The sequence below is a fragment of the Thunnus maccoyii genome, chromosome 5 (assembly GCF_910596095.1).
Source record: "Thunnus maccoyii chromosome 5, fThuMac1.1, whole genome shotgun sequence".
Taxonomy (NCBI): Eukaryota; Metazoa; Chordata; class Actinopteri; order Scombriformes; family Scombridae; genus Thunnus; species Thunnus maccoyii.
In genome coordinates, this window is record NC_056537.1 from 24,423,518 (window position 1) to 24,554,945 (window position 131,428).

Genomic DNA, 131,428 nt, shown 5'->3' on the forward strand with positions numbered 1-131,428 from the left:
CTGTGTATGCAAGTGTTTTGTTACATTTCTCTTTTTACTATTAATCATATATATTATTTAGATTGATTCCTTAGTAAAGTGGCTGTGACCATTTCAAGGTCATGAAACCATCGAGCTAAATACTGAAACTATATTTGGCTGGAAATTGGTGGTAATGTCTACAATATGCTCATTACTCACCAGCAGCACAAAGGTAAATTTACTGTGCCCTGTCTTAATGATATGCCTCCATCTAGTGGCAAAAGGGATCACATACAGCCAGATTAATAAGCATAATTTTATTGAAAATGGAAAATTAATTCACAAAATGTGGACTTCTTCATTACAATGGTACAGGTGATTTATTTTCATTAAAAACCTCCCAGATTCACAAAAAACTATGCAGTAAAAACTTTTCATTAATAAATATGCATCTTACCATTTCTTACCACAACAAATTCAAAGATGTAACATTTCTCCATATTTATCTAGATAACAACACAGTCATAATATCAAAGCAAACCAGCACTATAATTCACTCCTCATTTTCTAAACTGGCATCTGTCTTGTTGGCTTAGATGGGACCAGATCTGCTGTGATACCCAGAGCGCAGGCTGTCACTGACGTAGGTCGCTGACTGACTCACTGACGAGCATATTTTCTGTGCAGCTGCAATATTACTGAGGAGGAGGACGAGATGGGAACGCTGACAAGTGATAAGGTGACAGCAGAAGGTGGCAGTGGATTTTGTTTTTCTAACAGCATTGAGAATAATATCCAAGCAAGCAGCAGCAATGAGGAAAATAAATCTAAGGAATAAATTCACATAAACACTTGGACTGCTGTTAAAGTGTCTGTGCTCACAGTATTTCAGTATTGCAAAGAATATAAGGTTATATTTACACTGGAATGCTCAATGACTATATTATACAAAGAGAGTTAATGAGACTAGAGGCAAGAAGTCCAAAAACACACTGTGGTTTTTGGTTTTAGAAGCATGTCTCTACAGTCTACACAGGAGTTGACTCAGCAATAAATGTTGAAAATTGTTTTTTCAAGGAGTTTTCAAGGACTCATAATACACCAGAGTGACATGTTTCTTGATAATCTCTTCATTTCTTCTGTTTGTTATCTACACCGCTTCACCTGTCTCTTTCTTGAATACTTGGAATTTGTACTTGATGCCGTTCTCCTCTTGGATTTCGCTCGGTACACCAGGAAATCTTATTTGAAGACAAATAAAAAAGTTTTGTGAGTTCATCAGAGGAAAAAAAGAATAAAATAAAAAAAATTAATTACATAATTAAATGGATAAACAATTTCATAAAATGCTAAATCTAGCTAGCATAGCGGAAAATACATAATCCATTTAATCCAACCATGAAATGGGATATAAATGAGCTCAGTCAGTTACTTGTTCAGTTTACTTTATTTCATGATTACTTAAACTGATAATTGACTACTTCTAATGATAGAAAACATCTTCTGAGACAAAGTTCATCTCTCAAGATGCGTTAACGATATATAAAAGAGGTATAAAAACAAGGTCAAAGGTTACCTTGAGTGAACACTGTTTAGAAGTAATATAACAATCAGAGGTGGTGAAGTCAGCAGATCCCTCTGAGCTTAACTATTTAAACCAATGACAACACAGTCTGACAGATAGTGCTGATGTTTACTTTGTAACAAAAAGGGAAAATCACTGTCTCATGGGGTGGTAGGAAGGAATTTTTTTGATTAAATCACTCTTTTGTCACTGTTTAATACACTGGAAAGTTGCTTAAACAAGCGCGAGCACCGCCAGCAGGCTCAGATGTGGGACCACAGCCTCCAGGCCAGGACAGCCTGCACTAAAGGTCTGAGGATGAGCTGAGCACATACCTTTCTTGAACTTTGAAGAGCCCTCTGTCGAACTCAGGGAAGAAGACATCACAGTCAAAGTCAGCCATGACGTCTGTCAGGTAAACCAAGTCACACCAGGGATGCTTCAACGCATCCTGGTCATAAACAAAAATCAACAGAGATTCTGATCACATTGACAGTATTAACAACCTGGGAAGCTTTGTGTAGACTCTGTCATGTGTAGTACAGCAGAGGGAATATAAGCTGCGTAAGATAACTTTATGGGTTGGCAGCTACAAATGATGGGAGTATTATCCTGTTTACTAACCCTGTTAATGCAGCCAAATCAACATTAAATTGGCTGCAGTTTAAGGTGGGTGTATATCTGTGCAGTCTTGAAGTCCACAAGGTCTTGTAAAAGTTCTGCACACTAAAACAAATGGCATTTAATTATTCTGGCTGATTAGATCTCTTCTCGAAGTCTGGCTGGGAATCACCTGAGACTACCAACTCCACGTTCTAATAAGTCTTTTTTCACAGACATTTTGACTTGCTATAGTAGGAAAAGCACAGGTGTAATCAATAACATTAACAATGGCTCCTTTGTATTCAAGTCACTCACTAAGCCCTGACAGTGTGACAGTGAGCCAGAGCACGGTACCAAAACCCTTAAAACTGAAGCAGCAGAGTAGAATTCACCCATCATTAATATTTATTATTTACACCTGTGCTTTTCCTACTGTGACATGTCAGAATGTCTTCTGTGAAAAAGGCCTGTACGACTGATGAAACTACAGGTGCAGGAAAACTAGAAGGACAGATAGGGAAATGTCAGTCAAGCACCGTCTGTACACGCCCACATAGTCCTGGAATTATTCCAGCGTAATAAATTAAAACACCTGTGGGGTGTACCAAGTGTGTGTGCAGTGAACCAGATTGTCGTGATCTAAGAAGCTGTGGTTTAGCCTAATAACACCCCATTCACACACAAAGACACAAACACTACTGTAGAGGACTAGAAGTGGTACAGCCTGGTACCACGACTCATGATTCAAGACTAGCAGTGTGACCTGGAGCAGATGAAACAGGTTCAAGTTTCTGCTAACGTCCTCTGATACAGAGGAGTGACAACCTAAAAAACAACCAATCAAGCTGAATCCCTCGAGGATCTGAAGCACAGCTGTTTTCTACTCCGACTCAACTATGTGAAACCACTTCAGACAAATGGGGGAAAAGCCGACTGATGGCATTCCCAGTCAATATGATATAACTTTAATGAGGTACAGGGACTTGAATAAGAAATATGATGCTCAGAAACACATTGCTGGAAATGAGCTACTTCATTATACACCCGTATTGTAGAGTAAATAACTGTCCAATTACAATGGACCATGTAAATTGTGTGCTTAATACTAAACACATCCGCAAGCTTCAGAGGAACTCATGAGAAACAAGAAAGAGCCTGCTACAATCACCAGTTTAAAATACCAGTTTAACTGGACCTGTTGTAAACTAGTCAAATTTTAGGTAGAGAGCAACAAACTGCTGCTGTACAGCTCTAAATTGACCTTTTTCACATCTGATACTTTTACTTGTTATTGTACAAAAAGTACTAATCACATTAACGCTGGCTCCGTTCCATTCAGGTGTCCCAGTAAGTCATGACAGTGTGACAGTGAGCCAGCATGCACAATACAAGGACCCAAAACTGAAGCAGCTAAATGGAATTCAGCCATCATTAATATTATTAATTACACTGTTTAGACCAGTTTTACCTGGTAGACTCGAGTCCCACCAATAATCCAGATGGTCTCGACTAGGTCAGCGAGAGGATGCTGCGCTGCCAGGCGGATAGCGCTCTCAAAGTCTTGACACAAGAAGTGGGCATGATCTGGAACCGTGCTATAAGAGGAGAAATGGGACAATAGACTGAGAAGGGTGAATAACAGTAAAACCTAGATGTGGTTTCTATTACCACAAATTTCCTGCTCTCCTTGTTGCTGCAGATGTTTGCGTGTGCGTGAGAGAGAGAGAGGGCACTCACTTCAGTGTCTTACTCAGCACCACATGCAGGGCATTGGCCAATGGGAAGAAATTTTCTGGGTGGGAGTACCAACACAGTCTTCCCCAGACCATCATATTCATCTTTCCTGTAAAAGATAGAATGGAAGATGTGACTCTGTTGATGGCATCATATTACCGGACTGGGTATCCAAAAGTAAGAATTTGAGTGCCAATTGAATTGTGTCTGTAGCACAGGATATGGAACATTTTTAAAGTCTTATTTACTAATTCTGTCATCAGGTATCCCCCATAGCCGTGGGAACATGTTTCAGGTGAGGGGTGCTGTGGGGATGACGATTTCATATGATACCAGGATCTTCACTGTAGCTTTAAAACTGAGCCCACTACAGCCTCGTGTACAGCCCTGCGGGTCTCAGAGGGTTTATAGTTGTGCTGCAGCACCCTCTGCACCCGTGCTTCCAACGGCCTTGGTATTCCCTGATTTAAATGACCAATTTCAAGCAAGTTTTTATTTTAGTTTTATAAATATTTAAAGGACTGAACTTTTTTTTTTTTTTTTTTTTTAATGATACCCAACCGTAAATGTGGTAACTATGATATGATATAATGTTGATGTTGAGGAATACCTGGTCGTGACACTCTTGTGATAGTGTTGAGAAAGTACTGGAATTCAGACCTGCAGAAGTCAATAATTAGATAAAGCAAAAAACAGTCAGCTCATTAATTCAAGTACTGCTGCTTATAGTTTCTACATGCAGCAAACAATGTCCTAATGAAGAAGAAATATATATGATACATCAAAACACACATTATATTTATATATAATTTTTATATTATAGGCCTATTATATATATATATTTTTCTATTATATGTTCATATGTTACTGCTGCTACTACTACTACCAGCTGTTTTAGCTATTACTGCTACTTGTACTACTGTACTACTATTTTCCCTACAACTGCGACTTCTTCCATTACTACTTTATTGTATTTATTTCAAAACTAACTGCTTTCAGTTTTGATGTCTGATTAAACTTTTAGATAATTTATAAAGTAAAAATACCTAACATTTCCTTTTTGCTGTGATATGATTTATTCATGGATTACTGACACAATAACAAAATCCAAAGGACAACATGTTAAAGTGAAAACACTTATTTCAAACATGGTCCCAAGATGTTAAAAGACAAAGATACATAAAGAAGGCAAACATAAAGCTGCTTTCCTGTTTTATTATATCAACAAAATTAAAATGATTAAGAATTTCAATTTTTTTATTTGTATGTTTGACTTTTGATCCAATAAAATATGCATTTTGATAACTCTGGAGTCTTCTTACACACATTTATGGATAACAGTTATTAGTACTGGCTACCTTCACGCTATCTAAACCAGTGGTTCTCAACCTTCTTGGTGTTAAGGACCCCAAATTGATACACATCAGGCCATGGACCTATATTTGATAAGGTGTAGTCCCAGGGATCCCCATCTGATAAGATAATTATTCAATCTCTGTCTACACTGTAGATTGACAGGTTAACAGTGAAGAGTGTGAAACCTATGAACAGAATAGATTCTCTATCTGGGCTTACTTGTAGTCAATGAGATAATGGTGTAATTACAATATTCCCAATTTTCACTTCACACTTCACTTCACAGCTGCACACAGGGCTCTGCAGAGCATGAAGACCTCAAGGCTACATAGAAATATATTTAAAAACTGTATTACTGTTGAACTTCATAACTCACTATATAGTTGGCTGCCACACAAATAAATATGACAGTGGTATCTGCTGATTATATGCAAAAATGGTCTTTTGGGGCCTATTAACATTTCTTAACTTAATAAAACACGTTTAGGACTTGATCACAAATGTTTTCATTCTTACGGTAAATCCCAGGGCAGTTTTCCATCTTTTCCGATCCCCCTGTCATTGCAAACTGCAGCTATGAGGCGAATGGGTTTCCTCTGCACTTTGTCCGGGCTCACTTCCATCTTCAACAGGCAGTCAAATAAACCAACAAGCAGCTCAGAATCTCGATCTGCAACTAAGGAACGGAGTCTGTCTGTGCGGGAACAATTTATTGAGGACTGAGCTAAACTATCACCGCCCACCGACCGGCAGCTGCTATTGGACGCGGTGGAGTTTGAGTTTCAGTGCATCCTGAAAATCCTGACTTTAAACGGTGGAGCCTCGACTCCCCCCCCCCCCCAACCCGAGGCGACCATAACAACGTGACATGTGACTCACTCTTACAAGCGGCTTTCTCCGCTATGGACACGTGTAATTTCTTGATTTACATTGCATTCTCTTAATTAGTTCCGTGTTTGAGAAATGAGCCTCTCTCAAGCAAGCAAAAAAAAAAAAGAAAAAAACAAAAAACAAAACTTCAAATGGTCAATGTGTGTAAAATAGATAAATGGGCAATAAATGAACATACTGTAAGTCAATAAAGTTTGTAATTTGGACAATTGATATGGAAGTTAAAATATGTCAGCATGGAGCTTTTTAAAACTAAAATCTACACCAGGTTTTGGATAAAACAGAATAAAAAGTCAGAACTTGTAGAAATGACATGAAAAGCCACACAGTCTCATTATCATTGGCTCAAAGTTCACACAGTGTCCTGAGAAAGTATTCACCAACCCTTAGACTTTGTTTTATTGTTTTATACCTTTCAATCAAGCGGACATTCGACTTTTTGACACTGATTAACAGAAGAACAAAGTAAATACAAATCTATAAACTGTTCCAAGATTATCAAAATCATGAGATTCCTAAGATATGAAATATATATGAAATATTAATTCACTTCCCTCAACTCAATATTTCTAGAGAACACAGCATTAACAGCCCTGTACTGTAGGAGGGTCTGCTTGACATATCTTGACAATGATCAAACTGCAATTTTCAAATGCTGCCAGCTCTGGTTTAGACTGAGGTCTAAACTATGACTTTAAGGTGAATTATACACAATAAATTGTGTTTTATATTGAAATGTAATTAAACCAACTTGTAGAGAATTATTTTATGTTAGAGTGTAAATCCACCTTTATTGAAAGTAGTAATAAGACATGAGAAGTTCATAGTTGGTGAATACATTTCAGAGGCAGTAGAGCTCATGTGTGATTTGGCCAGTGGCACAACACATGATCCGGACATGAAGAATCATCCAATTGTATCTAAAAGATTAGATAATCATCTTCTAGCCTTGTGGTGTTTTGAAAATGCAGATGCAGACTGCTTCAGGGTTCTCTTATGAAATGTTTTTGGTAGATTGGACAAAAGTTCACTGAGCTACAACCTATTTCAAGTTGGCTGTAATCAAGTTTGTGTGAAGTTTTTCTGTTCAAGGCCACTAAATTATTGACTCAAATTTGCTTTGCTGCAGACTTCTGGTCCAACTGACCAGTTAGCACAATGAATATGTGTACTGTGCATTTGTATAAATTGGAATGAGGATGAGGGATTTATGACCTTTTAAAATACAGATGTTCTAAGTCTAACATAAGCATCATATGTTTAGCGAAGTCCATATCTCACAACATCTCACAGTTATTGCAGACTTTTAAAACTGCCATACTCACACTGTAATTGTTCTTGTAAGGAGAAAGATGTGGAACAACAATCAGCTGGAATTATAATGCAAATATATAAACATAAAAACAAGTGAATACAATGTTATTTCTTTCTTTTATTGCCATTTCAATACAATTAGAATTTGGTCATTGTTTATACAAAAATAATAAGATTTACAAATCACATGGGAGACAAACGCACATGCAGTCACGGTAGAACTTTTGAGTTTTTGGTAACACAATATTTACAAAAGGAGTTGTGAAACCCCCCTGACCAAATATACAAAAGATGGAAATCAAAAACACTAAATATTTACAAAATGTTTGATTGCCTTTTTAAGGACGGCCTGTCAGTCTTACTCATATGTTTATTTTACTACTGTTCATCAGACCTTTGTGTCCTAAATCTTTGAAAGTGTCCTTACATTCATTGTGTGTATTCATATTTTTGATATGAAACATTTAGAGGCTTGTTTTTGAGAAACTGTGTTAAGCTGGTCATCTGATGCCAGCGTGTTTGACAGTGGGTGAAGGTGTTATGAAGCTGTAGACAACAGTCTCCCGATTGTGCTAAAGGTTCCTGTCACTCAGAGACGGGCATCAATTTCAGATGTGCACATTTTCACATGCAGGGGTGGAGGCTGAAGCAGTCAGATTATTACCAAAAGATTTCAGTTCACCATCTATGTACGAGCACTGATGCTATGACAAACATCCAGCTGACTGAATTACAAACTACTGGACAGATAGATGACACAATTATCAGCCTGATGATGTCCTGACCTGACTTATTGTATGATGGAGGTTGAAGGGGTAAAAAAACAAAAAAAAAAAAAATCAGCCATTTATATTGACAATTAGTGGTTTCATCACTTTAACATACCATAGTGGAAGACAACACCTTGATGTGAAGAGTTTGTAGTCAGAAATGTTTTTGTCTGTTTTACCCTGGTGTTACTATAAGGTTCCTTCCCTCATTCCTGAGATGTGTACTGTGTCTTATCTGAAGGTCAAGACATGTTGACAGCTGACTGTCCGATGAGACTGAACTGATTACAGATATCATGTGCTAAGGAGAGTCCTTCACACAAACAGTCAGTCGTAACAGCTGGGTACAACATGCCCGATCTGTCTCCTCTATGGCTGTTAGTTACAGTTATTACTGTGTATTAGCTGAAGGCACTGCAGGAGAGGACGCAGATGATACAGACTGACTGAGGGACCCTTTTATTCTGCCTTTTGCAACAACTTGCTCTGCTTCCAGGATTTAGAGCTGCTCTCAGGTGGGGCTTCTTCACACCGCCGCTTCTGCGTGGACTGTCCTCTGTCTGCATTAAAACAACACACAGGGCATACGTCAAGAGATGATTTAAAACTCATCTGGTATCAACTAACAATTTATATAGAAAATGGAAAAAAAAACAGTGACATGTATATACATGTAAAGTATTACATCCCTTTGCCCTGTAGCAACTTGGCTATTACTGTTTTCCAATATCTCTGGCTTGTTTTGGCAGAAAGACAGTGGTTCAGTTATGCTCTTTAATAAAGCCCAATATTCAGTTGCCAGCTCTCACACACTAACAGCAATCCTGCAGGCCAGCGTCATCAAAGATTTGACATCACAGTGCCGACAGCCCAAGTCTCATGGGTTTTAATTTTAGCCATCAGTGTAATGACTTTCAATAACATGTTAGTATCTTGTCTGAAGTGTACAATTTAAAATATGTGTGTCTGTTTATATGCATAAAAGTGACTCTGAACTATCAATGATGTCAACCACCCAACCCATGTACCTGTCTGAGACGTTCCCTTCAGTACTAAAGAGGACTTCAGGTCTTCAGAGGACCTCCCTAGACCTTGACTAGTCCCTGAGTTGACTCTTCCGATGTCACTTCCACTTGCTCCGTTGTTGGGATTAGCTGGTACTGTTTCCAGCAGGCCTGCAAGGTAACCAAAGCAGTATAATTTACCCACAATACTTTGAGTGTCAAAATATACAGTGCATTAATTAAAATCCTGGTTATTCAACTCAAACAGTGCTTGAGTGCCTTGATAAAACCTGATCCTGAGAATATCAGAAGCAGTGCATTGCAATTTTCTGCTCCAAGGTCAAAGAAACATTTAACACTCATTTTGCACCAAGGTATAAATACTGAAACAATGGCAACATCCAGCTGTTAAGACTGTGGTCTGTCCTAGACACGTTAATACAGATGTGAATGGATATTATTTGCAGAGGAAAAACTAGGGTTGTTAAATTAACTCTGAGACCTTTTTGGCTTTTTATTTCTAGGAAAGGAGTGATTCTACTAGTGCTGTCAACCTTCCTCTATAATCCAATCCAAAATTCATTCCTTATTTTTAATATACAAATTATATTTGAATTTTGAATGCTAAAATTTAGCCTATTATTAATATTTACTATGCAGCTATACACTGTATACACAGGATTATGCAATGGAACCATCAGCATTTGGTTGTTATGCATTCTGTCCGCTAGAGGGCATTCCAACATTACCAATAAACAGGTGACAGCTTTCTTGCTAAGTGATAATTAAGCTCAGGCATAAGATGAATAATGTTAACTAAAATGTAAATATTAAATAAGCTTTCATCATACTGAATCATAGCAATTAAACAACACACTTAACTGAAATATAAATAAATCCACGTCAGTATGCACTTGTTTACATCAATACAAGACATATTTGGGTCGGGATGCACTGCGAGCCCAAATGATAGCGTGAGCAGGAGTTCTGTGTCCAAACCCCAAACTGTAGGCTGCAGCACTGATCACTCAGGCTCAAGTCTTTTACTGTGGGACGGCTTTTGTTTAATGTTTCCATTTGTTGATGGAAATCAAAAAACTTTCCATACATCGCCTCTTAAATGGTCAAGAGTGGTGATGTCCGTGGGTGCATCGTTTTAAACCATTTCTGATATTGTAACGTTACGTTAGTACATTGAATGTGAGATTGTGATTCAGACAGACTCAGAAAACATTACTGTTTCCGCCAGTGCAAACCCGGCGGAGTTGACCCCCTGCCCAGACTAAGCATCTGGGATTTTTTTAAAAGATGTTTAAAATGTTTTCTATATTAAAATGTGTAATACAAGTAGCGTAGCTCCTTTAAGGGATAGCTCAATGCGTAGCAAGTGTGCAGTCTCTCTCTAGAGAGATAAGGTGTGTGTTAACCAGAGAAACCTGCCTACCAGGCAAGAGCAGGCTGAGCAGGCAGAAAGCGGGAGAGTCAGTGCTGAAAACAAGCACTGAAACCCGGGGAGACATGAAGTGGGTTAACAGCAGAGAGCAAGAGGGAGGACAGACGTCTCACTCTGCAAACATTAGCCAACATATTTATAAAAAAAAATACACATTCGAATAGTAATATCAGCATTTGATTAGAATTTTTGTTACTATTCGAATTATATTCAACTCCTGAAATTCGTTCCAGCAGCCCTAGTTTCTACATTTGTCTGTCAGTTTCAGCTTATGATGTTAAGCTGCTAATTGTAGCAAAATAGCAGGGTTATTACAGGGATGCTAATCATGGTGTGTGGGGTTGGATCTCATATCACAGACTTATTAAAGAAACATGGGTATAGTGGGAATGAAACAGATCTAAACACATGTAACATTCCAAATTAGGAAACATTTTTATGCCATATAATGAAATAAATATGTAAGTTTTAAGTCATTAGCGTAACTGGGTCATGTCCCTACCCAGTCCTTTGTAGCAGGAAAGCTGCTGGTAAATTTGCTTCATCCGCTCAATGTTGATGCGGCTGGCCTCAGCATGGTTCACCATGGGTTTGGGGTAGTGGACTCCGATGATACACTTGGCTGCCTTCTGCACTTCCTCTGGGGCATTCCACGGATCATAGATGTATCTGGCTGGAAAGCCTCTCAATATGGGCAAATAACGCCTGGATTCAGAGACAGAGAAGAGTATGGACATAAGTGTGAAATTTTTAAAAAAGTAACAAAAAATAAAATAAATACAAGTGGAACATGACTGATGGTCAAGAGGACTAATGTGGCTCACTACAGAAATATGTGACAGGCTTGTCTGAGATGTTACAAATGTGCCATTTTAGACAAAACGGCGACAAACCAACATTAATATTGAGCATGAAAGGTTGTTTTTTTCCATTAATATTGACACTGGGAATGAGGTCACAGATATTGATCATGTGTTTACCCATAACAACACATGATTCTATTGATGCTCAGCTTCACATTTACCAAAATCTCTATTTATTATTGTAGTCCTGATGTAACCATGACCATCCAACCAAACTGTTTTACCATGTGAGGCCAAAAGAGAGCACAAGTTAACCATGAGATATTATTCCCCTATTTAAAATGACTGCAGGCAGCACAAACACCCACAACATCGTCATTTCATGCTTTACAATATTCATGTGATGCGGATGACAGTGGGTGGCTGTGGTTAAGGACACTGAGTGGGTCCCTCATTATTTACAGGGTGGTGGTTTGATCAGCTCTTCCATTCCATGTGTCATAGTGTCCTTCAGCAAGACACTAAACCCTGAGGTGCTTCTGATGGGCGGGCCGTTGGGGAGTATGTGTGTGTGTGTGTGTGTGTGTGTGAGAATGAGAACTAAACTGCAAAGCGCTTTGTCCTGCTGTATCAGTGGAGTCCATTTACTATGAAGGTACCGACTGACCGTATGTAGTCGCCGCTAGGGTCTGTGCGTCGTCCAAATCCCACAGGGCAGTAGCAGTGGAAGAACTGCTGGAAAAAAGAACTGCAAGAGAGCCACATCCAGCTGCCAGCATTTACACTCCAGTCTGCATCTAACAGCAACTCCTCAAACACCTGTACAAGACACAGACAGTGGATATTTGAGACAATGCATGGTAGTAATATTTATCACAGCAAAAAGCATCAGGAAAGCGTCCAGGTACCTGCATTTATTCTTGTATTGTATCCCTCTTCTCTGTGCTTACCTTCATGCCTTCCTCCCAGCGGATCCAGAGGTCTCCCCTGGTGAGGAAGCAGGCCACAGCGTGCCGCGCCAAATGATGGATCCACCCCTCCTGCCTCAGCTGGATCATAACAGCGTCTATCCAAGGAAAGCCTGTCTGTCCCTCTACCCACTTGGCCAGCGCCTCTGGGTTTCGGTCCCAGGGGATCTGGACACATATGGGGTTTCCCTCCATCTTGTCAAAGCAGGGGTTGTTGGTTGCAGCTGTATAGAAGAACTCCCTCCACAACAGCTGGCCATACAAGGGAAGCGGTGGGGTGCTGTTCTTCTTGACCTGATAAGTTAGAGCACACAAAAGGTTCAGAAATTGTCTTCTGCAGGATTGACTATATTTGGCTTCTTAAACCTTTTACAACATCACATTATGTTTCTCCAATCTTAAAATTTCAAAAAAGGGACAAAGACCTATCTGTGGTCATTCATACCTTCCTGTACAGGTCAGTGAGCTTGAAGTAGAAGAGCCGACAAGAGAGACATCCAAAGCGCAGGTAAGGGCCGAGGCCTGTGGGACTGGCCAGCAGGGAGGTGGCATTCATACGAGGACGCTCAAAGTTTGCCACCCATGCCTGTAAAAAGACAACCTGTCAGTTGTAACTCATGTAACACCACTGTGATCAAAATGTGTTTTGCTTATCGACACTAGAAGGTTGTTTTCACATTCACCCAATAAAAGGAGGAAAGTTTCTCTGAGCTCTCCTTCAATATGAGTTTATGGTGTGAACCTGAAAGTATGATTTGTGACATCACAACTAGTCTGGAAGCCAATTGAGGTCCAGTATGCAACTTAGACAAGTGTAATGTGGAAACTTGAAACCTGTAGTGCATATACAGCACCAGTCCAAAGTTTGGACAGACCTTCCCGTTCACTTGAATGAGAAAGTTTGTCCAAACCTTTGGCTGAATGCATATTAAGTGCTGTTACTACATCAATGTCTCCTCTCTTTACTTGTTTCAATACTTATCTCATGTACCATTTGGGTGAATTTTTAACGGGTTATCAAAAAGAGGTGAAAAAAACGAGGAAGTTGTTGTTGATGTGGCATACAACTGGTGCATTCACACAATAAAACCAGAAACAAAGACCGGGGACCACATGCATAAAACTCTGTAGATTCATGACTAAAGCTGTGTGTACACATGGATCTGTTTTATAAATCTCAGTCACTGAGGAACTGGGCCCGAGTGCACGAGCCTCATTTTCACCCTCATAATTAGCCATAAATGTATGAAGACACGCCTTGAACCAGCTGTTTTCATATCAATTCGCCGCCTGCTCCTCCAGTCTGTAAACCTGTCAGTGAAATCAATGGGAAAGAAAAAGTGCCGTTTCACAGCTTGTGTTGCACCGGCAACAGCAGAACAGCTGTCATTACACGCGAACATTATGCACAGCTGTGCAGCTCTTTGTACCGTCCATGTCATTCATTTATCACATGGACCTGTAAACCAACGTTGGCAGCGATATCTCAGAAACGTAATCAATGATTAGTTTGTAGCAGTCATATCTACACCGCCTTTACAAGGTGACACAACTAAGGATAAAATAAAAAGAATATTAAGAGCAAAATAAAATGTGAACTCCTATCTAAATTAAAAGTATGATAAATATGAATCATACAAAAGTAATTATTCAATGTTACATTTATAAATGTGCCTTTGATTGGCATCTTACAAATCTGTGTAAACACAAAAATAAAAGAAATCACACAATCAGTGCAGTTAGTTATCAACCTATACGATGTTTTACTAAAGATTCTGTCTCTCACATTATTTTTCATCTCCACTTCATCAATTCACCCTCATATCCCTTTGGAAAAACCTGTGTACACCTGGTTTGAAGAATGAGTGAAGTGAGCATATGCTGTGTTTATAAACACCAGTTTATTTGCAGGAAATGGCGTATGCATGGTTTTTGTGCGTTGTATTGTTTATATATCTAGCCCAAGATGTCCGAAATCCATTTAAAATGTCTGAAATTCAGTCAAATTGTCTTGAATATATATATATTTAAACCTATTTTGTAAAAGACAAATCTTTGATTCTTAATCATTCTTTCAGATGATTATAGTAAAATGGATCTTTTGGAACCAAACTGTAGACTTCTCACTTGTTAATCACCTCATTTTACTTAAAATAGCGGGCATACAAAAAATCAAAGAGATGTATTCTACCCCAATAATCTGAATCCCTCCTCTATCACTCCTCGTTTCACTTTTCCCTCCTGGCATCAGAAGCTGTGTCAGTAGGAAAATGTGTTCAGTTGTGTGAGAAAACCTCAGGCCTCTGCTTCAATTTTTTTTTTTTTTTTTTTTAAAAAAAGGAGATACGTTGAAACATCAAAGAACATTTCTTTTCAGATTAGTCATTATCTAGTGCAAAATATGAACTCTTATTTTGTGTGGCTGTTGTGACCCAGATGCAGTTTAATGTTTCAGGCTTTTGTATGTGGTGTGCTGTATGCATGTTACAATGCAACAAATCCTGTGGTGGGACACAGAAACAGCACGCAGAAAACATAAAGTTTAAAGACAAATATGTGTAATACATGTATTTTTGTAATGTAACAAAGCTTAAAACCTAAATAATATCACATTTTGTTCAACACTTCTATCATGCCTGTATCCAACTATTTTTGTCAATTGAATCTTTGCGCATAAAGACACACAGCACTTCATGGCAGTAACGCAGCACAAAGAAGAACAACTGAACATGATTTTCTACCTAAACAGCTGATTGGAGAAAGAACAAAATTTTTTGTGTTACAAAATAATTCATTTGTGAGGAGCAATGTGTAAACATCAATCTGCATAATTTATTATCGTCACTATTGAATGAATACTGACTGCATCGTGACCATCATCATGCCCTCTCCCTAGGTCTATTTGTAATGAAACATGTGTCCCCGGCCAATGTTCATATTTACTGTATGTTTAAATCACTGTTATACAAAGTCTGACACAACTGAATGAAATGATTTGATCGATGGTCCACACCGGTAAGTCAGGGACTTGAGCTAGTTTTTTGGTGAATCAGCTAAAGCCTGAGTTTAATGACAAGTATATATATAAAAAATAAATGTATTTTTATTTTGTGCATACACTGTGTAGTAATGTTTCTGTACCTTCCTCTCCAGGTGTCTCTCTAGTCTCAAGAGGGCTTCTGTTTCTCCACCTAGCCACACCGCTGTGGTCAGGCCCTCTGTCTCAAAACCTGAAGAAAAACAACATTTAAGTGTCCAAAACTGCTTTTAGTCGGTGACTAAGACACTGAGACATGCTGGATAGCATTTGTGTGCATACACCAATCCCAGTGCATTAATGTGCACATGAACACAACATAAACACACCTACAAATAAAGAGAAAAACTCACCAAGCTCTTCCAGGGACGGGACTCCAAACTTGTCATCATGGTCTTCACTGATGGGTGTGGCACATTTTTTAATGTCCTCAGATGTGATAGTCCCTGCAGGCAGGCCCACAGCATCCATACAGTTGATTACAGCCTGGAAGCGCTTGTATGTCAGAGGAGGCTGACCACCATTTACTTGTATGATCCTTCAGGAAAGAAAAACAGCATTAAAAAGGTCATAAGCACAAACCTACAAACACACTGTTTGAAACAGGTGTATACATTCTACACAGTCACTCACTTGTCCAGATCATAGAGCGTGTGTGAAATCCGCACCACGACCTCCACTCCGGCCTCACTGGCTAATTTTTTGACAGCAGCATCACGTTCCTTGCCGAAAGGTTCAGAGTCATACTCATAAGATAGATGGGTGATCTGCCATTCCTGAGGAAAAATGTAATACACACATGCACAGTGATAGATATAATCTATTGTATAATTTTGACCTGAAATTCATGCCAAAGATTGACTGACAGAGACCACAATGCAGCATTTCCCCTGTATTCATCCTGCAGCTGCAGAATTAGGATGAGTGTTAAAATTTCACACAATCATTAATATGATTCATACCTTAAAAAGACGAGGGAAGACATCTGTAGGTTGACCTCTAATGACAAACAGGCGGGAGTTGAGTTTGCGCAGGCTGGCATCCAAGTCCTCTAAACAATGCAGCAAAAACCTGGAACCAACAGACAGAATAATAAATTAATTGATTAGCTTTATGTGCATGTGAGCTAACTTCCTGCCAGAGGTCACGGCTACACAAAATACACTAATCAGAGGCGTAGCTAATTTGATGTTTGTGTCACAAGGTAACATTTCCATGTTATTGTCTCTGAGAATTAATCTGGTTAGTAATGCAATAGTTGTAAGAATCAGACTGACATGTGTGGCAGTTAAAAAAAAGAGAAATGTTTGATTTCAACTGTCAAAAACTAAAAAAAAATATTTCCACATAGAAATAATCTGATTATCAACTGTGACTATTTATGTAATGTAACAAAAAGTCTTGACAGCTCAACCCTTAAAAAGAAGAACCTAAAAAAATGTCATGATGAGAAAATTATAAAATTGCAGCTGATGATACATGATACTGCAACACTTCATTACATGTCACAATGCAACTGAATTTTTCAATCCTTATTCTCAAGAATAAGCAAGTTAACTATCACCAGCATTACTGTACAATAGGCAACAATAGTTAGTGTTAATATTATTTTCACAACCCACCATTTACAGTAACTAAATATTAAGCTTAGAATGAAATACTAAGCTTACAACTTATTTAATTGAAATTTAATAAACTCTGCAGAAACACAAGTATTTTGCATCTGCGTGATCATACTAGCACCGACATGAGAAAAAGAAAAAAAAAGAAAAGAGATAATGTAATAAAATTGGCAGTTAAGGCCATCATCTGATGTGAACAATATACATAAAAAACAATATAACAGAACAAAAATCTCTCACACAATGCATTCATGCATTGTAGAACGCATGAAAGTGTTTCAGTGTGAAGAGACAGCCCTTTTTTTTTTTTTTTTTTTCTTTTTAGACACAGCACAATATGCTGCTCTTCATAAGTAGCAGACAGAAAACGACACATAATGCAGCAGAGAAACCTGGAGGATGTGTCCTCTGTAAGTGCAGTACCTTCCTATCACTTGTTACTCTGAAAACAGGTGTAGATAATTTTGAATAATTTATGCTCCTGCATTTGTGTTTTCTCCTACAGCACAGCTCAGAGAAAAGAGCACCTAAAACCAGCACACTGACAAACCTGAACTCAAAATCAGAAAGAGTCAAACTTTATACTCACACAAGACTAATTTGGTGGACTTCTATTTGTCTCATTATCAATATTGGACTTCTTACAATCCTATCAATGTAATATTTCTTTTCATGTTTTTTACCTGCCATTGTTATGGTTGGGTATCAAGATCTGGTTTCAAATAACCACTGTTAAGAATGAGTGATTTGTTAAGAATAATTCTGCTGACTGATTCCCAAACAACCGTTTACACCTAATAAACTAAAGGCCAGAACAAAAACAAAGACTTTATTCCTAAAATCTGTGATGCTGATGTGCAAGTGTCTTTATCTACTACACAACTTTAAGCTTCTTACTCAACAAGTGGTCACAATTATTTTAAAAAAGTCTACAACACAACTCTTACTTGTTTGCCGACCACAGCGTGTGTAACCAACAGTATTATTCGAGGAGTCTCTTGTAGTATAATCGTGAATATTGAATGCCATTGAATTCTGTCCTCCATTTAAGCAAACTATCATTCTCTTGTCCTCAGTTTTCACAAACCACATAATAAAAAATTAACTATTACGCAAAACAGCACAACAGCAGCAGCAGCCTCCAAACACAGACCAGATTTATGTGTTTTGAGGCATTAAAAAGGAGAAACTTAAGATGAAGAGGATTGCTGCCATAAATAGCTCATTGTATTGAAAATACTGCCGATTAATATACTTAAAAGCTGTTTGATGTCCTGTGGAACAGTAACGGTGGGGAAATCTGAACAAAATGGATCTTTGTGACGAGCCAGAAATAGCATGCACATAGTAAATGAGGTGCTGTAGCCTGACTTAAGGGGGAGGGTGTCTAGTAAGTGTGAGTGTGTTAAATCTACTGTAGGTCAAAGCTGTGAGAGGGCATGATGTATTTGACCATAACCACACACTGACCCAGTTTTCCCAGCCCCTCCATTCAGGGCTGAGCAGCAGAGTTAGTAAGCGGGAAAAGTGAGTGAGCATATCGTCATGGTGGTGAGGCACCATGCTCACTGCCTGGAGCCTTCAGACAACGTCTGCTCAGGACACGAAGGTCAAAGTCTTTCCTTTACACTTTGGCAAATAACTGCATGCTCAGTTGTGGAATGCAGTCTTAAAGATTCAAAGACCATATATATATATAATGTCCCGATATGTGGCAAATGAGCATACAAAGTAACTTGCATTCTTGTCAGCAACTATTTCCCAGAATTACTGAATGGCCAACTGATACAATCATACCACAGATAAAACTGAAAGAGACACAAATGGAGACTGCACGCTTACCCGGCTCTATGGATTTTCCATCACAAATCAGGGCTGATGATAATATTGGAAAACTGATCAATCCTAAACCTGCACTGCACAGTCGAATACAGAATAAATATTGGCATGACAACAAGAAAACAAACACTGCCAGTCAATGTTTTTAACATCCTATATTTTAGTATTTTTCTGTTTTGGCCTAGGTTACCTTCTAATTAGACACCAGTTGGAGACACCCTACTAATACAAGGATGAATTGATGCCTGTTTTTTTCATGGTGCAACCACCCAAACCACAACTGAGTAGCAAATCTTGCCTGTTCTGGCTGCAATAAATGAGGAGTGCAATGACATGAGGAGGAAAGCAAACAAATTCTTGAAAAAGCAACAGCCATCAGAGTAGACAGCGCTTGGTGCAACAGAGTGGACAGATCAGAGGTCTGTGGACAAAAATGTTGTTTCCTGATATATACATGTGCATGTGGAGAGTAAAATGATGCAAAGCCTAAAGGCACGTTAAACACCTGGTCCTATTTTAAAGCAAGATGTGTCAGTCTAGTTGAAATCACAAGGATTTCAAATTAATAAATTGTGGTTGTCTATGGACAGGTTTGTAAAAAAAAAATTCTGTTCTTATTGCAGATTTCATTCTGAAAACTCTGTGCTTTGTTAATGTTATTTAGAAAGTATTCTTTTTTAATCTATACAACCATTATTCACAATATCCCCCACCCCCATGCTTTTGATGCATGCTTGCAACACAGGGGGGAGTGACCATGGCAACTTCAACATGGTGGATCACAATACCATTACAACATAGTATTACTATTACAATACACAGAGAGTGTTCACAGATGTCGCTCTGCATTGTGTAGTGCTGTCCTAACTCTCTAATGACAATTACATCCTCTACAGTGGATTTAATTTATTCTAAGATACAACAGTATTGATAAAGCAATGGTTATTAAAGAAGTGCAATCATGCCTTGTAGATGACCTGAATTATGTCCATAGTTTTTTGACAACTGGAAACACACCATATGCATGTTACATACATTTTCCTATATAGCGACCATAGAGTAAGTTGTCTTTTACAGGTGAGTTACTTTCAAATTTGCCAGTATTTAGAAATGTGCAAATCAGCTGAAGAGAATTAAATCAAAATGCTAATATATGGCACATCTGCATTGGCAGGTAGGTTGTGACGTCAGTGGAAGTGGGAGATGATTGGATAGGTCATAAGTAAGAATTTAATTGGGGTTTCATTGGATTTTGATTTTCAGTAATGATACATAATCTCCACCCATCTGTCACTCACATCTTTCAACATCCTGACATCCTGTCCTACTCACTTACCTCCACCTGTTGATGCCCACGTTGGAGGACCCGGCGAACCAGGGGTCCAGGATGTAGATGCAGCGCAAGGTATCCGCCCCCGGGATGGAGTCCCTCAGAGAGGGGTTGTCGTGCAGCCGCAGTCCCTTCCTGAACCAATGAATGGTGTTGACCACCATGTCGCCTGCCTTAAATTAGTTAATTATCCCAGGTGGGGTCAAAAAGAGGGAAGGGTTCCCCCAACAAACAACAAAAAGGCGCCCTCTTGCGTTGTTTGGCAGCAGAATAGTCAGGTGTCCATTCACACCTGAGGACCAAACAGTTTTTTAAGCAGGTCGCTGGATTTGTGGGGTTGGTGTAACTTTAACCTTGCTCCATGAATATATCCACAGAGTTGGGTCTCTTGACCAGCAGCGGCCGCATGTGTGGACTGCAGGTAACCACAGCAGACGCAAAAAGAAAAAAAGAAAAGAAAAACAGCAACTCGGCACTTGTCTTGATTAGTAGCAACGACGAAGTGAACACATTACACGAAGATGAATTCCGGAAAAAGACGTTTTCAAGCAGCTGCGATTTTTGAACTGTTATTTTGCTATCGCATGAGTCGCGGTGTAATAAAGCTACAAGCTCACCAAAAGTAGAAACACGCAAAGCTTTCCGAGTAGTTTCCAAACGCAAATGTTAGACTAATTGTAATTGAAAAATGTACTCACCAACACGTTAAACATTGAGTATAAATTGATAGTCACGCCATGTAAACTCTTCGGCCATGCAAGACGTCCTTTCTGTATCAACATATCTCCTCCCACAGGCATACGCAGGGAGGAATGGCACGCTCTGATTGGTCAGAATAAACCGTTATGCAACCGTTCCTCCATCACGTTTCCTTAACGTGCTGTCCAACCCCTGCTGACACGTCATCTACGGTTGTTTTAAATAATCCAAACGTTGATATTCGGTCAAATTCTCCAGACGTTTTGTGACAGGGTCCAATTTTGGAGGTCAGAATTTAAAAAAACCCCTAAACATTTCAACTACAAGCAGCTCATCAGAGGTTTTGGATAGAGTTATGTAGTAAAAGCTAGAAGTACCCGGATGGGCACATGCCGCGCGGCGAGGAGAGGGTGTGTTCGATTTGTTGCACAGTCCGCACCGCTCACACTGCAACTATACGTTTGGTCGCAGTTATGCAACCCCGCCCGCTTCTAGCGGCGATAATCCGAAAACAATGTCATGCACTTTAAATTACATAAAAGTGAACTGTGATATTAATTCTAATGTAGCGAATATTTAATCATATAAGATTATTGTTGTCTGCGACAAATAAGATTAGTTACAACACTTATGAAACAAAACAAAATAAAAAAACATGTAAATTACAGTTTCAGTTTTACATTGAGGAAATACTCCTTAGATCATAAATTACATTGAGCTGTTGTTGTTATTCTTGTTATTGTTAATATTCTAGTTATATGTCAACAAACCCAGCTGTATTCCTGAGGTGAAAATCTGTGTCAGAACCTTAAGTTGATTATCAGTGACAATTTATTTTGTCCAGTGCCTGTAATCTATCATTGTTAGAAATAATGAGTTTTATCTGACTTTTGTACTTACAGCTGTGACTCAAACAACGTGGCCTTGCTTGCATATACCAGTAAAATAAGCATTACGTAGGTGTTGCCATTGTGTCATATGAGTTCAGTTCTTAGATTTGTCTCTATACACTTCCAGTCTGTCTCTCTGCTGTTCAGCTTAAGAGAGATTTGTATGACTATGGAAAAATTGAAAATTCAACTGTGAATTCAGATGTAAGTTGAACTTTAACTAACATTGTAAACGTACAGCATGACAAACCAGCATTACTGATAGAAATCCATTGTATTGTTTGTCATAATTGTGGCATACATTAATACATTTTTTGTGTAACTTAAATAGTCTAAAAGCATCGTTTACCAAACTTGTTTCTACTCCACAATGAAAGTTTGATTTTAAGTAGGCCTACAGTTAGCTATTTTCTAATATAATCACTTTTGTGATTATATGCGAATTTTCTCTCCTACTATCTCATATCACACAGAAATGCCCATCTAAGAGCAAAGAACACACTGTGCTGATACTGTATCCCCCTGGAGCAGGATGTCAAAATATATTATTGCCATGAACCAAGGCCTGTTAAGTCATACAGTATATCTATTATTGTAGTGAATATCTACCTATAAAGGCTTTCAATGTATTCAGAACATTACACCTTACATTTCTGTTTCTGTTGTATTCTGTGTGCTATATTAATGGTAAAACTGATCTACCCGTTTAAAACATCCTGCTCAGTGATTCAGAAACCAAGGTCATAAGAGCTAAACTGCAAGCTTAATGTAAGGCAGTAAAGTCTGTTCTGTGGCTAATCCATAATAACTCCTGGCATTGTCATGAGATGTGTTTCTGCAGCTTTCTAACGCAAACCAGCTGCCTTGTTCGGCAGCTTCAGAAACTGCCTTTGTGGCCTAGTGTTCCCTCAACATACATCCGTCACTTCTTGAGTAAATTATAGTGGATTTGCCTAATCCAAAACACACTGTGTCTTAGGGCATACCCTGGCTTTCCAGCATCATGTAGTTAAAGTGGTTAGTTCAGGATATCTTACTGTACAAGAACTTTGAATTACTGACCGATGTTTGGTGACATTTTTTCAAACATACAAACTTTTGTGTCCAACTTTTGGCTGGTACTGAATGCTAGTTCACTATGAACCTTTCCTTACTTTTCACTTCTACCAAAAGCCAATTTTATCTATAGTATGCATTTTTCAAGCTAAAGAATTACAGTGATTAGTTTATTATGATTGCTCAAGGACCTGGTTACACTACACGATTAACAAGTAATTGAATCAGGCTGCGTTAAGATAACTTTTTTCCAACTTCAATGTAATATACAGGAGAAAACAAGTCATTCTGTTTAGCCTTGCAAAAGGTCACTAGATGGCAGTGTTAACCAGGAATTGTTTAAAGGTTTTTACATGCTTGAGGCACCTGATTTTAACAAGAAAATATAAGGTTTGCCATAAAATCACTTTTTTTAAAATTACCTCATTCTGTGTTCTGCTCCCTCTGACATGCTGCTCCCTCTAAATTAAGTTTGATGAAAGCAGTCCGTCAGCTGGAGAGGCTAATTTGCACCCAACATAGTCACAAAACTGTGATATTAAATTATCCTCCAGGACTATAAAAGACCTTCAAGGGTCGTTTCAAAACCTGATTTAACCACTTTAATTTTAAAGGCATTAATTCTCCAAATTTCTTTGGTGCCCAACATTACAGCCGCTCTCCTCAAAGAATGGAGAAATTATGAAGTCATCTGAGGTTACTGAAATAAATTAACTTAATTTTAAAATCATCTCTCTATTTTCTTTCTCTTTTATCCTCGCTGAACCTGCTGGAAGAGGACACTAATGTTCTGGAGCCAGGTCTCACATTTTCTCTGTTCATTATCCACTATAATTATGGGACCTGCTCTCAACAATGCCCCCTTTTCCCTGTCCTCTCCTCTTTGTCACACGCAAATTGTGTGACAATACCAGGAGACAAAGAACATGGTTAATTGGAGGTGGACATATCCTATCATATCCCGTCCAAGTCAGCCACATCACTACTGACTATCTGCCTAATTTCCTAAAATATCTCACGAATACAGATGCTCTGTGATCTGTGAGTCCCCCCCTCTCACTCATATTATCAGCTTATCCAGCAAGGTTTGTCGGCTGTTTCTGACTTCTCTCATCCTGCTGCATTTACGTTGTTTAAATCTTTGTGGTGCTCTTTGATATACAAAGATAATATTCTGTTTACACCGTGCACATTCAGAGCAGGGAGACAAACTACTATAACTCAATGTTGGAGAAACACGTTTTTTCTTTCATGTTGTCATTTGACTGTATTTCAAAATCGATATCTTTCCAGCACAACACAGACATTGTACGTACTGATATGCACATGCATCACATGTTTGTAGTGTATGATTTCAGCTGTACATAGCTGTCGAAAATGTATTATCAATAACATAAAAAAGGAAAGTCTTGCAGTTGTCGGGGAAGATGCCTTTTTAAAAAAAATAGAATTTCATTACCAAACCACACACTAAAAAAATGGTGCTGAATAGCACTAAGAGTGGTTCTTTGGCTTTTACTGATAGGGGAACCGTTTTTGGTGCTATATAGCACTTTTGCCAAATGGTGCTACATAGAATAATTAGTGGTGCCATATAGCACTATATTGCTTCAACAAAAATGGTGCTAAGTAGTACCCAAAAGTGGTTCTATGTCTCGTAATCATAGGGGAACCTTTTTTGGTGCTATATAGCATATTTGTCAAATGGTGCTATATAGAACCATTAGAGGTACCATGGGGTTGGTGTTAATCGAGACATGGGTGAAATTAGTAAGATTGGGTGTTAGTCGAAAAATGGCTAAAATGAGTGGGGGGGGGGTGTTGTTACTCCAAAATTGGGTAAAGTGAGTGGGGTGGGGGGGGTGGTTATTCGAAAAATGGGTAAAATGAAAAGGCGAGGCTCAGTGAATTCAAAGCGCGGCTCCACACCATGGAAAAACAATTAGTAGCTAATGTGGTTAGCCATGCCCCCAGAATCCGGTGCGGGCCAACCTAGTGTAGCTCCTACTCTCCCGGTGGTTCCCGAGCAGCCAGGAAGCCAGGGTGGCTGAGTGACTGTCCGAAGGAAGCATAGCCCTAAGCAGAAGCCCACGGTTCACCTCCAACCAGTTCATGTTTCTAACAGGTTCTCCCCACTCAGCAACACACCTGCTGAGAAACCAACTCTGATTATTGGCAGCCCCATAGTCAGAAACGTGAAGTTAGCAACATCAGCAGCCATAGTTGAATGTATTCCTGGGGCCAGAGTGGGCGACATAGAATCAAATTTAAAACTGCTGGCTAAGGATAAACGTAAATATGGTACGATTGTCATCCATGTCGGCGGTAACGACTCCCGATTATGCCAATCGGAGGTCACCAAAATTAATGTTGAGTCGGTGTGTACATATGCAAAAACAATGTCGGACTCCGTAGTTTTGTCTGGGCCCCTGCCAAATCTGACTAGTGATGACATGTATAGCCGCATGTCACAATTCTACCGCTGGCTGTCGAGGTGGTGTCCAGCAAACGATGTGGGCTTCATAGATAATTGGCAGACTTTCTGGGGAAGACTTGGTCTGATTAGGAGAGACAGCATACATCCCACTCTGGATGGAGCTGCTTTCATATCTAGAAATATGGCCAAGTTTATTAGTAGACCAAAACCATGACAACCCAGAGTTGAGATCAGGAGGCAGAGCTGCAGTCCTGCACGCTTCTCTGCGCTTCCATTAGAGCAGTTACCCACCCAAAACCACATAGAAACTGTGTCTGTCCCCCAACCACTTAAATCAATTAAATCCAAAGTAAACAGAAGAGGATTCATTCATAAAAATCTAATAAAAATTGAAACCACTACTGCAATAGTACAACAAAATAAGATAATTAAATGTGGACTCTTGAACATTAGATCTGTCATCTAAAGCCGTATTAGTAAACGATTAAATCTCAGATCATCATATTGATTTATCTTGTCTTACTGAAACCTGGCTGTGTCATGAGGAATATGTTAGCCTAAATGAATCCACTCCCTGCAGTCATATTAATACTCACATTCCTCGAGACACTGGCTGAGGAGGTGGAGTTGCAGCCATTTTCAACTCAAGCCTAATCATCAACCCTAGACCTAAATTTAATTATAACTCATTTGAAAGCCTTGTTCTTAATATCTCTCACCCAACCTGGAAAACTTTACAGCCAGTTCTATTTGTTTTAGTGTACCGTCCTCCTGACCCATACTCTGAATTCCTACCTGAATTCTGAGTTTTTATCAAACTTAGTCCTTAGTACAGATAAAGTAATTATAGTAGGTGATTTTAGTATTCATGTGGATGTTGATAATGATAGTCTTAGCACTGCCTTTATCTCATTGTTAGACTCAATTGGCTTCTCTCAGTGTGTAAATAATCCCACTAATAATCCCACTGTCTTAACCACACCCTCGACCTTGTTCTGATTTATGGGATTGAAATTTAACATTTAATAATTTTTCCACAAAATCCTATTTTATCAGACGATTACTTAATAACTTTTGAATTCCTATTACTGGATTACACACCATTAGACAAAAACGTCTTCACTAGATGTCTATCTGATAGTAAGTAGCTAAATTTAAGGAAGCAATTCCATCAATACTGAATTCAATGCCATGTCTCAATACTACAGAGGACTCTTATGTTAACTTAGGTCCCTCCCAACTTGATAATCTTGTTTATAGTGCTGCAGGCTCATTACGAATAACACTCGACTCCATCACCCCCTTAAAAAGGAAGATAATAAAACATAGGAGGTTAGCTCTCCCAAACTCTTAACTCCCAAACCCGCAAATTAAAGCAAAGATTGCGAAAATTTGAAAGGATTTGGCGTTCCACCAAAGTGGAAGAATCTCGCTTAGTCTGGCAAGATAGTCTTAAAACATATAGGAGGGCCCTCTGTAATGCCAGAGCCGCCTATTACTCAGCATTAATAGAGGAGAATAAAAACAGCCCTAGGTTCCTTTTGGCCAGGCTGACAAAGAGTCATAACTCTATTGATCCATGTATTCCTATAGCTCTCAGTAGCAATGACTTTATGAGCTTCTTTAATGATAAAATTCTAACAATTAGAGGCAAAATTCACCACCTCCTGCCCTCAACAGGCACTGATTCCTCCCCAAACACAGGCACCTTAGAAACAGCTGTAAATCCTGACATATATTTGGACTGTTTTTCTCCAGTCGACTTTCCTGAACTAACTTCAATGATTTGTTCAGCTAAACCATCAACCTGTCTCTTAGACCCCATCCCAACTAGGTTGCTTAAGGAAGCCTTACCCTTAGTTAGCGCTTCTTCACTAGATATGATCAATCTGTCTTTAGTAACAGGCCATGTGCCACAGTCTTTTAAAGTAGCCGCAATTAAACCTCTTCTTAAGAAGCCTACTCTTGATTCAGGCATTTTAGCCCATTATAGACCTATATCTAACCTTCCATTTCTCTCTAAGATCATTGAGAAAGCAGTTTCTAATCAGTTATGCGACTTTCTACATAACAATAGTTTATTTGAGGATTTCCAGTCAGGATTTAGAGCACATCATAGCACAGAGTACTATGATGCACTGGTGAAAATCACAAATGACCTCCTAACTGAATTGGACAAAGGATTTGTCTCCATACTTGTCCTGTTAGATCTTAGTGCCGCATTCAACACAATTGACCATCAAATCCTTTTGCAGAGACTGGAACATTTAATTGGCATTAAAGGAACTGCATTAAGCTGATTTAAGTCCTATTTATCAGACCAATTTCAGTTTGTACATGTTAATGATGAATCCTCCATGAAGGCAAAAGTTAGACACAGAGTTCCACAAGGTTCTGTACTTGGACCAATACTATTCACCTTGTATAGGCTTCCTTTAGGTAATATTATTAGGAAACACTCCATAAATTTTCATTGTTATGCAGATGATACCCAATTATATTTATCAATGAAGCCAGATGAAACCAATCACTTAAACAAACTCCAGGCATGCCTTAAAGACATGGATGACCTGCAATTTTCTACTACAAAACTCAGATAAAGTTATTGTGCTTGGCCCTAAACACCTTAGAAACACATTATCTAATGATATAGCTACTCTTGATGGCATTACCATGGCCTCCAGCACCACCGTAAGGAATCTGGGAGTTATCTTTGATCAGGATATGTACTATTACTCCCACATAAATCAAATTTCAAAGACTGCCTTTTTTCACTTATGTAATATCGCAAAAATCAGGCACACCCTGTCCCAAGAAAAACTAGTCCACGCATTTGTTACTTCTAGGCTGGATTATTGCAATTCCTTATTATCAGGCTGCCCTGATAATAAGTCTTTAACCCTTAGATGCACGAGTGACTGGACCCTACACTCTTCCATAGTGGGTCAAAAATGACCCATATTAGAATCAATGTGTTTTTATGCCATTTTTGTCATTTTGGTTAAGAATAATCACTTGTATAATGTTTAGTATTATATTTAGGACCACACAAATGATTTCATGTTTGAAATATCTTTATTTTTCACTTTTTAACATTTTTGAAAAAGAAAATTACTCAGAAGAGCAATAGAAAAATGTGAACATCTATTGTGTTTATGTGTGTGTGTAACTGTCCAGTCATTGACAGTTCCTCTCTCTTTTCCCTGTTTTGCCTTCTTGTCTCATCACTGTTTGCAGTTCAGACAAACTACCTGTTTCTGGCTGTGATCATTGCACACAGGTACATTGCATTTCCCACACCTATTGTTGACTTTGCGATTTTTGTTACTCAGGCAGATCTGACACCTCTTTCTCTTTGGTTGGCCCTGTCTGTTTCTTTCCTGTGGCTGGGTTGTGGCTTTTGTCACCCCACACCTTTCCATTGCTTCAATAATCGGGGTTTGCAGTTGGGGGCAGCCTTCTAGTCGACTCCTCATGTGTGGTGTGACAAGCTCTTTGTGATGTCCTTGTTGCCTATAGTCAGGTTACTGCATAGCCACACCGCTAGGTTAATGTTAGCATGCTTAACACATGTTGCATCCAGTAACTAGGCCTTGCATGCAACTAACCTCATTTTAACCTGGCACCTTTAGCATACACCAATTGGCCTTGAATAGAGAACCACACAGTTAGGAGGTTAAAACCTAGTTTGGCGCCCCTTTTGTTAAATAAATGCTTTTGGATATACCTGTTGTCTGTTTTAATGTTGCACAAGAATGAGTTTTGCCAACCCCTGCTCTGTAAAGAACTCCAAATCCTTCAACCATAACTAGCTATTGATATGGTGATTTTGTTTATAGTTATTAAATTAATTATTAATCAAAGTCCCAAATTCATAGATTAGTACACTTTGAATTGGCTATCTTTTTCCCTGAGTCCAGGGTGGTGCCCCGTTATTATTAATTCTTATTAATAATTTTATTGATTTTAATAATTAATTATCTTCGATAATCATTAATTATTGCTGATAGCCAAACTTGTAGCCACAGCCCAACAGTGTTCATGAAGAAATGGGTAAAATTATTAAGACTGGGTGAGCCGAAAAATGGGTAAAACGAGCAAGGGTCGGGGGTTACCCGAAAAAGGGCCGAAAAATGGCGAAAATGAAAAGAGAGTGAGATCTTCCCCAAAATGTGATAAAGTGAATACGGGGTGGGTTTTAATGGTGAAATGGGTAAAATTAGTAAGATTGGGTGTCGGCCATTAAATGGATAAAACGAATAAGGGCCGGGGGTTACCGGAAAAATGGCAGAAAAGGGGCGAGAATGGAAATAGAGTCAGATCTTCCTGAAAACCTGTTACAATGAGTGCGAGGTGGGTGTTAATGGAGAAATGGGTCAAATTAGTAAGATTGGAAATCGGGTAAAACAAGTAAGGGCCGGGGATTACTCAAAAAATCGCGAAAATGAAAAGAGTGTTGGATCTTCCTGAAAACCTGATCAAATGAATACGGGATGGGTGTTCGTGAACATTTGGGAAAAATAATTAACCCTCGTGTTGTCCTCTAGGTCAAGGTGACCCGGTGGCCGAAAACGTCCCTTTGTGCGTGTGTGCAGTAGGATATGTCGTGCACATGACATTTGTGATTCTTGAAGCAGTTATCTTTTGTTTTTGAATAATAGGAAGAAAGCAAGAAAAAAAGAATAAAGGAAAAAAAAGATGACACAAACACTTCATATCACAGAGCCGCTACTTTATTGTAGCCCTCCCGTTGTCCTCTGGGTGGAGGTGACCCGGCGGCCGAAAACGTCCCTTTGTGTGAGACCGCAGAGCCGCTTTATTGTAGCCCTCGCGTTTTCCTCTGGGTTGCGGTGACCCGGCGACCGAAAATGTCCCTTTGAGTGAGATCACAGAGCCGCTTTATTGTAGCCCTCGCATTGTCCTCTGGGTCGAGGTGACCCGGCGGCCGAAAACGTCCCTTTGTGTGCGCGTGCGTGCAGTAGGATTTCCCGTTGCGCATGACATTTGTGATTCTTGAAGCGGTTATCTTTTGTTTTTGAGTAATAGGAAGAAAGTAAGAAAAACAAAAAAAAAAAGAATAAAGGAAAAAGGTGACACAAACACTTCATATCACAGAGCCACTACTTTATTGTAGCCCTAGCGTTGTCCTCTGGGTGGAGGTGACCCAGCGGGTGATAACGTCCCTTTGTGTGTGCATACGTATGTATGTGCCTGGGTGCGTGCAGTAGGAGTTCTCGTTTTGCATGACGTTTGTGATTCTTGAAACAGTTGTCTTTTGGTTTGAATAATAGGAACAGAGTAAGAAACAGAATAAAGGAAATGATGACACAAACACTTCGTATCACAGAGCCACTACTTTATTTTAGTTATCCTTTTCTTTGTTGTCATCGTAACAAAAGGTCACACACAAAAAAAAACTAACACACATCACTTTAGTCAGTTCTGTAAATTTCGTCGGGACCATCTCTGTATGGCGTCGCACATGCTGACGAGGTGCGAGCAGACCTGGATCGTCTGAGCGTCGTTGAAGCCGTCATCCCAGCAGAACTCTTCCGTACAGAGGATGAGGCTGCCGCCGCCACCGTCGCTGCCGGGGCCGAGAGAATTGGAGCGTCTCAGCGGCAGACGAGGCTGGACTCTGTCCCCGCGGTCTCCCTTTTCTTCTTCTTCTCACTGTCTCTCTTATTACCTTCACGCGCCCTCGTTCCTCCCCCCGTAAGCATCAGGTCTCCGTGACCCGACGTCGCCGCTTCTTCTCCTCTATGTCCTCTCCGTCGCCGTTCCCCTCACGTACACGCCCCCGTTCCTCCCCGTAAGCATCGTGTCTCCGTGACCTGACGTGAGGTCGCTCCTTTCCTTCCTTTCCTTCTTCTTCTTCTTCTTCTCCTCCTACGTGACCTCTCCCTCGCCGTTCCCCTCACAGGCACGTCCCGTTCCTCCCCGTCGGCGTCGGGTCTTTCCTCTATGCTGTAGTGTGCTGGGGAGAAAACAGCGAGAAGAGGGACTTGGCACGACTGAACAGACTGGTGAGGGGGGCTGGCTCTGTTGTGGGCACAGAGCTGGATCCTCCGGTCACAGTGGCGTGGAGAGGAGGACACTGGAGAAAGTGCACTCCATCCTGAACAACGCTCAGCACATTCATGAGGCAGAGGAGTGTGTTCAGTGACAGACTATTATCCCTACCGAGCCACACAAACAGACTTGGTAAACTCTTTTGCATACATAATGTACCACAGTTCAATCTCCTTAAGGGATCATATAGTTTTTTCTATTCTTTTTTTATTGTATAATATTTTTCTTTTTCAGTCCTTAAGAGCATTTTTTTTTGTCTTGTTTTTCAGGTGTATTTAATGTTTATTTTTGTCATGTGTGTATGCTGCTACTGGATACTTGAAATTTCTAAGTCTAAGTCTTCCTTCCCTTCGTCCTGCTTCTTTTTTCTCCTCTGCGTCCTCTCCCTCACAGTTTCCCTCACTCACACTCACACACACACACACACACACACACACACACACACACACACACAACTCCCAGCTTCCTCCTCTGACTCACTGAGCAAGCATGAATTGTCCGACCGAGCTCTCTCAACCCTCAACTATGTCCCACCCCTTGAATAAAACAGACCAGCTCACACATCAGCAAGCCAGAGTCAGAAGGCTCTGGGAAAGGTAGGAGATGAAAGGAGAACGAAAGGACAAAGAGACCGCGGCGCAGTCTTTTTCTCTTTATTCTTTTTACGTATTGTCTTTACTTTTTGACTTTATGTATATATTTTTTTTATTCTTTTTTTAAATTTTTATTTATTTATTTAATTATTTCTTTCTTTCTTTCTTTATTTAGTTTTATCCTTTTTTTTTTAGCGCTGGACTCCGAGGACGAGGAGTGTGAGAGGATGCATAGCGACTGCATCGGCAGTGAGAGGTGAGTATGAAGAAAGAGGAGGAGAGGGGAAGAAGAGGATGAGAGGACAAAGAGACCGCATCAGGAGAACGACGCTATTTTTAGTTTTATTCATTTATTTATTTATTTTTGCTCTGGACTCTAAGGATGGCTCAAAAGAACCTCTCAGCGCCGGAGGGACCCGGCGTGCCCCGCGAACCTGGCTCAGACTCCGAGGAGGAGGATTATCAAGGATAATTAACTAATTATAACAATTAATAGAATTATTAATATGAATTAATAAATACGGGGCACCACCCGGAAACCGGGACCAATAACCAAATAAGGTAATCTCATAAAAGGAGTTCACCTAGAATGTTAATATCTGAGAGATATCAACATTCAAAGGTGAACAAAGAAGGGTGAATTCGAGCTCTGATTCCTTCAATCAGCCACTTTTCACAATATTACACACAATAATGACAGAAGAACATCTCTTTAAAGATATAACAGTGTTTATTAAATTTAGTAAAATTAACAAAGTTAACAAATGCTTCATTCAATAAACAACTATTCTAAAATCTAATCCTACCAAACAAAACACAACAGCTATGTACAGGGTTGGACACATGCAGGGGAATGCGTGTGTGTGCGCGCGTGTGTGTGTGTGTACCAAGATGGCGACGGGGCCTGACATGATGACGTCGTCGGTCTGCAACGTGGACGTGACTATGGGAGGAAGTCACGTCGCGCGAGAACCGGATGGCAGAAATGTGGCGGTGTCTTGGTTAGACAGAAGCAAGACGGCGGCGCCTGGTGGACGGCGTCTCACACTCACCCACTTCTGTGGAAAACACACGTGTCTGATGGTGGATAAGGAAAGACGAAGCAAAGCTTTATCCGACGTTATCTGAGGACGCTGGTTGCAGCAGCGGTCTCTGTCGGATCCGGGTATGTGTTCGGGTGAACACGGGCGAAGTCTCGTCTCGTCCGGCGAGGGGAGTCTTCGATGAGGGGAAAACACGTGCGTGGGGTACCCCCTTTAGTCAGCTGACTCAAAGAGGAACGGTAGTTACCCCTAGCTCAGTGACATGGGAAAGGCGTGTGCTTCAGGGCACGTTCAGTTTTTAAAGGGGCGGTGATGTCATGGCTGCATCATCAGGACGCTCCGCTGTGCAGGAGCATCTCCGCCAATGAGGCTGTATGTTGACTGTTCCCTGCTGAGGTGTGAAAATTGCAAAGAATCCTTGGAAATGGAGTTTGCAATGGACTCCCATTGTCTGTAAGCAGCATTTAGGCACTATTCCTTTGTCTCAGGGGAAACAAAGGAACAAAGCACCTCGTGGTCAGGCCTCACAGGTTACATGTAGGCCCTCTCTGTGGGACCTCGTGGTTTGAGGCCCAACATTACCAAATGGTGACTTAAAAGATTAAGAATCCTGTACTAAATGCTTACTGAGAAACAATATATTATCCTTTTAAATCTTTTATATTTCTTTCTTTCAGCAAATAAATTCAATGCTAACAAGTCAGGGAAAAAATAAATATATAAAAACACACACACAACAATATATTGCCCTTAAAAAGTACTACCACAAATACAATATAGAAATACAAAATATTGCAACAAATACAATATAGAAATACAAAATATTGCAACAAGCTTAAAATATGTTCAATTTTGTGGAAGAGAGTCCTGATTTACAAATATTCTGGCCCATAGCCATTTACTGCAGCCCTGTAAGCAGGTCTCCTTTTGGCCTACAGGCTTAGTCCTACATTAGATTTTCTGAACAAAATAAAGAACTAGTCAAGAGTTTTTAACATTAGAATGAGTGTGAGTGAGTGAGTAAGTGAAAATGAGTAATACATACACTTGCAAACTGAGTTTGAAGTTAACTTTTTTCTCAGGGCATTTTTTGCACCCCTTTAATTGATTTTCAAGGGCATATGATGCATTTTCAGCATTTTTTCCTCAAGCCCCCATTATTTCCAAATCCTGAATTGTATCCATCTTCACACGCAAAAACAATCGAAATTCAACAGATTTCAACATATGGCACTTCCTCCATTGACCAGCACGGCACAACTCGACAATTGTATCCCACCCATGTTGTGTTGCCTGTTGTGTTTCTTCATTACACAACAGACCTGTGTAGCTAGTCAAGAAGGTAGGAGGAGCTGGCATGATTTCCTACTACTGTCCGTCTCCCGGACCCCGACACAGTGTCTGTGTGTTTAATGAGAAAGCAACGTGGTTGCATTCCAGCTTAGTCTTGTTTGGCCAAATAGCGATCATAACATTGCTTCACCTATAAACACAACTAGGGCTGGGCGTTGAAATGATCTCAGTACAGGATAGCAATAAAATTCATGTCAATAATGATATCATAATAATAATAAAATAATAATAATGAAATAAACACGACTATAGTCAGTCAGTCTGCAGTTTTTGGCTTGCATGTCAAAGTACATGCCCATTTCCTACAGCAAAGCAAAGTCAACGCTAGTGCTATCATTAGCAGGGCTATGACTATCTGGAATGCCTGTCACTCCAGAGTAAGGTAAGCCAATGACAAGTTGCCGACTCCCAAACACACACAGCTAAAACAATATTATTTCCTCAACAAAGGAGCAGAAAACAAGCTCCAGAGCGATAGCAAAACATAGTTTACCCCTTTTGTTTTTCCTGTTGGTAGTCTAAAGGTCATAATAAGCACACATTTCACAACAAAACCGCAGCATGTTGCCCCCCAGCCACAGCTCATTGCTCCCCAGACACAGCGCGTTGATCCCCAGCCACAGCTCACTGGGCCTACCTGCAAAAAGTCGGTTTGCAGGTCGGGTCAGGTTTGGGTGGTTGATTAACGTATATTTGCAGGAGTTGGGCAGTGTGGTTTCGCTCTCACTGGTCAGCGGCCACAGTGCAGCAGAAGCCTCTGTGTGTGTGTCTGTGTGAGCAAGCAAGCGCACCTATACAGCTTTGCTGAAACACGGTGCAAAACAACATTAGGGATCTTTAATGTAATTATGTGAAGTGTAAGCAAGGAAAAAGACATCACCTGCAATAGTCTCACACCGCAAGCATGCCAGCGCGAGCACCAGGATGTTGACTACACCACATTTAACGGCAACAGATGTCACTAATGAGAAGGAATTTCTGATTCCTAAATACAGAACGTTTATTGGACTCCCCCTCATCCACTAATCCCTGATAATGGACACCTTTTCCTTTACATATTTGCACAGCCCTATTATGTGCCACTGACATCAAAGCAAATTCCTAGTGCACTTATACTTGGTAAGTTAAGTGTTTTCTGATTCTGTTCATCACTGCAATCAAACAGATTATTAATTTTAAATCAATTTGAAGTTGCAAATAACTTAGTATATCTCACAGGCTGATGAAGCAGTGTGATGCACAGGTTGTCCTCTTGATCCGTGTATGCATCAAGGGCGTGGAAGTCAGTTTCCTCCCCAGGTGTAATGGCCAACCATTGAGTTGTTGATTGGACACCGTAAACATGCACATGCTCAGAGTAGCACCAAGTTTTGTTGAGTCTTCCACACAATTTCCACTGACTGCAGTACTTCACAATGTGTATAACTTATTTTAAAAAAACTTGGATTTCCTCAGCATGCGAAAGGTAAAAGATTAAGAAGTCTCCAGTGGTGTATTTGACTCTGTCATACAGTAGTTGTTTAGTTTTCCAAAGCGTCTCGCTCAATTAAGCTGTGTCCTCTGCAATAATCTCTCTAAGCTCAGAGGGTAGTGCACACAAAGATTAAATTCTATTAGATTCTATTAAAGAGTATGGGACATCCTCCGAACCAAGGTTTCCAGTTGATTGTGCTTCCCAGCACTGGCGCATTTGATAGCGCCTTGCCAGAGTCTTCGCAATATTCTGGTAGTTGTTTACAATTGATGAAAGGCATTTAAAGCACACGAATTTGGCCTGGTATGTGAGATACCAATGTGCTCTCAGTGGACCGTGCTGTTTGATTAATCGAGGATAATGAACCAGAAAGTGAATCTTTGGGGTGAATTTCTCAAAGAAAAAGCTTCTGAAAACTCTACAGAAATTCTGTGATGAGAGCAGACAGTGGACTCAGCCAACTTGTTTTGATCACAGGTGCAAGAACTATGTCACATATAGATCTAAATAGCAAATAGAGACCCCAGTAAGTGTTTTCCTGAGGGACGAAGCTTCCAATTAAAAGAGGTAAGAGTTGAAAAAGGGTCAGTTTTTCAACTGCTTTTTCTGGGATGACACTTTGCTGCAGAGCAGATGGCTTCAGTAAAACAGGCCTGTGAGTGACATCGTTTTGTCCAAAGGAACTGTTGTAGCTGGTCATTAAACTGTTGTAGTGTTAGCAGTCTTTCATGGCTAAGCTTTAGCAAGACTAATTTCAGGACCTGTGGAATGACCCCTTCAAGAGTATCATGCATCAAGTCAGGCAGGAAGGATTGAGTAACCTCAAAATGAGGCAGTTTATCAAAAGGGCAGCGTCCAGTAACACCATACAAAGATCTACCATCTGGCACTTGTAAATGTCTATGGTGTGTGTCAGGAGTCCGGAGAATACACTCACTTTCCTCAGTTTTGTTACCAATATCGCTGTGATGGAACAGACAGAACCGGCAGATCCGTCGCCGACTAAAACAAGTATTGAAGCCAGCCAAAGAATGGGCTGATAAATTATCAGCACAAATGGAAGTCATAGAGCCTTTGAGAACACGGGACTGGTCCTCAAAGTCAACTGATACACCACGGCACTGAAGTTCACAAAGGTCACAAAGAAGAGGATGCAAAATTGGCTCATAACCATACTTCTGAAACCATCAGTTTCCAACAAGTACAGCCACATGTATATTTTGAAGACTGGAATGATAGGAATATTTCCAAGAACAAAGTAGACACTTGAAATTTTGTGAATCTGCTTTTTGGATCCCAAACAATTTACAATTTAAAATTCATCAGTATATAAATGGAGCCTCAACTGTGTCTCAGAGCATTTAAAAGAGGCATGCTGTTGAAAAATTAATCCATCTGTGAAGTCTTGAAGTGTTTCAAAAACGGTGTCCTCCACAACATAATGAAAAACATCATCTCTTGAGAATATTTTTCCAAAACTTCCAAAATGGGAATGTACTGGAAAGTCTCTTTTCTTCCTGTTGAGTCATATCCAAGTAAATACTTGACTGGTTCAATTAACCCAAACTCTCTTATACAGTATCTCACAAACTGATAGTCCAACACATTAACATCAAAACATTTCCCAAAGAGGTTGTCTTTAACCAAGGACTTCAAGTTTGAATGGCAATCTCAATATTTGCTTCTTCAAAACAGAACTGTAGAAGGTCTCTAGATTGTTCATTAAAAAGTTCAATCAATGTTTTCACCTAATGAGTAATAGTATGCCAAATAGTTTTGGGGAGAATGTGCTTTTCTTGAAGTTTTAAACAAAACAATGCAAAATGTCTCTCAATTAGCGATCTGAACCCACATATTTTTTCAGAAAAAGAGATTTGGTTCTTCAGAATCAAAAGTCTCCTCCAAATCGATAAAGGTAGCTAAGGTCCCTGGAGCCTTTCTTTCTTAAGTTTTTGAGTCCAAAAAACATGGACACACAAAGGAGACAATATAAATAACATAAAAAGATCAATAGCTACACTAAAGAAATTGCTATTCTGGTAAACTACACAATTTCAAAAAAGGCATTCCTCTGATTTTAGGGAGCACTCATCAAAATGGATGAGAACCACTACATTATCCACCTTATTTTCAACAGAAATACGGCTGTGGCCATTTTACCTTTTTTTGTGCGAGACTTCCAGTCAGGCACTTCCGGTCGTTGGCTAGCTAACATTAACTCTCTTTTCACAGCAGCAGCTAACACAACTCTTTGGACAACCACAACTTTTTTTTAGGATCTGGCATTATATCAATAAACTGAATTGAATTGAATGATGGCTTCGAGGAAAACCGGAATTGTTTGTGCAGTCAGGGGGTGCCATAACAACTGGTACAAACGAAAGATTTTCTTGGAGGAGTGTTTTGAACATCGACCGCATACAAGAGCTGAGTGTGGATGCGAGGCACCCTACGACCTTCATCCACCTCCGAAGAACGAGGAATTCCTTCGCCGGTGGTTAAAAGCTTATAATTTGAAGAAACCACCTAAGCGACCGTATGTTTGTTCTTTCCATTTTGTTGACAAAAGACCCACGGAAGACCACCCGATACCAGAGAGGTGGCTGGGCTACGAAGCCCCAATTAAAACTCCAAGGTCTTGTCAAGAGATCGACAGCCGCAGGTAACGGACATTTGAATGGCTAACAGTTAACGTTTTCTAAGCTAGCTAATGTTAACTCTTAAAAGTAACTTAGTGTCAGTTGGCGCCCCTAATGACAGTTAATATATCATCTCATACAAAGCTTGTCCAGCAAACTGTCTTTAAGATAAGTTATACTGTATAATGCTCATCACTGCTAGCACAGGGCATGTGCAAAATGTAGTAGATATTAGCTTCTGGTGTGTTAAATTACTTGTAAATAGTCTGGGTATGTTTTATGTTGTATGCTAAACTGGTGGTGGTCTTATGTTTGGCAGATGACAGGCACTGTGATGCTGAGGTTGACCAGACTGGTCCACTGTCAGTGACACCACAGCATAAAGATGCTGACACCCAGTGGGAGGTTCAGGCGCTGATGGATCACAGCTACTCATCAGGAGAAAATAAGAAACTTGTATGTGACAGGGAAGCACAATGTGGTGGAGAAGAACCCATTGCCCATGCCATCCTGAAGAATGACACTAGCTCTTTGTTATACACAGGCCTTTCTCTCACCGTCTTTTTTAATCATGTTAAATATCTTCAGCAGTTCTACAAAGCAAACTTTAAAATGCACATAACAGATCAAATATTGATGACCATGATGAAGTTGAAGTTGAATTTATTCCAGGGTGATCTTTCAGAAAGCTTTGCTGTGTCCCAGGGGGTAGTGAGTAGGATCCTCTTCTACTGGATAGACACAATGGAGGAGCACATGAAGATTTTGGCTGCCACGGGAGACAATCCAGAGCACAATGCCTCAGTGCTTCAGGGAGAAGTTCCCCAACACAACCTGCATCATCGACTGCACTGAGACCACGCTGCAGAAACCACATAATCTTGACTCCAGAGGCCAATCATACAGCCATTATTATTCCAGTAATACTCTTAAGTATTTAGTTGCTGTTGCCCCGTGTGGACTTGTTATGTTCATTTCTCCTGCTTATGGAGGCAGATGTAGCGACAAGTTCATTACTCAGGAGTCTGGCTTTCTGGAGTACCTGCGTCCTGGTGATGAAGAGATGGCAGACAGAGGTTTTACTATCAGAGATTTGTTGTTCGAGAGAAGAGTTAACCTGCATTCACTCAGAAAAGAGGGCAGTTGTCTGACGAGGATGTCACAAGCAAAAGGAGGATTGCAAATGTCCACATACATGTGGAGTCATCAGGAGGCTCAAGGTGTTCAAAATAATCTCCCAGACTGTTCCCATCAACCTGGCACACAAAATGGACAAAATCCTCCGAATCTGTGCAGCACTTGTGAACATGCGGGGTGAGATCATCCATGAGGATGCTGACTGAGGATGGTAGTTCACGTTTGAAAAGATCCTGAACCTGTATATTTGTAAATATTTACTTATTTGCCCTGTTGAGTGGACCTGCTTACACAGCCCGTAGTGCCTTGATTTACTCGACTTGATTGTCATTTGTACACATTTCAATTTTTAATCCTGTTTTCATTTCAGTTGCTAATGTAATTTGTTGTATTTACTCATATATTGAGCCAGTGGATATGCTCATAAACTGAACCTGTAACAGAACGTGTAAGGAAATTATATTTTATTAATAATTATTATTGTATGTGCATAACCTGTCAAGAAAATATATTTCACTTTGGATTTGCCTCAAACATATATTTCAGGTATCTCAATGCTGCACTGCTGATTATTATTAATATTATATCTTTTTTGAATGAACTGTAAATAATTACAATGCACAAAGAAGAGAGTGTGTCTTGGATGATCTTAAGTTTTATACTGAACAGTTTTTGTGTTTGGCACCTTGATGTTTTTACTTTTATAATGACTTTTCAAGCACTGAATGATATCAAATGATTTTTGAGACTATTTAAATGTTCACAGATACAAATAACTAAATTAACTCGTGTCCAACTTAAATATGCCTCTTTGTCATTATTGTATTTTTCATTGTTTTCATTTCAGTTGCTAATGTAATTTGTTGTATTTACTCATATTGAACAAGTGGATGTGCTCATAAACTGAAATACATGTAAGGAAAGAACTAGGAAAAGCTTATTATTGTATGTACATCAACTGGCAAGAAGATATATTTCACTCATGAAATTTATTAAACTCATGGAATTTGTTTACATAGAAAGTGATTACAATTATTCACTATTAAATGGTAAAACATCACTAAATTAAAACATTTAATTCATATGGCATTCATTTAAGCCATGGAAGTTATATGTAGAAGTTCACAATTACCATTAAATGTAAAACACCACTTAATGTATACAACTGAAGTGCAAGCAATAAAAAAAAAGGAACTAGCATTATGTAGGGTCAGCTTACAGTTAATCAAGTTAACAGTACACGATATTACAGACACCGGAAAGCTGTTGTCTGACATTCCAACGATGACAATGACTGACAATTAACCATAGAGGGAGACTATTTGTCCGAAGGTGGAGAGTCCTATACAGCAGGTTTAACCTTTACATACTGTTTGGGTTGACCTGTTTTTACATTTGAGAACAGTAAAAACCACCTGAACACAGTGTTCTTTTAGCCTGATAATTTTATGACTTTTCCCTAAGTGAACCAGAATATACAGAAACGGTAATATTTCAACTTATATGTTTTGTGCAGCTGATACTCTTTTTTTCTATGTAGATTAGTGTTATGGGTTAAAGTTGACCCAAAAAAAATACCATACCAAAAATGTTTTTGCTTTATTCATATTCAAAATCATTATGGCTGTTCAAGGTAAGACAGGACCATAATATAGTGTGACTGTGAATGTTTTCTCTCTATAAACAAATAGCAAAACCTAAAGAATACTTTCTCTGCTCTCTGAAAGCTTTTACAATTAAGGGTTTATCACCCATTTATTAATGACTTATTTATCTATCTATTTATTTATGACATTTATTATTAGTGTATTTATGAATGAAAAATGGATTTGTTGAGAAATTTGGTATAGAAACTAATGAAGGGATACTGTGAAGGGCCAGAATATGAACAGTATGTAAGGGTTAAGACTAGAACCTGAGCCTATTTACACAGATGTACATATTTATGGCACAGAGTGAGTCTGCCTGACAGGAACTCATCTACAATCCTTAGCAGCATTTGAGAAAAATAGAAGGACTTGAGTTTAGGTAGGACTTGTGAGCAAAAACTCAAATCAAATGGCACATCAATGATGACTCTCTCTCAGATGGAGCCCAGACAAGCAGCTTGCATTTCTCTAGTCCTGTACAAAACCTAGTTTTGTACCTAGTTGGACTTTAGGGTAGTAACCACGGGATCCATATGGTTGCAGCTGTGGAATCCCATCCACCAGCCTCACATCTGTGAGCTTGCTGGAGAACAGTTCAGTCAGAGATGTATAGTTCTTGCTCAAAACAGGACATTTAATCTCCAGCAGCTCTGTGGAGTTTAACACTCCATCTGGGCTTGCAGAAAGCCATGGTTCGGTGACACTAACTACTGTGCCTCTCTTCTCAACCGTAAACCCACTGCTCTCCATCCATGCACAGGCCACCTCCTCATTCTCCTGGCCATACCTGGTTGCAGAGTTCCCATGAAACCTAGGGAAAAGGTGCTCTCTAACAAAATTGTCTGGGTTAGTAGATGCACGCACAGGGACCTTTTTTGCAGAGCTAGACGTTACTCTCAATTTTCGTGCATCAAACCACAAGTGGGAGGCGTGACCTCCTCCAAGCCGGCACATTTATCCTCATCTAGTTTCACATACATATTGTACAATGACATGCATTTCTGGCACTGCATGTCAGTGCCATGTACACTATGAGGCTGCTGGAGCTGTGTGGGCGCGGCTGGAATTAGGTCTGGTTCAGCAGAGATGCATTTGTGCAGAAGGCTGCCCACTGGAACATGGGCCACTCCCAAGCTCATCTTCAGTGCTTCATGTGAGCTGTAGGCAGGGGTTGGCGGTAGAGATGGAGAAATGGGCAGAACGTTGTCAGAGATGTAAGCACTTGCCTTGTGGTGCTTGAAACATATATTACTCAGCCTTTTTGGGACTAAATTGCGCTGTGTCCCTGAGTTCCAGTGGCGCTGCTCATCCGTGCAGGACAATCCAGTCAGACCTTTAGACACAGCAAACTGCACCTTTAACAAAGTTTAAAAAAGAACAGTCATGCTTTTTTTTAAGGTATTACAATCCTTGTTGTCACAATGCTTAGATAGAAAAAATGGACAGTTCTGTTTATATTGACAACTTTCTTTTTAAACTTACCTTGTTGATGTACTTACCCCAAACTGTCATTCGAGATTAGACTGGCATACTTGGCAGTTGGCAGTGGTTGATGAATACAACCAAGGCCAAATACTTATGTGGTCCGAATGAGTCATTATTATTATTATTATTCACAAATTGCTGATGAAGGTTGGAAATCTACATATGTCAGATGGAAATAGAAATGCATGACCTTACTTACCTTCCTTACCTTTACCCAAGCAGTGTCAATGAACAAGAGATTAGACTTATCTGGAAAAGGTTCACATTCTGTTGAATCAAAAATAAAAACCGTTGGTCATTCACAAAATTTCATCTAACAAATTCCTTAGAAACCAATGTTTTCATCAGCTCTTTAGCACTCATGTATAAACAGTAGGTACAAATAAAAAATAAATAAACTGGTACAGCTTCACTGTTAATCTAACTTGAATTTAAATATGACAAACTTGCATCAAGAGCTTTGTGACCATGTCAGATTGCCACAATGTGTCAAACGTCAAGCCAAAACATTATGAGCTAGACAACAGTTCAGTTCATGTTTTGATGTCATATTGTAGTTTAATCCCAAAACATTTAGCACAGCTATCTATGTGAAATAAACAGACTAGAAATCATAATAACCATAGAAAGGATGCAACAGCTACTCTGTTATGGCTTTGAATTGACAATTAATTAGCCTACCTTCCATATGATCACCGCTGCGAGGTTGCAGGACTTCCCCTGACCCGCGACACAAGAGCATCGGCCGTCTCAATAGTGCCTGTTGACGTGGTAAGGACCCAGGCAGAGTGACCACCAGCTTTACTTTGACTGGGCTGGACATCGGCTTTCATAAATACCAGGTCCTCGATATGGTGAATTAATACCTTTCCAACTTTCCCACTGTGGAGGTATTGATAAGCATCTGTGCTTTTGTAGTTGCGCACCGTAGACCCATCCACCCCGAGAGACAACACAAAATAGTTAAAAATGTCCTCGTATGTTATATGAGGCCACTTCTTCATGTCGTCCTCCCACTCATTAATAGTGTGAGGGTGTGGCACCAACCTGCCATTTCCGTTTTTTAATGTTTTCTGGAAGTGCTCCCAAGACATCGTTAGTTAGTTAAGCTAACATTAGTTGGCTCAAGCGGTCAAACGGAAGTGCCACACAAAAACGGAAGTTCGACCAACTGTCTACTTCCGCGTTCCAAAATAAGATGAATAAAGTACGTATTCTTAAGCAGAATCAATTATAGTAGTACCAAACCTAATATTATCTGAGCATTTGTAGTTAAATAGGCTATGAAAATAGGGTTCTTTCTGGTTCAAAATCCTACCAAGGTGGCACCTCAATTTAACACCATTTGAGCTCAAGAGTTAGGCCCTGTTTACACCTGGTATTAACATCCGTCTCGGGTGATCCAATCACAAGTGGTCAGCTCTAAATACAGGTATAAACTACCCAAGACGCATTGAGGACGGTTTGAGATCTGATCACTCAGACCACATTCGGAGGTGGTCTGGGCCACATGTGACCACATTCATTTAGCAGTCTAAACACAATGCGTCCTGGACCACACTGAAGGAACGCCTACTCAACTGACGTCCTCTATTTTCCAGCAGACTAGGCAGGGAATTGCATTGCTGCCTCTGGTCCAAAGCTGTTCAACTTGTTTGATAAAAGGATAAACAAATTAATTTGCTTTTCATGTGAATTAAAAAACGTAATCCACCTACCGTTTTTTTTCTGTTTTTCCCATTCCCCTAAACAGTTTCCCGAACTGACTAACTTGTTTTTCATTTGTCTGTCTAAAAAAAATAGCAGCTAAACATTGCTGGATAGTTTCTTCTTTCCTGTCAAGTTGATGACGACAGTTCTTAGTTTTGCTGTTCCACTCGACATGATGAGCTCAGGATTTATCAGGAGGGCGACTGCTTTACTCCAAACAGTATGAACCTGGACTGTGTGTGTGTGTGTGTGTGTGTGTGTGTGTGTAACAGCTGACCTATTGGATGTGTAGAAGAAAACAGAACATTACTAACATTAGATCCTGACCGATCCTGTCCTGCCCTGCTGTGTCTTGTGCGTAAATGCGCACAGCTTCTCTCAATGGAGAGATGCAGCTGCAGGGAGATCTCTCTCCGTCTTGGGTAATGATGTCAGTTTCGTTTATTTTGCTTTCAACAGACCGACACTCATTAACCGATATCTAACCGGTTAATTTTTAAGAAAAGTTGTGATGTAGCTTTCGTTTGTGGGAGCTGTCCAGCAATCAGTGGTCAGAGCTAGCTTGACTTTCAGCTCATCCTTCTTCTTCTTCTCAAAGTGTTTTCAATGCATTAAGTCACAGAGGCTCTCAATGGCATAACGTACTCGGGCTCAAGGTACGAATATAAATAATAATATGAATACAAGGCAACTCTGATTATCAGACTACCCTACTTTTCCAACAGCTGTTTTTGGAAAAATCACGTTACTTTTTGAATATAACTTACATCATAGTATAGTTACATACTCACACACTCTCCTGACAGGCTTTTGGAAGCGGTCAATAATTATTTTCTCCAGCTGTTAGCATTTATAATACTGCCTGTTTGTCTTTTTGAGCGCATTATCATTTGTCACAGTGGTATTTGGCAGCTTGACATACTCCGTTTCTGCAGTAGAGATGTTGGAAGATGCTTTGGACTCATTTTCACTCGTCATGAATTTATTTCCTTCGCAGCAGAAAAACACGTATAATGAGCCTTCAGAAACTCCTGCAGGTTAAATTGGACTAATGAAACACTTTTAATGCTGAGTGACTAACACTCACTATAAACAGACTTTAAGACACTAGCTAGAGTAGCAACACTAATGCTATATACTTTATCCCAAGCGGCAACCTCCAGGGCTGAAAAATGAAGCCAATGCGGAAGTGCCAAAAACCTGCATTCTATCTAATGTCCATCAGGGGGCGACTCTTCTGGCTGCAAAAAGAAGTCCGAGGGTATGGAAGTCTATGAGAAAATGACCCTATTTCTCTCTTGATTTATTACCTCAGTAAACTGTTTCCTAATGAGTTTATGATCTCAATTGCTAGTTTCAAGTCTTCTTCAATACAGCATGGTGTTCATTTTGTAAATTATGGTCCCATTTAGAGTAAAAAAGACGATAAAACAGCATATGCTATAGGGCGTGGCTACATTGTGATTGACAAGTCGCTACCATGGCGACAACGTTTATTACGTAACGTAAGCATTCCGTATAAGCATAGTTGCTGCTATTTCACAGTGTGTTTTCAGTTCACTTAAGTTAATTAGGGACCGAGCCCAAAAGGCAGAGGACTACTGTAAAACAGTAGTCTACTGTACTGTAAACTACTGTTAAACAGTAATCCTCTTTAAGTCTGACCACTTTCAAACCTGTATCAATGGATTTGCCATGAAATTTCCTACTACAATATGATTTTTAATGTAAAATTTGGCCAAAGTCATGGGATTTATGAAGAGATTTCACAAGAAGCGTACTCTAAAATCCTCCTCTCCAACAGCTCCTGGTGATGTCACTCCCTAAGTGCGATACACACTCATTATAAAATCACAGGAGGAGCAAGAAAAGACTGTAAAAGTCAAATTCTAATATCTCAAAAACAGTAAAACATAGAAAAAACATGTAAATTCAAGATTTGTAGGTCAAAGTCTCCTGACTCATTTAAAGTTCAAAGTCTGTATCTAAAACTATTTGGAAGCAGTAAAAAGGTGTTCAAAAAGGTGTGGGTTTGCTCACACTCTCCATTCAAATATATGAGTATTGTTCTGTTTCCAGCTGCAGTTACTTATTGTCTCTACACACCTGACAGTGCACATGTCAATCAAACTTTCAAAATAAAAGCACACCACACAAGAAATATCCCTCATTTTTCATGAGCAAAATGATCTGATCCCGACGGGCCAGAGTGCGAGGTCACGACCAACGCTGCTTGCAGCTTTAATTGTGACATTGTGATTGCCTAAAAAAGTCTTTCAGCGTTTGGTTTTAAGAAAAGACCCACCAATGAGTCGGATGATCCGTTTTTCCGGTGTGTACATTTTGTTTTCACGGTTTTAGGCCTGTTTTTCGCTAGCGAAAATTAGCATTTGCATTAGCATGGCCACTGTTAACCATAGATTGTAAATGCATCGTGCTAACAGAGTTAGCAGCTAGCGTTATGGTCAGCTAAACCCTCTCGTCCAAATATGGTCACTTCTGGCTCCAAAAATCAAAGATGGCGACGGCCAAATCGCTACACTCCAGGCTTCAAAACGGCAGTTCACAAACCAATGGGTGACGTCATGGTGACAACGTCCATATTTTTTTACAGTATATGCTTTATCTATTCAAAATGAATATCTGATGTTGTGAACACGTAACTGTCTAGCCGTTAGCGGACTATGTATGCTATAGACCGACATGCCTAACCATCAAAAATATTCTCAGCGGTTAACCGCTGACATCCCTAGTCTCAAACTTTGTCAGTAAGGCCAAAGGCGTTTCAGTATCTTTGGTTAACGTAACTTACTATAATGTCACTGCTCCAACTGGCTCCACTTTCTCGATTTTTTTCTTTTTGAGCGTCAATGTTGTGCTATCCGCGTTGTTTATTGAGCAAAAATATCAACCTTCAAGTTAGCGTTAAAGCAGCTAAAACGGTTGGTCAGGCTCGGCTATTAGCTGGCTGTTGTGACTCTAACGTTAGCATTACAAAACACGGTGAAAAGTTTGAAAATACCAATGAAAACATCCTCCTGACAAGCAAGTAACATTAACATCGTATCTTGTGGCAGTTATCACTAAGACACTCACTTGAAAACATACCTGCTTTTTCTCTCTCTGAAGCCGGTTCCTTCTGGGACCAGTTGATGAATCAAACGGCTGAGTTTCCTCGACTTTTCTTTGAGGACCGCTCGCGCACCTGTACATTGATAGGCGCTCGCAGGGTTAGGTTGTTCAGCGGATGCGCCTACTTTGCCTGGCTACGTGCTCTGGTCAAAAGTAGTTCTAGTTAAAAACACAATGTTAGTGCACTGTTGTGATGAAGAGGAATAAGCTTCCAACCGAGATTTTTTTTTCCAGAGTAAAGTTGAGTAGGATATGTTGGCTATTAATAAACTACTTATGAGATGATGATCTGAAAATGGTTTAAGTGTGGATTTGATTAGTATGCCTTCACTGATACAAATTGTGTGTATTATATATGCCTGTAGTGTTTTAATTTGAAAATTGGGCCGGCCCCGTATATTATTTAAACTATTATTAGTTTAAATATTGTATTTTGCTCAGTGATGAGAATGTTGTAGTTGCTGAGGATATTAAGAACACTTTTGATGATGAATTGTATAATATTTTTATGCTGTATGGATTTGTCCCGATGTCTTGAATGTGACATTGAAGGCCACATTGTAAATAAGTAGTTAATACTTGAATGCAGTGCTCAACAAGGAAGGTCAAGGCTCACAAGGGGACCTCAGGGCCAACCAGGGGGCCTTGAGATGACTGTAAATTATTGAAAACTTTACTCACAGAATGCTTTAATCACAAAACATCAAGACATAAGTAACCTAATTATTTGACTACATAAATAACTCATAACAGTTAATATATGAATATAATGATAGCCTATTTATTGAAGTTTGTGACATCATTTTGGGGACAGACTTCCTGAAAACCTCCTACTGTTCAGCGTCCTATCAGCTTACATTCATTCATGGACTACAGTCTTACCTTTATCTCATCCTCCAATTGTATTCCTCCTCCCACAGAATTTAAACTGCACCTGACAGCTCTTAGCATCCAAGCTGTCTTGTTGCATCCCACCACCACAGATTTTATATGGGTTAGGTTACTGGTAAATAAACAGAGTATAAAATAATAAGTGGAGGGGATAACAAGGGGATGTGTTATCCTCAGGAAATACTCTGTATTTTAATGTATTTTTTTATTCTTTCCCCAACTAAACTAAACTAACCTGAAGAACCTCTAAAGAACCTCTAAAGAACCATACAGGGGCTTAACAGGTTCTTTGTAAAGCAGTGGTGCTATATAACACCTCAACCACCCCAAAGACCCACTGAAGAACCACTATTTTTTTGTTTGTAACTAATAAAGGGTACAGTAATAATTGCAATCATGATTCAATTCCAATGTGAGTATTTTTTGTTACTTGTGTTAATTCTGTGTAATTTGTGGGAAATTGGAGCCCTTTGCCCTGACACATAAACTGAAGTTTGACTGCACAACACCAGGGTTCACTGTTGCTCCAGAAAGACCAACCTGCTGTCAAATGCAGAAGCTACAGTCTCACTGCATCTCAGACTTAGCCTCAGTCCCACAGATCAGCGAGCAATCTCCAGCATGAACTAATTATTCTCTACCACCAGTTTAGGCTATTTCCATCAATTAGACTATTTTAAGACTGGACCTGGAAATTGTAGCCTACCGTTATTTGCAGTGAACTGGTTTTTGCCAGTATTAGTGTTATTTCCAGTACATTCAACTCTCACCACACACCTCACTGCTGCTGTTTGAGAATAAAGAATGATCCTGCTGTCTTTTAAACAGCCCTTGTTCATTTGCAGGTATTCATCTCGGCTTTTATTTAAGTTAGTACTACAAAGATGCATTTGCGTTCATGCAGACTCCAGAGCCAGAGGTTTAGGGTGGAACAACAAGGTTAGACCCTGTCAGTGATCCCAGGGAGTGACCTTGAAAGTAATTCAGATCTTTTCAATGAGTTCTCCACCAGAGCAACAGAGAGGGAAGGATACATTATGCATGCAATCTATTATTAATGGTCTTGAGTCATGTTACGATCAGACATGGGCCCTCAGAAAATATCTGAAAAGCCTGATCCTCTTGAGGACGTGTCCTCTAAACATGGTTATATAAGAGCAGCTGCTTCTATATTATGTGATTTATTATTTACTGCAATTTCTATCATTCTGTCATTTTACTTGCTGTAACATTTGATAGGATTTCTGCATTTATGCCAATCTAACATTTTGGGAAATAAACTTTTTTCCCCAAAAATCTTGACAATAAAGCAACATCGTTTTCACTTTTTACATCGACTTTTATTGATAAGCTTAATCATGAGCTACATCAATGACTTTCTATTGATCCCGTAAAACGATCCAATTAAAACTCTTTGCTGCTTCATCCCGAGAGTCCATTGGCTGACAGCTGTTCTCGGTTCTCCACAGCCCCGCCTCCATCTGTCAGGCACTGCGCTGGTAAAACACAGTGTGACTGTTGATGCGCTGTAGTGAGATAGTACTCTATAACTTTGTATGACAGCCTTGGATGGACTTTTCCTGAAATAAGAATAATAATACAAAGTCACCAGACGTCGTGCAAGGCGTGTGCGTATCCAAAACTCCACCGTCTTGAATATTTTCCTGCACTTTTGTTTTCCCAAGCCCTCTTTTACAGTATGAAGTGCAGTTATGGCAAGGAGTAGCAAGTCAGTAACGAGGACCCTGGAGGATTTGACGCTAGACTCGGGTTATGGTGGAGCCGCCGACTCCTTCAGATCTTCCAGTGCGTCGCTGTGCTGCTCAGAGGCACATGGGGGGAATTACTGGCATTTAACTGACTCGATGCACAGTCGACACAACAGTCTGGACACTGTTAACACGGTCCTGGTCGAAGACGCCGAGATCCTGGAGTGCACCGGGCAGTGCGCTAAACTACCCGAGCTTGAGGATGTGCCGTGGAGCCTCGGGGAAGTGGCGAGCGCACTGAACAGGGACGAGGAGATGAGCCTGCCGACCCCTCCACAGGACGTCCTGCTCAGGCTCTCGGTGCTGGTTAACCGGGCCCTGGTCAGGGTCGCCAAGGAGGCGCAGCGCCTGAGTTTGCGCTACGCTAAATGCACCAAATATGAGATCCAAAGTGCCATAAAGATCGTCCTGTCGTGGAGCGTCTCGATGAACTGCATCAGCGCGGCCCTCGGTGCCTTGTCCCTGTACAACATGAGCACGGAAGAGGACAAGTTCAGCCGCGGCAAGTCGGTGCGCTGCGGACTCATCTTCAACGTGGGGAAGTTCTTCAGGTGGATGGTCGACAGCAGGGTTGCGGTAAGGATCCACGAACACGCGGCGATCTACCTGGCTGCGTGCATGGAGAGCCTCTTCCGCGAGGTGTACGCGCGGGTGCTGCGCAGTGCGCTGCTGGAGACGGATAACGGGATCCCCAAGTTTACCGTGGAGATCCTGGAGCAGGCCGTCAACAGTGATGCAGAGCTATGGGGGTCTCTGCAACCCTGGCAACACCTGATCTGTGGGAAGAATGCAAGCGGTGAGTTGTGAACACTGTAAGTCAATGCAACAGGGTCCGTCTGTTCTCCATATCCTGATGCACTTGCAGATTGTGCATGTGTGCAAGTGCATCATCCCTGTGCGTGAATGTCACTTGAAGAGTTCCCACTCTCATCTCATTGATGCTTATAACCAAAAAACAAGGTAAAGGCTTCATCACTGGACTTACTCCTAATTAATGTAACAAACAGAGTTGAAATCTCACTGCAACATAAACGGCACTACATAAATGGCACAATTGTGAGTCCCTGATGGGAACACCACAACTTCTCTTTGGTTGAGAAACTGTTTACTTAAAATAAAACACATCAGCGAAAGAGCATTTCTGCAGCAGAAATTGTGCTTTTTCTTCTCAGAGTGCAGCAGCTGCAGGGTTGCAGACAGGTGATGACTGAGTAGAGATCAAGGGCCACCAGCTAGCTTCCTCTCTCATGTGTGGTGTAATATTGCATAGACATTATTCTCTGATATCCTTCTCATATGTGGCTGTTTTGTTAATGCACAAAATGATGGTATCCCCAGGCTTAAATCCTCACTGAGAGCTTTCATTGAAAGGGACTCTCCCTGCTGGTTTCCTACAATGATGCCCTGCTGATGTGAGTTTTATTCTTTTCACCCAGAGAGGAGGGAGGCCTTTCATTCCTGCCTACATTTGCTGATTCTGGTCCTCATAATACCTCCCCAGTAGTTTTCACATTGGCTTTCCAAGTGTTCAGAAATACCTTTTGGTGTGCACTTTGAAAGTACAAGTGTAATTGTATTTAGACTTCGCTGCTGCTTAACTGGCAATACATCACAAACCACTCTAAAACATGCTTGCCCCTGTTTTGATGGCTGCTGTAAAAGTGCTGCTGTGGCTCCTCTTGCAACAGGTTTACGTAATGAAAGGCCTTGGGGGGCCTATGTGCTATCATGCATTATGCAGAGTGATGTGAATAAAACTGAGTTATAGAGTGAGAAAGAGAGACAGACAGACACACAGAGAGAGAGTTTTAGAGACTCTGTATTAATAAATCACCAACAGACACTTGCAGAGCACTTAATTTCACTGTACCTGTTTGATTTAAAGGTGTGGTATAACAACACTATGCTCACCACAATACATGACACATTGCATGGCTTGTTTCTGTCCTACGGTCAGAATCAGAATCCTGTAAAAGTGTTTCTATTTGCACTGATTACAATATATATTAACAGTACAGTACGTATTGACACACAATGCAAAAATGCCAAGACTGCTTACATATAGTTCTAAGCAGTCAGTGATTTTTTAATTTTTAACAGGGGGCCAAATGGGAGCACCCCATGGCTACCTATGGCTACTTTTCACTTTAATCATAAAGATGACACTATTCTATATAAATGCTACAATAGAATTGAGTATTTATAGTATAGAGAATATTATAGATCCAAGATAAAACTGACAGAAGGGAGGGACTGAGAAAAAAGGGCACAATTACAAATCCGTCTGCTACTTCAGCACCACAGACAGCGCCACAGATTCATCAATACAGAGCACAGTTTGGCTACTTATATTTCAGAGCCATGGTCTGGGCCATAGATTCTAACTTGCACAAACCTCAATCAGATAAAGGATTGAAGAGTTAGGCAGACTAAACTAACATATTCAACTAAACAACCCCTCTGTCCCTGCACTCTGTCTGCTACAAAGGGACGGAGAGGGGGGATGGCAGGTTAGGGGGATTAAATTTGGTCATTTTGCTAACATGGAGACTATCATCCCCCCTCATTCCCCCTTCAAATCACCTACTGGTTCTAAGAGAGAGCAATAAAACATCAGAGTTTACAGTGTGAGCACATATCGTACAGTACTAAATGTATATATTCAGTCGTCAGGCCACTTGGCATGCAGCAAGGTTCCAGCAGCTGTAGAAGAGGTGTGGTGAATGTTCAGTGGTGCATTGGACCAGTGAATAGGTGGAGATGCAAGTAAAACATCTGGAGCACGTGGAATATTGACGTAATGCCCAAGGCTAAGTGGCCTGAATTTTATGTGTGGTTCATCAATTAATAAACTTTAAGCCTGATAGGTTTACAGACACTAGAGGTGTGTGTCCGTCAGGGTATCTCAGGATGACTGGTCAAGTTAATATAAGACGTTCCATGTTGTAGAGGATTTCGTCCTCCACCACATTTCTTACACTGACACTGCAGGACCACTAAACATCATCTATCTGCAGTGACAGATAAGGCTGAGACATGATCACAGCATTTGTTGTCTTCCCAGTAAAACCATACAGCAAGTTAATTCGAGGGTGGGTTGACCTTAACTGAGCCACCGCCTGCCAAATTGAACCTCCATATTGCTCCATCCATTCTCTCTGTCTCTCTCTGCCAAGTGGGAGTAATTGAGGTGATTTTTCCATATTATGCTAACGCTGGTGACCCAGCTTTGTGAGGAGGCCTTTATGAATATCTTTATTGCATCTCTTCAAACCAAAGCTGATTTCCTTTTGTGCTGTCATAAATTCAATAAGGTAGTCACTGGACCGGATGTTTTCCCTTTTGCACTTTTTAGCTTCTAGCAGGTACCTCGATAATGAGTTAAAGAGAAGAGCAGTCCAACAAGTAAAAGAAGCTCTGTAGTCTTGGTTGCATCTGTACTGTATATACTATAGTATGTTATATATTGGGATGCATGGATTTACTGTATGTCTTTGTTATTAATCAGAGAGTAAAGAAAAAAGCTTGTTCATGTTTCTTTTATGAATTCACATGACAAGCCTCAACACAGGATCCATATATATAAAATGTCTGTTCTCACCTACTGCAGTTTGCAGTTCTGCATTGGCAAATCTAGCATATGGCAGGCCTCCCACACACAAGCCCAACACACACACACACACACACACACACACACATACACACACACACACACACACATACATCAAGATGTCAGGGGCTCCTCTCGCCATGTCTGACTCAGTGTTATTTGCAGGTGGGTGTTGGGTTTCCCTTCTTCGGCTGTGGTATCCTGTCAGAACAGGAAACCTCTCTATAAGGTGGAATATTTCTTATAGCTCCCACTAGACCCAGGAACACACTGATTCTTTGATTTCCTTAACGACATGTGCATGTCACCGAAAATATCTAGTAGAATATGATATCCGGTGCTCAGGAATATGTCCCCCGAGGACTAGTTTCTAATCACGTTAGGTGTGAGATGACTTGGTGATGGACCTTTCAAGTCTAGGCAGAGCTGATTTGGTTAAAAGATTTAAAGGAACATTTCACCCTAAATTCATTTAAAATAAGTGTAGGTAATGTACTTTGCAATCCCAGGCCCATTTTGCATTATGCAGAGTGATGCAGTGGTATTTGTTTTTTTGTTTTTTTTTATTCTCACAGAGGTGGCCAACCATACATGAACTGATTTTGATATACGTACATTGCTGCTACAGTTTACATGGATAACAGTCTACAGAGAATTTTTAGCAGACTAAATCATCAAGAGTAAACATTCTTTACTTACAATACAAAGGCGACCATTTCTGGAGCGCTCCACCAAGTAGCCTTGTAAGCTTGTGGATAATTATGACCTATTTAAGCTAATTTAAGCAACTATTATGAATATTTTTTATGCTAAGAATGAATGAAGTTATTATGTCTAATGTGTCACAGCAGGCAGCTGTTTTCAGCAGAAAGTTCTCATAAACCCCCTGCACCCTACCTGCCCAACACCACACAGCAGACAAAGTTAACGGCTAGTTGGTGAACTTAGTGGAGAATTTAGCTGTTTTTTTAAGTCAGGAGTTGGTGGAGTCCAAAACAGACTTGCATTTGTCATGGTCGGAGTGTCCTAGTAGCCGAATGGCTACTGCGCATGCCACGTAATGACAACATCCGTGGTTCGAGGGACCTTTGTTGCATGTCATACTATAACTATCCAATGGAGGCAGAAATGCCCAAAAAATTTTTAAAAACCCAAAACTGTCATTGTTGCCAGAAGCATGACTCCAAATGTAAGCTTATGACTGCTGGATGTGTAAATATGCAAATATTTGCTAACATGTTCACCACAACAGCTTCATTAAGTGATATGTCAACATTGTGTTTACAGCTTATTGTAATGTCCCCCAATAGCCAAAAAAAGGGGAAAAAAATCAGTTAATGCAGGTTTAAAGAAACATTGCAAAATCTTTACAAAATCAGAAAAAATGTATTAGTTTGTAGAGTATATTAGTTTGTAACTTAATTATGTAATAATTAAGTTACAAGTTAATAAATTTAGTAAGAGTAAATTCTTAATCAAATAGGGAAAACTTTTACAGTATGTATAATTTTTTTTCTAGTGTTCTTTTATTTGTCAAAGCCTGTGAAGGAAACTTGCAAAAGCTATACCCTTTTCTAAACACATGCTGAAAGAAATGCTAATGTATTTTCAGTGTCAATCCTGCAGCATCACAGAACCATTGACATTCATCAATCATACAGAGAGAAATCCGTCATAGAGCAGGCATATAAATGTAATATCTAGGAGAAAGGGTTGGACAGAGATACTAAATTCAACACTGTACGCAGCCTCAGTAGATTTCAATGCAGCCACAACTTGTGAACATGTGAAATATAACACTGTTGAGGGGTAATTTGAGGAAATTTGAACAACTACGCATGCAGCTCTGTTGCACTGTTCTCTCTTCACTCTCACTTTTTCTTGGCTGGAAAACATTCTTTGCTATCACCTTCGATAATGCACATTCTCTCCAGCACAGAGAGCACACCTTTCTTAGTCAAAAGGCACTCTGGGTAATGTTGAAAATCACCAACTGAACAGGCAAAACTGGGCACATAAAAATAGTAAATTATTGCACTGAGGCACATCCCCCTGGAAACCACTGAAACTGTACAGATCGATGATATCTAACAGCGTGTAACTCAGGTGGGATTTTTCCTTTTAAAAACATGCTTTGAAATGTTGACATACAGTCAGCAGTTTACATTCAAAAGTAAGACCTCATGTTGATAATTTTCCCAGAAACAGATATCACATGTAAAAACCAGTACTATGTTGTGCAAAGGAGTACTTGTTGAGGATATGATGTATATGCTCAGTTAGACATTGGAAAGTATCATCACTCTCACAGCTGCAAAACACTGACATTTTACTGTTCTTCTACTATGTAGCTTTGTGCTGTTTTTAGTAGAGCTCCATGTGGGTGAAAAAGTGCAGGACCCATTCTATTCACAGGTCTTTTGTTCCTCATCCAATAGCCAGTGTTGCTGTTGCGAGGTCGGTGCCTGGCGCACACATGCTGCGGGGAAGGCAGGCAGACAGGAATGACTGCGGTCTACAATGGTACCACGCTGTACCAGTGGAGACCAGTCCCCACTATGTCTGGGAGAGAGATATAGCATATCTGTGCTAGGGAAACCCTTACACAGCAACAGATACAGGAATAACAGGCAGCAGCAGACACTTTCATTCAGACTTCATGCACACAGAGAGGGACGCACACACTCACAGAGTCACCCATGCATGGCCCAGGAGCAAGATCTGGTATTAATCGTGAGGTTGGGAAGGGAATGAGGAATGCTGATCTGACATGGAGTCTGGTACGGGGAGGGAGAGCTCCAGCCAAGTTTACCTCAGTTGATTAAGAGAAGACAGGTGATAGAATACAGTTAATTCTGTGCTCAGCTGGCAGTGCCTACACATCAGGTGTCTTCTTTTCATCTGCAACCATCAATTTTTTCTCATGCACCTCAGAGGAATGTGTTTCAGTTGCACTGTATCACTCTTCTGTGTGTGTTGATACATGTAGTTGACTGGCTGACAAGCTCAGTATCGGTCATTCACTTTATGAGTGTGTCTGCACCCATTATACACAAAATGAAATTGAGCGCCCCAATGGCATGCCCTGTTTTTAACAAAAAAAGAATACAATATTTAAATCTGGGCCAGTTTAATCAAAATTTATGAACAATCTCTTCAAGGCTAAAAACCAGATTCACCTTTCTGTGATGTCATTTGAGAAAACACCACTGGAGCTGCTTCCACTAAGGAATTTACTTTTTGTATATATTTCTAGTTTTCATGCTTGACCTTTTACGCTGAAATTATATTTAATCCATTATAGCCCTGACAGTGTCAACCCAGAAAGTCTGCACTCATTGCTTTAAAATCATTCCGCATAATGTGTTTAGCTTCCTATTTATTGTCAGTGGGAGGTTTTGCTGCTTTATTCCTGACTTGGGAAGAAATTTGTTTCCCTCTTGGACAGATAGAGTTCAATCTTCTGGGATGACAATGATTTTACAGAAAGTTTGTTAGTACACAGGTAAACAAAGGTGGCACCTCCACATTTCTCAGTAATCTCAATTAGTTCTTCAGTTAATATATTTAAGTAAACAATGAGAGTATTCCAAAGCTGGACCAGAATTGTTTAACAACTACTCTGCATGGAGCTAAATCCATTAAAGCCGTAGCTAAGAATGAATTGTTCATGATGTTGACTTTGGAAGAAAAGCAAAGGGAGAGGAAGAGGCACAGATGGCAAGGATCAAAACAGGAAAATACATAAGAGAAGCTGTGGGTGACAGATGAGACCCAGACAAGCAATGTCTTCTTATTATAGCAGGAAGAAGAGCAAACAAGTACCAGCAAGTGGATTAGTTAGGTGAAGCATCAGTATCTACCACACTGTTGTTGTTTTTTCAGCTCTGAATTCCTATTGTTGCATGGAGAGGAATGATCCAATTTAAATAACAGCCACTCTGGCTGAAAATTATGAAGAAGATACTGGTAAACAAGCTTTTAACTTATATTCCCTCTTTGATGTGAGGTGAGTGGCAGGCGAAACTCAAAGAAATTGTCTTATCACTATTAGAAAAGTGATATGTTGGATAGTGAAAGCTACACGTCGGGACATGTCAAGATGCTTCTGGATTCATAGTTAGTGAACTTTGAATCAAATTCCAAGATATTGACATATCACACACAAACACACACATACAGTACTTCCACCAATTTATAGCAAATAAATTACACAATTACCCAGAAATGCTAGAGTTCTGTCTATTACGATGGACTGCACCAGTAACAAGCAACATTATGCTAATCCAGTTAGGCCTATATCATCTCACCTGTTGTTGTTTTTTTTTTTTTTTTAACTTATTTTATTTCCTTTTCTCAAGTGCAGTCATACAGTACAATCAGCTTTTCAACTATTTATATTAATATAGGTGTAAATGAAGCAATGTTAAGGGTCCGTTCATGATTTTTGACCTTCCATCATGTGTCCATACAGCCTTTATCAGTGCATGGGAGCCATTATTAGTGCATAAGTAAATGAAATGAATAATAATAATAATAATAAAAAGGTAAATAAAAAAGTAAATAAAAAAATTAAATAAATAAATAAACAAGTTTTAAAAAACAAAGCAAAACAAAAAAAAAGTTACAAATACATACATACGTATATATACACCAAAAAAAAAAGAAGAAAAAAAAAGTAAAACTTCAAGTAAAACTTGTTCACATTTAAATAAGAAGACGAATGGGAACATCATTCTCCTCAGAGGGAAAGAAAAGAAATAATAGGTGACCATTTCGTTAAGAACACCTCTGTCTTTAGTGATGCGCTCTCTCTATGTGCAAATCCTTGTCTTGAAGTAGATCAAGCGAGGTATGCAGCAGATTTGTTATGAATGTAACCATGTCACCCTTCTCCTCTCCCGCTTTTACTCCATATATGTGTAGATTATTCCGTCTTGCTCTGGATTCGAGATCTTCACATCTGGCAGAAAGTTTTGCCTCTCTGTGGAGCAGATAGTGAATGGCTCGCTCGTGTCGGAGTGTTTTGTCCTCCGTATCACTCGTTCTCTGTTCAACCTCCGCCATTTGTTGCTCTAGTTTAGTCGTACGTGCCCGCACATCTTCGAGGGCAGATTCAACCCTGCTTAAAGTAGCCTTTGTGTCTAGAGAGGCTTCTGTGTGTTCCTGTCGCAAGTTATGTAATTCTGTTAGCACAGCCGCCATGCTTGCTTCAGTGTGCACTTCACCTGTGGGTGACGGTGTTTGGTCTCTTTTGTCGTCTTTCTTGGTTGCTTTGCCTTTCTTTTTGGCCTCCTTTTTTTGATTGGACATTGCGGTATTACTCAGAAGAGTTGGCGTTGAATATTTGTGAATAAGTCGTGATTTAGCTCGTTTTTCAGGGGTTTCATCCTGCTGCAGGAGAATCAAGCTGCTGCTCGGCTCATGACGTCACCAGAAGTCTCACCTGTTGTTGTTTAATCACAGTAACGCAAAGTTGACAGTCAGAGGACCTGCCAGCAGCAACATCACCGATAAGTTCATTAACAGAGAGAAAACCATCTGTAGTGACAGTTAGCCTCCTCTGGGTGTGTGTGATAATCCTCAGCTGATAATACTGTCATATCAGGACATCATCATTTCCCAAATCTACCAGCAGCCCAGCACCACACAGAGCAAGTCTGTCAGCAAATCAGCGTGAAGAGAAGCTCTTATCGGCCCAGAGCACCCATTGAGTCCTATTTGACAACAGCTTAGATGAGTTTTTTTTGGGATAGATCAAGACATTCATCAGAGACCTCACAGTATTCTTCACTTTTTGTCCAACTAACTTCAGCTTCAGTATCTCTCACTCAATGTGGATCGCTGGGTGGAAATATATGATGATATTTTTGGAAATATACTTTTTTGCTGTCGTGCCCAGAGTTAGATGAAAAATGAATACAACTAGCAGCAAGCTCAATTCGGGGGCTAACCCACACCTGCCGGTAAACTGCTGTGCGCTGCCCTTTAACAGAGATTGGATTGATTAACCAGATGTACATTTTCCAAACCAACCAATAAATCTCACCTTTGTGTCGCTTCTCCAAGTTTGATTTCAAGTGTGGAATGAGCTCATTTTTTCACCTAGTGGACGTTTGGGGGGAAATCTGCCCTCTGGCCTCAGGGGACAGTAATGTGCACATTACGGCTTGACGTCCCAGAATGAGGGTCAGAACTTAGATTGAGATTTATGCTTAACCAGAAGTATTTTCAAACTGTACTTTTTCAGTTTTACAAGAGAAAAGACAGGGAAAGACAAGAAAAGAAGGAGGAAGGATGAGGACTAACTGGTTGGTTTGACAAATGCATGTCTGGTTAACCGTCCTGTCTCTGTGAAAGGGCAGTGCACAGCAGCTTTCCTGGGCTTTTTGGCCCCTGGACTGTCTCCCACACAGTGGATAGTGAATTCCTGGATGCTTGCAACAGCAGAGACTCCAGGAAACAAACGAGACATAAGTTGTTAATTTGTGAGCTTTACACGATGTGCACACAGCTTGTGTAGCAAAAGCAGCATGTTAGCAGAGCAGCAGCAGCAGCAGCAGCAGCAGCTACAGTCCTCCGTCTGTGTCTACACAGAATGCGTTCAGGCACAGTATTGAGTGCAGGTCACCCACGATTTGGCAAAGCCCGATACACAATCATTGTAGTTATGTGCGTGAAACAGAATAAAATAGACATGAAGTATAAAAACATGCTTCTGGTCGCAGTTACACGTGTAAGGTGCTGGTGAAATGCAGCCTTATCAGCTGTTGGCTCCATCTTCATATTTAATGGACAGACATGAGAACGGATCTTCTCATCTAACTCTCAGCAAGAGAGAGAATAAGCATATTTCCTGATATGTCAAACTATTCCTTTAAGGTTCATTAATCATATTTTGTCTCTGAATCCTCAGGTATCCTGAACATTTTACCGTGGATTAGTCAAGATGAAGAAAACGTTCTCCTTTATAGCCTCTAAGCTGCTAGTGTTTAACTCTCCTGCAGTTTTCACTAATCCATGGCTGCAGCACACTAAGCCGTAGGGGTGCGAACATGTCTGGGATCTCTGAGGTGATCGTGGAGAGCTGAACATCTATTATTTCAGTCTTCTGTAAACCACTTTATGCGTGTTTCCCTCGACACATGACGAATAACGAATTCAGCTGTATAAACACACAGCAGTTACAGTTCGTGCGGCAGAAATAAACAATCTCTGCTTATGACATGCCAGCGTTCCTGTGGAATAAACATATACTTTAACTGAAGGACATAATTATCCTTGAATATAAGGATGTATATGCTGGTTTGTGCTGATCACTGCTGCTGTCTGCTGTGTCATTACTGAATCTTACACAAGCTGTTCGGTGGTTTGGAATGAGGCCAAAATGAAGTGTGGACCCTTAAAATCTAAGATAAGTTTGAAAAGAAAAAACTATCACATATCATCAACCACTTTACCTCATACAGTAGGCCACTTTCAGCTACTGTTTTCCCACATTTCCCAGAATGCCTTTCAGCAGTCAGTCCTTGTAACATGTCTGTTCTTTTTTCATTCAAAATAGTGAGTTTTTCAAGTTGAGAAAAACTCAAAACCTCAAAACCCGTCTTGTGGCTATAGGGCACAGGCCTTTTCCATGGTAAAATATTTTGACATGTCAAAGCACAGGTGGAAATTCTGAAATGAATGATAGCTCCCCAGTGCTAGTATTTTGTGTGCTGGCTATAATAGACCAGAGCTGTGAAAAAGTCGTATTTTGGTCTGTTGAGGTGTCAGTAGGTTAAAAAAAAGAGGTATTCAACCACATAGTATTTCTCTCTGCATGATTTTTGAACTTTGGTAAATAACGAGTCTACAAAGATCAACTTCTTCTCAGAGACACGTAATCTAAAATTTGCAGTGTTTAAATAATTACCTTGATTGTTTATTTGATTCTTTCTTTGAATTAAATCAGATGAAGTATGTAGGTTTTCATGAGAGCAATCAAATGAGACAGAGAAAGGTATACACACTGGGGCTTAGTAGGGCTGTATAGGAGGCAGTGAATCCGCTGATGCACCACTGATTCTGTTCCACTGGACCGGTATCTCATTACCTCCCATGAGAGCTTAAAGCACTGACCTTCAGACTGTGTCATTGCATGTATATATGCATGTGTGAGTAAATGTGAATTGCTTTTTCTACTTTCAAATGTGGGCAGTTGCCTCAATCAGAGCCTGTGACCTGAAAAATGTAGCCAGCCAAGTCTAAGTCTTGTATTTTTATCTCCTCACCATCTCTCTCTTTACCCCTTTCTTCTGCTGCCATTTTCTCACTCTGTGTCTTGCTTTTTCATTTTCTCCTCTTTTTTTCCATCCAGCTTTCTTATTCAGTGCAGATATAATGAGTGCACATTCTGCCACTGCCTTGATGGAGAGTAAGTGCTGAGTTGAGGTAACCTTGTCCCGTCCTATGTACATATCTGGCAGGGCTCTAATAGTTCTGTCAATCCAGACATGGAAGGCCCCGCTGGGGAGCCTCGGCCCAGCACACGCTGCAGACAGACACATGTGTCTGAACAATGACAGATCTCCTTCAGATCGAACTACAATCTGGGACTGCAGTTTATACTGCGGAGGGGGGCGGGGCTGTGAGTGGGTCATGTGAGAGAAAGTCAATGAGAAAAGTGTCAAACAACAAGACTTTGCTCGAGTAAATCGTTGTTGTCAGTCTGAAAATGAACATTTTACATCAGCTTCATAATTCAGAGCCAAACAGCTTTTTTCTAAATCTGCACATTGGATGTCTTCTCAATCCTTCACTCCAAATGAGTGAGTTTGCTCAACCCCCAGCTGAACTGGTGGCATGTGGTACAGATTACCACAGGAGAAGGTATATGTCTATTTTGCTCATGACATTTTTTATTACTAACACATGCTGGTTCCTGCTTTACTCCCATTTCATTCTCAAAGTGATCAGAGACTGGCAGAATAACAGCCTCACTGTGAAAAGACAGATGCAAGCAGCAACTGTAACTTCTGCCCCTCACTTAAAAAAAAAAACACTTAGACATTTCACTGTATATTTTGTTACAGCAGACATTAGCAGTGTGCAGTATATTAAACCTAAAAGATAAATATTGTCTTGTGAGAATGTATTAACTTGAGAGTATACTGTGTCCTTCATTCCTCTAGCTTTCAGGGTAATTATTCTTATTTGGCACATATGCTCTGCTAAATCTACTGTCCCATTTTTAAATACGTTGTTAGGATTTAATTCTTTCAATGGGACCATTAACTAATGACACAGTTACGTAATGACCACAGATGAAGCACATCTTTCCAAAATCATTTAATTGAGATTCAGAGAAAGGCTGAGTAAAAAGACTCTAAGTTAAAAACCCTTCATAGGACATAAAGCTGCTACGATCAGTGTTTTTATATTAACAATGGATCTAATGACTACTTGTATATGAAAGGGGTTGCTTGCAGAGAAAAACCTATAGAGAATTATTACCCAGCTCTCAGCTCTACGGTGCTTTTCAGCATGTTTTGGCTCATTGTATTAATTTTACAGCCCTCAACTGTATTGTTTTGATTTGGTCTCACTGTTCATTATCATCATTTCCAGACCCATGCAGGGCGCTGTTTTCAGTGAAAAATCTCTAAAAACCAACTGTACTCTACCTGCACAGCACCAAATAGCAGACAGACAAAGTTAGCGACTAACTAGTGGACATAGTGGAGCATTAAGCAGCTGAAGAGCAAAATATTTCCCCCAGGATTGGTGGAGACCAAAACAGAGTTAAAAGGAGAGTGAGATTAGTTTATACTCATCATGTGGACAGAAACACGACTCCAAATGTTGCTCTTTTTATCTGCTGGATGTGAAAATAAATAACTGTATACCAGCAAGTTTGCCATATCAACTTAAAAAGTGATAATATGTCAGCGTTATGTTTACATCTTTTTTCTGCTGCTAACCAATTGGCAAAAAAAGAAAAATCTAAATTAAGCATATTTGTATACTTAAAATGTTTGTATTCTTAACTACTCGTAGGACGCACACGAAAAAGGGGTGACATTATACACATTTCGAACAGTCATAGCTGCAAGGGTGGTAACTGTTGACAGTGGTAATGTGCGTTTAAAGGTGGCAAAGCATTGATATATAAAAAAAGGTGAAATAGAGGATATTCAGCTGATGGAAAAAATGCAGGTTTCAAAAAATTAAAGATTGATTAAAGGTTTAGTATAGCTGGGGGACTTAAAAGAGACAGATTAAAAAAAGAATGGTTGAAAACATCAAAGTCTGTTTACAGGTGTGGAAAAAGTTGTATAAAGCCTTTCATGGCTCTAGGTGGAGCTGCACGAAATCTGACCAATTACCTCACATTGGTTGAGGCTTAAGACTACAAGTTTAGGATGTGGAGTCAGAAAGAAATGAGGTTACCAGACCTCTGCAGCCCACCCCTGAACTCTTCTTAAGGCTTGTGGCTAAACGCTACATTAGCTGCCACTAGCATAACACACCTGAATCTATGACCAAACTGTTGGCAGTCAGAGTGCATTGTGGGTAATGTAGGTGGTGCCAGTTGCTGACATGGAAAAAGAATGCTTGGAATAAAAAAGACAATATCTCTGGTTTTGCTGTCCATCGTGACTCCAACAGTGCAAGTTGCAAATGCTAAATCGGCGCAGTATTCTTTTAAAACCTAGTAGGGGTTACGCTCCAGATACATTTGATCCTACATTTCCCATAAGGCAGCGCAATAGGTTCTTTCATTGACCCTCCCTCTCAGGTAAATGCCCACATCAACTCCATCAACTCCACCCCAGTTCATAACAAGATTTCTGTAACAACATTTGAAGTCTTAAGTCCAATCCAAGACAACCCTGATGACATCATCAGGGTTATGTTTTCAGAAAGCTCCCTCCAGATCCAAAGAAAACATTATACAACAGGTCTTACAGATAGAATAGAAATAACCATGACAAGTAAACAGGCTGTACACACTGTGCCTTTTAGTGAGAAATTATTAATATTACAAAGCTGCGTTTGTCTACAACAAAATTTACACAGGTTACCTTTGATGTCCAAAGTTAATTTCTGGGAAACACCCATACCACTGTCATTGTACAGTAGAAATAATAGGCACTATAAATGACTCAGCCTCGTCATTATGCACTAACTACTCTTTTTGTTCAGTCATGTCTCTCTTTGGACAGACAGAAGTTGAGAGCGCTCTCTGACTCACAGTATAGAGAGAGAGAGAGAGAGAGAGAGAGGATGGCACACTGCTGGTGAGACAGGTGTGTCTGTCAGTTTTATACCTGACATGATGTTGCATCAGCTTGGCCACACAGCTTTGATCCACACAGTCTCACTCATGGCTGGGAGTTTCTCTTTTGTAAAAGGAGGCACAGATACAGAGAGGAAGAGCACTGGGAGGGAGGATGAGTTACAGGATGCTGTGAGGAAGAGGCTGTACATCTGGCAGTTCACATTCATACAGTCTCCAAACCTGCTGAAAAATACATGAAGCAAAGGATTCTCATGAATTCTATGTCTAGCATGAGTATTATTCATGCAAGCATATGGAATTGAATCATGTTTTAGTTACAGCTTTCCAAACAGAATATCTTTCTTGGTTATGTTATTTGGCACGAGTCTAATTATTAAACCAGTTATTAATTAAGTTCTCTAACCTCCTTAAATGCTATGTATTTGATGCTTTATTATGATTAATAAGATCACATCTTTATCTCTGGGGTAGAGTAAGACTCATCCACCAGTTGCACCTTTGCTTAGATCCTCTTGTCCAAGTCTCCCATGATACTCATTAACTTTCCTCATGGAATATTTCTGAAAAGAGGACCGAAGCACCAGAAAGTAGTGAAATGAAATGCACCAACACACAAAATCCTGCCTCTGAAAATGTCAAATTCAGGCTCATTTTTCATCCAAGATATAAATTATTGACAGTCCCCAGGTGATAATGACTGATCAGAAAACTGATTTCTGCTTTTGTAACCTTTTGCGCACCTGCAGATCTTACAGAGTGAATGAAATGATACATTCAACCTCTGCTGCACATCCACAGAAATCCACGGTGTATTTTGTGTTTGAGCACATGCAGTGTGCCATGTGTAATCACACACAGATAGAGTAATTAAGAGAGAGAGAGGCATGTGGAAGGCAGGATATGAAAACAAGGTGGAAAACACCGCGAGTGAGAGCTTAAAAACAATGCACTGCGTATTTTGTGTATGTGTGTGTGTGTGAGAGAGAGAGAGAGAGAGATGAGAAAGGGCTAAGCCGATATCTGAAGTGAACTATTAGGGTCGCCTGTGCCGGCAGGGGAAGCTGCATCCATTCAATTTGGTCTATTTGCTTGCCTGTCAGAGGCTCCAACCAGGTAGGCTAAACAGCATCTAAAAGCAGCACTGACACAGCGACTGTACAGTCCAGCACTTGAAAAGATGGATGACAACAGCTCAGAGAGGGAGGCAGGAGGTGCAGCAGTACAGTGAACCACTGATGGGTGAGGGTGTAGCTGTGGTGTCACAAATCATGCTCATAGGTATGCCCCTTAAACTCAGATTTAAGGTGAGCACAAAGAAACTTTCCTCCTCCAGCTGATAAATGTGAAAACAGCCTTCTAGTGTCAAACTCTGTACATTCATCATTCTGCATAGTGAAGCTCAAACATCCAAATGAAGGAACAAGAACAAAAACACATTTTTGATTGGACTGAGACTGTTGAAGTTTGTGTGACGTTTCACAGAGAGGAAGCCTCTCTTTTGCAAGAACATCCTGATCACATTCACATAGGTACATACACTCACACCTGGAAGCTGCCCAGTACAACCACAGTCTGCTCCACTGGAGCAGTTGGGGTTAAGCCTTCCTCAAGGGCACCTCAGTGGTGCCGGTCCAGGGTTTGAGCTGACGACCTTAAAGCTTGCTTCTCTAACTTTAAGGCCGCGACTGCCCTTTCAATTACAGCTTCCCATGATGTTACCTTAGGGCAACCCTTGATGGATGAAAGCATCGCCTATCCCAATCTTGCTAGGAAGAGCCAGAGGTGGAAGTAGTGAAATGGTTGTGAAAATGCAGATAGTAAACAGTGGCACTATCCTGTAACACACCAACATGTGTTACCTGCACTACCTGTAGCACACTGTATGTTGCGCACTAACCTAAACTACACATTTTCTCTGCACTGTGCTCATACCGCTGATCAGGTCTCAGATCATCACTGCACAGACGCACAAATAAACTTAATGGCCCTCCAAACACTTTTCTAACATTTCTTTAAGCGTCTGATTATGCCTTCTGACACCCTGACTGCTGCTCTCTGCTGGGTGATGTTCTGAGGCAGATTCTTCTGTAAAAATGGTGTTGAAGGGGCTCTGAGATAGAGACCCTACCCTTTGCTTTCTCCCACCACTTCTGGCTGTTTGATAACAATAACAGAGGCAGAGAGAGGGCTCCTCAGGGCTGATGAGTGATGTTGACCCAAGTGTTACCCCCTCTGGGGGCAAAAGGATTATCACGTAGACATCACAGTGTCTGTTTCACCCTCTGTAGAGGGGAGGGGAGTTGAAGGGGGTGTTGAGTAACAGAGGAAGCCTCTGGAAATGACTAAATCCATACAGACAAAGATTCGACATTTCATCCAGAGCATCAGAGGCAGTGCTCCATTCTTCCTCTTCATTGCTCTTTGCTGTCCTGTCATCCAAAGTGCAGAGCAGACAATATAAAACTAGCATTGATTTTCAGACTGATTTCAGCTTTAATGGGTGAAATGATGAGGTCAGATTCAGCCTGATAAGAGGCTGGCTGCTTCCCTCATGTCACCTCTGGAAAGATAAATAGCTAGAAGACAGAGAAAGAGAGCAACACTGTACATTTACTCATGTAGACAATAAATATTTAAATACATCCACTGTTGAGAGGTGAAATGTCTCTGAATCTGACATGTTGTTTGCTGCGCCGAGAACGACTAATCCCTGTTTCACAATGACTGATATGGATGATAGCACAGCATGTTGTCCTCAAGAGACTCATTCTCACTGTTGCTCTAATGTCATAGCATATACCCGGATTAGCCAAGGAGATAGGGTGTTTGAAGATGCTGCGGGATTTGATTTTCTCCATGGACAAGGATTACCGCTCAAGATTCAAAACAGATACAAGTCATTTGCATATTCATTCTGGCAGGATGAGAGTTGACCTGCCCCATCCAATCTATTTCCATCAAAAGGCATATTGCATTTCTGATTTGCGGGATAACAGAATTGCTTGTACCCAGATTCTTATTTAGGGCAGACATTGTGAAGGTTAAGAGTGGATGAGCGGAGATTGATGCTTGACAGAGAGGGTCATTTTACGTATAATCGAAGTTGGGGGGAACCATGAGCTGTGAAATTTGTGTGTGGAGATTTGAAATGTCTCCTCTTCGTGATGCAGACTCAAGCAAATAAATCATGTCTGACTTATCACACCAGGCATGCCTCTCAAGGCCTGATTGTCAGCAGGAGAAAAATGAGAACATAGCACGGATGATTTTGATCTGCTGAGGGACCCGGGACAGATAAATCATTCAGTTACCTCTAGCTGACAAAGTCACATTTTCAAGATTTAATTTTTTTCCTGCTGGAAAATGTTGATATTTGAAAAGCAGCTCAAGTAGTAGGATGTGATTAGCTCAGTCCTTGTATAGAGTGGCTGATGGTTTCAATTTATTTTTTAAAGAATTTCATGTGCAGTTCTATAAGTGCTAAAGGTCAAATAATTATAATTTCATGAGGAGAATCCCATTTGCCAGCCCATCTTCAAAAGAAGAACAACAGTATAAGTCAAAAATTCAGCCAGCAAAAACAACCTATAGTTACGTTTCAGTGACAGACGCCATCCAGCAGCCGTAGTAATTATGACCCGGAGAAGTGACACAGTTCAGATGACGTCAATATAAGGTGACAAATTTCCATAATCGCAGGTGGCAGATTGGTTGGCTGGCTAGATAGATAGATGGCAAAAAGTGGACTTAGCCGCAGTAGACCACTGTTCACTTCCCATTTCCAACCATGAGTGTCATATTTCTAACTTTAAGGAAATAGTAACTTTAACCCACACCACGTTTCAAGCGATCATTTTAACCCAAACCATGATCTCTCACTAACCCTAACCAAGTGGTTTTTGTGCCTAAACCTAACCAGACCTTAACCACAGCGTTGTCACATCATAAAACATAATTACAGTGGAAACCACTTATAGTGTTCACGGTTACAGTGATCAACCACTTATTTGGATCAAAAAGCTTGGGACAGAATCATTCCTATACAAATGCTGTTTGAATAATTTGCTTATAGTAATCAAGTAGTCTGCTTACAGTGTTCATTTTGGGTCTTTTCATACATGATAACATGGAAAATAATTTAAAACTATGGTAATTCTATTGTTTTTTTTACTTTACTCCAATGACACATGTTTGATATGTACTTAGTGGCTGCGGCACCATTATTGGCCCGTGGTAACCCAGCTGGTTAACTGAGGCTGGTGCTGCATGCATGTTGAAATCATGACGGGAAAAAGAAAGTCATTTTCTCTCAATGAAAACATATTCTCCTTGAAGCTTATGACCAACTGCCAAAAACAAGCCAACGAGATGCAGCAGTGAAACTACAAGCGCTTGAAACAGCTGTACTGTATTTTGAAACAGTCAATAAAATTCAGTAAAGAGTGAAACTGTTCGCTTTATTAATTTATATTCATGTAATAAATATATAAATGTCACTTAGATGGTAATCTGCATGAAAAATTAAGAAAAATCTCGGTTATAATAATTATCCACTGATCAATTTGGCCTAGACAGATGTAACCACTATAAGTGGTTTCCACTGTATTTTTGAACAGTTTTGGAAAGCACCGATAGAGGCAGCATACTGGAAAACGCTCCTATGGGTCATTCTGGAGTGCTGGTAAAATCAACCTATGTGTTTGTTTAATTATGAGGATGTTTCCATTTGCATATGTCAGCCTTGGTTTTTACACATTCATACAAGTTGCACTACTGTTGTATCTGAGAGAATGAGACAGGTCGTTTCACCTCTCCTTTTCTCCGGAGAATAATCTTTACTGTTTTGATGTGTTGTAAGATCACATGCAGAAGCTGCACCATTTTTTTGTATTTCTGAGTGACATTATGTGGATATATTAGAAATATCTGGATGCAGTTTGTCTCTTAAATCACAAATAGAATCTCTCTAACCAACCTTAAAAACATCATGAAGAAATAACTCAAGATATACAGTATGTGTTGGATCTAGAAGCTCTTTATTTTCTCTTGGATTCACTCTACACCACTGGCAGAGCCTCAGTGGAATTTAAGCATCATTAAGGAACCATTAAGATATGCTTAACTTGAAAATCCCACCCACTTTATTACTCTACACATGGAAACTACATAATGTAGCTGGATCTTGCGCTCCGCCTTGTTGATGTAACACCGCAGCATATATTGACCTGGAGTTACTCTGACAGAATTTATGAAGTGTCCTGTTCAAGTGTGGTCTAATACTTACTCAACATTGTATAACAAGACAGCTGGATGAGGGGATTACAGTAAATTTCAGTGGTAAAAATCATCCTCAGTTACCTTGTAAGCCAAAGATTCTGCAGTTGATATCTTAAAAATGAGACAAACACATATTTATACTTACTGGAAATGTTTTAAGGTTTTTTTTTCCTCACTGGAAATGTTAGCTGTGCTATGAGAGCTATATGTGGATTTAAAGACTCATTGAATGTGCTTTTGATTTTGTAGTGGATGGCTCTGTAGCCTGCAATGATGGGTGTTTAACAGTGTATAACAGCTCATCTCTAGGGGCCCGAATCACTGTAGTGATATCACTGTTAACGCAGCTCAAGAGGAAGGGAGGTTTAAAGCACCCTCATTTTTGTGTGTCACATCAGATTTTCTGATTATGAAATGAACTCCTCTTAATTAGTCATTTTTTTCTGTCCTTGCAAATGCAGAAACATACACACTCATCCGCCCCTTCACTGTATCACTGTTGGCTGCAGGGTACAGTGTTCAATTATAATCATTAATTGCTCGTCTGTGTCTCAACTTGCATAGATTTCACATGTTCATGGGGAGCTTTGGTGATGAAAATTGCCCCATGACATCACACCACACAGTGCCTCGCCGGGGCTATTTGGATGAGACAGCATACTGCACAGAGGGGACCCACATGCTTGGGTTGTGGTCTTGCTGGTTTGGGGGTTTTTAGGCCCATGGTGTAATGAAGGAAAGATGGCTGAGAGCCACATGAAGAAAGGTCTATTATGAGAACAACATTCTGTGATCCACAAGCAAGACGCCCCCGAGTGCACTTTGCAATGACAACATTCAGTTTGCTGAGGCAGGGAAATACATTGTCTGAAAGAAGAACCAATATACTGGAGTCTTTTATTTCTTTAATGTTAGTGGGCTAGTGAGGCATGTAAACAAACAGACACAGAACAGAAAATATAGGAAAGATTTTTTTCTTTAGGGAATAGTTGTGGGAAATACACTTATATAATTTCTTTCCGAGAGTTAGATGAGAAGATTGATATCAATCTTGTGTGTGTGCATGAATTCATAGTAGGAGTCAGGGGGCGTGTTAGCCTAGCTTAGCATAAAGACTTGAAGCAGGGGTGTGAGGGAGCTGTAAGATGTCCCCATCACTGAAGAGGTAAAGCAATTTGTGCCATAAAGAGAGCAAAATTATATTCTGTGAGTCTGGCTGTTTATTATTGCTGTAGCCAATCCTTTAATCATAATATGTAACCTAATATTTTACATACATTTTTTGTAACTCGTCTTTGTTGTGAGTTGTTTATTATTATTGGATTATTTTGGTTTTGTTATTTATTTTTTCTTTCTTGGAGGTCCACTTCCTCTTGGTAAGTGGGGGTGTTGTCATGGGAGTGCACAGCCACAGGACTTCTGCTCATTCAATCAGCTTTACTTGACTGTACCAAGTTTAACTGAGGAGAGGGGTGATTTTAGAGCTCCAATGATTAGTTAAACAATTAGTAAATCAATTAATTGTTTTGAGTCATTTTTTAAGAAAAAATTCCAAAATCCTCAAGTTCCAGCTTTTTAAATGTGAATATTTTCTGGTTTCTTTAGTCCTTTATGATAGTAAACTTCTAAACTAAATCTTTGAGTTACTGACTGTTGGTAAGGACAAAACAAGACATTTTAGGTTGAATCTTGGGCTTCAGGATCATTTCTCACAATCTTCTGTCATTTTATAGAACAAACAACCAATCGATGAATCAATTGAATAATCAACAGATTAAATAATCTGTCAAAAATAATCATTCATTGCAGCACTGGGTGATTTTTCTGGTCCATTATTTGTTTCAGTACCAGTAGTATAGAAAATACTCAATAGCATATGATATATTTGTAAATATATTGTATGTCTTAGGCACATTTACCTGTCATTGTAAGCAGCATGGTTTAATCAAACATTATGTAGGGAGAGCTGTTAGTGTGTCTGCTGGAGGCATCCTCTTAGCTGTTCAATCGCCTGTATTGCTACATTTGCCATGTTTGCTGTAAGCTACTTGTAAGTCTGTTGCTGTGATGTCTTTGTAAAAATCTAACTTCAATATAGAAAACAGAGCTTTGGGAATCTGCCTGGACTGATACTGCTCTTCATTTTGCTTTTCTATACACCTCAGCGCTGCCGGCACAACTGTTTATCCATCCTCACAATACATCAGCGTCTTCAGCTATTGTGCGGGGATCTTTTGCCAAGAAATAGTTCCAGCATGTAAATCCCACTAAAACCACAAATTGTTGTGTTTACATTTCTGTTTGTGTATGAGTTAAATGAATGAGATGTGTTATAAAAGCATTAATTGGTGAGACTGTGAGGTTTTGGTAGATGCATTTTTTTAACTTTGGACAGGCAGCTAGGCTAGCTGTTTCCCCCCACCTCCAGTCTTTATGCTGAGCTAGGTTAAATACACCCAAACCCCAACTCTGTGCTGAATGCACAAATATGAGATGGATATCAATCTGTTCATCTCATTCTTGGAAAGAAAGCAAATAAGCATCATCTCAAAATCTTGAACTTCTACTCAACCAATGCATTACATTTCAGTAAAAGCTAATTATCTGTTTGTGTTTGTGTAGCTTATATACTGTGTAAAAATAACAGTAGACAAAAGACAGTAAATGGGAGAGGTCTGTTGTAAACAAAGATCAGGCATCAAACCCTGTGCTGATAAGTGAATTTCCTCTCTCACCTGTTGTGGTCTGGTGGTGTCAGGTTCCCTAGGGGGAAGGAGATTAATATGTCACACTGTGTCTCTGATCCTTTACCCTGTGTGCACTCATTACAGTCTCTGCTGTGTCGCCTTTGCCCACATCCTCTTTATGATCCAGCTTTTGACTGAACTCAGCTAGCGCTGAATAGCATTGAAGTAAGAGTACAAAAAAGTGGCACCACTTTTTCAATAATAGCTAACATATAATATAATACTATTACTTTAAACTCAAAAAATGTCATTCACACTGACAGTCTCCCTTTTTTGTGTCCCATGAGGGAGTAATTTGGCTGAAACATCAGGGAGCAGTTTAGGATAAAAGTAGAATCAGTGAAAAACATATTTTGTTTGGTTGGGAATCCATTATTTCACGACGAGAAGGAGAAAAAAGAGAAAGATGGGAGACACATGCCTCCACAGTGCAGGAAGATCTATGCTTTTTGAAGCCACTGCACACCATCCAGATGGCTAATGGCTCTCTGTGCCTCTCCTGCAATTGTGAACTGTCATCTCCTTAAACCACTCACACAGCTGGAGGCCAGCCAAAACACTTCTGAACGCATAAAAAATGAAATCAATCCATGTTCAATAGAGTAAAACATCCATCCATTCAAATGGCTACACAATGATGTTTGATCAGCATGTGTGAGATCAGTGAGGGATCATCCTGTAATCTGCACAATGATGACAGCAGACCAGGGCCATGTGTCTCTCAAACTGACTCAACACTGCAGCACAGTACAAATATCATACAATAAAATACAATCCAATATAAAAACTAAACAAACTGCAGCCTCAAAAATTGACAGAGTTGACTCAACATCTCTGTGTATGGCAGGGCTATTTTATTCCATTGCCCTATATTGTTGTTTTTGGGTTGAATCCCTATGGAGACGACTCTGTTTACTTGCAGAAGTGTCATTACTGATATAAAACAGGGAACAGGGAAAGGGTGAGAGGGATGAGGAGGGAAATTTCTTGAATGTCACAGAAAACATACAAACACTATTCCAGTATGTCTGCCTTTTCGTCAACATGTTTAAAAATTACCTAAATTACAGAAATAGTTAGACATTTAGGGAAATGCATTTATTTGCTTTCTTGTTGAGATTTAGATGAGAAGATTGATACCACTCTCATGTCTGTCTACTTTAAATGTAAATCAGCAACCGGTTAGCCTAGCTTAGCATTAAGACTGTAAACAGGGGGAAACAACTAGCATGGTTTTGTTCAAATCATACACAAATCTGCTTACCAGCACTTTTAAAGCTAATTAATAAACATGTTATGTCCTGTTTGTTTAATTCATACAAAAACCAAAGTATAACAATGACAAGTTATGGTTTTACGGGGGGTTATGGAGGGAGTCTTGTCCGGGAAATTACTGTGTCCGGCCTTTGTACTAAGCTAACCATCTGCTGGCTGTAGCTACATATTCACCATACAGATGTGAACACTGACCTTCTCATCTAACTCATGGCAAGCGTATTTCCCAAAATGTCTATTTATTTAACATTAACTGAGTAGAGTAAATAAAACACATTCTCAAAATAGATTTTCTAATTTTTCTCTTTTTTGTCATTTCGTAATTAAAAAAATATATATATAGTCCATTTTTTGTTAACCAACAGATTCACATCAGGAGTGTCATAATAACACAATAGCAAGACTTTTCCAAAATATGATTACATGGAAAGATGCTAAATGATATCAAATAGATAGTGTATTGAATATTCACAGTACAATATTAGTACTGTACATTAGTATTATGGGCAAGTAGATTGTGTTGTACTTACATGTATTAAAATATATTTAACTATACACTGAAAATATATTGTCACAGCACAGTTAAAGGTAGCAACCACAGACTATTCCTTATTCTGATTTGCCAAGGAGTGTGTATTATTTCCAGATAACCAGATGCTCTGATGTAGCAGCCAGCTGCTGGAAAGTTACTTGTTTCAGTTTTAGCTTCTCTTACCTGCTGAAGCAGTGAATTCATTTATATTCCATGGTTGACAAAGATTGACAAAGTTTCTATTTAACATTTCGGTGGCCATGGTGTAAGCGGGATAACCCAATCACCCCTAATAATGCGATGATCATGATGATGATGATGAAGTATGATTTTTAACAGAGCAGGTGAAAGCTTCCACCTGTTTTAAACACTTGTTGCATCATCCTGCCCTCTCCCACAGCCGAGGCCTGCAGGACACTTTCCCTTTTATGTTTGATTTAGGGCAAGAACTGCTTTTTATGGCCATGGACACCTGCAGGTCAGAAACCAAACACACCTACAAAGAGGACTGAGAGTCAGCGCGTAACCCTTTGAACTAGTTCACTCTCCCCTGTGGTCATCCGCTGCATTCCTCTTGCTCTGACAGTGTTATTGCTTTCTGTCTTTACCAGTCTGCACACAGAAAATGCAGCCTGGCAGGTGTAATGGCTGGTATCAGATATCATTTTCCCTGCCGGGGAGTTTGGGCAAACCGCTCAATTAATTTCACAGATGAAAAGTGGACGGCCAGAGAAAGGTCATCTCTATTAATTAGCCACAGTAGCTTTTCAATCTGTATTTGCATAATTCTGTTGTCTTTGGCAAAACAGGGACATTAACATTGTGTATTCTGCAAAGGTTGGATCAATTTCAAAATAGTGCAAACTGAATTACTTTGTGTTCTCTGTTAGTTAGATGAAATGACAGCTTTGTCCTCTGTTTTGGATGAGAGATGATGTTTTTCTCAAGGTCTTTGCAGAGAGAGAGAGAGAGAGAGAGGAGGAAAAAGAGAAGAAGAGGGAGGGACAGTGAGAGGGCTGCGCCCTGCAGTCCGCATGCTGTAGTCATTAGTTTGTGTGGTGGGGAGCCTTATTGCTTCCCACTCGTGTTAAGTCAATCCAACAATTTACTCTGCTGCCCTCGCTCCCTCTCCTCTGTCACTTACATGTACGACTGTTATGTCTATGGACGTTTCTGGTCAATCAGCGCAATGTTCTGGATGGGTGAGCCAGTGGTCTGTCAGCCCTCTGGTTGAGGCCGTTCGGTTCCTCAAGGCAACATGAGGGTGGGTGGAGCTCTTCATCTTGGAGCCCTTAATAGGATGGCTGCAGGCCAGTGGCCAGGACAGCCTCCAGCTACTGATGTCATCGCGGCTTTTCTGGTATCAACACCCTCAGGATGTGTGCTCAGCCGTGGTTGTTTGTTTCTGTAGGACAACAGCAAGTTGCAATGCCATCCAAGCATCTTTCAAGGCTTCCTTTGTTCCTGTGTCCTTATATTAGCCCACTTCCAGTTGCTGTTCACTAAACATAAGTGAAGTTAAATGGGAGACAAAATCTAGATGAGCTGTAATAGCTATAACGGGTCTTTTTAAACACTGATTACAGGCGTCGACAACAAAAACCTATTTTTGTGCTGTAAAAGTTGCTGACCTGGAGCTGACGGGGGAACGATCATGTTTCACATGCTCCTGCAGGCTGTTCTGTCCTGCTCACATAGCCAAGAGGAAGACACACTATCACATTTTCCACCAAAGGGCATCTGCTACTGTGCTCCAACCTTCAGATTGCATTTTTGTCTCTTCTGCATCTGGGTTTGGCTGTCACAAGGTCATCAAAAGAGATAACAGAAGCCTTTTTTCAGCTGATTGAAAATCACATCTTGGCAGGTTGTATCTCCATAATATTTGATGACAGGGGAAGTGACTGTCAGTTACTGGCTGTGCCGCCTCCAAATCCTCTCAAGTCTATTGACTGTCCATCACTGTCTCCCTGTTTTCATTGATTTTCTCTTTTGATTTTCGTTCCCAACTCTTCCTACACCCAACTCATCACTCCTTACTGTCTTTTTTTAACACTGTGCATCTGTCTTTTGGTTAACCAGGTCCCTTTTGGTTTCTCTGAAGGTAAATATGAGTCACTGTCTAGAGTTAGCAGAAAGGACGATGAACTCATTTTAAACACCTTTTGCCAGAAGCAGAAAAAGCAAAAAATATTCTAATTATTCTGACCTGGATTTGTAAGTGCAGCATTAGCATTCAGCACATTGTTTGCTCTCCAGTAGTTTATACATGTAGACTGGTAGATGTTTTTGTCCAAATGAACTTATTACTTACTTATTTTAGCTTTAGTTAGCCCCTGACCCTGCCAAAACTCAATGCCATGCTTGCACAACCACAAAGAATATGGAAGCATAGGACTGAGAGGAAGCATGTAGAAAAAGTGCTTGTGTATGTTTAGAGGAATGTTCAACATTTTGGGAAATATGCTCACTCTTGCCAAGAATTAGATTGTAACATTTTAGAACAGCAACTAACGATTATTCTCATTATCGATTAACCTGATGATTATTTTCTAGATTAACTGATCATTCATTAGATCTATAAAACGTCAGATAGTGGTGAAACATATCGATGACTGTTTCCCAAAGCCCAAGATACAACCTTAAATGTCTTGTTTTGTCCTGTCCAACAAACAGCAACCCAGAGATATTCAGTTCACTACCATAGAGGTTAAGGAGGAGTAGTTGGTGCTGTATTTTTAGATCTGCATAAAGCATTCAACACAGTCAATCACAATGTTTTAATATCGAAACTCTCTAAATTTAACTTCTCATCTAGAGCACTGGCATGGATGTCTTCATATTTATGTTATAGGATACAATGTGTTAAAGTTGGTGACACAATGTCCAGTAACATTAGGTGCACAATGTGTGTTCCACACGTCCCCTATTATTTAGCCTATATATTAATGATCTCCCTCAACAGTGTCATGATGTAGAACTACAAATGTATGCAGATAACACCGTTGTGTACACACATGCAAAAACAGCTGAGTTAGCTGCTGCTATGATAACAATTGCATTGGAAAGGATCACACATTGGCTTAATCAATCATGTCTGAGTCTAAATGTAAACAAGACAAAAGGTATGTTTTTCTTTAAAACTATGGTACAACCTCCTAATGCTGATAATTTCATCAAGGGTGAAAAACTTGACATAGTCACTGATTTTAAATATCTTGGTGTGACACTGGATCCAAATTTGAACTTTAAGAAACATGTTTAAAAAACGGTTAAAACTATAAAGTACAATTTAGCAAATTTTAGACATATTAGAAACTGTCTCTCTTAGGATGCAGCCAAGATATTTATGCATGCTATGATTCTTTTCCATGTTTCTCATTGCATCACATGTACGGGGCAGGCTGGAGAAACAGGCATAAAACCTCTTGAGTCCTTATGCAAACAAACTCTAAAAACTCTGGACAAAAAGCCAATGCATTTCCATCACTGTAAGGTTCTGGAGAAATACAATTAACTGAGCTTTGAGAATTTTAGATTAATCTCAAATTTGTGCCTAGTTTTTAAAATTTTAAATGGTTTGGCCCCTCCTCCACTATGTGACTTTGTGTACACTTGCTCAGTAAGTTCTGTTAGATCCTCCAGAATATCCTCTATACAAGATTGTACCATAACATTTCGTCACACTGCATTTGGGCAGTCAGCTTTCTCTGTGAAAGCCACATTTCAGTGGAATGCCCTGACTGATGATATGAAGAACTGTAGTTCAATCAATACATTCAAGGCCAAATTAAAAAATCTACTAAAGACCAATCAGCTGTGTGACCACTGAGTCTAAACTTTATCTATGGTCTTCCAGTGCAGGTAGTCTTGCTTTTAATTTGACAAGTTTACATTATTAATTTCTAATTGACATTGTGGTTGTATGGATGTGCTGTTGTGTGTAACTTTGTATTTTGTATGGTGTGTTCTGTAAGTTTTTTGCTTTGTACTGTTTGTTGTTGTGCTGTTGTATGTTTTGATTGTGGGAGCCTGCGGATGTAAATTAACTTTGAGCTAAGTCTGGTGCAGTGCATCATTTATGTTTAAAACTGCACACTGTCCCAATCAATAAATAAATACAATCAAAGAAACCAGAAAATAATCACATTTGATTAGCTGGAACCAGAGAAGGAAATTCAATTATCAAAACAGTTGACAATTCATTTTCTGTTGAATCGACTTATCATTACAGCCCTATGAGATTGATACCATTCTAATGTCATGTAAATATGAAGCTACGGCTTAGCTTAGCACAGACACTGAAAACAGAGAGAAACAGCTAGCCTGGCTCTCCCCAAAGGTGACTAAAACCACCTAGCAGTACCACCTCTTTGTCATGTTTACACTTTTTTCTGAGGATTCAATAAATAGATATTAACGTGTTAATAACTGATAAGTTAATTTTGGACATGAGCAGGCTAGCTGTTTCCATTTGTTTCCAGTTAACTGGCTGCAGGCTGTAGCTTTATATTTACTGTACAAAGTCACAGAGTGGTATCGATCTCCTCATCTAACTCCTGACAAGAAAGCGAATGAAAAGTATTTCCCAAAATGTTGAACAATTCCTTTAAGTGTAAGGACAGATATGCAGTGTGTAGTACAATATAATATTAAGCAAGTGCTGTAATGGCCCTTAGAAGTAGAGTCACTTTCATCCAGTCAATTTGAATTATTCACAGCTGTAGTTTCACCAAGGCTACAAGAGAGAAAAAAACACATGTCTCTTTTTTGTTTCTACTTTGTGTATCATGGGTGCTCACACATAGGAATCCCCTCATCAAGCGTGGCTGCTGTCTGGTGCATAGATGTCTTCTCGGGGGTCAGATTACCTGTCATTCAGACAGTTGCCATGTCTAATGAAAAGCTAAATCCTGCTTCACGAGCAAACAAAAAACATAGCCTGAGTGTTATTTTCTGCTCATGGGCCCAAGGTGTTTCTTGCATGGGAGAGATAAAGCAAAGAAAATCCCCTCATCTCCCCAGCGTAGCAGTGCTATGGTCACTCTCTCTGGGATTTTGTTCGGTTATAACCTACAGCAAATAAATGAATCACCAACACCACCATCCCCTCAGGGAGGATATGAATGGCTTGCCAGTCATTCACTGGCAAATAAAAATTCTCTGGCAAATATAAACTCCCCGCAGGAGCTGAGCAGCTCTGGTGTGGCACAAGCTGCTATTTTGACATAAGTCCACTGACTTCCTTTCCAGTCACACTTCCATTGAAGCTCCTCTTCATTACAGTAAACCATTCATCTGTAATTACTCCGCTATTCACAATACTGATGCTACATGTAATTCATTAAAGTAGTGCTTTAAAGATCAGACACTGGCACATTGTTCTTGGACTACTTTAGGGTACAAATGGAAAGCAGCAGCGTAGTCTCACTTCATCTAAACTTTATTTATCATTTGACAGCAATCAGAGAGATATTAGTCAGGCATTGTTACACATCACCACTGCCCTTGAGGCTGTTTTGCCATTTCAGTCACACAGCCGGATGGTTAACAGTGTAATTCTTGCATATTTTGTCTTGATTTGTTTGTCTTGGAAGGATTCATCATCTGTGTGTGTGTGTGTGTGTGTGAGTGTACAGGTTCGTGTTTGTAGATAGTTTTCATCCTCATTTCACCAAAATCGAAATGTAATTAAAAACAAAGTGGCACAGAGTTCTAGAGACTCAAGTTTCGGTTGTTTTTTTTCTCCTTGATTAGTTAAATGGAAAGCAGTAATAGACAATTTGTGGGACGCCATAAAGCACGTATCCTTAATTGCCCTGATGAATGAAATATGAATGAGAAGGAAGGTACTACGTGTCACTTTTTAGTTTCTTCATATTTCTTACTTGAAAAGTAGGTTGGTAAATTGCGTACATCCCGCTGTCAGTTAATCATTATTTGAGGCTGAATATTATCATTAATCATTAGTGTGTTTGTCTTGATATGGGAAGACACGAGTGGAGTGTGTGTGGTGTGATAACTTGAGCTAAAAGCACTGAATTGTGGCATTTCAGTGTGCATAGAATAGCACACGTTTTAAGCTTTGTCTTTAAAATTAAAAATTGATGAGAAAGTATGAAATTATTTAAATATGACTCATATTATTTATAATTTAAATGAAGTTGAACATCATGTTTGTCCCTGTCCAAGCATTTCCTGCAGGAAAAGAGTTAGTCACATAACTTTGTTGAGAAACTCTGAAACTCTGCTTTCTATCTGTCTTTTCTGTATTGAAAAAGTAAATACATTTACATCAGATAATGTGTTCTTAGCAAAAAAATACATCTTCTATAAAATATCAAGGTAAAAAATATGAGGTGTCAAAGCAATTTCCACTAGTAATCCCTGATGTATTCCTCCAATCACTCATTGTTAAATCTGGGTGCTCCTTCTTGTCTGAGATGTCACTGTGTGCTGTAAATCAATAGTTTTTCATTTGTTTCCTTTGTTGTGGTGCCTGCCTGTTTGTTATTGCTCTATGGCAGCATTATCTGTTTTTACTGGGAGTGGGTGGAGCAGACTGGAAAACTGGAAAGAAAGGATCAGTGAATGACTTAATTCTCACAAACAATAGCTCTTTATTTCAGCCCCCAGGAACCTCTTGTTTCCAATGAACTGATGTATTCATCACGCTGTAAAAAGAAAGTCAGGCACACAGTGTATGATACTAATAATGATACTGATAATGTTGTGTTTTCCAGAAATGCAAGATGTAGCAGCCACTTTACTTGTGCCACAAATTATTGTTAGTGTTCAAAAATGCAGGTTTCAGGTGGCGACAGGACATCAGGCTCTGATTATTAATCTCTATGTAAAGTTTTGAGTGCGTGAGTGCAGGTGTGTCATTAACATGGGGAATTTAACATGTAGACCTCATTTACACCTTGTATCAACGTGCAATCTGTATCTGGATAAAGGAAGACGCATTTAAATGCCCTAAAAACGCATTGTGATTGAGATGCGATCAGATTGGCCAGACCACATCTGGAGGTGAATCAAGATATTATTAATACCAAGTGTAGATGCAAAGGCTCATGGTTCCAATGTCACACTTTTGCGAGTACATACTTCGCAAATAGTACATAAACCAGTTTGTTCCCATCAAACAAGCAGTTCTTACACTATTACTTCACAGTTTTTCTAGTGGTATTTCCCTCCAGCAACAACTGCTCAAAGGCTCTCACTGCCGCCTCACACACATCATCTACTTTGACCTCCGCTCGGGAGTTTCGAAGTCATCGATGAGTAGTGTTAAAAGTTGACTTTGCAACAAATTTTTGCCATTCAGCTTCCACTCAAACTTTCAAGCACTTCTGCTGCCAACTCAGTAAGCATTTTCCTTTCATACGCCTCATCTGCTGCATCCTCCCATCACACTGTGAGCTCCTCAGTATACACAACTTGCTGACCACAACACCGAGTCTGACTTTAAGGTGCTATTTTGTGATGGCAGCTCTCACCAAAAAGCATTTTCCCATTTCCCTGAATACCTACGTGCCCAAAAATTCACTGCCTCTTTCCGCCACCTTCATGAAACAAGTAATATCTTTCTTCCTGTGTGCTAGAAAATTAATTTTTAGCAGTTTCCCCTCAGTTGTTGCTGCTCATGGTTATGCTGTTGGGACAGTCTAAATGTAGTCTTCACCGATTGTACCTTTTCACTGGGATTTTGGGGTTAGCATGAAAAGTTAGCACATCATAGTTCACATCTATAATTAATCTTTTGGTTTGCCTTCATATCCCAGAAATCCCTCCTTTCCTCTCTCTTCTCTCTACATCCATTGTACCTGCCACTTAGATTAAATTAAAGATAAAGATTAAATGATAAATTATAACGCATAAGGCCTGTTGGGGGACTGCATTGTGATGTCTTTTTGTCAAGATGTCAGTGTTCAGCACTTGTGTAATTTTCTGTGTTTTTTCCAAGGCAGCAATTTCACTGACTTTGTTTATGAGGGCACATTTTTCTCTGTCTTGTGTGTTTTGTTTCCACATCAATCAGTTTGGACCAGACGGGTCCCTGCTGAGGTTCAGGATGAGCCTTAAAGAATGAAGAAAAAAAAAGAAAGAAAGTGAAGCAGCGGTATGTAGGAAGACTTTTTAGACTAACAACACTGAAAAATCTGCATTTGTGTGAGTGGGTTGAAGTCACTTGATGGTAATAGTGGGCGCAGTTACTAAAACAAAGATTGTTATCAGGCATAATGGACAAAATGAGAACCGCTGCGTTTTCTGCCTCCAGAAAGAATCTACAGTATACAGGACAAAGCTGAAGACATGGCCAAAACAAATGTAAATGTAACACTAAATTTGTTACCCCATTGGTGTAGTCTGGTTATTCACCTTATAGGCCACAATGCTGCACAGAGACCTTTATAGCCCTGTAGTTCTTTATGGAGACTGCACTACTAGATACTTTTATCTCAGCTTCACTCTCCCTTTCAGATTACGCTGTCAGGGAATTTCAAGGCTTCGGTTCCAGTTCAGCTCTGTTGGTTGCTTTGTGGAAAGAAAGACTTTTTAAATAGCCAATATCATTCAATGTCGTCCATCTATATGATGAAAACATCAGGCTGATGGCCTCTGACATATTTAAAGGATGTGTCACTGTCATTCATCCTTCACTTTGACATGACTGCAGGAACGAGAGGACGGCACAACCCTGCATGGATAACATAAAGGTATCTAATGTGACATGGCGTGATGTGATTCATATAGACCACTACCACACTTCCAAATCATCTTACATGAAAGGAGTCAAAGGACGATTAGCGACCTTGTGTGCAGACACGCAGGCTAATCTCTAGTAAAGCAGAAAACACATTTGAGCTTATAGAAGTAGCTCACATGCTCTGAGGCACTTCAACACCATGGCACGCTTTACTGTCACTGTGCACATGCAAACACAAACATGCACTAATACCAAACGTACACACAAGGGTCACTCATGGGTATGGTCCAAGAGGGTTCATTGTTGGAGAAAATTAAAAGAAAATAAGTGAAGGCCACAAATCTAATGGCCAGTCAGAGGTTTAGCTTTGATCTACCCTCTGATTGGAACAGGCAGCTGAGTGTTTCGGAAAACTCTGGAGGGTAGATTTCAGTTTGAGGCGTAGCCTTCTATTCATACTCACACCCTCCATCAAGACCTTGGCTGTAATACCCCTGGCAGCCAAGTCAGCATTATATAATGCAAATGAGAGCGTCTATTGTGAAAACAGAAGAGACTGTTCTTAATGGCTTAAGGGCACTAAGTAATGCAAACAGAGAAAATCAATTACGGAACTCATTACTTGCAAGCACAGCAATACAAGATGTAAAATGAAGAATGGAAGGCAGTTTGAGCAAAAATCACAAACCTATTAATACGAGTGTGGAGACTTTTTACTACAAGACTGTTGACAGCATGATATTAAAATGTGACAGGCCTGTGGGTATTACTGCTCTCATTTTGCTGAACAAGACACAGGACTCATAATTCTGGCACAGGGCTTATAAGTCCATGAATTCTCATGTCATTTGCAAGCTCAGTGCAATTAATATTGACTGCCTAAAAAGATGTTTTGTTCAATAGCAGTCAACCAGTCATGCATTGAATAATGCCAGTGATTGGCATCTTTGTGCTAATCTTTACTGAAACTCTCTGAACTTGACTTGCATTAATGGCTCACTGACTTTTGGGACTATATAAGTTGGCCTCAAGTGGAGAAATGAGGCAAGCAGAACATTTGGAAAACGAGTTAAGAGAACACCCATTTGGGATCATGTGTTGATGTACTTCATGCATAGCCTTCATTCATAGCTTCTCTGCGCAGCACAGAAGAACATTGAGAGGGATGAACGATTCTGTTCAGTAAGAGTAGCGTCTGTTGAGGTATTAATGCTTCTGGACACACTTCACAGACTCTCACACGAACATTCATGATTTTCAAAGCAAAATATCACATGTGCGGCTCTCTGAAAGGCCGCTTAACTTCAAAGTCAGACTATCATTCTCCATGAAGAATATTCAAAGACGATTTGACTTCACTCTTTAGAAAGGTCAGTTGTTTTTTTGTTTTTTTTTAAATCTAAGCTCTCTGGGGTTGGCCAATTTCCAGCTCTGGCTATGCAGCCAAGTGCATTAGACTGCACAGATGAAGTACCACAGCCAACCAAGCAGAAAAATAACTTGTGCCTGCCTGGGATGGGAGGGGCCGGCCCGGGTTAGATTTGGACTCTATAGTGCCTGGGGCAGCCTGGGACTTGGCCACCATTAATTACCACTAATGAGTTGAGCATGATTGATGATGATGATGGACTGTACATCTCCTTCATAGACTAGGGAGGGATATCAGAAACAACACTGTGATGAGACAAATGTAGCTGCGCTGGTTAGAGGACCTGGGCAGCAAAGATGCATTTTGATGCTGAAGATGAATAATGACTGAAGGGAGATGAGTATTCAAAGGAATATAAACATAAAAGTGCTAGTTTCCTGGTTTATGATGCTGTATAAAGTGGGATCAAATCTGTCATTCAGAAGCATTTCTCAAGACACTTTTGTCATTTAAGAGCTGACTCTGAGTGTGAGGTCAGAAATCTCTCCACTGCACCATTTTAATAGTGCACCATTTGTGGCTTTGAAAGACTTCAGTATCCATGTTTTGCTGTTTTAAACTTTTAAGCGAACCCCACCTCAGGAACTGAGCAGAGAGTTAAACACTGAGCTTGGCCATTTCAACAATGACTCCCTTTTTGCATTTATATTCCTGGCATGCAGTGTGTATGAATCTCACATCTCTGCAGAGTGAAGCAGGAACACAGGAAAAGAGGGATTCTGTGTGTGTTATTTATGAATATATGCACATATGCATCTGTGCATGCACCATAGATCTGGGCGTGTGAGCAGGGATGCGTGTGTGAGCGTGCGTGCATGTTCCAGCTCCATGCCTGTGTTTTTGGATTTGAAGTGGCTGCTCGCTGCCAGCCAGCCTCCTCCACCCTCTGTGCTTCTCACAGCAGAGCCAGTGTGCTTCAGAGAGAAGCTGGGAAAACATGTGAGGGAGAACCCAGAGGAGCAGGAGGGAGACCCAGCCTACCTGCTGCCTGCAGCTGAGCGGAGTCAGTTGGTGCAGGACAGACTCCCAAAATACGATACCTTAAATATTTACTTTGGCTTGGTTTGTGCATTTCATTAACGGATGTACTGTTGGCATGGGCCATGACAGTTTTAACCTGCAACAAAAATCCTGGTTTGGGAACATATCGTTGTTTGAATCCCTTCAGGCAGAGCTGATGAGTGTTGGTATGCATATTGTTATGCTAATTTCTATTTATGATGCACAAGGTAGCTGCACTGTTTCTACCTCTTGAGTTTTTGTGTGTTACAAGTGTAAGAGGACATGTTTTCTTGAAAGATGAGCTTGCATGGCTGATTTAGTGAGTGATATTGCAAATTGCTCAATTACGGCTTGGCCGACGTTCACCCCTAAGTATGAGTGTAATCATTCACATACAAAATTTAACAAAGAGGACATTGTTTTTTGTCAAGCTTTCCACATTTTCCATCATAAGCAATAGAGTTGAGGTCAACGGGGCTCCTCCCCTGAGGTTTGGAGCATTGTTCAGACTGAATGATCACATTTCCAAAAGCAGTGCTTACACATTATCAAAGTGACAGGGATATTTGCTAATGGAGTTCCTCAACAGTTAGGGTCATCCCTCAAAGGAGGTGTCGGGGTAGGAGAAAGCAACAGGGAGCGGCACACAGCCCCAAGTCTCATCACTCTCTGCCAGGCGTGGCCAACCTCCAGTCAGAGTTTGTGCTACACTCAGCCACTTTGCAGAGCCAGAATGATAGATTACGCTAGGTGAGTTAAACAATTATGGAGCAATTTGGAGCTCGATGCCTCATAACTTGCAGTTCTCCCATCCTGAAACAACTCAGGGAAGAGTAATGAATCAACATTTGGAAAAGAAAGTCAGATAAGAAGATCAAGAAATTATTTGATATTATTAATAATAATAATATGAAGGGAAAGAGTGTTGTTTTTTTCCTTCATTGTCAAAAACTCACCTGTTTGCTGTTTTGACATATCTACTGTTAGTGTATTGAAAGATGCACACTTATGCACACGTACCAAGAGAGAAAGTCAAATATACATATTTAGGAAACACACATATAGAGCACTTTGACATTGTGCTATTATCTTCATATGAACAGCAGCAGAGTGAGGGGATCATCATAGTAAAGTAAATGAGGAATGAGAGAGAAGGCCATGCGACTGACGTGACTGTAATGACGCACAAGACAGCGGGGGTCTGGCCTGTCTGCTGGGATGGCAGCAGTTATCAGATTATTTTCGCCAGTTTGCAGACATGGGACTCCTGTGAGGAGCAGGGGGGAAATGGTGATAAATTTTGTGGCTGGCAGTTAGGTGTCACATGCATACTAGGCATTGTTTATGTGTGCGAATGTGTGTGTGTGTACTATTTAGAACATAATAAAAACAGTCATAAGGAGAGAGACACAGAAAGAAACCAACCTAACAGAAAGCAGTATGTTTGGAAAAGAGAAAAGTGCTATTTTTAATCGAGATTGTGGTCAGTGTGAGTGCTTATGTGCACAACAGGAGCCACTGGAATGAAACTGAGATTAACCTAAAGCATGACTACATTTTAAAAGATAACACTAATGTTATTCTATATTATTCTTATTATCAACAAAGCCCCTGAAATGACCAAAACCAACACTCTGTTAGTCTGTCTCTAAATACTTTCTAACTTCCCTACCCTGTCTGTGGCTCTCACCAAGCCTATTTGGTCCTGCTGAATAAATACATCGTAAAAAAAAGAGTCACAAATAAACTGCTTCTGTTTTGAATAGGGCACACTAATTCCCTAGAATAGCTGGGTACTGTAGTTTTTAGCAAACGTTACTTAAACAGGGGTAAATAGAGTTTTTTGGGAGGACTACTTTCAGTCATGGATTAATACACAATTGCTCTAGTGAGTATATATAGCAGCAGGCTGGTGATGTGGGATTGACTCAACATAAACTACAGTGCCCATGTTCATCGTAATGATGGAACATGTCACACAGTGCAGCATTGTGGCTTATTTATGTGTTTTTTATAGTTTCTGGACAATAATGGAGCCCTATGTCACAGTAAATACTTGGTAGGATCAATTTGTTGTTGTTTTTGCTATTTTAATGGGATATTTTGACAATAAGGGGAAAAAAAAGAATATCACCAGAGTTATTTTTTAACTGTGTCGTTATGAGGACAAGACATTTTGCGTATCCTTCAACTTATACGTACTCCACCGAGCATGCATCACTGTGGATTACAAATCCTGGTGTCATCATTCGTCATCGCTCCTTACATACAGTATTTTCTGTAATGCTTTGCCCAGAATGCTTTGAATCATCCTTTCCTCCCTTCATAGCAAATTTCACTGCATGCTTGCTCTGCTATAGTCAATCTTTTGCTTTCAAATGTGACATTTACTCAAATGACATTTAGTCAGGTATGCAGTCTCAATGCACAGAGGAAGAGTGGGAGTAGCTGCAGTTGTAGGTTTGCAGAGAGTCTATAAAGTGCAGGTTCAGGTTTGAAACATGTAATGCAGAAGTGTTGATTAAGCTACTGTAGAACAGAAAACATATTGGTAAACAGCATTAATAGTGAATGAGATTTGTGGTTTGTTTCTTTTTTGACCAGCAATTCAGATACAAACCACACACTATCTTGTTTCTCCTCACACACACAAAGAATCAGAATCATCTTTATTGGCCAACGATGTTTACACATACAAGGACTTTGGCTCTGGTTTAGTGGCTCTCAATGTGCTTACACGGAATAACAACACGACAACCTTCAGAAATATACACAAGTAATGACTATGTACAGGTGAAACTGTTTCTGTGAACTGTAAACAGCATACAAATAGTGCAAAGAAATAAAGAGTGTGAGGACTGCTGAGATAAATGGTAAAAAAAAGTACTGTATAGTCGATGGTTATGTGCAGTACAGCCTGTTCAGACATACAATAGTGAGTGAAATGTATTTTAATTTGTAGGTACAGTGGGTATTGTAGTGTTCAGGGTTATTGCACAGTGCCACAGTGAGAGACACAAAGTCATAGTGAGACACAGATAAAGTGACGCAGACACACACAGATTCAGGAACAAACATTCAAACGCACATGGCACACAGGCCGCGACTGTACCTTTCCTGCCTTAAGGATTTACTGTCTTATCTGCTTTACACTTTGCTTCATATTTATGCTGCTGAGTTTTCATGTCCAAGAGCGTCTTCGCTTAAAAGCTCCCAGTGTTTACAAGCAGCGCGATATGATGTCATCCCTTTTAAATGGCCCAGAGGAAAATATCCCCTTGCAGCAAATCTCATTTTATGACATTAGTCATATCCTTTAATTATTCCAGTGCCCTCAGTGTTAAATGAGCAATTACTTCAGAACATTGTTGCATTTAGCAGGATTGCACAGTTCGTCAGTTTGTCAAACATTCAGAGACGTTTCATATATTTCAGTCATGATTCTCAGTGACTCCATCCTTGACTTATTCTGTAATGCAACAGACCACACAAGCCCACTTTTCTTCTTATACATCAGATTATATGAGATAAATGTAAGGAAGAATATACCATACCACTGCTGTTTAAGACTCTCCCGAAAGCTTACAGAAAGGTAGTGCAGTGTGAGCGGAGGGATTACGGCTCAGTGACTTCAGATTTTTCCCTGCTGCTGCTGATTGCCAGTATTGTCTGGAAAGCATCCTGCGGGAAGCGTGCGACTCATGGATATTACACACAGACTTATTACCCTTGACAGAAGAAATGAGATGAAAAGAGAGAAATAATAGTGAAAGAGCTGCTACCTCGGGGTGGAATAACACACAGCCTACAGGGAGGCTGGTTTCCCTCTGATTGGAGAAGATTGCATAATTCTGGTTGTGCCCTTGTTGTGCGTCGGTCACCCGTCACAAGTCCTGTGTGTGTGTGTGTGTTTGTGTTTGTGTGTGTGTGTGTGAGTGTGAGTCTAGTATGGTGTAGTATGTACTGGAATGTGTGTTTTTTGCTTGACTTATTCACATCTGTTCCAGTTCGGTTCCAGTTCCAGTGTGTTGCTATTTCCAAGCTGCCTCAGTTGATTCAAAAGCATGCAGTGGCCTCAGTCGGACATCTCCATCCCCTTTTTACCTGTCTTTTTACTTCCTCTCAGCATTAGCTAACTGATGCTAACTAACAAGCTCTGCATCAGATCTTATTACTGAGGCAGAACAAACACTTTGGTACATAGAATTCAAGTCCCAATCCAATAAAAATTATTAAAATGTAAACATGTATAACTATAGGGCTGCAACTAACATTTATTTTCATTATCGATTAATCTGTTGATTATTTTGTCAACTAATCAATTAGTCTTTTGGTTTAAAAATGTCAAAAAATTGTGAAATATACCCATCACAATTTCCTAAAGCCTAAGGTGATGTTTTCTAATTGCTTGTTTTTTCTGTCAACAGTCTAAAACCCAAAAACATTCAGTTTATTACCATGTATGACAAAGAAGAGCAGCAAATCTTCATAATAAGAAGCTGAGTGTTTGTCATTTTTTATTAGAAATGACCTAAATGATTAATCCATTATCAAAATAGTTCCCAATTAATTTTCTGTTGATTGGCAAATCAATTAATCAGTTAGTTGTTTCAGCACTACCCACCACCAATAATCAAAATGGATCTTTGAATGACAGACCTTTTAATACAAAAACACTAGGAAATCGTACATAATCTTCAACTAATCAATTAGTCGGGGTTGGTTTGGGGGGGGTGATGTAACGGGACAGAGTGCACAGTGAACTCACATTTCTCTGTTTTGCCTCCTCAGGTTAGGCTAACCTATTGTTGCTAACTTTGGAGCTAACCCCATTCACTTTTCCAGCACTTGGGGAAACAACAGACCTGACCTTTGAGCATTTATTAACTGTTACACTTTAGTCTGTACTGTTCATTTACTGCCAGACTGAGAACTTACCGCTAACCTTTTCCTCTGCTCCGCTCGCATCCACCGTCACTTTCCTGCCACTCTTTTCCACTCCCTATGCAAACATACTAAGCATTGCCCTATTCCTAAATGGACGTTAAGCTACCGATATTTAGCGTTATTTTTGGCATTAAAAAATAGGGGTTCATTGATATTATTACAGGAGAAACACTGATTCAGTAAACATTGAGTACAGTTAGACCCAGCAGTCTCCATTAGGTTGGGCGAGTTCAAAGTTGTGAAAACAACGGGGGTGTTTTGAATACACCTCCATTTTCACAGGAAATAATGGATTAATCCTGGAAAGCTATTGATGTAGCACTTATGAAAGTAACACGGAGATTATTCGACCAATGAGAATTTAGTCGGACGAGAGCATATCGACCAACTAATCGACCAGTCGACCAGGAGACTACAGCCCTAAAAAACACTGATATAAAATATTAATTAGCACATCTCTAGGAATTGATTTTACAAATTAAACAGACACACCTTTAGAAGTACTTACCTGGAAGAGAACAGCTCTCTAATTAAAGAGATGCCATCAGAGGGCAGGCTCCATATTAAAGCCAGGATGTTCCAAATCAGACTGTCTGTTTGCTTCTTGATTTCTTGGTGTCCAATGTCCTCACCTCAAGGAGTGTCAATGATGAGGTGTGACTTTAATCAAGAGAATCTAATCTAAAACAAGATTGTACGCACTATTCACACATAGGTGAAACAGCAACACAGTGGAGGGCAGCGGGATGACGAAATAAACTGGATTGTTTAAGCCTCCATGACTGAAGTGTCCTTGAGCAAAATAGTGAGCTCTTACTAGCTTCCAGAGGCATCGTTCTGTATCTGAGCTGACCTGACCTCTGACCTTCATAAACGATCAATAAAGTATCATGTTTATTTTTGCATTGATTCTAATTCACTATGTAAAACAGGAACACAAGAGGGTTGATGTGCTCACAGATGGCTCTCCTCACTGAGCATAAAAATAACCCCTAAACCCGCAGTCAGAATGTATTTCCTTTGGCGGTTTACTCATACTTGTGTAAGAACACATCAGGAGGCTTGTGTGTTTCTTCCAGAGCGACACATGATGATGATGATCAGCTTTTTCAGTTTTCTGTACTGGATGACAACAAGAGGATCTTCAGCAGACTATATCCTGAATGTGATTGCCCAGCAATAGGAAATATTCAGTTTGCATTTAGCTGAACACATTGTTCTCTCAATAGAGCACATCCCACTTCAACTAGACATGTACCAAGTACCAGGGATTAGGACTGTCAACTTACTAATAATGATCTGTGTGTCTGCTATTGTGTGTATGCACTTTGGCTCTGTATGCAGCATGGTGTGTTATTAACTTGTTTGCAGTTACTGACAGTGTATTAGCATTTGTTTGTGTGAATGTGTTTGTGGTTCATCCAGTGTTCACACAGCTTCTCCCACTGCCTGTTTCCTAATTTAAGCAGACATTTGCATGTGTACATGTATTTTCTCATAGGCGTAGTGGTTACACAGTCCTACTTTATACCCCTGTGGCTGGCACAGGAGTAACCCATTAAAGACTTGTGGCTACCTCAGACCATACTGTGGTCACCTGAGAACCCAGACCGTGACCGTACCTCTGGAGATTTACAGTCTAGCCGTGCATACCAACACTCCTTCTAAAAAAAACACACGTTTCATATTAACACCTCTATTTCAACAACTCAACACAAACAGTGATGATAATTAAGAATGAATAAAGCAGCCATTTGAAGCAGGAAAGGCATTCTAACACATCTTAACACACGTCACTGCTGTTTCCCGCTTTCCGTCTCGCTACGTCTCCCTCTATGATCACTAGCTCGGCATACATATGGTAGCCATCTGGCCTGGCCGAACAGAGCCAGAGCCTAGAGTGAGCCTACTGTGATCCATGTACAGTAACGACAAGATTAACCCTTTAGAGCCATAATAATGCTCAGAATACATCTTTATCTTATGCTTTCTGCTATCACTCTAAGTGTGTTTGCATCCTGCTGTCTATATTTGTATTATCTCCTCACCTTTTCTGCTTTTCTTTCTTTCTGTCACTCTGCTTGCTTGTCTTCATGAATCAAATACTACAGATCTCAATCACATCTCACTCATCCAGTAACACTTCAGTGTGCCTCCTTCTAGAGTACTGCATTTGCCAAATTATGATTTACCAAATCAAAGCTCAACACTGCTGTGTCTGTATCTTATCTCTGTGTGTGTACCCTAAAGCCTGGTTCCCTGCAGAGCTGCAGTGTGTTTAGGGACTTCTCTGCATGTCCCTCCAAAATAGATTTAAGTGCAGGGTAGGAGCCACATCAACGTCAGCATTCCTGCCCCACTGCTCTAGTCAACCCTGACACAAGTCAGAGTGGGTCCAAACTACAGTAGTTTGATTCACAGATTCACAGATGATAAAAAAAATGACTATAATAAAGATCTTTATATTTTTCAAACTGTAACATTTGAAAGCTCTATTTAAACAACATGCTTTTGTACGACTCATTACACAAAATCAATTATAACAAAGAGTTTTTATGCATCCTCAATTTGCAAGAAATATCCATTTTAAACTATGAATATTGTTTAGCATCCAAGTTCAAAGACTTCCAAGGACTCTATCAAGTGATGCTAGGTGCTTGGAGAGTGAGAACTGTGGGACTGAGAGATATTTAGAAATGTTTTCCTGGTCTAAAACATATCACAGCTCTTCCCTCTGCCTGATCACATGACACACTGATGAGGTTTGAAAACTGCTGTGAAAGCACTAACTTTGGACTTAAATTGCCCGAGAAGCACAAAAGATATAACAACACAGCGTACAACTTTAAAAATTTAAAGTCTTGTGAATGTTTTAAAGTTTGAACAGGGTCTGTAGTCCAAGCAGTTGAGTTGCAACGTTAACCCAAATGCATTGTGATTGATTTTAAAGTATAAGTGCATCAAAAAAACAAAGATGGAAGACTGTCAGAAGGAAGTTTGTTTCATTTTGCATTTGTGTTAATATTTTGGCTAGAGTTTTCTGTTTTGTTTTGTTTTTTCTAGCAGTGTTTGCATGAAATATGTGTTGGACCATGCACTGGATCTTTTCTGTGCGGCTGCCTATCACAGAATATGACTAAGGTGCATTCGGTGACATCCTAATGGGAACTCCCGTACTTATTACTTCTTCTCCAGTGACAGCATGTTGCCTTGAGCATAATACAGCCTCCTCCCCTCTCTGACACTGAATAGCTGCCATATGGCAAACAGAACTGGTCCACTTCAGGAGAGACAGGTGCCCAATATCATCTCTCACCATTACACATCCTAAAACAACTTAACATGTCTTGCAGTTTTACATGAAAACCTGAGAACATTAAAATTCCAGGGAGATATCTGGTGCAGTGACAATCAGGAGGAAGATACTCACAAGAGTTCTCATCACGCAAGCACACACAGAGAGAAAGAGCGGCTACAGTCGCTGGCTGGCTGGCTGGCATGTAAGAGCTCCATCAGTTCCTCCCTGAGGGTAGACAGTGCCTTGCATTAGGACGCAGAGAGCCAGTGAGTCACCTTGCCTCAGTCCATCCTGAGAGCATTCAGCGCTTCACTGTCAGCTGGTCCTGCGCTCTCTGTTATTCCCCCACACCAAGGTTAAGGAGCTGGACAGTTAAAAGCTTAAGTGTAACATTAAGGTGTTTTTACAGGTGGTTTTTTTTGTGTGTGTGTGTTTTGCAGTACATTTATTCTATCATAGGCTGTTTTCACAGCAGACATTTTAACTTTGCACAATACTAGGACCCTGAAACTTAAGCAGCTAAATGTATCATTTATTACTCATCATTTTATTATTTACGTGTGCTTTTCTTACGGTGACGTCTGTTGCTCCTCCTGTGGTCTTGACAACACATGGCTGGTTGTTGTATGTTTAATGAAAAGCACTTTGAGCTGCATTTTGTGTATGAAGGGTGCTACAGGATATAAATAAAGTTTTTCATTACTATAATTATCAGTCATATTAAGGATCATGTTTTGCATGATATTATTTATCAGACTCTTTTTATGATATGGATCTTTATTATCTGTAAAATTGTCCAACTTGACCTAATTGACCATAAAATTTTGATATGAACAAATACGGTACAGTGTGGGGCTTTGACATGCACTTAGACCATGATATTTTTTAGCCACACTAGCATCGTGGCTCTATGGATAATGTCAGTCTGTCAGTCACTTGGTGTGTTGGTCCACTACTTTCGTTCAGACTGAAAATCTCAACAAATATTGGTCGGATGGTTGGCTTTTTAGTTTTTGCCTCAGCCTCAACTTTAGGTTTATGACTACTTGCAAATGTTAGCATGCTAACAGGTGAAACTAGAATGGTGAATGTGGTTAACAGTAAACAGCAACCAAATCTCACAGAACTTGTAAGACTTCATATAATAAGTCAGACTCCCTCAGAACCACTGTGATGGGGATCTTTATGAGTTATGCAATTTGTAAATACTTGATAAAAGTAAAGCTTTGACATACACTTACCTTGGTATTTTTTAGTAATGAAGTGGAAGGAGGAAAGCTTCCCCAACTACATCCTGGGTTTCTGTTTGGCACCAAATTTGCCTTCATCATTTCCCTGCATGTTTAGTCTCTTTCCAATAAGTATTAGGTCCAAGGTCTGCTCATGCAGCCCTGATACATGCTAGTAAATGCTGTAACTGTAGGAACCTCCAACAGAAAATCAAATCCAGCCAAATTAACAAATAAGTGAATAAAGCATACAGAAGGTGATGATAGGTCGAGGGTAAAATTGAAATAGACTGTCTGTATAAATGCACAAATCAAGCAACAGGTGTTGCCACCAGAAGCCAATTATGAAAATTATCGCTCCTGCAGCTCAATATTCTGGCAAATCACACCTGGGGGTGCCTTTAGTCTGCTCACATCAAAAGAGGCGGGTCGTGAATCCTGTGGTCACACTTTGAGTGGGCTATTGGTATATAATTGTTTGAGAAGAAAGTGGAGGGAGGAAGGTGCCAGGATAGCCCTCCTGCTGTTTTAAATGGTTTAAGATGGATTTCCTGGAGCTTTGCTCAATTGCTCACCAAAGAGGGCACATTGTGAGCAATAAAAGCAATAAAGGAGGTGTTTCAGAGCAATCCCTGCTGATGTGTTCCTGCAGAAACAGAAAGAATGTTACTTTTCTTCATAAGTGATCTTGTTGCCTCATCTGAGGGCTTTGGCTAAAACTGGTAACTGTTCAGGACACCTGACACCGGTGAAGCAGACGGTGGTGTCTCCTGCTGTTTGTTCCAGAGTCGTGCAGGTTGTCAGTAGCTCTCTGGCCTAATGCGACCAAAGATGTAGATGAGATGGTGCTAAGGCTGCTGCTCTGTAAGCAGCTGCTCTGTAGGTTTATGAGCTAAATAACTGTGACTTATTACCAAAAAATCTATTTCCAGATGTTTTTGCCACACAGTTTATGATTACTTGTGTAATGTATGGTGAAAAAAGTGGAGCGTAATCAGAAGCATGCCCTTTAAAATGAGCACATTTGAAGCACTGCAGATTTAGATTAGATTTTCAAAGAAAATATCAGAGATTTTGAAACATATTCTCTGTCACTACATGTTTTTAACTATTGTCTCATTTGGGTGTGGTGGGGGGAATAAATTTAAGGAAGTGTCTGCTCCCACAGGATGAATGAAGAATGTCTTCTTTGCCGTAGGCGGCATGTGCATGAAATTAGCAGCATATTATAAGAGAGGAGCCATTAAGACCAAAGCTACTTTTTTGCAGTGATTAGGGGCAAAGCAGTAGAGTCACTGCGCTCAGCCATTTCATAAGCTGACACCCTGCGAACAGTAAGAAGGGTGCGGCACGAAGCTACACAGGAATATGAAACTGTCAGAAGAGAGCAGTCTGATTCGTCACCCTCAGAGCGAGGAGGAGTAACTAACACATGGAGGTGTGAATAATGAAAACACATCTGAAATATTACACATTATTACCTTTGGGAGAATTCCCTAACAGGTGCAACAAGGAGGGATAATTACAACCTTGTATGGTCTCCACTGTTTTCAGATTCTGACTCTCTGTGTACAACTGTTTAATAATCTCATGTGTTAAACTTTTTTGTTCTTTTTCATTAATATGACAAAGGCAAAGATAATGAGATATTACTGATAGTTAAGGGGGACAGTGTGTCTTTTATTCCTAGTGGGTCTCTTTTCTCTACTATGAAAATATTCTAATGATTTCTCTCTCTCTCTTTCTCTCTCAGGTGTGCTCAGCCTACCTGAGGGTCTGACTCTTCATAGGGACCAACAGCAGCAGCAGCAGCGAGCAGGGAAGAGCGGAGAGGGAAACGCCTACAATCAGTCTGAGCTGCGCTCTGTTGAGCAGTGCTTACTGGCCACACGAGTAGGCAGCATCTCTGAACTCAGTGAGTCGTATGTATGTATCTGTGTGTGGGTGTGATGGGAGAAGTCTGGACAGAGAAGTGAAGGACTATCACTGACCTCTCTCTCAAGTCAATGTGCCCTTGGGCAGTTAATCACCCACCTGCTTTAGTAGAGCTGCAGGGTGGTCACCACTGTCAGATGATGATATTAAAGCTATTTGAGACAGTAGTGTGCTTCCAACTGTGTGGCAATACTTTGGTTTCAACATGACGATGCACATGCACAAATCCATAAAGTAATTGTTTCCTGGGTTTGGTGTGGAAGAACATGAATAGCCTGCACAGAGCTCTGACCTCAACTCCATCCAAAAACTTTTTGAATGAACTGGAACACTGACTGTGAGCCAAGCCTCACCGCCCAGTATCAGTGGTCTTGCTAATGCTCTTGAGGCTGAATGGGAGGAAGTCCCTGCAGCCAGGTTCCTAAAATCTTGTGGAAATCCTTTCCCAGAAAAGTGAAAGCAGGGTATTAATGCTCATGGTTTTAGAATGAGATGTTTAGGTGTCCAGCATACTTTTGTTGATTTATTGTATGTGGCTGTGTGAGTGTGAGGTGAGGTAGGATGTTGATGGAAAAAAAAAACATTTTAGTCCAGAGAAGCTACACCTGCTCTTGGTGTGAAAATCCTTTGAAAGAGTATTTAAACCAGCTGATACAAAATGACCCTAAAGTCAGAGTGACCCAACACACTTATTCAGAGGTAGAGAGTGCTATTTAAGTCTTATAAAATCACAACTAAAAGGTATTTTCAGTGCAGGTTTTATTGATGGTGTGTAGCTCTGGTCAGTTCAAAGTCTCCTTCACATTTGAGTTACTTGTAGATATGATAACATGATGATAATGTGATGTTTAATAACGCACAAATATTGCTGCTACTGTATCAGTGAATCACTGTATCATAATCCTGCTGTGCGTGTGTATGTGTATTATTTAAATGAATGTGATTTAGTGGGAGTTGCAATTCTACTGAACTCCATTCATTAAAAAATGATTTTAGCTTGTTTTTAGTTTTTACAAGCCCTCCAAAAGTTAATTGAATGTCTGTCTCACAATGTACTCATTATTCAAAGAATAATGGACATCAGAATTCCTTCTGAAAACATTTATACATTATGAAGTCATTTACATAGGCTTTAGGAGTCTGTTTTATATCATAATAATAATAATAATGATAATAATAATAGATTTTCCGCATCATTTGAGAAATTACATACTGATTATGTTTTAGGCTCTCGTCCTCACGCACAAAACAAGTTATTATATGCAAAAGTTGGACAAAGCAAAGTTCAGCACAAGGCCGTCATTACAGTTTTCACCTTATTTTCTGTTTTGGGGAAAGTTTCATCCAAACTTTTATAGAACGTTAACAAATCAGCAGCGGCAAGCTGTGCTGCAAACCACAACATCATGTTTTCTTATTTGATATAATCAGATATAATCATAGCTTTCCTCAAAGGGCGAGCAAGATGCTCATTGGAAGTGATTCTTGGTTGCGTGCAACTCTGCAGCTCATTCCAGAAAACACATTTGAGTGCTGCAGTGTCAAAAAAACAAATTCAGTCACTTAAGGATAGATTATCTCCTAAAGTGCGTGACAATATTTTTGACAAAAAAGAAAAGAAATCCTCAAACTAAGTAACGGCGAAAGGGTCATAAAGGGTCTATTTCTGTTGCCATGGCATCGGCATGTCAAGACAAGGCTATGGGAAATATTTTCTGTATATCAAGTGTAAACAGTGATCATCAGAGTATACACAGAGCCAATTCTCCTCACTGTATGTTTTCTCAGAGCCAACATGGGAGGGGTGAGGTGCAGAGCTGAGGCAAATCGCCGGTCCTCTGTCCATGTTGTATTGATGAGGTCAAGCAAGGACTCATTCTGTTATGTTGACAGTGCAAACACGCTCTGAGACAACAGAGCGGCCGATGGATAATAGCAGAGCTTAGTCCGGTGGTAATGTTCAGGAGAAGACTTCCGTAAATAACTATAGGATTTGCAAATAGACACGCATCCTCAAGCTGCAAAAAAAGAAGAAGAATTGAGAAAAGCTGAACAGCTGGAATTGATTGCACTATCAGGCTGTCACAAACTGTATTTGAAAGAGAGCAAGATGGGAAACAAAAAGAATAAAAGATGGGAAGGTTAAGGAACAAAGACAGCTAAGTTTGATTATCTAAAATACATTTCATGGAATAAAATGACACAGGCTGCTCCAGCACGGTAACATTTGCATCCTACATAGGGACAGTCTTTTGCTCTGGCATTTAGACTCAATTTTAGAGGTTTGCTACTGATTTACCTCTTTGTATTTTCTCATTTTCTCCTCCGCCAAAATGCCAAATTAGCATATTTGAAATGACAGTCCCGCAAATACTGCAGTTATTAGTACGGGCGGTGTGTCATCATCACACAGTCATCCTGTGTTTGGTTGTGTAACTTAGTATGTTACTGAATTCGGTTGAACCTATTCTTAGAAGCGCTGATGGCTTGGAGATACAGAATGCACTTCATGCAGGCTTTCTCAATACATAAATCAGTGGGAAAATATCACCAACACAAAGTGAAACAAGGTCAAATGGCAGGGACCTCGGGGTGCTGAATGATACTACTGGGGGCTTCTGGCTGCACATCCATCAGCAGCATCATACACTAAGACACCTCTCTAACTTTAAAGGAATAGTTTGATATTTTGAGACTCGTTCACTTTCTTGCCAAGAGTTAGATGAAAGGATGGATACCACTCTCATGTCTGTCCATTAAATATGAAGCTACAGCCAGGAGATGGTTAGCTTACCTTAGCATAAAGACTGGAAGCAGGGAGAAACAGCTAGCCTGGTTCAGTCCAAAGGTCCACCTAACATAGGGAGACCATATTTTCAAACCCCCAAACCGGGACCCATAAGTGTACCGCACGTTCATGCACATGCACATGTATACACTTATGCCCGCGCCATAGGCATTTTCATCAAGATGAAGATGAGGGGCAGTTATTTCAGCGCTTAGCACACCTACTGAGCACACCTTTCAACATCATAGACAGCACCTCAGCAGACAAAAAATTATGTTTTGTCTCCCAAAATCCACCAAGGTTTTTGTCAGTGTGCACAAGCGCAGGCTGCCGGCTAAATGGCTGACTGTGACGCATTCCCTGCCAGCTTTTTTTTTTTCTTTTTAAACAAAACAAGGTACAAATCTCTATGTGGCCTATAAATAACTTTATAGACTATAACATAAAAATAACTTTAACTAACATCTTCACAAAGCTATGCCACAAGCTGCCACAAGTTTACGAAGATTAAAACGTCATAACATTAAATCACAATTGCAACTCGTTAATAACAAAACCCAAGAAAGAGTCTTTAAAGAAAGTTACCTTTAAGAAGATTGCCGGGTACTTTAGACTCTGCAGTCTTTCTTCTTAGTCAGAGTTTCTGGAGTTTTCTGGAGCTCTTAGTTCTCACGGAAACCAGCGCTTATGTTTGGCTGGTGTAATATGATCTTTTATATCGGCATTTCCACCGTGCACAAATGTAAATGTACTCTTGCACTGTGTGCAGAACGCAGCATTTTCATTGCGGGGTACTTTATGAAGGAAGGAGTAAGACTCCTGGAGCTCTTTAGAAAAGACAGACGCTCTCTTCGGCATGACAGCTAACTTTTAGCATACTGACAGGTTCTGTCAGAAAGAGCCGCAAGCGTCATAGGCTAGCAACATTCTCGACAACGACACACTGATTGATTGATACACATACAGACAAATCAGTGTTGAATTCAGACACATGGTGCATTGTTCATGTTTTTATATTGGGTTAGTTAATAATGAGTTTGACAGAACATGATAAATGTCAATGTAAGTGCAGAAAACAAGTATAATATTATAATTAATATTTTAATTGTGGTGAAAACCGGGACACTTTAGTGTTTTACACATATTTTTCGAGACTCACGACACCCAGCTTGAAACTGGGACAATCCAGGACAAACTGGGACAATTCCGGGATGTCTGGTCACCGTAACCTAACAGCGCCTCTAAAGCTCACTAATTAACACATTACATTATGTTTGTTTAATTTGTACTACCACTGAAATGTAAATTGTCAGTTTATTTATTTATTTTTTGCTATGTGTCACATTACCTCTTGGCTGCTAAGCTGTTTCCCCCTGCTTTCAGTCTTTATGCTAAACTAAATTAGCCAGCTGTGGGCTCCAGCTTTATACTGACAGTACAAACATAAGAGTATTATTATCAGTCTTCTCAAATAACTCTTAATAGGAAAGTGAATTATCGTATTTCCCAAAATGCTGAACTTTAATCTGCAAAATATCTTGGGTAGAACCAAACTGCAACATTAAATTTTGTGGGGCTGTTTTTTCATTCCAGAAGAATGAATTTTACACTTCTCTTTCTCCCATAAAACAGTTTGAAGCTCTGATCCAATAAGTTCTGAGGTTGTCAAATCTCAAATCTCCCAATATTTTCAGATTCAGACAGTCTGTCAGAGGTTAGCCAAAACATGCCAGTTTAAAAGAATAGTTCAGCATTTGGGAAATTGTCTTATTTCCTTTCCCAAAAGGTTTTTGTGGAGGATTAAACCAAGATAGAAAAAAGACAGAAGTAAAAAATAGGTCGATCAAATCTCCATTTTTATGTATTTCCATTGACAGCATCCCTCAATCAAGCAAATACCTACTGAGGCTGGGTAGATTTTCTTAAGTGACTCAAAGGTGACTTATGCTCTTTCCCAACCTAACTTTCCTGACCCACTGTCACTGCTGTTGGTCATATCATAGTTCATGGTCATATCCCGCTATCTGCACTGGTTTGGTATTGTGTACTATTCAGTGTGGCAACTGTGCAAACAGAATTGGTGGGATAGAGTGATGCTGTTTGGATGACAGACACAGAGTAATATCAGTTGTCTACTATTTAGGAAATGTTTGATTTATGATACAATTTTGATACAAACAATGTAATACATTTATAGGCACACCGAGACATTCAGTGTTTAAGTAATCAAGCTTCCATGTGTCTCAGATTTCCTCTGGTTTTACTCTGTTATGCTTCTGTATTTGGTCTATGAGTTTGAAGACTAATAGGCACTTCTGGCACAACTGTAATTATAGACTTGAATTCTTTGTCAAGTTAATTTTGGCCTTTTAACTTGTTCACAAATTTTATTACCTGCAACTATATTAAGCACTAAAATAATAATGCCTGTATTAATAATTCATGTTCAGGGATCTACTTTCTCCACTGGATACCTTGCCATACACTATTAGTTATTAATGCTGATTAAAAAACGCTCAGCAATATCATTATTCACTACTGGACATGAGGCATATATCAATTTAAAATTTTAAAACACATTTTGCTACAGCAAGGAATATGATCTGGTGCCGGTTTTCTTTCTCCTTTTGTCCCAATTGATGCTTCATGTGTTGAGGCCTCATGTAATGTGCTGCTTTTATCTAAGTGTTTCACAGTGTTAACAGAAGACGCTGTTGCTGAGAAGAGGCTCCCAATGGCCTCAGTAATACCTCTCAAAGATCATTTTGTCATAGCAGCAGTAAGAGCGGTAAGAGTTTTTTAATATATCTCCACTGAAGGCAGTGCTTACTTTTAATAACGCAAAATGACTATGTATCTGATAAAAGCAGCAGAATCTCGTAGGAAATTGAACAATTTAACAATGTTAGTGCCTACTGGTAGAAAGTGCCAACTTAGTGTTCTGCGCTGTCAATTTAGTAAGCTCAAAGGAGGGATGATTTCATCAAAGCTTAAAGGTAAATGGAGTCTGATGTCTACAGTATAAAAGATTAAGTTACAAGGGTTACATGTGACAAATATGCATTATGCAATCAGTAATGGGATCATTTTGTTTCCTCAGTGATGTTTTATAACTGATGATAACATGAGTTTAGTAGATTTTTTTGAGCTGTTACCTTTTTCCTGTCTTTTTTTATTTCTCTCTCTCTCTCGGTGAGTCTTTTCACACTAGATTTAGATGGAAGAGCTCCAGAAAGATAGTGTTTGTGCCCTCTATGTTATCTGATATGCGTGGTAGTTGGTGGCTAAAAGCTCCGGCTGTTTTCAAACGGGCCAAACTATTAGCAGGAAGAATAGCTTAGCATCTTGTTCAGTCAGGATGGCCACAGGCGACCATTAAACATAATCACAGCCGCATAGCAACAAATAATGTGATTGAAAGGCAGAAACTGTGATGATGGCAGCAGCTGCACAGTGCAGCTATAGGAGCCATTCATCTATACTCAAAGAAAAGCTGGTTATTGTGCACTTATTTACCTATAAAGGCCTGAATGTAATTGCTCCATCAGAAATGAGTTAATTTCAACATTTCTAAAGAGTATGCTTTCTCTTTCACCACTAAACATGGCTAAACAAGGCTTCATACTCTTTGAAATAATGAGCAGTTCTGTGGGTGCTGCATCACCGGTTACTGACCTTAAAGGTGCCAACTCTCATAAAATCCCTCGTAAATCAAAGCAGTGCCATTATATTCTGGGAAACTGGCATATATTTGTGATTTTTAATTTTCTAAGGGGATTTCAAAGCTTTGAAAACAAAAAGAGCATTCCCCCACTGCTAAAAGGTAATCACTGAGACACCTGAGGAGCAGGAACTGCTGCACGAGGTCTCCACCTCTCCTCTTCTTGTTAGCATAAAGAATTAATTACCCAGGATGAGGAATTGATTAAAGGCTTGAATTTTATAATGACAAGGCTATTGACGTTTTAGCTTATTAAAGTGCTGTACCTCTGCCCGTCCTTCCTCTTTTCTTGGCCAAAACGAGGACTTCTCATGACTCTGTGCTGATATTTGGTTACTGGAAACAACGAGTCAACCCTTTTTCAGCAGTTATTTTTGTGTACACCTGCTGAAGTAGCAGCAATAATCTCACTTTATGTGTTAAACTGCTGGTACTTCACTGCTGTTGCACTCTTTCAGTGTTGCTCCACAGGCTTAGAAATAATCTTCCTCCTCAGCCCGGCGACGGCCTGCCTGCCTCGTCTGCCAGCAGGAGAAATGTCACAGGCCAGCATTACTAAGACATGAGAACTCGCTGTCGCTGACCACCTCAGCTCCACTTACCAAGCTTAAGAGGGCACTGTTACAAGCTTATCTGTACTCCCGTTGGTACAATTAAGAGAAAGACGAGGGAGAGGGAGCAGATAGCGACAGAGAGAAATTGCAAGGGCTTAACTTAAAGTTTGCAAAAGAGCTGGTCATTCCCAGCATCATATTTCCTGCACATTGCATCGTAAGGTAATGTCCAGAGCATTTCTCTATCAGCACAGCACCACTTCTCCCAAAGGACAGCTGAGAGATTGACTGTTTCACTGCATGAATGCTATTCCCTCATTCAGACGTCCTTTTCATACTCTCCTCTCTCATTGTTGAGGCTAAATGGAATCTTGGCAAGCGCTAAATAGCACAATTTTGATGCTAAACAAGCCCTTTGTCCGTGGGAATGACTGTTTGTTCTTGCTCTGTATTGTCTAGTCACACATACAGCATAGTTCATTCAGACCAGGGAACCAAGCGCCATCATGTTCTATTACTTTTTTTTTTTTTGCCTTGAATGGCATCAGATTGACCAGAACAATATCACACAGCCTTTTTTTTTTTTTTTTTTTTTAGATCAACTCTGCTTCAGAATTTCATTATATTTTCTCATAGTGCAGTGGGTCTAGACAGGAAGGACAAGCGACAGAAATCTGACAGCATTCAGTGAAATGGGATTTGAGTCCTTGGTGTAATAATAGAGGGCTGTTTTTCAAGTAAGCATACTCTGCCACTCAGTAACTAAGGTGCCACAGTCGTAAGGTTTTCGTCAAGTAGTCTTGACTATGTCGCTTGCAAGAAAGAAACTTCTGATTTACTGTAGAAATTTTTAAAAAATCTCATCTTTATCTTTTTGATGAACTGACTTTGCTGTACTTAAAGATTATCTGACTTGTCCCTTATGTATATAAAAAAGGCAGACCATGCTTTTCCAAGAACTGTTTACCTTCTTTTAAACCTGCCTAGAGAATATTCAAATTTTTATTAGTAGAGTCCTCTCAAGCTTTAATTTTCAAGCCCAACTGGATGACCTTAAAGTACTGACAAATTATGCAAAGGGAATAGCTTGGAGTAGCTAATGTTTATCCATAAATATGCATTCTTCACACAGTGCAGTCCTGAGAATGCTTATACTCCTGCTCTCCCCTCTGTGAGCTGTACATAAAGGACTGGGATGAGCCATGTCTTTTTTCCTGACTGTGGTGCATGGAAACTCTCGATTTCCCCTGACAGAGTGAGCTCTAAGGGGGCTGGAAGGAATAAGGATGATTCTCCGGTGTCTTTTTAAAGGCCGTGTGCTCAAAATATTCCTGTCTTTTCTCTCTTGTCTCTGAATGTGCCTACACATGAAACCTTTTCTCACTGCTCGTGCTCCTTTTTGTGATTCCCTGTATGGTCTGTGTGTGTGTCTGTGTGCGTGTAGGTGACCTGGTGTCCCGAGCCATGCACCACCTACAACCGCTGTACATGAAGAACCACAACAATGGAACGCCAATCCACCAGAAGAGCAGTGTGATTCACTGGGCGCCTGAGGCGATCTACACGCTGTGTTACTTCATGCACTGCCCTCAGATGGAGTGGGAGAACCCCAATGTTGAGCCCTCCAAAGTTACCTTACAAACAGAGAGGTGAGAAGCAAACACATTTATGGATGGTAGAGAGGGGCATAGGAGTGTTCCTCAACACTGAACCTACAGAAAGAAAGACAAACCTGTTGAGCTATCCTAAATCTCTTGACAAAGCTGTATGTAAAGGATAAAACCAGCAATATCTGTATTTTTGTTACAGTCCACAAATCCCATGAAAAGAGCAAAACCAACAATGAATTGATTCTAACAATAGATGGTAATCTGATGTATTTTATTCTTCTGGTTTTTTGTTTGTTTGTTTGTTTGTTTGTTTTGTTACTCTATCCCACATACACTATCTTGCTTCCCAAATCACAATACCAAATATATAATCCACTGCTGAAAATAGTCCCCCAAAAATGCACTGTTTACTTGGTTGGTTTTGGTGTCTTCATACAACATGATTTGTTAACAATAAGAATTTTATAGAATAATGTCAGTTTTATCCTTTAAATGTATAGATTTTGAAAATTTCTGACACTGTTGCTCCATCCAAGTGGTAGTATCAATACCACATCCTCCCTTTTGGCTCTGATATATTATCTCTGTCTATGGTTCAATTTAATTTTGAGATCTCTAAGAACATGCCACAATCTTTAGCCTTACTTGTAATTGATGACCTTGACCAGCCTCCACCAGGAATCTAGAAGACACACAAGTCACATTACCACAGAAACACAGGCTCACAAGTGGACAGGACACGACAAGTACAGGTGTGAACCCAAAACACAGTGAGGACGCATTAAGATCCGGTCGCACAGATAACATTCAGAGGTGGTCTGGACTGCATATGACCACATTCTTTTAGTAGTGTGTATGTGAATGTGTCCTTTGCCACATTGAAGGGCCGCCTACTCAACTGACGTCCACCTAATAAGCGGAAGTACGAACTCTTTCACACACCAATGGCTTTATATTAAAGTGCTAAACAACAAGGGGGCTGGCGATCGTAGCAGAGAGTATTAAGTTAGCAGTATAGCGGTGAATGTAACAGTGCCCAAGTCAAGTTCCCGTGTCTTGCTTGCCACCTGCTGATTAAAGTGAAGGGGATTAGTGCTTAAGTTAGCGATAAGGAGTTAGCCTCACCTGACCAGGCTCACTTAAGGTGGATTGACTTTTAAGGTGGACCAACTACTCTCATTTTAGTGACAATCTTAGCCACTGCTAACAGAGAAACGCATGGCTGCTGATTCTCTCCTCTCTCTCATTAAGTCTTTGCAAACGGAAATGATTGCGAGGAAGTGATATCTGATCACAAGCGGTCATTAGAGACGTATGTGGAGACGCATTCTAATGCCAAGTGTGAACTGATGCACTTAGAGCTGTCCACTTGTGATCAGATCACCCAAGACGCATGTTAATGCCAGGTGTGAACAGGGCCACAGGCAACAGAAACATGTAGAAGAGAATACACTATGTAGTAATAATGAGGAGTTGTCAGTTGCAGTATTCAGAATTTAACTTGTAACACCATCCTCCATGTTTCAGCAGTGAAGAATATTATACAGCATGTTGTTGCACAGTAGAGGTTTCATAAAACCACACTGTGCAGTGCAGGGCAAAGTAACACAAGAGTCTGGTATTGATTAAACTATCAAACTCCTGCTCCTCATTTTGTACCATGTGGAACAATAAAATATTGCACCTTTAATGTTCACCAGGACAATAATAAAAGGAATATATAAGACCACAGTGCAACAAAGGGAAACTCCCTTCAGTTAACTACAATTTACACTCCTGAATCTGTCCTCCTTTTCACCTCTGCATATAACTTTATAGACACAATCTACTGGTAATGCACCTTCTGTGGGGAACTGCGCAGATCATTCTGCAGTAACTGTACACCTCTGCTCTGTTCTTTTATTATATTCCTGGCGCTCTGTGCGTACCCCCAAAATGGCACACCAGATGTTTCCCTCTGTATAGTTTTATATAAGTCAATTGTCAAATTATTGGCTAGTAGAGTGAGTCCTTTGGTTGACCTCAGGAGCAGCAGGAAGGGGCTGTTGAAGCGGGCATGCACAGACATGTGCCCAGTCAGTATTGATAATTATCGTCAATGACGTAGTGGGACGTTCTCAGTCGGCAGTGTTGGAGCTGTGTTGGTGCCTTATGCGAGAATGACATAAGGATTAGGCAATATTTCCATGGTGTTAACTTCCTCAAGCCTTCATTCTGTAGTTTTTGGACTATTCGTCGTTTTCCCACAACTCAGCCTGTACGTAGTCAGAGCACAGGAAGGCACAAAACACTCCTCATAATCTTTGCAGTTTCTGCTGAGTTTATGAGCTATTTCTTTTTACATTTTTCATCCATCATATTCCACTGTATCATTTATACCTTGAGTTGTTCAGTATTTCCTACAGTTTGGAAACAGTCAGGAAACCCCTGTCAGCCTGCGGCAGAGGTGGGAATCGGGGCTGACAGTTGAGTCTGAGCAGCTCTCCTCTGGGGCTCCAAGCTTTATTGCCTGCAGTGGAGCAAGTTATCAACTAATGTGTGTCCCAGGTGTCCAACTCACATCTAGTTTAGCTCTCATCAACATTAGAAACAAAAATCGTATTTGTGCATGGTTATTTTAGTTATATTTAAGCACATTGCCAGAGCCAAAATTAGAGAAAGACCTGAGACTGCAACAAGAATGTCTCCACTTTATTACTGTTCTTGAAAGAGCTTTGCATGGAAAAAGCAAGACCTTGAACTGCTTGTGAACTTGTGTTTCCATTGGACTTGTGAGGGAATGCATTGCCATTATACGTCCCTTGCCTCTTGATTAGGTGTTGTGTGCTTTTTTAATTAAGTCTGCAGGACTAGTAACGTCATGTGGGTGTAGGTCAGGCTCTTTTGAAGTGAGTAAAAACAAGGTTTCCTCAGCTCAAACTATTATTAAAAGATCCACTAATCAAGTCCGAGAAACACTGGTGAGTGACTAATTAACAATGACTGACAGATATGAGCCTAGCGCATGTCAAGGACAGTGCAGGCATTAAGACATCCTTTGTGGAGTGATGTATTGAACAGTAAATCTCAGAGGAACAGACAAGTGAACACAGCATAGATGTGACAGCTCATAATAAACACACAATCAGCTTATTTCTTCAGCTGCATTCAAACGATTGATATCAAAGACAGTTTTATGTCTTATGAACCCAAGCAAATTGTTAATGCTATGATCTGAATACAGTTTTATAATGATGAAAAAGAAGTATATTATAAAAAAAATAATGACATTGTCATATATATCACACATACACACACACACACACACACACACACACACACACACACACACACACATCTATATCCATAATTAATTTCTTTTGTGCATGTATATTAACCATGTCTAATGATATACAATATACCTGTAATAACTGGTATCAGCTTTGATTGTATGTTATTAACATGTCTCATAATAAGACATTAAAATGTCAAATATCACAATGGCTTGTAATCAATCTATCCATTTTGAAACGTTTTAAAGTGATGGATATCATGTTTCTTTCTATCCATAAGCGATGGAGTGTGTTTTGGATAATGTATTTATGACAGCTCATTGTTTTGCTAAAGTGAAGAAAGTGTGTATTTATATCATAACATGCTGTCAGAACAATAAAGAAGGTCGAAAAGTAACATCATGCATATGTATCCTCATGCATATGGATTCCATGTGCCAGCAGTAAACACTGACGCAGGATGAGTGGAGGAGAGAAGTAGACAGGAAGTAAGAAATGGAAGTTCAGTGGTTCCTTCATGCCAATGGTTGTTGTATTTATATCCAGGAACGTGCATGGGCTCTCTGGTAGTTCCCACTTAGAGATTTTCTCTCCATAAATGTGTGGTTGTGTTTCCTTTGCATGAGTACGGTTACACTTTGAATGTCTGCCACGCTCTCTCAAGCTTTTTGGTGTAAGCACTGGTGTCTGGATCAACCATTCGATGGTTGTTTCCTGCAAAATACTAACCAATATATCTTCTCTTTAAGCAAACACTGAACTGTCATAAATACTGTATGTTGGCATGCAAAAACCACACACTCCATCTACAGAATATGTTTGTTTACAGAGAGCACCATGATGTTCATAAGACCTTGTAATGCCATGCAAAATAGATTACAAGCAGAGCAACCGCAGTACTTGACCTTTTAAAGAATTGTGATGATACATGTAATGCTGTATGATTGTTTACGACAGCATAATGCACTTGAATGTATATATAAAGTCTTGTAATGCATTATGCATGTGTTGCAATACATTATTTTATAGGATATTATAGATAGTGGCTTATGCAGTGTTACCGGCTGAGCCTATAAAAGCATCAGCACAGTATTATAACATTGCTCTGTCAAGCTTTGGGTCTGGAATAGAGCGGAATAGATAGTGAGTCGATTAAATGTCTTAAATTGCTTTTTTTCATTGCTATGATCTATGCTTTATAATCTATGGTATGATCATGCTCAGTTTAGATTTTCTCACATTAAAGTGTCTCTCTGTGACATTCCAGTTTTGGGTCTTTGATTTCATCTTCTAGACGGTGTTCATCCTGTTCTCAAACATCCACCTTACTGGGCAAAATTTCTAAAATAACATATGCAAATTCTGTCTTAGGTGGATTTTCCTTGCAAGTGCCTGGGTACACTTAGTACTGAGTATGACTGAAGTTCAGTGTGTGTGTATGTGTGTGTGTGTGTATGTGTGTGTTTGTCTCTCTGCTGGTGAGACCATATGACTCTATCTCCCCCTACAGGCCATTTATGGTGCTGCCACCTCTGATGGAGTGGGTGCGTGTGTCTGTTGCCCACACTGAACACAGACGCAGCTTCTCTGTGGACAGCGATGATGTTCGGCAGACTGCCAGACTGCTGCTGCCCGGAGTGGACTGCGAGCCACGCCAACTCCGGTACGGCTGTAAGCCTTTAGGCTCCAGAGTGTGTGCACCCAAGCACTTCACCTACACACCGAAAACACTGCAGGCACATATGTGAACTCACGCACAAACACATACCTCAGTGATTCGTGGAAGGAATGATATTTCTCATACACTCATCTTCCCTGTAGTGTAAAAAAATCAAGCTTGTCAAGTGTCCAGGGAAAATATGGCATATTGCAAACAATCAAAACAGTCAGTTTGCACTGTGAATCACATTTTGTGCTTTGCCCTTCAGAACGGATGACTGCTTCTGTGCCTCGAGAAAACTGGATGCTGCCTCTACTGAGGCAAAGTTCCTCCAGGACCTGGGCTTCCGTATGCTCAGCTGTGGACGCACAGACCTGGTGAAGCAGGCTGTCAACCTGCTAGGTCCGGACGGTATCAACAGCATGAGTGAGCAGGTTAGAGACACAGTCAACACATTAAATGATGATTATGAAAGCACATTTACACGCCAACGCAGATACACAAACACACACACAGAGCTTGTGGAACAGAGGATTTTGTGGAGTTTGCTTGGTAAACTGTGGCTCCCTCACCTTTGAGCGCTGTGCAGACTTGTGAGGAGGAAGGCAGTCATACTTATGAGAGTTTATTCTGACATATTTTCTGCTGCAGCTTTTCTGCCAAGGAGCTCTCTATTATATCATGACTACCGCCTCCAGTACAGTAAATCGTTGAGGGAATATTAAAAGTGTAACTCAAACAACTTTCCATAGGAATATCAACATTTAATTTGCAGCTGATCTAAGCAGAAACTTTTGAATACAGAGTCTAATACTGCATATTTCTGTCAGAAGAGCTCTGCTGATGTCCCAGAAGAGATACTGGTTTATATGGTATCCTTTAAAACTTCTGATCAATAGCAGAACATTATGAAACTGAAGGTGCCTGCAGTAGAACTGTCAAGTATACAAAGTTTGGAGCAGACCAAAAGTTCAGCCTTGCTTTGTCCTACTTTATTGTAAGTTGGGTTTCATAATGCTATTTGGTGTTATTTTGGTGTCTCTTTAAAATCTTAAATGATCCGGTTGTTCTCTGTACCTGTGCTTATGAAGGGGATGACCCCACTGATGTACGCTTGTGTCCGTGGAGATGAGGCCATGGTGCAGATGCTGCTGGATGCAGGAGCTGATATTAACAGCGAGGTGAGTGCTGATGAAGTTTCTACCCCTATTCTGGTTTCAACATTGAGTAGTTCAAAGCCAAATGAAGAAAGTTATTCAGTATTTACAGTCTTATACTTGAAAGGTCTTAAAAGGATATAACAATGTGTGTAATTATTGATAGAACTATTTGTGTGGTATTAGAGAAATTAGAGAAAACCCTGTGTGTTGTCCCTCATCTCCCCTTCTCAGTCCTCTCCTTGTGCCATGCTGCTAAATGTATAAGAGCTGAGGATCATGAGGCATTGACTGTCCTGCCATCTTAGCAGATTGAAAGGAGGTGCTTTGTAGTTATATGTACAGTGAAACTCACTCGAATTTCAATATTTTTTTTTAAAGAAAATGTGATAGTTTTGCCTGACTTAGAGCAAACTTCTCACAGAATCTGCAGAGAATCGAGATGGCATCCTTTGACTCTGTGCTGACGTCAGAGAGGACACTCAGTTAAAGCCTCATGATCCTGCTCATTGTTAGTCACCTCAGCAACAACATGTCCCATCAGCCATTGTGTCAGAGTTGATTTGCAGTCCACTGCATTCATGACCCCTGGCCAAAGCACAACGCACTGTCGACTAAAATATTGAGACCCACTTTCAGATGCATATTATATACATTATATTTTTATAATGCGTCTTTCAATTTGGTTTTAGATTTGAACAGTTGAAGACAAATGTTGCATCTTTCATGAGCTGGGCAGCTTTCAAAATGACTGATGTTCCCTCAATTCTCACAAAGTTAGAATAATTTCATCAGCATGTGTCTCTTCTGCCTCAGATCCCCTTTTTTTCTAAAGCCACCTGAGGAAAATATGTGCCTTTGTGCTTTGTTCATGTGACTGTGTCTCATGCATGTCATGCTTTTATTTGGCTTATAGTTATTTATTGCAGTTTCCTAGACCAAAGAGATGAGCCTTAGAGAGATCAGTCAGGTCAGAACCCTTATCAGAAAAAGCCCAGCGGACGGTGGAAAGATCAGAGCAAAACCATTAGGACGAGGCCTAACTAGACCGATCAATCCATCGTGTTCATTAGGAGGTGAACACAGTGACAGGATGTCCTCTGCAGCCCCAGGGTTCCTAGTTAATTACTCTTGTTTCTCCTGTAGAGCTTCCTGTCCCCCTCTCCTCCCTGCAGCTGCTTGTCTTGTGCTCTATTGGCCACGTAGTAGTTTTAATGGCTTCGTATCTCTCTTCCTCACCTTCCTCTCACATTTGTCCCCCCCAACCCTCCTTCCCCTCCCACCTACCCAACCTACCTGTGTCCCTTCCCCAGGTGCCAAACTCAGTGCACAAGCACCCCTCAGTCTTTCCCGAAACACGGCAGGCGACGCCCCTCACTTTCGCCGTGTTACACGGACATGTGCCCGTGGTGCAGGTAGTGACATCCTTTCTCACCTGTGATTCTCTCATGACCTCTCGTTGTGCTTCAGCTCATGGTTGGTCATCATTGTCATTTTTGTCATCAATGTTTCTCGGTAAAGACAGGGAATTCACCCAGTCAATCTTTATGTCTGAACAACTGTGATTAACATGGCTTCCTCCTGTCAATTAGCCTTTTTGAGCAAATAGATCAGACTGCATTTAGCGAGTGCAAAGTACAAAGACAGTGATCTAATTGTTATCGAACACATCTAACTAATTCAATTTGCCCTCTAAATGATCTGTCCATTGGATTTTGAATCATTAAATTCTAATGGAAAATGTTTACGCAATTTGACCTCTGATGACATCAGAAACAAGAAAGAACGCAGTTAAAAATATTCAGCTCAGAGTAAAATCATAAAGTGTATTGCCATTGAATATGTAATTATGTCATTTCACACTTCCCAAGCTGTTACTTTTAACTGCAAGTCATTTTTCAACTTATTAATGTGTAAGATGATATAAAGAGATGCAGGAGCTTTTTAGATCATGTAATGTGTAATGCACAGTGTTATGTGCTTAAAAGAAGACTCATAAAATAACACGACAGTTAAAATAACAAAGCATAAAGGGAGATGGTTAGCTTAGCTTAGCATAAAGACTGGATTCAGGGGGAAACAGCTAGCCTGCTGCCATCCAAAGGTAAGAAAATCTACCTGACCTCAAAAGATCATTAAATAACATGGTGTATCAAAAGTGTAAAACCAGCAAGGTTTATATGGGGTGTGTGTGCGTGTGTGTGTGTGGGGGGGGACTATTTCTTGGCCGGGTGTAGTGACCCCAAGAAATTACTGCACCCAACCAAGAAATAAAACAGAAACTTGCTGTACTTGCTTACTGCTTTGTATCAATCATTGAGCTTTAGAGTTGTTGGTGGGCAAATTTTGTTACCTTTGGACAGAGCCAAGCTAGCAGTTTCAGCCTTGCCTCAAGTCTTTATGCTCTGCTAAGCTAATTGCTGCTGTAGCTTTATATTTAACAGACAAATATGCAAGTGTTATTGGTCTTCTGATCTTCTCCTCTCTTTGTCTGCCTCTTTCTCTTCCATCATGCTCCTCTGTGTCCCCATCCGACCTCTGCAGCTGCTGCTGGATGCCAAAGCCAACGTGGAGGGGTCCCTGCAGGACGGGATGGAGAACTACACAGAGACCCCACTGCAGCTGGCTGCCGCTGCAGGTATAGAGCTCTTGTCCAACTGTACTGTACCGTGCTGAGAGCACCAGCTGGGCATCTATAACCAGCTGATAACCACACCTGGCTGTCAGCGTGATCATTGGCTGAGTTATGACTTTAGAGGCATATTTTTCCTGGGGGCTGGAAAAATAAAGACAAATAGAGGCATGCATGCAGAACAAATGATCAAACCTTTTCCTCACTCTCATCTTTCTCTGTCTCTCATTCTTGTTTAATCTTGTTATGTGTGTATAAACTCTGCCAATCATTTGTCATGCAGGTAACTTTGAGCTAGTGAGTTTGCTGCTGGAGCGGGGGGCGGACCCCATGGTGGGAACCATGTACCGCAATGGCATCTCCACCGCGCCGCAGGGAGACATGAACTCCTACAGCCTGGCAGCAGCTCATGGACACAGGTAAGCATCACTACACACTGAATAAACACACACACAAACTGAGTCAGTTCATTCTGTGTATTCAGCATATAATCTTGTTTATGCACAAACAAAAACTCAACAGAGCACATCCATGAAACTGACACCTCAGCTGTTGAAATTGGTTTGCCTCATTAGATGTTTAACATTGCGTGACTAAAGTCCTGTTGTTTTCTTTGTGTTTTTGCTGTTGTTGTTCTCGGCACTGTGCGGTCTGAAAAACTCTGCACACTCATCTGAAATGTTTGAGAATAAATACCAAATGAAAATTCAATATGGTCTCTCTGTGCCACATTAAGTCCCTAAAACTAAAATGAAACTTTTACCCCTTTTTGAATTCCATAATTTGCATAATTTGTAACCTTTGTGTGATGTAAGATCGCAAGTCCATCATTTAACCGTTTTAATCTTTATAATCTATAATACTGTATGCAAAACAGTTATTCCCTAAGATTTTTTGTTTATTGCACAGTTTCCACCAAACCTGGTGCAGTATCAGTGTGTCTAACTCCATTGATCCATAGAGTAAAAAACACACATCATTCAGGCTCCTCTTATTTATAAGCAAGTTTGAATTTTAACTTGTGACTTGTATTAATAATAGCCCATGTTTTGTCACCACTTTCATATATTTAACAATAAGTATAGTAGATTATCCATTCGACACATGAGTTTTTTATTTTAGATACCTGCCTATTTGCATGAAATGGGCAGTTTCAGTTTTCCCCTAAAGGACTTTTTTGTTTCCTGATATGTTTATATAACATTACTTTATCAAACTATATTTGTTAATTTAAAAAAAAGCTTTATGCTGCAATAACTATCAAAGCTGTGAGACAGTTAATTTCGGGTTGTCTGTGGCCTATCACAGTAATGAGAATAACTTAGTGATTAACATATCACTTTCAAAATACTCAGATATGTTTATTAATTATACACATGCAACTGTTTCCTATTATATTGCCACTTGTTGTGACATATGCAATAAAAAGCAATTAAATAGAGTCCACGAATCTGTACTGACCTATCAAATGCAATTCCTTTTTTTTGTTTGTTTTTGTTTTTTTTTCTTCTAGAAATGTATTTCGTAAGTTGTTGTCTCATACGGAAAAAGGGAAAGGGGATGTTTTATCCCTGGAGGAGATTCTGGCAGAAGGTTCAGAGCTGGAGGGGAGAAGTTTGTCTGACATGGACCTGATCCGGACTGGGAAGGCCAAACTTAAAGCCCTAAAAGAAGCCATGTACCACAGTGCAGAACACGGGCATGTAGACATCACCATAGACATACGGAGCCTCGGTTAGTTGACTCTGAACACATGGCCATGTAACTCCTACAGTATCACATTGTGTGTGTGTTTAGTATGTTTGTGTATTTGACGTTTCATGTGTGTTTACCTCTATAACTATTTTCAAGGGGTTCCATGGACCTTGCACAATTGGCTGGAGTCTCTGCGCACATGTTTCCATCAGCACCGCCGGCCTCTGATCCAGGGTCTTCTGAAAGAGTTCAGCTGCATTGAGGAAGAAGAGTACACCGAGGAGCTCATCACACATGGCCTTCCTCTTATGTTCCAGATCCTCAGAGCCAGCAAGGTACAATACAACACTGTCTGTTTCACCTGTCAAATCATTTTGGTTTTCAATTATTTAGAGTTCAGATAATTATTGAAAAATTATTAGAACTTTTTCCAAAGCTACATTTTGATCCCTATCTTTGACATTTTTTTGTCAATATTTCTCATGTTTCACTGTCCTATACTTTTACAAATACCTTTTCTGTTTACCAAGCCACGGCTGCATCTGCCTCTCTTCTTGTATGATTGTCATTAGGTAGTCAGGTCGTCAGCTTCACAGAGGCTGACAGAACCCCAGAGGCCTACTCAATATCAATTACCTAAAATGATAATAATTTATGATATGCCCCCTCGCTCCTCTCTGCTGCTGCTTATTAGATCAGGGCCCTGTCTCATTACTTAAGCTCATGATCCCCTTGATAAGCTATATTAGATCTAAAACAGCACATCATTGTCCTGTCTGGCACCTCTGTTTGTTTTGTCTCCTTTGCCTTGACTTAATACTATCCTGTCAGCATGATGAGTTTTATTGTCCTTGCTGAGATGGAAGAAAAACAAAAACACTGCAGACACTCACACATTCACATAATACACATAATACACACAAGCAGACCTGCAGAGACACATATGTGTGTGCAATCTCATATCGACAGTATTTATCTTACACCCACACTCACACACTCAGGCCATCCTAGCCCTCAGTGGATTGCTGCAGTGTCAGTCCTTGTCTCTGTCTTGGCTGATGTATGGCAGGGCCAGTGACCCTCATCTCTATGAGGGCCTCAGGGACCGCTGGCACTGTTTGCCCCACCATGAGAACCAGAGAAATCAAGGTAGAGGCCGTTCATCTTTCCTTAGCCAGACAGTCGGCTTCCTCAGCCCACTACAAAACTCAATTTCATTTCACTGTCTATCTATCTATCTATCTATCTATCTATCTATCTATCTATCTATCTATCTATCTATCTATCTATCTATCTATCTATCACACATTGTGCTTGGCTGAATCCAGTGAAATGCATAGTTGTCCCTGGTGGAATATGTGGTTGTTAATAGCTGTTTGTTGGCGTCACGCTTCAGTAAGAGCAAGAAACCTGACTGCACACATGGGGCTTGTAGAGTTGCGCACCACTGCTGCAGCTGAATGACACTGTGCCCCCATTTCTCTCTCAGCTTTAGCACCATACATACACACACACACACACACACACACACACACACACACACATGCAAAGTTAGGAATAAGGATAAGAAGATCTTGCTCTCCGGTCTTTCTCCTTCTCACTTCTAGTTCAGCCTGTCACGGTGTTCCCCGTTACAGTAATCTCTGAGGAGCTGAGGATGTGCTAAATGAGTCTGATATTCATCTAATCCCCTTTGATAGGTGTGAGAAAGCCATGACATTGTGGCATATTGGAATATTTTCTTGAATAAAATAAATGCTGAGTCTGACACAAGGTTGCAGAAGTTAAACGTCTCTCACTGTGCTGATGATTGTGTTGGGGATGTTTGTGTGCGTGTGGGTTTGTATAACATGGACTCCTTCCTGGATGTTGGCTGAGCACAGTCTGCCAAAACAGCTTTCCTCACCCTCTGAAGTTGTGTTACTCTTTCTGTGTTTCCTCAGAATGAGGTGATCAGCCAGCAGCTGTCTGCAATCTTCACCCAGTGTTATGGCCCATACCCCATCCCCAAACTGGCAGAGATCAAGAGGAAGCAGTCGTCACGCCTGGGTGAGACCCTACCTTTATTTATTTGAAAAGAAACATTACCATGTTACTTGTGTAAAAAAAAATCTATAGTGCATGATAATGTAAAAAAAACCACAGCACTGAGGCAGCACAAAATCACTGAGATGTATTGCTGTGAGCCAACTGTCTCTAAATGCTGGATGAAGTGCACAGAACGCCATCTAGTGCTCAGACATTGGAACTGTAATATAAATATAACCTGAATTAGAATAGTTGAAATTAAGAGAGTAAGTTGCACACCCCATTTGTTTGTTTTTATGATATCAGAAAAATATCAAGTTTTTCTGGCCATTTGTCTTTTAGATCCTCACTTTCTGAACAATAAAGAGATGTCTGACGTTACCTTTTTGGTGGAGGGGAAACCTTTTTATGCCCACAAAGTCCTGCTCTTCACAGCTTCCACCAGGTAATGCTTACTTAAGGTTTTGTTCGCAAAATACACAAGTATACAACCATTTTTGATAGGATAGGATTCTTCCATTAAGGCTGAGAAAATGTAAAACACATACATTTTGTGTCAGTGTGTTAAATTAAATATGAAAAGATAAATTCATTTATAAAGTAATAACCAAGTGCTTTCACTGGTCAACATACAGAGACTTACAGTAGATTCATCTGTCACTTATTTGTTACATGTCAGAAGTGAAATATGAATTGAAGTTATCTTGATATGTTGATGAAGTGCGTTGTCAGTACTGCACATTCCTTCCGGCTGATCCATAAAGTCATTTTTTATTGCCCCTGGGAGCTTGACAGGACGTCCATTTCACTCCCATGTCATGTTACATTTATGATAACAGATAAGTCCCGTCATCAAATGACTGAAGGGAAATTACACATAACTCAACAAACACGTTGTTGATCCTCTGTTGACATTATGCCCTCAGAGAAAACATCAAACAACTCATGAAAACTCATTTTCACCTATTAATTCAAGGCCTATTGTGCTCCATGCTACAATCTGCTGAATACTACATTCTTAAGAGATTCTTGAGTGTTAATAATACAAATAAAGACTGAATTAAGGCTCATCTTTCCAAACCATGGCTGTGATTTCTCCTTTTTTACATCTGTCTCTCTCTCTATGTCTCATTTTTCCTCCTCAAGATTCAAAACTCTTCTAGCAAACAGGCCTTGTGGTGAAAACACCTGCATCGAAATCAGCAATGTCAAGTATCACATTTTTCAGGTATTGTAACTAACAAGAGAGACATTTGAATTAAAAAAAATAAACCACATATTCATATCCCTTCCTTTATAAAATCATACTGTATTTATCCTGGGAGCTGTGTATGTGTGTGATGTCTTTTTTTCTTCTTTCAGCTGGTGATGCAGTATCTCTACTGCGGAGGAACGGATGCTCTGCACATTAGGAATACTGATGTTATGGAGGTTAGCTCGTTATTCCAGCTTTCACAGTAACCTTCGAAGTTGTATTGTATACTGCTGAATATATAGAGCTCATACTGAAAACAAACCTTTATACATGAAACATATTCTCAAAATTTACTGTGGATATCCATTTGTAATGTCCATCATCAAGTGCTAAACTTAAATAGTCATTACTTGTGGTTTTGTTGCAGCTTTTGTCTGCGTCCAAGTTCTTCCAGCTGGAGGCGCTGCAGAGACACTGTGAGATCATCTGCTCGAAGAACATCAACACAGAAACTTGTGTGGAGATCTACAACCACACCAAGGTACAAACAGAATTAGAAATTCTCACAGATACTTAGAAAGTAAGCATTTTCATTGCGCAAAAACAACCTTTTTTCTTTTTTTTTCAGTTTCTTGATGCTCCAGACTTGGCATCCTATATAGAAGGCTACTTCCTAAAGAACATGGTAATCCTGATTGAGTTGGAGCCATTCAAACAGCTGTTGTACGATGCACCTCCAGATAGCCCTGGCTGTGACATCCTGCAGGACCTGGAGAAAACCTTGGCCATCCGCATCCAGTCCATCCACCTGTCCTCCTCCAAGGGATCCATCGTCTGAACTCCTTACTGCACTCATGAACAGAGAATATTTATCAGAGTGATAGAGACATGGCACTCTACTGAGATATATCTGAGTGACAGATCATCTCAAGTAAAAGAGAAAAATAAGACTGGACTGTCCCGTTGCAATCTCTGTGAAGCTCATCAGTTGCTAATAAGCTTCTTGTTATCTTAGCACAGATGGTTACAAGTCTGTCTGTCTGCCTTGTTGATATCTGTCTACTATGAGTTAACATGACATAAAATAGCTAGATTATGCCACAATTTGCCAATAACATACATGACTGTAACAATGTCCTTTGTTCAGCAAGAATTTCTCAGCTAAGTACAGTAGTACAAAATGTGTGTTACATGTTGAACTGAACGGATGAGGTGGGACGACGGAAGCTCAGATGAAGAGCAGCAACCAACTGCAGCAGTCAGAGCATCTGAATACATGGCTCCTGGTTGAGACAATAAACAACCTTAGTGTAATGTGATAAGCCATCCTTACCTAGCTGTGAGGAAAAACTGCCACCACATGTTGTGATTATTTGCTTGAACATCTGGACCTGTACAGAATCATTAATTTGTATATCTGTCAGTCACTTAGCAGTATTCATGCTGATTACTCTTTAAAGCCAAACACAACTGACAAGTAGGCTACCTGTGAGGTGACTGGTGCAAAAGAGGGACATTCATCAGCTGACTTTGGGCAACTGGCTGGGAAAGAAGATTTTTTCTTCCTCCATTACTGTGTAAATATTGTTGATAAAAACAGATCTATTGATTATGTAAGTTAATGTATATATCCACAGATGTTTTCTCATGTGTCTTACTGTTGGATATCGCTGTAAAAAAAAGGTAATCTTATAAATATGTGTTTAAATGTTGCATGTTAGAGGGATGACTGCGTTTTGGATTTTCTGTTTGAACTGTTGGAAGATTAAGCAGCTTTCACTCTTATAAGACTGAACATTGGGTGAGAAATTGTTTTGTCATCAGCATGGGTCACTAAATGTGTAGCAGTCAAATGGTGTCGTCATTTCGTGTGTGTGAGAGGCTCCAGGTCTGTTCAGTCCTGAACTGGAAACATAATGCTGTTGGCTGTTTTCCAGGGATTGTGAAACCACATGCCGTGTATATGTGTGACTTGATAAAGATTAATATATAGAATATGATGAATCTGCTCTTAAAGATTCCTCTGGTTCAGTCTCTGGCTTAAAAACACCTGCAATGGTACATCTATTTTTCTGTTTGATGTAAAATGTTGAAGGCTGTCCCGTTATTATTTTGTTCTCAACAGCTAAAAGGTTAAATCTCAGCTGGAAAGTAGTTTAATGTGGCACCCAACTGTTTACAAACCTATGCATTCTTGGATAGTCTAAATAAAAGTGTTGATCAAGTCACACCACCCTTATTTATGGAGCCCCAAAACTGACAAAATATGATACGATACGATACGATACAAAATACTTAATTAACTGAAACTGAGTGCCACCATACAAATAGGACAAACATCAGGTAGGGCAATAAACAACATGTAACGATAAACAACAGGTAAAAAGGCAATCACATCTCAAAGCAGTACAATATAGGAGTAAAGCACAGCACCATAACATCAATGTGGCTGTATGACACAACATCAACATATTCATGGTCCCCAACATTACCACAATCCTCAATACATTCACCAATAGTCCTCAACATCAGATTATCGTCATTGTCTGATAATCAACATCAACAGTGACAGTAAAGAAATGCAGTTCAAGGTTATCAGACAAGTAAAAATATAATTGAATACATCCAAATAATATTGTTAAGTTACCAAAGTAAGCATGCTAACACTACTTGGTCTGTCACTGACACCGTGCTTCTATAATTCATCTTCATCCTCAAATGTATGTGTCTTTATCTTATCTTCATCAAGGACCACAATGGAAATGAGTCTTTATTGTGTCGTCCTCAACAACTTAGAGATCTATATGATGAATTTAATGTGTGTCACAGTACAGTATATGGATGATTAACATTACATGCACTGCCTGGTGTAGTTTTATAACACAAGTTCAGCTATAGGCCTAATGTTTGCTAAAAAGGCTAGTACTCAGAGTGTTTATGTATTTTCAGTGAAGCTTTAGCCACACACAAGATATTTGGACATTTCACAGTATAAAAAGGTGTAAATAATAAAATGGCTGAATTCCACTCAGCTGCTTCAGTTTCAGGGTCCTGGTATTGTGCATGCTGGTTCACTATCACACTGTCATGTCTTTACTGGGGCACTTGAATCAAATAGAGTAACCGTTAATGTGATTAGTAACACCTGCATGGGAAAAACAAGACAATTTATCTGCTTCAGCAATTTTGATACCTTTTTTAAACTGTCCATATTGAGTCCAATAAAGTTATAAAAGTGTTGCTAAATCAGTAGAGTACTCTTTTGACAAAATTATAAAGTTTTACCTTTTTTTCACTCCATTTTAATCAGCTAACAATGATGTATTTAGCTATATTTTTGACTGATAACATTTCACTACATTTTGTCAGTTTTGAGGCTCCATATGGTAAAATGTCTATTATTTCAGAGTGCATCATGTGTATGTTTCAGATTATAGTGTGTATGGATTGAAGCAGTGTGTTGTGCCCGAAAGTTCAAAGGGGTGGCTTTGCAGAGTTGGTGTCACGGTCAGAGAGGGAGACAAACAGACAGGTGTAATGGAAGTCAGAGGGGAAAAAACCCATCAGGCAAAGTATACACCCATAAAGAGAAAGAAAAGAAGAAAGAAAACATCAAAACCTTGCACAGAGAACAGATGTGCACTTGTTCTCCACTGGTCCACTAGTGTGTGTGGTCACTGCCCTGCTTCTGTGGAGAAATCCTGTCTTCCTTCTCAGGCAGACATGCAATATGTATCAATTTAAAACGACTGTCAAGAGATTTGTGCTGCCATGAGATGATATTTATTTTTGCCCCAGGCTTTGTGCTGGCCTGCCACAGTGAAACCCAAGTGGCAGACATGATACTGTTACTCATTTCTCTCTATATGACATAAATGTCAGGGGGCAGCAGGATAGTCAGGGTTTGTTTGGCTGCATGGTATTGTAGATGATAATGACATGATACATTTTCAAAATCAAATTACTTGGAGTAAACAATCTAGTCAAGCTATTTTGTCTCTTTTTTTTTTTTTTTTTTAAAGGGTATTGAATTATGTCTCATCTAATCTGTGTTCCTCAGATTCCATTTAATGTCTCAAGAAAATTGTTGCAATCTACTTTGCTCTCTTTCAGTGTGTACGGTATTTGCAGTGCGTGTGTGCATGTGTTTGTGTGTGTTGGGCAGAGACATGAGAATGAACTAAGGGGTGACAGCAGTTGTCAAGGAGTCGCTATGGTTACCGCCGCCCATGAACAATGTTGAGTGGAGAACGCTCAAAAGACTGAATGGAATCCTGAGGTGCACATACATGTACATGCTTATACACTGACACAGTTAAAACACACTCACACATACTCGGGATGTAGTCACCGAAAAGGATTTCCTCCTGAATGAGGAGATTCTTATTTGAAGCAGAAATTATCCATCATCAGATTAGCTGTGCAGACAAGAGACTGTGTGATTAAGCCGTGGAAATGTCTCTGTTGCCTCTTTTCTAAAGCACTGCTGGGCATCTTAATTTACTGGGCTGTGAACTGCAAGTAGTGCGCTAAGTAACACCAAGGGAAGTTGTGAGGGGAACTCCACAGGGGGATACATTCAGCTATACACCAAAAACCAATTGTTTGACACTGTACATGATGGGGGTTAGTTTTTTCCTCTTTGTGGCTGCTTCAATTCTCTTGCTACAAACTTGAATTCCTCAACACATAACTTTCTGTGTTGCCATGCGCTCAACTCTGAGTGTCTATTGTTCAGTTTTGTGTGTGGGTTGATGTGCATGTGTGTGAGCAAATGGGAGGGTAAAAAAAGGGGTGTTTGCCCTACTAACTCTGCCCCCAGCGCGAGCCCCTTCATCCTCCCCTTGTTGTCATGCACAGGCGGTCTCCCTTTGGCACCAAGTAGGCTGGCAGCACAAGAGCCATGTGTTTTAGCTCCACGCTTTGAAGGGCTCAAAAGAGAGAGAGAGAGAGAAAGAGAGAGAGAGAGAGAGAAAGAAAAAAAAACTTTTCAGAACTGTTTCTGAGAAGTGTCGTGTAAGAGAGGGGGAGAGAGAGAAAGAGAGAAAAGAGGAGGGGTGAAAGAGAGTGTAAATGTGAGGGAGAGAGATGGGGAGCAGAAGGAGCTGCAGACAAAAACAAGCTGTCTTCCATGTGGTGATTTGATTTCAGTTGTTGGAGGACACCTTTGCTGGATAATATTTGGGGAGATTCTGCAAGTCACAAAAACAGGTGAGTGTGGTTGGAGCAATGTGTGAAAAGGAGCAAAAGAGTAAAAGAGGAAGATGTAATAAGTGGCATTTGTGGCTCGAACAAACAAAAAGGGGGGAGTTGTTTTCGTGGTACTACATGATTAGTAGCCTAACGGTTCATTTCCTCTTTAATGTTTAAGTTTAATGCACTTTTAATATATTTTTTTACTAAGTTCCCATGTTCTCTCATTGGACCCCTTGTTAATGAGAAAAGCTATGAAGAAACATGTTGAAAATAGGTTAAAGTGTAGATATAAGCCCTGAAATAATGTAGCTCTTTAATTACTGACCACTCTGCAACAAATTCATTCAATTCTCTGTAGCTCCTTCATCTTTTTGAAATTCCTTTATTTCCCAGAGGCTGCAACCCTCATTCATCGTTTCCCATCTCATCCTTGAAGCGTGCAGTTAACCACCAGCGATTTCAATGATGCATCATGAGGAGCTGTCAGCCAGAGAGGAGTTCACCTACAGCCACATGTCCACTCTGGAGAGGGGTGGTGGGACACTGGGACGGCGAGGCGACAGGGGAAGGCCAGACAGGGATAGGCCCGAGCGGGACAGCTACACAGTGGACGTGAGGGCCAGTGACCTGCAGCTGGCCCAGCCGGAGCATCTAAAGCACCCCTGCTTCAGCTACAGGGCCTGGCTCTACAGCGTCCTCATAGGGGTGAGAGGAGAGATGGAGGGAGTTAGAAAGGAGGCACACTACAGGATTTAACTATTTAATCCATGACACACAAATATGAAAGGTTGGGGTGATTTTTTCCCAATCTTGAAAATTTGAGTGGTGATGGTGTCAAGAAATCTTATTTTGTGCCTCCACAATTAAGTGAGGAGAAATTATATCATCATATTTTCCGGATTGATGAGCACTTCAGATTAATGTATTTTTGTGTGCATGGGTACGCATGAGAGATAAATATTGCTGGCATTCCCGTGTAGTCTTACCCATTGAATGCTTTTATGAAAGTCTGTATTTGTGTGTGCATGCATACCTGTGTGTGTGTCCTCAGGGCAGTCTACTCATCACATCTGGTTTCTCTCTGTACCTGGGAAATCTATTTCCTGTTGCTATGGACTACCTGCGCTGTGCTGCAGGCTCTGTAAGTGACCATGACCATGTTCAGCCACAGCCATGCTCATGGTGATATCACCTGACTCTACCCTAAGGTGTTTATACATATTGTTAATATTTAAAATGCCAATGACACATCATTTTCAGACAGTATTTGTTGCCTTTTTTCACAGGGCCTCCCTGCGGCGATAGCCAGTTTCGCCATTGCCAAGAACAGACATGTTGCAGTGAGTAAACAAAAACACCTGAAGCAAAAGAGATGATTATGTTTTAATGGGTTTTTGACAGAAGTTCCATTAGGAAATCAAGGCTAGATACTAATGTATGTCTCATGTTTTTTTGTTTTTTTTGTCAAGGTGTCAGATTTCCAGGTGGTCTATGTGTCAACATTTGCAGTGACGACCACCTGCCTGGTTTGGTTTGGTTGTAAACTTGTCCTGAACCCCTCTGCTGTTAATGTAAATCAATCACAGATCATCTAGTAATAATATCATGTTAACAGCCAATTGTTTGGTTGCACATAAGCATATTAAGGCATTATTCAAAATAAAGCATTTCTCTCTTTCTTTTCCTTCTGCTATTGTGTCTCTGGTCTCCCTCCTACTCTGTCTGTTCTAAGATCAACTTTAACCTCATCTTGATGATTTTGCTGGAGGTGTTGATGGCCAGTACTGTCATCCTGTCAGCTCGCTCTGCAGAGGATTGCTGCTGCCACAGGAAAGTATGTGTGATTGATTGCTTTTGTTCCCCCATCTGATGTCTCTCCCCTGTAGCTTCCACTCTTCTATCCTAACTCAATCTTTCCGTCCATCTTCCAGTCAGTGACATATGACAGAGCTGTGGTCATGACCCCCGCGGTATTCCCCACTCGACTCCTCAAAGCATATTCTGTGAGTAGTCATCAATTTCATTGCATTTGGTGTCGCTGTGTGATCAGTGGCTCTCAATCACTGAGAGATGTCTGTAACAGGTGATCGAAGTGATCGTGGGAATCTCTGCTGTGTTTGGAGGCATTATTGCACTCAACATGGACGCTTTGCGAGCTGGGCCCTACTTGTCTGTCACATTTTTCTGGATCCTTGTGGCTGTAAGTTTTGCTAAAGCTGACTTTCCATTATGACACAGATTGCAGCTCAGAGTGATAATTTATCACACACTTTGATCTCTAATCCTTTGCAGTGTTTTCCGAGTGCTATTGCCAGTCATGTTGTGTCAGAATACCCCAACAAATGTCTGGTGAGTACAAGATAGTACTGTAATTGGAGCCAGTTTTGTGAATATTTACCACACAAAGGGTCAATGCAATCAATAAAAGTAATATATTTTGAACTGTCAGAACTCCATTACTGATTCATTTTTTACCACGCTGCCTCCTACTGTATGTTATGGGGAGGTTAATTAGGATAGGTCTGGAGAGGAAGGATAATCCTTATTGTTCATAAATACATTTCACACATACTGAGTCTACCGCCTTCTTCTGGGTCTACGAACTTCTCTTTTTTTCACCTCCTCGTTTTTCTCTCTTCCTGGTGTCTCTTAGGTGGAGGTGCTGATTGCCATCAGCAGCGTGACATCTCCCCTGCTCTTTTCAGCCTCGGGCTTCCTCTCTTGCAGTGTGATCAGCTTTATTGAAATTTTCCTGCATGATGTGCCTACAGCCAAGGTAAGTTTAATGATGTTAAAATTCACCAGTAGGTGCAGGTTTTCTATGAAGCTCTATCTATTCAGTCTTGGCCTCCTTTTGAATGAGAGATACTGGAACAGATTTTCAGGAAACTGTGAAATTGATTCATGAGAAATTTCACTCAGAATCATCGCATTTCATCTTTATGTGTGTGTGTGTGTGTCTGTGCGATCCAGCAATCCTATGACATCCTGCTGCTGATTCTAATGGTGCTGCTACTGGTGCAGGCAGTTCTCACTTCAGCCACTGTGGTGCACTGTGCCGCCTACAAGAGTCAGCTTCGCATGGGGGCTGTAGAGTGCCACGACAGCATGCAGACCCCAACCCAATACTGTGATGTACGCACCAAACACACGCAAGAGTTATGAACACAAACAAACAAACCCATCTGTCTGGCTTTTCCTCTCCTTGTCTGTCTCTCCACTTCCAACAGGAGACATGAATGTTGTAATATGACATATTTAATTCTGCCCCAGCTGTTAGACTCACCAGCTAAAGCTAATGTAAATGGCATAATAAAATGTATGAGCTGGGAAGGCTATTAGAATCATCTAAAAAAGACATTGTGCAGCTCGTCGTTCACACGTCATTGCTTTCAGTGTTTTTTGTCACCTTTGCCCTTCTCTTTTTCGTCTGTCTTCAATCTCTTTCTCCTTGCTCCCTCTTCCTGTTTTGCTCCCTCAGCAGCAAGCATCCAATGGAACGCTGCAGGATTTCGACAAAGACAGAGCCTGGAAGGCAGTTGTGGTCCAAATGGCCCATTGAACAGTCCTACAGTACACAGAGAAGTTTGATGAGGAGTGAAAAAAGGGAAAGTTAAAAAGAAAAAAACTCAGCCATAAAACTCTTTAAGCTGTAAGCAGAGGGGTACAACCTGAAAAGGCAGTAAAGATTTATTTGGAGTGACACGGGGAGATGGAGAAAAGGGGAGAAAGATGGAGAAAAGGAAAGAGTGGAGCAGAGGGGGATTTTATTTGGTTTTTGATCGGCACTTTTATTTGGTGTATGTTTTCTGTTTTTTCTGGGTATTTGTTACCTGCTTGGAGGAGTGGTTTTATTTGACCTGGAGTTTGGACCGGTCACAAAAGCACAAACAGGGTTACGTCATTGACACCATTTAGCCTGTGTGCAATAAACAATCATGAGCCAGTTACTGTATAAAGGTTTTTTTTGCACTTTGGCCGAGCAACAGAGCTTTGTGAAGTCTAGTAAAATGGTAAATGGACACAGAAAAAGCGCTTTACAAGTAATATCAAACTCACAGTAGTATTAGCTTCCTGTTCTATATGTGTACTTTTTTACAATTTTATCACATAAGAGAATTATGTGAGATGAGATGTATGCAGGTTTGGTACATTTTTAAATGCATGGTGACTCAACTTTCCCTTGACACTGGCTCAGTAAACTCCCAGCAGGTATTAACCAGTCATGGCCTGATGATGGTTTCACACAGCCACATTTATGGCAAAGTTTTATCCAAAACAAAACATGTTTGAAGAAAGGGCTGATTCTATTCTCTGCAAATGTGTATCCCCCAATTAAACTGTGTTAGTTCTTCTGGTATAAGCTATTGTTATTCAGTAATAGGCCTCTGTATGTCTTCTCATGTACAACAGTCTGGTAGTGGTCACAGTAGTTGTCTGCAGGGAGAGCAGGTTCATTACTGCAGATAAATTAACTGAGAATATGCAAGAAGTCTTAACTGAATTTCTGTCCTTTTTAGAAAAATAAAACTATTTTTATTAATTGTAAAAAATGTGTGTATTTGTTATTGTTATAATTTCTTAATGTTTAAGCCTTTCGCACTTAATCAGTCTACAGATACATGGCTGGATGACAGACTGAGCAAACCAGACATCAAACACATATGACAATTATTACCTGGATACTAAAATATTTTAAAAGTTATCCTCACAGGCTGTGATGCAAAACCTTCACATTCCTGATTCCTTGCTTGGAAATGAGAACTGTGTTGTGTTCTCATTATTGTTGTATTATAATTTGTTTGGTATGTGTTAATTTCCTTCATTTCCTTAATTATGTTAATGTACCCTCCTCCCTTTGCAATAGTCTGTATTATAAACTGCACAATATATTCTTATTAACACTTAGTCATTTGCCTTTCTTACATATAATATGAGCAAACTGACTATATCTCAAAAGGGCTACTTGGAAAATAGAATAAACATTGCATTCACTGGAAGTATTATGTATATGTGCCTACACTGATGCATGTACAAAGAGGTTTGGTGTGACAAAACCGTTGCATTATTTTGCATTTTTCATACCACCATGCCAGGTAGCAGGAAGCTGTTCACTTACATCACATCTTAGATATGAACATCCCCAAGATCTCTGCAGCAATGAAGCTGTCTGTGTGTATGTATGTGTGTGTGTGTGTGTGTGTGTGTGTGTGTGTGTGTGTGTGTGTGTGTGTGTGTGTGTGTGTGTGTGTGTGAGAGAGAGAGAGAGAGAGCTTCCGGCTTCCCTAACCGGCAGAAACCGGCTTGGGGAAAACTGACTTGTGGCTCGGTCCAGCTGACAACCACCGGGTGTGTGCCACTTTTACGCTTTCACAGTGCCTTGTAGGCACAAGAATCCAGCAGAGATTTTCTAAGGTTCAACTTAATTAAAAGATGGTCCCTATTCAGCAGTGATGTAGTGGCAATCTGTGTCATTAGACAAGAGCACTATTAACAATTATATTTAAATCAAGGCATTAATTCATGCTGTTTCTTTACAGGACCTCCCTCTAGGAACAATCCCAGCTTTCCTCAACATTCAGCCTAACTTTAATTACCACCACAAGTTGCCTAAGCAATTAAATGATGCCTGACAGACACTCATAGCAGTTGTAGAAGGCTGCACTCTCTTCTGAAATTGAGTTTTTTGGTTTACCCTTCTCTGCATAATCCCCAATTGATGCTGCTGCTGTCTTGGGTGCTTAAAAAAAGAGGAAAAAAAGCAACAAAAAAGCCCGGATACCCAGATGCTGGCCACACCCTGTGAGTCTGAATGACAGTCATCTTGCCCATTGGCTGTTTGAATGTGTCTGTAGCCAGTCCCACATTTACAGATGATAGGCAGGCTGAGTAAACCTATCAATAGAAAAGTAAAAGGTTGTCACTGCCTTGTAGTTAGGTTGTAGGCAGAACGGACGGAAGATCTAAGAATTGAAGCCGGTCCGTAGCTTGTTATTAGACGATATCACCTAATCCTAGATTTAAATTGACAATTCTGTGTTTCATACCCAAATACCATTTATGGTACTTTATCAGCGATGATGTCACTGTAACAGCCTATTAACGTTCACATGGGAGTCTAGATCTGTGTACTTTTTTCTGGTAAACCTGTGAAAATGACTGTAGGTATAATTAGTAGGGTGTCGATTTCTACAACATAATTGATTGAGTTTTTCAGCATCTCTGCCAACACACCTCCTGTCCTCCCCTTTTCACCGTGGGGATATAAAAAGCGCGGTGATGTGATGAACTGTAGAATCTTAATGTGTTATCATCCCTTGTTTCTGAGGAAGAGGCAGGGCAGGCAGGAGGAGAGGAGAGGAGA

At 40.1% G+C, this 131,428-nt stretch overlaps 4 protein-coding genes and 1 long non-coding RNA gene across 8 annotated transcripts; 2 read left to right on the forward strand and 3 right to left on the reverse strand.

Moving 5' to 3' along the window:
- Nucleotides 1-263: 263 nt before the first annotated feature.
- Nucleotides 264-6,025, reverse strand: zgc:153031. The gene is made up of 6 exons (XM_042412140.1): nt 5,735-6,025; nt 4,473-4,522; nt 3,866-3,971; nt 3,597-3,723; nt 1,861-1,976; nt 264-1,202 (listed from the first exon to the last, which is right to left on the reverse strand). Exons 1-6 carry the CDS (start codon nt 5,839-5,841, stop codon nt 1,112-1,114), a joined length of 597 nt encoding a protein of 198 aa, XP_042268074.1. The 5' UTR covers nt 5,842-6,025; the 3' UTR covers nt 264-1,111.
- Nucleotides 6,026-7,521: 1,496 nt separating this feature from the next.
- Nucleotides 7,522-24,624, reverse strand: cry1b (cryptochrome circadian regulator 1b). Of its 3 annotated transcripts, none has more exons than XM_042411542.1 (12): nt 20,948-24,624; nt 20,256-20,422; nt 16,421-16,529; nt 16,092-16,234; nt 15,812-15,996; nt 15,563-15,651; nt 12,867-13,007; nt 12,404-12,715; nt 12,121-12,272; nt 11,153-11,355; nt 9,222-9,368; nt 7,522-8,753 (listed from the first exon to the last, which is right to left on the reverse strand). In XM_042411542.1, exons 1-12 carry the CDS (start codon nt 21,047-21,049, stop codon nt 8,653-8,655), a joined length of 1,851 nt encoding a protein of 616 aa, XP_042267476.1. In that variant the 5' UTR covers nt 21,050-24,624; the 3' UTR covers nt 7,522-8,652. The 3 variants fall into 3 exon arrangements, with proteins under 3 accessions (XP_042267476.1, XP_042267478.1, XP_042267477.1); XM_042411544.1 differs by having other exon boundaries at nt 20,256-20,541; nt 20,948-24,623; XM_042411543.1 differs by having other exon boundaries at nt 20,256-24,623.
- A 15,988-nt stretch (nt 24,625-40,612) lies between these two features.
- Nucleotides 40,613-44,209, reverse strand: LOC121897188. Its single transcript, XR_006096199.1, has 2 exons — nt 43,458-44,209; nt 40,613-43,043 (listed from the first exon to the last, which is right to left on the reverse strand). It is a non-coding gene; the product is annotated as an uncharacterized LOC121897188 (long non-coding RNA).
- Nucleotides 44,210-49,822: 5,613 nt separating this feature from the next.
- On the forward strand, nt 49,823-121,564 carry btbd11b (BTB (POZ) domain containing 11b). Of its 2 annotated transcripts, XM_042411539.1 has the most exons (17): nt 49,823-51,074; nt 97,375-97,536; nt 106,064-106,268; nt 111,012-111,164; nt 111,430-111,595; nt 112,253-112,342; nt 113,632-113,733; nt 114,863-114,956; nt 115,234-115,369; nt 116,464-116,684; nt 116,802-116,980; nt 118,589-118,694; nt 119,016-119,118; nt 119,820-119,901; nt 120,036-120,104; nt 120,296-120,409; nt 120,497-121,564. In XM_042411539.1, exons 1-17 carry the CDS (start codon nt 50,222-50,224, stop codon nt 120,704-120,706), a joined length of 3,045 nt encoding a protein of 1,014 aa, XP_042267473.1. In that variant the 5' UTR covers nt 49,823-50,221; the 3' UTR covers nt 120,707-121,564. The 2 variants fall into 2 exon arrangements, with proteins under 2 accessions (XP_042267473.1, XP_042267474.1); XM_042411540.1 differs by lacking the exon at nt 113,632-113,733.
- Nucleotides 121,565-125,304: 3,740 nt separating this feature from the next.
- Nucleotides 125,305-128,626, forward strand: mlc1 (modulator of VRAC current 1). The gene is made up of 11 exons (XM_042411778.1): nt 125,305-125,769; nt 126,116-126,205; nt 126,351-126,404; nt 126,534-126,635; nt 126,797-126,898; nt 126,996-127,067; nt 127,148-127,264; nt 127,357-127,413; nt 127,718-127,840; nt 128,038-128,199; nt 128,546-128,626. Exons 1-11 carry the CDS (start codon nt 125,527-125,529, stop codon nt 128,624-128,626), a joined length of 1,203 nt encoding a protein of 400 aa, XP_042267712.1. The 5' UTR covers nt 125,305-125,526.
- The last annotated feature ends 2,802 nt before the right edge of the window (nt 128,627-131,428 follow it).

Excerpts from the sequence above, each read along its gene's own strand:
- zgc:153031 (XM_042412140.1), bottom strand. The coding sequence starts at position 5,841 with ATGGAAGTGAGCCCGGACAAAGTGCAGAGGAAACCCATTCGCCTCATA. Across the intron at positions 1,977-3,596 it reads GTGGGACTCGAGTCTACCAG|GATGCGTTGAAGCATCCCTG; the intron begins GTAAAACTGGTC and ends GTTTATGACCAG. Across the intron at positions 1,203-1,860 it reads CTCTTCAAAGTTCAAGAAAG|ATTTCCTGGTGTACCGAGCG; the intron begins GTATGTGCTCAG and ends TCTTCAAATAAG.
- cry1b (XM_042411542.1), bottom strand. The coding sequence starts at position 21,049 with ATGCCTGTGGGAGGAGATATGTTGATACAGAAAGGACGTCTTGCATGG. Across the intron at positions 16,235-16,420 it reads TCTTCCCTCGTCTTTTTAAG|GAATGGCAGATCACCCATCT; the intron begins GTATGAATCATA and ends ATTTTTCCTCAG. Across the intron at positions 13,008-15,562 it reads AGAGACACCTGGAGAGGAAG|GCATGGGTGGCAAACTTTGA; the intron begins GTACAGAAACAT and ends GTCTTTTTACAG.
- btbd11b (XM_042411539.1), top strand. The coding sequence starts at position 50,222 with ATGGCAAGGAGTAGCAAGTCAGTAACGAGGACCCTGGAGGATTTGACG. Across the intron at positions 106,269-111,011 it reads GTTACCTTACAAACAGAGAG|GCCATTTATGGTGCTGCCAC; the intron begins GTGAGAAGCAAA and ends CTCCCCCTACAG. Across the intron at positions 111,596-112,252 it reads TCAACAGCATGAGTGAGCAG|GGGATGACCCCACTGATGTA; the intron begins GTTAGAGACACA and ends GTGCTTATGAAG.
- mlc1 (XM_042411778.1), top strand. The coding sequence starts at position 125,527 with ATGATGCATCATGAGGAGCTGTCAGCCAGAGAGGAGTTCACCTACAGC. Across the intron at positions 126,405-126,533 it reads CCAAGAACAGACATGTTGCA|GTGTCAGATTTCCAGGTGGT; the intron begins GTGAGTAAACAA and ends TTTTTTGTCAAG. Across the intron at positions 127,265-127,356 it reads TTTTCTGGATCCTTGTGGCT|TGTTTTCCGAGTGCTATTGC; the intron begins GTAAGTTTTGCT and ends AATCCTTTGCAG.